The sequence below is a fragment of the Opisthocomus hoazin genome, chromosome 9, assembly GCF_030867145.1.
Source record: "Opisthocomus hoazin isolate bOpiHoa1 chromosome 9, bOpiHoa1.hap1, whole genome shotgun sequence".
NCBI classification, from domain to species: Eukaryota; Metazoa; Chordata; class Aves; order Opisthocomiformes; family Opisthocomidae; genus Opisthocomus; species Opisthocomus hoazin.
In genome coordinates this window covers 37625006-37746298 of record NC_134422.1, presented here as the reverse complement: position 1 = coordinate 37746298, position 121293 = coordinate 37625006, and the positions used below count along the sequence as shown (strand labels likewise).

At 58.0% G+C, this 121293-nt stretch overlaps 3 protein-coding genes across 24 annotated transcripts; 1 reads left to right on the top strand and 2 right to left on the bottom strand.

The window, feature by feature from the left end:
- Nucleotides 1-6679: 6679 nt before the first annotated feature.
- PCBP3 (poly(rC) binding protein 3) lies at nucleotides 6680-71967 on the bottom strand. 20 transcript variants are annotated; one of them, XM_075430140.1, is made up of 18 exons: nucleotides 70427-70777; nucleotides 68782-68812; nucleotides 65233-65331; nucleotides 57909-57990; nucleotides 56684-56789; nucleotides 37708-37779; nucleotides 37478-37501; nucleotides 36434-36466; nucleotides 35669-35785; nucleotides 35115-35246; nucleotides 34676-34804; nucleotides 31757-31900; nucleotides 28843-28884; nucleotides 24055-24133; nucleotides 23242-23301; nucleotides 20260-20312; nucleotides 17157-17326; nucleotides 6680-7097 (listed from the first exon to the last, which is right to left on the bottom strand). In XM_075430140.1, the coding sequence occupies exons 4-18, from the start codon at nucleotides 57965-57967 to the stop codon at nucleotides 7052-7054; spliced, it is 1266 nt and encodes a 421-aa protein (XP_075286255.1). In that variant the 5' UTR covers nucleotides 57968-57990; nucleotides 65233-65331; nucleotides 68782-68812; nucleotides 70427-70777; the 3' UTR covers nucleotides 6680-7051. The 20 variants fall into 20 exon arrangements, with proteins under 20 accessions (XP_075286255.1, XP_075286257.1, XP_075286254.1 ...); XM_075430142.1 differs by lacking the exons at nucleotides 68782-68812; nucleotides 70427-70777 and adding an exon at nucleotides 71735-71967; XM_075430139.1 differs by lacking the exon at nucleotides 68782-68812.
- SLC19A1 (solute carrier family 19 member 1) lies at nucleotides 70923-76362 on the top strand. 2 transcript variants are annotated; one of them, XM_075430137.1, is made up of 6 exons: nucleotides 70923-71058; nucleotides 73447-73750; nucleotides 74449-75196; nucleotides 75401-75593; nucleotides 75678-75819; nucleotides 75922-76362. In XM_075430137.1, exons 2-6 carry the CDS (start codon nucleotides 73577-73579, stop codon nucleotides 76108-76110), a joined length of 1446 nt encoding a protein of 481 aa, XP_075286252.1. In that variant the 5' UTR covers nucleotides 70923-71058; nucleotides 73447-73576; the 3' UTR covers nucleotides 76111-76362. The 2 variants fall into 2 exon arrangements, with proteins under 2 accessions (XP_075286252.1, XP_075286253.1); XM_075430138.1 differs by lacking the exon at nucleotides 70923-71058 and adding an exon at nucleotides 72171-72373.
- Nucleotides 76363-76400: 38 nt separating this feature from the next.
- Nucleotides 76401-117522, bottom strand: COL18A1 (collagen type XVIII alpha 1 chain). Of its 2 annotated transcripts, XM_075430135.1 has the most exons (43): nucleotides 117464-117522; nucleotides 117187-117254; nucleotides 90007-90551; nucleotides 87045-87128; nucleotides 86893-86952; nucleotides 86572-86710; nucleotides 86355-86458; nucleotides 86240-86266; nucleotides 85975-86145; nucleotides 85858-85884; nucleotides 85707-85769; nucleotides 85514-85600; nucleotides 85305-85358; nucleotides 85081-85230; nucleotides 84896-84958; nucleotides 84762-84806; nucleotides 83670-83810; nucleotides 83515-83586; nucleotides 83372-83398; nucleotides 83209-83253; nucleotides 83014-83076; nucleotides 82560-82595; nucleotides 82399-82488; nucleotides 82203-82232; nucleotides 82063-82089; nucleotides 81811-81873; nucleotides 81584-81658; nucleotides 81455-81490; nucleotides 81278-81331; nucleotides 80988-81062; nucleotides 80709-80780; nucleotides 80455-80497; nucleotides 80265-80327; nucleotides 80132-80175; nucleotides 79900-80022; nucleotides 79663-79807; nucleotides 79493-79566; nucleotides 79284-79412; nucleotides 79062-79097; nucleotides 78481-78753; nucleotides 78200-78397; nucleotides 77881-77996; nucleotides 76401-77785 (listed from the first exon to the last, which is right to left on the bottom strand). In XM_075430135.1, exons 1-43 carry the CDS (start codon nucleotides 117472-117474, stop codon nucleotides 77572-77574), a joined length of 4062 nt encoding a protein of 1353 aa, XP_075286250.1. In that variant the 5' UTR covers nucleotides 117475-117522; the 3' UTR covers nucleotides 76401-77571. The 2 variants fall into 2 exon arrangements, with proteins under 2 accessions (XP_075286250.1, XP_075286249.1); XM_075430134.1 differs by lacking the exons at nucleotides 117187-117254; nucleotides 117464-117522 and adding an exon at nucleotides 94183-95794.
- Between the last annotated feature and the right edge of the window lie 3771 nt (nucleotides 117523-121293).

The following is a 121293-nucleotide window of genomic DNA, read 5'->3' as shown; positions in this document are numbered from 1 at the left end:
CTTTTCCAGGTCCGCGGTGCTAAACCAGGGCCAGCAGCCAGCAGCATCCCTGGGGCATGGAACAGCCGCTTCCTTGGAAAAGCGTGGGCTAGTTTTGGAGGAATCCAGCTGATAGCTGCTCAGCAGTTTGCAGGTTGACCCCAGGGGTGTTGCAGTCATTGGGCCTAGCAGCATGCCATGGTGTTCCGAAACCTAAGGAACACATGCCTGCGAAGGACGTTGTCTTTTGCTGCTTCTTCAGTAGAGGCCAAAAAAAGATGAGCCCTATGGGTCCGCCACACTGGGTCCCCCAGGAGCGGGGGACATCCTCCATCTACCTGCGTGGGGCCAGCATCCCTCCAGCTCACCATGCAGATGGGCAAGGGGAGCCCCTCCATGATGCCCGCATGCTGCAGGGGACGAGAGCTCCCTGTCCCAAGTCTCAGCCCGCAGCACTGCATTGCACAGCAAGCAATAAGCTTTTAGTCCAGCTCCAGACCAAACTAGGGTGCAGGGGAGAAAAAAAAAGTGCACTTGGGACCGAAATTTTGCTTTTTCTCCTCCCAGAGACTGAGGAAAGAATGGGTTTGCTCCATTTTTCTGTTATTAACCCTTTCATGCAACCTTTCCTTGCCTTTAATCAAGTCCACTTAGAAACAGGAAACTCTCCTTCCATAGGGAATACGGGAATGAGCTGATATGAATCCCTCTGGGAAAAGCCAGGCTTGAACCCGCCACCACACTTCTAACCAAAGGGTGCTTTGGAAAGGAGGAAAGGACTGAGTGCCAGGTTTCCAGCTCCATCTTCTGCAGCTGAGGCTACTTTGTCCTCTCACATGGTCCCAGGAGACACCACAATTAACAAGCACTGAAGTTTCCCTGGTTGCAACCGTACGAAACACACCATCATCCAGCCAGCTGGCTGCGTCACCTTCCCCCCTGGCTCCTGGGGACAGGAGCACCCAAGACTTGCTAAGTGTTTGGGATGGTGAAGGCGTTTGCTTGGAGAGGTTTCCCTGTGCTCTGGCTACCATGGTCTGCAGGACCTCAGCCCACCAGGGTGCACGACCCACCCTGTCCATGGCTCAGCTGCATCCCCTCTGCGTGCCGCATCTCCGTGCTTGGACCTGCACAACGGGAGCAGTCGTGGTCCGAGCAGGGCGTTGTGCCAACCACAAACCCCGCTGGGAAGAGAGCGGCTTGCGGTGTTTCTGCACATGGTCATTCAGCTTCCCACAGCTGATCTCCGCTTCTGCAGAAATCCCTCCGAGCAGGAAAGCGTCACCTCTCCCAGCACAACAGCAGCTGCCCTCCCAGCAGAGGCGGGTGGTCCTTATGAGCATCCTACCACGGGCACAGAGCGGGCTCAGCAGCACCGGCGGAGGGTCCCACACTCAATCTGCCAACCTACAGAAAGACCCAGTAGAAGATTCAACCCATGCTAAGCAGCACCTTCCAAATCCCTTGACATCCCTACTCAAAGCAGCACCTTGGCACCTTTTCTTTGCCTTATTGCTCGTACCGAGCCTGCAAGAGGCCGGACAGCCGGGACGCGGCGCTTCTCCTCCGCTCGAATCGCTGGCTCCTCTGACCCGGCGCGAACTTCCCCACCGCGCAGTTTGCCAGCTGGGCTTCGCTCCTACCAGTTCGAGCTGGCCCACGAGGGACCCTGCCCTCCCTCCCAGCGTCGTTTGAGGACATTCTCTTCCCTTCCCCAAAGCCTTCCTGAGTCACCCCATGGGGCCGCCGCCGGTCCAGCACACATGGGGTGTGGGTGCCCCCCCCACAACTCTGCAGACCCCTTGCACGCCGGCACAGCCAGGACACGGCGCAGCTCCACCACCAAAGCCACAACCCCATGCCTGGGGTGGGGTGGGTTAATATTTTCCCCGTTACCTCACGCTGGCCTCCGGTCCTATGGAAAAAACAAACCATCTGGTAATAATATTTCTCTAATAGCTGTCTGGGTCTGTGGGAAAGCTTGGCTCAGCTTCTTAGGAAAGATGAGAGGGTCGAGCGAGAGGGGAGGTTGCGAATGCAGCGTGGGAGCTGGAGGAGAGGAGATAACGCTTTCGGGCTCCTTCTTCGGGCCTCCCCCAGCGCTCGCGGGGATCCCTCTCCTCGCAGGGGTGCCGCGAGATGCCGGACGTCAAACATTCGGGATACCGGGAGGGGCCTCCTGGCACTCTGCTGGTGACAGAGTCGCACCCTCCTCCCCTGCCCCACCATGGAGCCTTGAAGGCAAAACTGACTTTCAGGGCTCTGTTCTTTCCTTTTCTCTGGGGAAAATGTACACTTTACACTCAGAAAATGGAAACAGCCCAAAGTGTGGGCTTTTTGGGATTGGGAGCATCGTGGTTTGGGGACAAAACTGGCCCAAAACAGAAAGATCAGCAACACCCGCACTGTTCTCCTGTTCTTGGAGAAAACAAAACCGACAGCGGGGGGGGGGGGGGCTGGTTTTCTGACAAAGCTGGAGAAGAAATGGTGGGAGGTGCTGATGCCCAAGAATCATTGCTTGCTAGCTCCCAGCAGAGCTCTTGGCACACAACCGTGCTTGTCCCAGCCAGTGTCAGCAGCACCCCGGGACGTGCCACCCCCGGCCCCGGGGACACCGCTGCTGGGACAGGGGACAGGACACCCGCCTCTCCCACGCAGCCTCTCGCGGAGCACGTCCAGCCAGCACAGCGTGAAAACTGGGTGGAAAAACACGCGCTAACCCCTCCAGCAGTTGGGAGGAGAATATTTTCCATTTCTTGGCAATAAAAATGCGTCGCTTGGGTGATTCCCAGGGAGCGGAGCGTGCTCGCCGGGCTGGGCAGGGCACATCTTCCCGGGGAAGGGACGCACTGGGCGCTCGAGGAACAGCCAAGCAGCCACCAGACACAGCCCTGGCTCCAGCTGGGGGGACTGGAAGCGCTGGCTCCCACCCAGCCCCACATTGCAGGGTGGCACAGGGCTCCCCTGCCCTGTGGTTTGCAGAAGCCAGGCCAGCCTTCATCACCAAACTGAAAAGAGATGAGCTACCCGGGTAGAAAACCTGGTTTTCCCCTGCTGAGCATTACAGCACTGCTTCTAAGCCCTGCTCGCCACATCCGTGTGGATGCTCCGCTGCTTGTTGGTGCACAACTGCACTCGGTACTGGTCCCAGCAAGCCCTGGGTGGAAGGCGTGGCAGGAGGCTGACGGCACTCCTCACCATCTCCTGAGGACGCACAGCAAAACTCCTGAAGCCCATGCAGAACCGTGCTTCTCCTTCCACTCCTCACCCATTTTCCACCAGCTTGTCTTGTCTTTCGAGCTCCAGTGGTGCTATAGCACGCCTTATCTCTTCTCCCACCGAGCAAAAAGACCACCCCTACGAGCTTTCATTTCATTTCTACCTGCTCTCAAGTGCCCTGCACGCCCCTAAACATGCTTTCGTTTTCCCTCAGCATCAGCAGCCAGCCCAAAGCCCTAGGAAGCACAGAGGTCTATCTCGCTGGTTGGATGCCCTCCAGATAACGCACCTCGGCTGGCTTCACGGCACAGTGGAGCTCAGAGCCAGCCCGACTCCTTTCCGTGCTTTTCCAGGGGGATGATCCACCCCTACCCAGGAGCTCGTGCGTGTCTGGCAAACTCCCGGAGGTCCCTGTTAGTCCAGACAGTCTGCTCCCAGTTTTTTCAGTATGCAGTGTTTAGACTTGTTCTTTTTGTCACTCCAGCAGCCATCACGGCTTCTGGGGTGGCTGCGCCCTGCTAGAGCAGTCCTGGGATGCAGCAAGGCTTGCAGCTGAGCACTCTTTACTCCAGAGCCAGATCCAGCCTGCAGCCTTTTCCTAGAAGTATAAAACAAGTCAGCTACCCCTCCCGGCAAGGACACCTTCCCAGCCCACTCCGAGCAGTGCCAAGCACCCTCCTTGGATCTTTTGCAGGCAACGAAGAGCAAACGCAAACCACCGAGCCATTCTGCTGTCCTCAAGCCTTTTTCCCCTGCTCCGTGCCGAGTCGTGGCTGAGACAGCAGCGATGATGCTGAGCTGGAGGAGAAGCAGGGAGGACAGCTGTCCCTCAGGGGCACCACCGAGGAGCGGCAGCACTCTGGTCCCACAGACACGTACCCTGCCTGGGAGAGCTCCAGTACAGCCCCTGCGCAAAGGGACAGCAGCAGCCACCTTTTAAAAGACACAGGGCCACCAAGCAGGCCAGGGGGCTGGAGCGCAGGGCACACAAGGAGAGGCTGAGCTGCTCCATCCTGGAGCAGGGGTTACAGAGGAGACAGCAGACCAGAGGCCCCCAGCACAAGCTGCAGCAAGGGAAATCCCAGCAGGTCATAAAGATAAGCATCTCTCCTTCACTGCTTTATTTTTTTTTAGAGGATCAGCCAAAGCTAAACATGCTGTCTCAAATCCCCACTCACCCTCTCTGGAGGAAGCCACGGAGCTCTGCAGCCAGCTGCCCCGCAGCAGAGGGCTGGAGGCAATGGGGAGGGGTGTGGGGCATCTGCATCCCTTAATAAATTCACAGCAGCACAGATGCTTTGTGTTTCAGCTGATGAATCCTGCAGAGGAAAAGCCGGTGCATGCAGGTGAAGGATGTGATGGGTTAAGACCCCTCTGCGTCCCACGTCTCCAGCCTGGGGAGCGATTCAAGCCCTGTGGGTGGGCAGCAGTATTTGGGGCTGAGCCCCAGGTGTGTGCATTCACAGCTCCATGGGCTCCCTCCCTGGGGCTATTCCCACCCAGGGCTGTCTCTGTCTCTTGCAGCATCTCCCAGCCCCGCACAAGGGTGCCCGGCCACTCAAGGTGCTTGTGGATGGCCCATGGCTTTCAGGGAGGTGGGAAAGGAGCCCTGAGCCAGGCTGGCCCATGTTTCCAGCAGTATTGGTCTCAGTTGCTGATGCCCTGCTTGTAGGTGACCCTGCCTCGGCAGGGGGGTTGGACTAGATGACCCATGGAGGTCCCTTCCAACCCCAAACATTCTGTGATTCTGTGATTCCACGGTGCTGCTGCTCCAAGGAATGGGACAGGAGTGGGGATAGGGTTTTTTCTCTAAGCCAAAGCATGTGTCAAGTTGCTGGGGCAGGAGGAATCCAGAAAACCTGTTTTTTAGTGAAAATCAGGTGCCGAGCCTGGAGCTGCACGTTGTGGGTGGCTTTGTGGCTTGCCTGAGCTAGTACGGGTAGTAGTGTGCACCTTCAGTCCCCGGCAAGCGTTGCCTTTGCTGCGTCACCTCACCCAAAACAAAGAGATTTGTGAAGGACAGCAGGACAAAAATGATTTTTTCTAGGCAAATTCGCATCTCAGGCAAGACGACAGCATGCTTTTAAGGATGGCACCAGGCGACTTTTTACCACGGAAGCTCCCTGGCTTGCTACGAGCAAGTCAGGGTGGCTTTTCCTCCTGGGCTTGCTCTGGGTTACAGATGCTGGGATGGGCTGGGAATGAGCACCTTTGTCCACGGGCCCGTAATGCTGACCAAGACCTCCCCAGATGGTCCCACAGGCTGACCTCTATACAGGGCCAGTGCAATCTGCCGCAGGGCTGGGTCCCCAGCAAAGAGGGTGCCAGGGATGGCACGGGTGAGGCAGGATGACTTCCCGCTTGGAGGCACCTGGGGCAAGCACCAGCGCCCATGCAGTTTGGAGTTAGTGCTCCCTGAGGAACGGGTTTATCAGGGGTGAAAAGCAGGCTCCGGCAGCAAAGAATGGGCTCAGCCAGTTGCTGAAACTCAGAGGGGCTGCCTGCCTGTCCACAGCCCCTTCACAGGGCCAAACGGGAGAAGGGGTGATGTGCACTGTAGAACATACAACTCCAAATAGAGAAAAAGGTCAAAATGAGCATTTTTGCCTTCCTTTCCCCACAGGGCAGAGGTCCAGGCAGGCAGTGCTGGCTTCTCCTGGCTGCCTGGCTGCGTTTCAGCCCCATGGCTGGACTGGCCAGGGGTGGAGACCCCCCATCTGCATTGGGGTGCTAGGCAGAGCGGGGGGCTGAGCTGGCAGCTCCATTTCTGATCATCATGGGGCAATACCCCCTGCTCAGGGCTAGCTTTACCCAAAGGCATGGGCATGGGTGGGCACTGCTGGGGCTGATTCATGGCAGGGAGGGGCAGTGCTCTGGCATCGCGTCTCAAGTGAGCAATGAAGCATCCCAGACAAAACACGTGCCCCGATGTGGCCCAAAATAGCGCTCGGTCTGGTCCAAGGCCCGGGCCTGGCATGTGGCATCCCGGGGGGCTAGCCTGAGAGCTGCCATTGTATGGTGCTGGACGGGCAGCCCATACCCCATCCGAATTGCTGGCAGCCCCTGCCCTGGGCTGTTCCCATCCGGGGGCCCGGCCGTGACTCACGCTTGCTATAAACACGTCTCCCAAAGGATAATGAATCCCGGCCGTTGCCACCTTCGGGGAAAGCTCTGGATTTTCTTCACAGCGCTCCCCCCTGTGCCGCTCCCCCTCCCCTCCTGGCAGCCCGGCTCCCGCATCAGGATCATTTCCTGACGCCGAGTGGAGCCAGGGCTCTGAGGCCCTTTTTCCAGCCGGTGGTGGTTTGCTGCGTAGGCTGAGTTTCCCCATTAACCCTTCCTGGGGGACAGAGGCTTCTGTGCTGCTGGGTGGCCCCATAACATCCCACCACCCTCCCTGTGGATGCCCCACTGACCAAGCCACAGGGCACCCCCTTTTTGCTCTCACCCCAACCTCCTCCCACTGACCATGGAGGGTACCTCAAACAACAACAGCTTTATTGCAATTACACAAACAAGCCACGAAATACATTGCAAAGCAGCAGGGGAGTGAGGGGTGATGAAGAAGCGCAGAGAGGGGCCATGGAGAAATGCTTGCTTGGAGAAGCAGGTACTTCTGCACGCCGGCCGCAAGCTGGTGTCCTGCGAGCCGCTGCTCAAGCCCCCCGGTCCCGCTGCTGCCCCGTACCACAGCTGAGGGAGCAGGGTCTGTGCAGCCATGGGCAGGGGGCTTCGGGCAGCCGGCCCGAAGGGTGCCACGGAGGAGAGGGAAAAGCTCACGGGAAGCTGGCAGAGTCTTCGGTGGGGGGCTCGAGCGTCAGCCACTGGCACCCCATCTGCTGCAGCGCTTCGGTCAGGCAGCGAAGGTGTTCCTCCCGTGGGGATCAGGGTCTGGAGAGCTAAGGGGTCAATCAAGAGAGATGTTCAGGGCTCAGCCAAGGCTCCAACATCGCTGCCTCCCACTCCCAGTCCCAGCCATGCCTTGGGCTACGTGGACACATGGCCCCACAGAACGCCCTGAGCAAGTCTCCAGCATGATGCTGAAACCACCCGCACCCCAAAGCCCGAGCCTGGGTGAGCCATGCCCAGGCCTTGAGCTCTGCTACTCCGACACAAACCTCCCTTTGCCACTGGGGTGGTCACCCGGTGTGCTGCGGGTTTGCCTTGTGGGCTCTCACTGGGTGCCGAGAGCGGCTTTTTGGGAGCTCCAGAGGAGCCATCCGAATGTACTGAGGGCACAGGCTTTGTGCAAGGAAACATGCCTTGACCCCACGCTGCATCCTGTGGGCTGTCCCTGGGCTGAGCATCGCCCCTGCCTGCCTCTCTCTGTCCCGCAAACGTGGCTGCGAGGATGGTGACCGAGCAGAGCCGGTGCTGCTGGCCCCCATCAGCCCAGGCAGCGAGGTCTGGGGGTGTCAGGCAAGGGCGAGTGCACTGAGGGGCTGGGGGTGCTGGGCAGAAGCCAGCAGCCGGGAGAGGAGCACTGGCAAACGGCGCACACCCCTGCCCCACCGCTGCCTGTGAACAGCAGAAAGCCCGTGGGTAGATTTTGTCCTTGGTGTTGCGCCAAGGGCAAAAAAAGTGCACCCTGTCCACGTTCTGGCCAACAAGGAGCCATGGTCACACAGCCCCAGACTGCCCCGGCACAGCGGGAATGAGCATCACAGGCTGAACCCTGCATCCCAGGTACACATGCACACGTGCAAACGCTTTTTTCAGTCCTAAAAATACCCTCTGAGCGCTGCTGCATTTAAAGATGTGCTCCACCATCCCGTGCATCTTGAAATCCTTGCATTTCAACGCCTGAAACGTTTGGGGAGGAAATCTACTCGAGGCAAGAATAGAAATATTAGTATGCGGCTGAAGATTTGTTTGAAACACAGAGATGGTGGTTTCTCTGGGGTGCTGGGTTTGCATCTTCAGGTGGCTTTTTGCAGGCAGTGAGCAGCAGGGCACCGTTCCCCTGCAGCGCTGCCGTAAGAGGTTTGGGAGCACGGCTGCGTGCCGAGCAGCACGCAGCCGCGTCCCTTGGGAGAACCACAGCGCTGGCTGCAGCAGCGGCCTCCGGTTACGTCATTGCAGAGTCTGGGTGGGAGCTCTTCCCCGAAGGACCTCACCAAAAAAAAAAAAACCCCACCACCACTAAATGAGAGCTTTTGGGTGAGCACGTCATGGAGCTGCCTTGCCCTCCTTCACACTGGGAAATCCCGCTGGATTTCCGTTGAGGTTCGACCCCAAGCCATGCACGCAACCCTGAATTCAGGAGTAACACCGCTCCGTCCCTCCACCCCGCTCTCCCCGAGCTCTCCGTGCCCGGCCGTGCTGCCAGCTGGCTGGTGGCCTGCCGCCGCCGTGCCACCGCGCCCACGCTTCCCCGGAGCGTCCCGTGCCTCGGAGTCTCATCTGAAGCATCAAAACCCAGAGAGGCTCCACAGCCAAGACCTGCTTGTCCCCTTTTCGGTCCAGATGCAAATGCTCTTAGGCACAGGCTTTCCTCCAGGAATAAATAATGCCACCGAGACGTTGCCCGCAGGGAACCAGAGTACAGCGCTCCGGGAGTGCTTCAAATGCCCAAGTCCTCATGCACATCCCAGCTTTCCCTTTCGAGATCAAAGCAGTTCCTTCTAGAAACAGCAGGCGTGTTTTAAATCAGCAACAGGCCGCCGTTCAGGCTCGGAAACAAGGCCTCCTTCCGCCACTCCATTTTTATCTCGCTCATCTCCTAGCTGGTTTCGCTCCCCACGCGCGGAGCCGGCGCGAGCACTGTTTCTGGGAAGAAACATCCCCGTGGTTAAACTGCCTAAGCACGGGTGTGGGAACCCAGAGCCAGCCTGGTTTTGCGCTTGGCTAGGTTTAGCCTGCGGGATGCTTTCTGAGCGATCTGGTGTCTCTTGTTCCTCTTTGCAGGACAACTGTGCCGAGGCGGAGCGGGGGGGGGGGGGGGGGGGGGGGTGTTGCACATCTGGAGTCGAAGGAGTTGCACATCTGGTACATTCAGTACTTCCTAAAAGTCCCTGCCACGTTACCCTTTGGATGGAGGCCTGGGGCTCGATGCATAGCACAGCGGATTAAGATCCGCAGCTGCATTTTTTCTTGAAGGGAAAGCCAAAATAACCCTCTCAGCAGAGCCCCAGCTCCTCGTGATATCCAACATGGGAGCAGGGGAACTGCACCAAGACCCTGACCTTTCTGCAAGTCATTCCGCCCCGAGCTCTGCGCTCACGCCAGCTGCAGAGGCTCCTGCCGCTCGCCGCCTGCACACGCCGACCTCCCCGGGCACAGCGAGGGCTGGAGACCCCCAGGACCACGCTGGCAAAACCTTCCCCTTGTGTTGCGAAACGCCATGCCAGTGAGACCAAATAGGCTCAAGCCGGCGTAAGGTGGGGACTTGTGCCACCAACCTTGTCCCTTGGTGCAGCTGGTACAACTGGGGAGCACAGGGACGCCCATGGCTGAGGGAGCTGCCAGCCACGCGTGCTTGCCCAGACGGGCTAGGACGGACGTCTGCATGAAGGTCCCGGCACTGGTGGGGCCCTTCTCGCAGTGGGGCAGAGCGCCAGCTGCCTGCTAGATGGACATCACCACTGGTTGCTGCTGAGGGGGACACGAACACCCACTCCCTTCTCACGTCCAGCAGCGTGGCATGTCTTCTGCAAGCGGCTGGAGCTTGGGGAGCACCCAGCATCCCCGTGCCCTGGCTGGAGCAGGATGCATGCAAAAAGCTGGTCAAGGGGGACACCTAGTGACCAGCCTGGGGGGGTCGGGGGGGGGACACAGGACGGGGGTACCGCCCCGGGGCTGGGGGCTGCAGCCAGGCAGGGTTAGGGGAGATGGGTTGCTGGGCTCTCATCTTCTGAAAACAGCGCGAGAAAGGTGTCAGAAAGGGTTTGCGCCGAGCCCACACCATCCTTCCACCGCTGTGGCCAAGGAGAAAATCAGATGAAGGATTCATCGCTCCCACAGCACAGCGCGATCCCCCAGAAATCCTACCTCTGCCAGCACTGGAGGGGTGAAATTAGCCTTGCTAATGGACCATAAGCTTGAAATTAGCATAATTAGAAATGACTAGCATGAATACATAAAAAAAACCTGAAATACAACAAAAGGAGAGTATTCAATTCAATTCAAGAGTCTCCCTGGTGGAAGTCACTTTCCCTTAGGGGAAACAGCCTATTTTTTTCAACTCCATCATGTACTAGATTTGCAAACACAGTCTACAAAAAACCTGAACATAACAATACTCCAAACACCGAATTTTGGGAGCATGACCTGGGAAGGATATGAGGGGGAGGGGAGACCTCTAGCTGAAGCCCAAGGGACCAAGTGTAGACCTCAGCTGGTTCCTCTCTGATGGAGAGCCACTGCACTCCGGGGACAGGGGTGGCATCGGATCAATACTTGCCTGCCAAAGTCACAATTCCCCACAAAATAACGCATTCCCAAAGAGTCTGACTGAGTAATACTGAGTCAGTTACTTCCAGAAATGTTGAATCATTCTGGATAAAATGCATGGCTTTGAGAGAGAAATATTGAACAGTACTGAATATTCACTCCAATATTAGAGACGTGCGTATATTTTTCCCAGTGGCATGGCTGTGAATGCATTACTGGAGCATTTTAAGTTCATATAAAATGCAAACCCAAGACATGTCACAAGTAAAAGCAAAACACTGAGGCTCTGTCCAAACAGAACAGCAAATCTCCTTTTCAGCGATACCAAAGAAATCCAAGCCGTGTTTGATACTTTCCTTGTGATTTTGTTGTTATCACTGTTGTCATCAACATATTACCAGAAGATGCCGCAATTTTTTAAACCCCTCTTTTTCCAGGCCTCACTCCAGCCTAGATGATGATGGATAAGCTGCTAGATTCCCACATAATACTGGAGTTTAGTTTCTTTTTTTTTTTTAATTTGCAAAATAACCTGGGAAACGTGACCCCGAAGAGAAGTCGCAAAGTCAAAGGTAATGTCAGAAGGAGGGATGCCTCGGTCACGCCAGTGCAGCCGCATCCTTCGCTGCAGGATCCCACCCGATCCTTTCCGCAGGCTCCCCTCTCTCCAGCCCTATAGCGAGGGGCTCAGCACCTTCCCGCTCCCTCTAAAACCTAAATGCACAGAGGAGAGAGACAGCAGGCCAGGTTGTACCCCTCTGCCGAGGAGAGGATATAGGAGATGAATAAGAATTTAATTTTAGGGGCCCAGCATATCATATTCTGTATGCCCAGTTTGAGAAACCCCCGGATTCATTTGTAGGAGGGCTGGTGTTTCCCAGCTGGAGTTGCTCAAGTGGCTTTTTCTATTATAAATGGTCTCCAGACAGCTAAAACAAAAAAGCATCCCGTACCAGAGCAAAAAGCAGAACTGTGATAGGTTTGGTACATCGAGGCTCCTTTGCCTGCTCAAGTCCCACGGAAATACCTCGAGAAATAATGAGCGAGCCAGCAGACATCACTCACGCAACGCGCGCTGAAATGCCACGGGGAGCAAGCGAAACCCAGCCCCACGCTCTGACCTCCAGGACGGCACGTTTCCGCAACAACCCTTAAAAACCACGTCCCGAGCAGCGTTGCTTGTTATCTAGGTGCTGGAAGATTCGTGAGACTGTCCCGCTGCTCCCCGCGGAGCCAAGGCTGCGAGGACACGGTGCTCCTACAAGGTGGCTGCTACCCCGGGACCGTCCCTTGCCCCCCACGGCCCTGTGCATCACTCCCCAGAGCACTCCCGCCAGCCCAGGTCCTGCTGCGGCGTGTGGCTTGACACGACAGCTCCGACATCCGCCACGATACAACGCTCGTATCTGACCTCCCCTCCCTCACCACCAACTCCTGTGGTGGCTTTACCAGCAGGCACCGTCTTGCTGGGTGATGGACATACCACAGCAGGCTGGGATGGGGATGGTACCCGGAGGGGGATGTTATCTGCAGGTTCACTGGCATGGGGTTGGGTGTAGATGCACTGCTGCAGTCTCCTCCTCCTCCTCTCTAGTAGCCTCTGAGCTCGGCTGCATCTGGCAGACCCAATCTGGCATTTGCTATTTTGGGCAGCGCTGTCTCAGCGGAGGTGGGGAATAGCGCAGGGAGCACCGCACACACAGAGCAGAGAAATCCAGGGCAGCCGCGCTCTGCAGAAACCACAGGTCCCCTGCAAAGCCATTTCCACCTTCATGGCAATTAGCACGCTATTAAGGTCCCCTGCCTTCCTCAGGGCACAAGCGCCCGGCAGATGTACGACCCCCACAAACGCGTTGGCTTGCGATGGATTTGTCAGTCTTGGTCGACATGATGCTGCTGCTGATTCCTGACCATGCCATACATGCCAGAGCTTTGAAGCGCTCCTGCACGCGAAGAAAGCAGTGCGAGAAGAGGCAGCCTGCTCCTGACCCACATCTTGGTTGCTTTCCATGCACCTCCACCTCCTGCAAGATCTGCTCAGGCTCTGGCTTGTCCTACAGACCCAGGGGAGATCTGAGCCACGGTGGGATGGGCTGGCTCCCTCCATGCACCATCCCTCTCTGAGGGGAACATCAGCCCAGGCCACTGTCTGCCACCGCTTTCCTTGAAGGGTGGTGTCAGTGGGATGTGGAGCTCTTGCTGGCTGGCACGTGCCCTGGCTCACCAGCCAGGCTGCCGGGGCGGCTCTGGCACGCTGGTGGGTGGTTATTTGCACGCTGGGTCTCACACACAGATATTCTGTTCTCCCAACAGCAAAAATACTTGGGCTAGACCAAAGTGAGGAATAGGAGGGGATGAGTAGTGCCGGTTGCCCACGGCTGACTTACCACCGCGGCAGGTGCCTCTGTGCTTGCTCTGGCCAATCAGCTACTTGGGAGAGGCAACATTTGGTGCCTGGGCTCCCCTCCCTCCTCCAGCATCAGCACAAATAAGAGGTGGGGCTGCTGCTGGGGGTGGTTATCAGCTCCACCTGAGCCTCCATAGCACTGCCAGAAGCACCTGCGCTCCCCTGGATGGGGAATAAGGGGATGCTCTTGAGCACATTAGCTACTGCACCACTTCAAAAGCACAGCTGAATCCAAACTGCCCCGGAGAGCAGAGAAAGGGGACTGGGAACAGGCAGCAAAGCATCTTATGAAGAAGCTGGAATCACCTTTAAAGGCAGAGGTTTGAAATGCTCCAGAGAGCTGAGCACGCATGGGCTTTACAACATCTACGCAGAGCAAATAGTTGATGCTCCGCAGCAGGGGCTGGCAGCCACCTTCACCTTCCCGGAGCTTTGCCAGTAGCGGGCTCCTGGGCTGGGGGAGTGGACCTCTGTGGGGAGGTGAAGATGCTGCCCGATACACGCAGAGAACAGGCACATGCTGTCCTGCTCAAGCCAACTCCCATCCTTCGCCCTCTCTGAGCCACGCTATCATCCCTGCCAGCCACCGAGCAGCCGCGCTAGCCCCCGAGCTGGGGCTGGAGTCCGTAACCCCCTGCCCATCCCTGGCTCCACCGATGCGGTGGCATGACGCCACGTCCCTGTCGCAGCCCCGTGTGAGTGCTGTGCAGTCAGCACTGGTGACAGGAGGAGAAGTGGTCCAGCATCCCAGCAGGAGAAGCGAGGGGAGCTGCCAGCGGTGCCTGCCGACACGAGGGGAGGAAGAGAGGGAAAGTCCGTGAAGTCCTGGGGCTCACCTGGAAAAATAATGTATTTCTCATGCGGTACGGTGCAAAAATGCATTCTGTAGCTGCTTTAGCTGCCTGGGGACATGGTGAGTCATGATCCCCTCATTTGCAATACGGGAAAAACGTGTACCATACGTTTTGTACAGCAGGAAATTAAAAGATGGAAAATATATTTGTTTCCCTGTTTGAGAGGTAGAAGAGAGAAGTAAAGCCTGGAAGCAGAAGGCAGGGCTGGACACTGAGGGTCTTGCGGAAGGGTGTGGGGCACAGACATGGCAGATCCACCCAGACAAGGGGGCAGGAAGAGATGTTTGCTGTCATACTGTAACTTGTAAACCAATCTTAGGGAAAACCAAAGCATTATGCAAGCCAAGTACCCTCCCTTTCCAATTAAGAAAGCCTGTCATCACTCAGGAAGTGTATCGCTCCTGAGGACTGTCTCTAAATAAAATAAAATATGGTGATGATAATATTGATGATAATAATAATAACGATAATAATAATAATAATAATAATGTTTTGTATACAACGACCACCTTCCCTCCAAGCAGCTAAAAAGGTGCGGAAGGATGCAGAGGGAAGGCTGGGGCTGGAGACGACAGGGCGACCCAGGAGAAGAATAGTCGGAGCCCATCGGTAGCAGAGCTGCACAGACATTTATTGAACACGAACAACGACAAACACAGCTGGCTCACAGAGCTTCCTGAGCTATCGTCCAAAGGTTTTGCTCGTGGGGGTTGTCAAAAGAGTGCTTTCAAAGGCCCCTGGGGGTGTGAATCCCATACGGCTGAATTCTTCCCACTTTCAGTTGCTCGTTAGTTAAAAAAGAGGACTGTTTGTGTGTGTGTGTGTGTGTGTGTGTGTGTGTGTGAGAGATTCCCTTCATTTGGCATGAAAAATGGCTTGTCTGGACCCTGCCATGTTGCAAAGGGAGCAGTCTGCGGGTGAACCCCTGCATGCACGTTGGCTTGGCTCCCGCTCGTTCTGCTTCCCAGACAACACGGGGTGAAAAACACGCCTTGCCCCGAGGGCAGGGATTCGAGATTGCGAAGGTGAGCCAGGGCAAGCAAAGCGAACAAAGAGGGAGCGTCAAAGGAAGGAGGGTGAGAAAAGTACTCTGAAGCACGCACAGCTCTGGGTGGCATCACACGTCCATAGGCTACAGCAAGTACCGCCAAGGTCAACTCAAACGTGTAAGGAGCTACGCTAGACTGACAGTAGAGACCCCAGCATATTCTGAGGTCTCGCCAGCGGAAAAAAACCAACCCCCCCTCCCCGCCCCCCCAAAAAGCAGATGAAGTAATAACACCGTACGCTGAAAACAAGGACCATAACCAAAGAGTTCGAGAGCAGCCTCAGGAGCACAGTAGGGAGCTCATAAAGAAACTTTCCGATGTGTGCATATGCATGTGTATTTATATATATATATATATATTTGTTAGTAAAGAAAAGAGTATCTGTGGAGGCAAAGGGAAGACGGTAAATGTACAGGCAGTACAGGCTGGGTGGAGTGCCGGTGGCTGGAGAGGGTCGGGTGGTGCGGAGTGGAGGATGGTGGGTGGAAATTAGAGTGCGCCCATTCCAGTGACCTCAGACGTCAGCCTAGAATAGACAGGGGCAGAGAGAGGGACGGGGAGGAGACAAAAACAAGCACTTAATAACCAGAGCAGAAAAGAAAACGGAGACCCTGCGGGGCAGCACTCCTCCTCTTACCTACGCCCCGCTCAGACTGGGGGCAGAGCACCCCTGGGTGGCATGGGGCTTGGGGGGGTCTTTCTGGAGGGCATGGGGGGCCGGAGCGTAAAGCCAGCTCAACGGCCAGCTGCCTTCCCCCCCTCGCTGCTGCCAGGCACTGTGCCATGGCAGAGGTGTCATCCACCGCCGGTGCTGGCAGGAGACGTCCCAGCACACGGCATCACTTCTACCAACATCTCCACCACGGAGGACGGGCCGCTGTCCCAGCTCCCCCCGGCTTCTTCATTTTGCTCTGGTTTTCGAAACTACGGGAGAGGCTGAGCTGTGCCCCGTCCTGGCCCCCGCCAGGTCATCGCTGCCTCCGCCGCAGCACAGGCTGCAGCTCAGCCAGCCCTTCCCAGTCACGAAGAGCTGCTCGTTTGTCTTTTCTTTCTCTCTCTTGTCTCAAGAGGTGGGGAGGATTCGCAAGGAGCTGTGGGGAAAGCTGCTGGGCCCTGCCTGTCCCTCTCCTGAGCGGCTGGAGAGGTGCCATGGGTGTGGGTAGAGGGGCAGCGGGGCAGGACGGGATGGTGGAGGTCTGTTGCAGGTCAGGGCTGAGGTGGGTTGGGTGCAAGGAGGAGAAAGCACATACAGACCTCACCGGTGCTCCCAGCCCGCACCCAAACGAACGTCGGAGTCACAGCCAGCAGTCCCCTGTCCTCGGGACGCTGCTGGCAGCCTCCTGCAGCCACGCGTGTCCTGGGCTGGCAGCAGGCTACGTGGCACCAACCCTGCCCGCGGAGAGGGCACGGGCAGGCGGACGGCCTCGGCTTGCACGGCTGTGCCAGGCGGGCGCGAAGTCAAAGACAAGCCCTGTCCCCCCTTAAGCTCCCCGTCCACGAGTCCATAGGCGCAGGCAAACGGGTCTGTGTGTCCCGGACACACCTCGCCGCCAGCACGGAGCCGGTCCCCAGCCCCTCCCCAGCCATGCCTCCCCTGTGTGCTCCCCTCACAGTCCCTTGCCGGACCCCCGGCCCCCCGCGGCACCGGCAGCATCGCCCCCCGGCCGGAGGCAGCGCCGGGAGCGCTCGGCCCCTGCGCAGTCCTGCTGCGCCAAGGTTTTTTGCCATGAAAAGGAAGCACTCAGGCCGTTCCCATGTCTTGCATTTATTGGACCGATTATTTTCACCGGGTGGAGGAAAGCCTTGGGGAGGCCTGGAAGCACGCGGAAGAGGCTCTGAGGCGGCAGTAAGCGATGCTGGGATCCCAGCGCGTGATGCCACCCCGCCACCGGCTCGGCTCCGTCCCCGTCCCCTGCCCCGTTCGCAGGGAAAGACGGTAGCGATTTTGCCCACCCACAGGCAAAAATCCTCGAGCGAGGGTGGCGGGTGGGCAAGGCGACCGGCGCAAACCCGCGGCCGCTCCGCCAGCGGCGAAGCAGCTCCCAGTCCCCAGCCAAAGCGCCAGATGGGGGTGGAGGTCCCGCTGGTGACATCTGGTCCCCACTCAGAGGTCTCAGCAAGCCACCATCTGTCCCAGCCAGCCTCGGGAAGCCCCTCCTGGCCCGCGGTGCCGGGAGCGAGTGCTGCTCCCGCTACGCCGGCAAGACGGGTTCGGTCGCGGTGGGAGGCGGCGGAGGTCGGCGGGGGGGGTCTCACCTGGCGTTGATGAGGTACTGAGCGAGGCTGATGTTTGCAGGGGTTCCTGTGATGGTAATTTGGCGCTCCGATGACCCTTCCGTGGCGTTGGCGATTTTGATCTGCGCTCCCGACATCTGCCGAATTTCATTGATTTTGGTCCCTTGGCGTCCGATTATGCAGCCTATTAGCTAGAAAATAAGCACGGAGGCAACGTCTGAGAAGCGGCAGCTCTGGCAGCCACCAGCGGGACGCGAGCACAACTGCACGGCGCCGGCCAGAAGCCTTCCTCCCTCTGCCCTGGGGCATGAGTGACCTTAATGCTCATGAAAACAGGAGAAGAAGAGCCCAGGGGTGAGCCCATGAGCACAGTTCTCCCGGGACATGTCCAGCAACCTGCCCTGCCCTGCTCCTTGCAGGGAAAATGTCAATTATCTGCACACAATCCCCGGCATCTCAGAGGGCTTCAGGAAGGGTGAGGCACTATATGGGGCTCGTTTCGGTAATAACGATTTTCATGGTCTAATAACGGGTCCATGTTTTGCAAGGGTCGAAGGATGGGAATAAGTCATGTTTCAGGCTGTGCTCCACAACTATTCCCTTGCCAGTCAGAGAACCTGATGGCGGTTATATGGAATGCGTTACCAGAAGAAAACAAGCCCGCCGCCTTCCCCGGGGACAGCCCAACCCCAAGCAGCCCCTCATCTCACCCCATCCCACCCTTCTTCCACCCTGCTGGGACACCCTCGCTGCAGCCAGTGCCTGCTGCCTCCGTTAGCCCCTTCAGCTCTTTCGGTGCAATGCACTAGTGTGCACGCTGTTGACAGGAGAGCACCACGTGGCTGTGTTACCAGCAGAAGAGGAAAATTCTACTTAAAAACGGGTCTTTCAACCTCTTGGGAAAAAATTAGAGCCAGCTGGAGGCTTGAATTTCCTCAATGATTCCTCAATGGCTCAAATTTCCTCAGTGGTCTTCATCTTTGCTCTCGCCCATTTGTGCATTAAACTATGGTTCCACAAGTCAGCAATGCATACCAAGATGTCCAACTTTTCCAAGATAGGCACGAGCTGTTTCTGCACACCCTGCTTAGCCACCAGCATTGGAGCTCCTTTCCAAGGTTGCACCTGGGAATTTTATATGTGGCATGTTCCTCTCGGCAGCTGCTGGATTTGTGTTGCCATCTGTAGGAGCAGAGACAACCACTCCTCCAAATGTTCACTGGTCCTGCTGCAGATCACAGGGCTACCTTAGTGGTTTGTCGCATACAGACCTGAATATGCACCCCAATGCAGCATGGGAAGGGTATCCACTATCTCGGGGGCTGCAGTGTGATGTTCAGCCCAACAACCGCCCATCCTGGTCTTCACGGTGCAGAAATAACTCAGGGATGCTTCAGCAAATGAATATCCCTTGCAGCTGGGAACCTGCTGGGGAGACCTGAGGAGCCAAACCTGTTTGGGGAGATGTTCAGCAATGTCCAAGCATCTCTGCACAGCATTCAAGTTTCTCCCGACAGTCAGAGGAGTGACAAGATGGATTTCATCATCAGCTTTCCTTCAACTCTCCTTTCTCTGCAGCGCAACCACAAGCTGATCTACACCACTAAAACATGCCTGTAGACCCTTTGCTTTAAGAAACCCCAACCTGTCCTCTTCTTCCCAGGAAGGCGGCAGTGGGAATCTAAGAGCCTTCAAAGCAACAGGAGACAGAGCTAAGGAGGCACTGTTCAGCGAGCAGAAAGGTGCAGCTGATGACATTTAACACTGTGCAGGTCAGATGAGAGACAGGCTTTTAGTGTGAATGCTCTGAGTGCTCCCAGGTCCCACGGTAGATTCCTCAGCACATTAAAGGGGAGGAAAGGCCCCTTTGCAAAGGGTTGCTTGATATTCCTGAGGATGACCTCATGGCTGCCAGAGCCACGGTCCCCTGCGCTTGACAGATGTGGCTGTTGCAACCTCGAAGCGCCTGCAGAGCTCCCTGCAGCCTCCCAGAGGGGGCTGCTCGCTGGGTGAACAGAAGCAGACCCGGGATCAGCCCTGTCGCCATCTCCCATGGGCTCCTCCACAGAGCCCTCCTGCGGTGGTTGGCCCGGGGTGAAGCATCTCTGAGGGTTTCAGCTGGCAGATGCTCAGAAGCGGTTTCACTGCCACGTCTCTCAGGTGGAAGGAGGCCTCACAAGTGTCCCGGAGGAGACGAGGTGCCCGGCAGCTGCAGCCAGGCTCGCTGCCCTTCCCTTGCGCTGCAGTGCATTGGTGAACAGCAGGAAAAAGTGGCAATGGCTGCCAGACCCGAGCCAGAAACTCCTGATGAAGATGGGCTGAAGATGCTTGTAGGTGATGGAGATGAGGACAGAGACTGGAAGCCATCCCCCAGCTTGCCCTGATCCTGATTTGAGCACCCATTGGTTATCAACCCATGGAAACCGGTGTCCAGGAGAAAGAGAAGACCAGAAATCCAAAAGAAAATGAGACCCTTGGATCAAGGTGCCAGCTGTGCTGGGCTCTCCATCCCACCTCCTCCCACCTGAGCATCCCCAAGCACCCTCCTCCCACCGCTCAGTGCCCAGCGTGACTCCAGCCTCCTCCCAGCGAATATCCCAGTCCAACATCCACTTTACCACAATGCCTCCATCTATAAGACCCAAAAGCTGACTGCCACCGGTACCAAGATGAGACGCACCATCCTTCAAAACCTTGTGTGACACTTTGTGGCATTAGATATGCTATTTACTTACCTCCTTTCCAACCCCCCTGGTATTTACACTTGAGCCAGTGCTAGATTAAGCACTTAAGGTTTAATCAGGGCTGGTTTGGGATTTCTCTCCCCTTCCCAGTGCTGTCAACTGGGCATATTTCATGAGCACTGAGTTCACTTGGAAAGGGAAAAGGAGCATTAAGAAGGGTTGTACCTAGGAAAGCTACCAATGGGGTAAAGTACCAGGGGTGATTAATGCTGCAGGCTGATCCCCAACAGACTGCGCGTGGCATGGGCGAACCTGGTGAAGGGGCATCTCTAAACGTATTTAACAAAGTCATATGCCTGCAGCTTATATATATATTTACACACACATATATATATACGTGTACACACACACATGCCGAGGAAGCATTTGAATTTACTTACATCATTGGGAATGGTGAGTTCATGAGTACTGGCCGGGGGACTGGCATCCAAACCTGGGCATATGCAAGGGGAAAATGGTTACAGCTTGCAGAGGTAGCGCGGTGGAGCTCCGCTGCTTTCCCGCAACAGTCAACACTGCCAAGGCTGCGTCCTGCTCCGGGGCCGGGAGGGGAAGAGGATCACACACTCTGGTACAAGGAGGAGGAAGACAGTTGCTACCTGACTCTGCTGGTGCTGGTGCCACCTTCCCCTGCATCCCTCGAGCTGGCCTCGTGAGTGCCTCGCTTCCCACCCTCCATCCTCCCGCTGGGAATGGCTTCGGAGGAGGGTGTGTCACGGTGCGAGGTTGCAGCATCGCCAGGGAGAGGTGGGAAAAGCATCTTCCCACCAAGCCCTCCTCCACACAGCAGCAGACAGCCCACTGGCTGGCAAACCCAGCCCTGGAGGCAAGAGGGCTGCCCACGCACCCTCCAGCCCTCTCTGGACACAGCAGCACGGACCCCTCCGCTACGACAACACCTTGGCACCCCAAAACCGGTTTCCCCAGGGGATCCGGTGGTGCTAGGACCAGGCAGCCTGCAAAGTACTTTGCAATTTAAAGCCCCACAGACTTGCACGCTGAATTTAAGCCAGACTACCAAGACGCGCACGCTAGCTGGACCCAGGACTGACGGTCCCTCTGACTCCCAAGGGAAAGCCAGGCAAGCAGTGTGGAGGTTTGGAGCCTGCTTCCTGGCGAAACTACACGGCAAGGAGCGAAGGCAGCAACGTGCAGCCTCTCCCTTCCAGGGTGGGAAAGGCTGGAGCCAGCAGGTTATCCTCTGTGTGCAGCTCCGGAGGCACGAGGACACCCCACTGTAACGCTCCCAGGCCAGCTCAAAGCCTGCCTCTCCTGCGGGTTTCTGTATTAAATCACCTCACTGCTGAAGCAGGGATGCCCTATGTCAAATCTGCAAAAAAAACCCCTTATTTGTATGATATAAACTATTGATGAAGGCTTCTAAGAGCAGCATGTGTGAGAGGACGAGACGGCAAGGTCTGTGTCCAAGGAAAGAGGGGAGTAAGGAGGTGCAGAGCAAAGAAGCAGGAGGAGACTGGAAGCGCTGGGCTGCTACAAACCAGGAGAGCAGCAGCATCGAATTCCTCACGCCACACGGCGATACGCCGCTGCCTTAACTGTGCCGAGCAGCTACTGCAAGCAACGGCCAAGCTTTGCTGGTCTGCGTCTCCACCGAGGCCCTCTGCACCGCGGAAGAGGAGCTCCCGTCCAGTTTCGCCGGCAACGGCTGCGCACGTTCTAAAATCCAGCGGGTCTGAACTGACGTCTGCCTAGGTACCACCACTGTCAAAGGAAAATTTCTAAAACACTGAAAGGAAGTGTTGCGTTGCGATCCCGTTTCAGCACCACCTCTAACAAGGACAATATCAGGCATCTTCGGTGCGCTCGTGCATGATCCCTGCGCTTTCCTGAATGCGGCCTCCCGGCTGCACCTCCCTCGCAGAGACGCAACGCCTGGGCACGCCACAGAGGCACCCGCTTGCAGGAGGTCTCCTTGCCACGTTTTTCACTCGGGAGCGCTCAGAGGAGGGGAAACGCAAGGGATGGGGATCTTCCACTCAGCAGCCCTACGCTCTCCTTCACCCCTGCCAGGTGTACCGATGCCAAAGCCAGCACAAAACTGCTCCTGCCCAGGTTTCACACAGCGGGCAATGCTTAACGCTGACTTTATCGCAAGCTGCATTGGAAGAGACATCTCACCAGCCCTGGACCATCTTTCAGGCCGAGCCTCCTTATGGCCTGGGGCAAGGTGGACTGCACCTAACGCAAAGACATGTTCCCTCAGGGTGCAGGTGTCCCCGTCTCTTGGCCATGCGTTACAAGGCTCAGCTCCGTAGCAGCCTGGGTATGGCAGAAAATGTGTTCCGAAGGGAGCAGAGCACTGGGGCTGGGCTCAGAGCAGTGCTGAGGCACACAGGGGTCTTTGGAAATGCAAGCTAGGCTCCTCAGACTCATAGACAGGGTCCCTCAGCCCTCACTCAGATGCCACCGGTGCTGCTGAAAGCCCTCGGGGCACGCAGCACTATGGTACTGCACCACCCCTGCATCACAGTGGCCATCGAGGAACGGCCACATCCTTCTCCATTACCTGGAGATCGTTCATTTTAGCATGCCAGTTCCTCCCTCTCCGGTGTGCACATGCAGTCCCCATGGCTGTCATCTGGTGGGGTCAAGGCGGGTGATTGCAAAGGGCAAAGCAGGGCACGCAGAAAACAAGGCTGCGCAGGTTGGTATCATGAAATCTATGTTTGCTGTGGTCTTGTGGGGTCTATTTACCTGGGCTACGTTTGCTTTCAGAGTTAGGTGACGTCCCCAGACTCTTCCGAGGCACGCATGCGATGTACCCCGGCTGGCTGCAGAGCACGCGTGTGCCCCGGGTCTGGCTCACATCACCTGTGAGCCGCCAGGTCTCAGGATAACTCCTCTAAGTAATGGTAGACAATGGATGAATGTGCAGGACATTTGACATCACAACTTCTCCAAGATTACGGCCATGCTTTGGTTCCTCAGGGTCCTGTCCCACTAAAACTGCAGCTCGCCCTGAATGGCTTAGAGATAGCTAACATCGCATACCATTTCTGTTCCCACAGCCATTTTTTCTACTGTTTCTGAGCTAAGTTTATCCAAAATTAAATGAAAGAATTAGGGTGATGACTCTGATGTCTTTCCATTACACAGATGGCAGTTACATGCAAATACCAAAAACCAGGCAATAAACTCCAGGCACTTTTCTCTTGACATGCTGTACAAAGGAGAATGGCAGGAGCAGCGCTGCCTGGTCTCTCCCTGCCCACCAAGAAAACCTGCCATCTTCTCCACAAATCTATCCACAGTCTATCTAGGAGCACAACAATGGCACAGTCCTATTTAAGAAATATATTTCAACAGAAGCCTGCTTATTTCCCTGTAGCTTTGTGTTTTACCTGATGATTGGCCCATCAGATTTTGAGCTTCTTCGGAGGAATGTAAGGGCAGCTTTTCTCCTGAAGAGCAAAGAAGAAACAGGTTTAATGCTTTTGCCTTCGAGGAGATAAGCAATGTCACTTCATCTAGGAAGCTCAAAATATGATGAACATATTGTCAGAAAAGGCATTTCCAACCGGCACTTTGACCACGGAGTAAACAAAGGTACTGTAAGTATCTCCATCCCCTGCGCTCTATCTGCCTCCCAGGCCACCACGAAAACGCCAGCCTTGGGGACAAGGCTGCCGAGCCACGCCACGTCTGGCTGTCCTCCCATCAACGCAGCTCCCTGCGGCCGCGGCTCCTTCCCATCGCTCTCCCCGGAGCAGGGGTGCCGTCCTGCCCGGCTCGGCACCGCTCCCCACAGACTCCAGGGCAGCATCCCTGGCTGGCGCCGAGCCGTTCCCCCCGGGAAAGCGGGGATGTCCCACCGGGGTCCGGATCAGCACACGGCGGGGGATGCTACCACCTCTGGGCAGGGAAGCATGGGACTGGCGCCCATCGCTTCTGCTGGGAAAGCCAGCAAAGCTGGGAGCACGGTAAGCGTGGCTTCGCAGGAGCAGCCCAGGCGCGCACGGTTAACGGCCGAGAGCTCGCCCGTGAGGACCGTAACCCCCAAACGTCCATCCTGTCTCCCTGTTAACCTTCCCCTGTGGACATTGCAACTTCAGCTTTACTTGCCTTGCTCATTTAAACAGCACAAGTTTAGAAAGAGAGAGAAACTCTACAGGTAAGAAGAGAAGGATATCTAGAAAGGGCGTGTGGGTACGTACCAGGGAAAGCGGGGGTGGTCTGTCCAAGGGGAGTAAAGGGGGTTTGCTGCATAGCCAACTGGTGGAGCTTGGTCAACTGCTGAGGGGTAGGAGGGACATTAGAGCTAAGAAGGTTATTGTCATAGAGTACAACAAGTCACACCGAAAATCAAGAACAAAATTATAACGGGGGGGGGAAAAAAAACAACAACAAAAAAAACCAAACCGGGAAGCCATGGTGAGACATGGCAAAAACATTACCAGAAGGACTTGGCCTGGGTAAAATGCAATAAAGCCCAAATCTTTTGCAGGAGTGCTTGGTCAGGGTCTGAAGTACGATACCAGCAAGAAGCCCATTCTTAGTTTCCGCCCCTCGTCAAGTGGTTCAGCATCTTCGCTGCGAGACAGCGGCCGCCTCGGTGCCTCCAGCCGCTGCCTTCCCCTGCCGGGCTTCGCAACCTGCGCCCAGAGGCTGCTGCTCGGTCCAGGGTAGCTTTAGAGCAGAGGAGCCATCTCGGAGGCACTGCCAGGCTGGTGGGCATCACGTGCCAGCAGCCAGAAGACCCTCTTTGTGCTGCTGGAGCTGCATCACGACCGCTCGTCCCCGCAGCAAACGCTTTCGTGCTGCGCCTGCGATGGGAAAGGCCTCTGGGAGACGGACAAACTGCGGCTCTTAACGTCAGCTCATTCTGAGCACAAGCCCCTTAGCAGTACGGGGAAATACGGGCTTCAGCCATGACCAGTAGGTATTTCAGATCCTTGTATCCCTTGTTGTGCTGGGCAGCTTTTCGTGCCCCGTCAGGAAGTGGTTGCGCAGAGGACTTTGTTTGGAATACATTTTGTGCTCTGTTTCACTGCTCCAAATTTAAAAAAACAAAACAAAAACCAAACCAAAAATAATAAAACAAAAGAAAACAAAACAAACTGGGCTGAAGTCTAGCGGAGAGCAGGAGTGAGGGTCTTTATCACCTCCTGCTTGGCGATTTCACAGGTGCTCAGAGGGTTGCCAGGATCGCATCACCCCCAAACACAAACCACGTATCGCACCCATCCCTTCCCCGGCAAGGGAGGGGCAGGTGTTACGATTTCCACATTTTGGGGGGAAACGACACTCAAAAACCTCCTTGCTCCTGCAGCGTGGCTGGGGAGGGAGCGAGAGGAGGTCTGGCTGGCAGCGGTGAGGGGGAAGCGCTGGAGAGAGCAGACCCGGGGGGGGCTGAGGACACGGGGGGAGAGACTGGAGGGAGGCAGCGGGGAGGGGAGATGCCTGCAAGTCCCCGGAGAGGTACCCGAGGGAGCCCAGCCCGGCTCGGGGCAGAGGTCTCGCCACCCCACGAGAAGAGGCACGCGCACATCTCTCCTTTTGCGGCACGGAAAATAAACCAAAGACATGCTACGGTGGGTTCCTGCCGAAACACGGTCAGGGACGTCAGCATCCACTGCTTTTTAATTTAAGAACTCTCCCGTCTTCTCTCAAATTAAACCCAGGCATGCCCTGTTTGCAGAGCTCCTCGTCAGAACCAGTCCCACTGGCAGGACTCCAGGCACAAGCTCCCGGGTCTTTGCCAGCGCTGCCAAGGAGCACCGGGGAGGCAGAGCCCCTCAGGCTCCCACTGCGACCTGGGGCAGGGGTCCTGCTTCGCCCAACAGGGGAAACACCAAAATCCTTTCTAACACTGATCTAGCATGATTTTTAAGAGTCAGTTTGGATAGTGGTATTTAGCAAACACCCACAACAACAGCAATGAAAAAAGCCTACAAGAGGAGAGGGTGGCTACGCCTTGGCGTTAAAGTGAAAGCTGATACGTGAATGCTTGCCTGCAAAAAGCTGAAAGCAAAATCCTGAGAGCAATTCTTCAAACTCTGGTCTTCCCTGCAGACCAGAGAGGAGTTCCCCCACCGGCGCTGCTGGGAGGGACAGGACGGGAGAGCAGCGCTGGGACCAACGTACAGCCACCCCCAGCATCACTGGGTGCCCAGAGCAACGCTCGGTTACACCTCATCAGCTGGCCCTGGTGCGTACCCAGCAGCGATGCCCTGATTTGGGAGCTTTCCTGCACTCACCATCTATTTCACTCCCAAACGCCCCCGACTCTCAGCTGCCACGGGCATCTTTTCTTCTCCCACTGCAGATTTCGTGAAGGCAGGTAGCTACACGTCACTTCCCAAAGAGCTTATGAGTACCCAGGCAATGCTGAAGCCCTTCATGAGCCAAAACTCTCGCTGACCTGGCTGGGTTTTTCCCAAGGGAGAAAATCCAGGCAGGAACTCACATTTTAGCTTTGACATTTGAAATTCTACCCACTCCACAGCCACGGGTCTGCAAAAGGCATCCACTAAACACAGACACCTACAAGAGCAAGGGCAATCCCCTAAAATCATGTTCTAGACTGGTTTCTGCACTGAGCAGCATTTAAAATGACCAATCCTTGTGAAAGAGCTATAAGAGTAAGGATGGAGCGCTTGGCCCCTGTACGAGCAACTTTTGCCAGGTCTCAGCAAATCTGCTGGGACTAGGGCAGGGCGCAGCCAGCAAATGTGTTAAATATATTTTATTCCTGTCAAACAGAGGAGTATAATAGCAAGGAAAACACTCTAAGCTGCCACTACCACTTGTAAAGGAAAACTGGGACAAAGGATATATTGATCTGCCCTCGCTAAATACGCAGGTGTATTTATTTATATTCCGCTTAGGGAGCAAAAGTGAAGCGCACACAATTATGAATATTTCCAAGCTACAATCACAGCACGCTATTCAATGTGCATGCACACTGGTATCGTGTGGAAAGCCAAAGCCTGGCCTCCACGAAACTGGGTGAAATCAGCACTCCCTCGATCAAAATCCAGCCTACAACTCCTAATCGCTCCCACAGGGAGCGTGCATTTGTGGTATTGAACAGCCTTGCCCCACTATGAATCACGCAAAAAACCGTCCCGTGATTTATTACCCAACGCACCCATCAGGAAGAGGAATACTGAGCCACATCAAACTCACAGAATGTTCACAGATCACAGAATGGTTGGGGTTGGAAGGGCCCTCTGTGGGTCACCCAGTCCAACCCTCCTGCCGAAGCAGGGTCACCTACAGCAGGCTGCACAGGACCGCGTCCAGGCGGGTCTTGAATATCTCCAGAGAAGGAGACTCCACAACCTCCCTGGGCAGCCTGTTCCAGGGCTCCGTCACCCTCAGAGGGAAGAAGTTCTTCCTCATGTTCAGGTGGAACTTCCTGTGCTTCAATTTCTGCCCGTTGCCCCTTGTCCTGTCGCTGGGCACCACTGGAAAGAGTCTGGCCCTGTCCTCCTGACACCCACCCTTCAGATATTCTTAAGCATTTATAAGGTCCCCTCTCAGCCTTCTCTTCTCCAGGCTGAACAAGCCCAGCTCCCTCAGCCTTTCCTCGTAGGAGAGATGCTCCAGTCCCCTCACCATCCTCATAGCCCTCCGCTGGACTCTCTCCAGTAGCTCCTCATCTTTCTTGAACTGGGGAGCCCAGAACTGGACACAGTACTCCAGATGGGGCCTTATCAGGGCAGAGTAGAGAGGAAGGAGAACCTCCCTCAACCTACTGGCCACATGTTAGGGGTTGGAAGGGACCTCTGTGGGTCACCTAGTCCAACACGGGATGGCTGGAGAAGGCTTTCCCCCCAGACTATTAAGCCGCATCCCCTGAGCAGCATGTTGCCCTCAGCCCCCACTGCGGACCCCTGACTTGCAGGCGTGCTGGCAAGAAGAGGCCTCTGCAGTCGGACTCGCCGGGTGTTTTATCCCCACCGAAACATGTTTAGAAAATACCAGCTTTTTCCAAGAGCTCCCTGGCACATGTCAGACACGACGGTCCCAGAAGCCCAGCAGCTGTCTGCTGCCGGCAAGGCGCTGCTGGCGTCACAGTGCTTCATTGCTGCTTTTCATAGAGAAATCCTTTAAAATAGACTTCTTCTCTGTTTCTGTTGGAACTTATATGTGCAGACGTGCCAGCAGATGTTCCCTGCACATCCCCCCACAAACGCGCCATGGCTCCCTGACCCTCCCCAGGCTCAGGAGCCCAGCACGAGCAGGGGGATCCAAGCACCGGCAAAACCCATCCGTGCTGGAAGCAGTGCCTGTCTCCACACCAAGGAGCGCGCGACGAAGCGGGGACCGTGCCCGCCATGCCCCCCAGGCAGCAGAGAGCCAAACCCAGGGTGACCGCTTCAGTCTGGGGTCCAGCTCCCAGGGGCAGGAGCGGAGCAGCCCTCGGCAAGGTGAGGTCCAGCAGCCGCTGTCCTCTCCATCCCTCCGAGGGATGCGGGTGGCGTTTTGCCCAGCCTCGGCACCTGCTTCCGAGTCACCAGGAGAAGGACCCCCAAAAAGGCATGTCCCCCTGCCCAGGCTTCAAGCAAGAAACCACGCGCCGCTAGAGCTCTGGCTTCTCCCCACCCCACCGAGGCATTCAGCACTTAAATAAGCCCTTGGCTTACCAAATGTTTTAATCGGGAGGGGAAATAGAGGGGAAAGTCTTTCTTTTTTTTTCCCTTTCTTTGCGTGTTTTGTTCATTTTGAGGCACAAAATGCATAGAATGTGGTTTGTCTCAGAACAAAGGGATAGCACTGAACAATGCAAACAATTTAGCATCAGGCCAAGTCCTCAGAATTAATAAAGTTTAGTGCTAACAGGTCAAAAGGCTATTCAAGGTATTACAGATACTACACACGGCCGGTTACTTTGAAAATATGCTATTAATATTATTGTCTAATATTAATATTATGTGAACTAACAGTAGCATGCAGGTGACATAAAAGGGTATAAGAAAAATGAGGGTAAAACTCACATCCGGGTGTGGAATAGCGTATTGTCCCTGAATTGTATAGGCCTGCGAAAGAAAAAAAAACAAACCAATGTTATTAGGGCTGGCAGAAGACAGCGGCAGAGCCCCGTGCCTCCGCAGGGACTGCAGTCCCTGGACTGTGCTCCTTTCTGCCTGATGTGGGGTAAATGCTGTGAATGCCGGGGCGAAAGAGGAGCTCACCCCCCGCCCCGCCCTGCCCGGGACCCCGCGCTGCCCTCAAATAACCCCACACAGAGGGAGCTGGGCGTTCTGCCACCGGCAGAAAGCGGGGTGCGCGATCTTGAATTCTGATTTAACGAGCTTAGTTTTGAGGCTGGAGGGGATGAGGGAAGCACTTTCTGAGCAGTTGCCCTATGCACCCCCCCCGGCTAGCCCAGGGGAAGAGCCCCCTCCCCGTGCCACATGAAATTCTCTGCGGCAGCGAGTCCTTGGGGCAGGAGGGAGACGTACCCCTCCGATCAAAGCCAGAGCACGCTGAGCTACCTAACTTCAAGGGCTTGAGCTCTGTTAGGTTTTTCCAAAAGGAGAGAACCAGCCCTTTCAAGGTGCCAGGATTGCACAGAGCGGGAAGAGTTGGCTTTGCCGTACAAAAGACATTTATCAAATCAGAATTATCTGCGTGGCGGATGCACGGCAACATCACCGATGGCCTTCGCACCTAAATGTGACCCTAGAAAGCAAGCCAGTGCGGTGAGTCTCTCCACATTTTCAGGTGCGCAGCTCTCAACGTGCTTTACATCCACCCAGTATATGCCAGTGCTCTACTGGGGGGAAAGGCATTGCTGCGCAGAAAGCCAGCTGGTGCTGATGTCTCACCAAGCATGGAGAGGGCTCAGGGACAGGCTGCTTGCACTGCAATGCCTTTCACCAGCTATAACCAACAAATCCATGCAGATGTCTGACAGGCAATTTAGCATTTTTCCCATCGTTTCTAGCAATCCTTTCTCTTTTGTAAATAACCTGAAAATAAGCACTGCTGTGGATAAAGAGCCAGACACTAGACAGCCCAGTATTCTGGAATTAACCAGCTAGCAAAATGTCTCACTGGTTAACACATTATTCAGATGATTCTGAGAGAAATGGCACAAGTGATGGATAACACTTTAAAAAGGGAGAGTAAAGGTAGCCAAGAAAAAAATACCCTCCTCTGAATGTCCTGCAAATTTGCCACACCGTCTGCAAACGGCAAAGCGCTTGGTGTGAGGAAAACCCCCAAAATCCTGGAGGAGGAAGGAGGCAAAGCCCCCCACACAGAAATGGTGATCCTAGTGCCTGCCGGCATCCCAGCGCAACGGCGTGCCCGTGGCCACGTGGCAAAGGCTGCCCTAAAAAGCTGTCTTTCCTGGTAGTTTAATTTGGTCGTTCGTTTTGAATTAGAAAAAAACGATTAGAAAAAGCTAATTAAGGGCAGGAAGGTGTCTTGGACAGACGCAACCCATGGACAACAGGGCTGATCCCTTCGGCAGCTGCCATCGGCCACAGCGTCCCTCAGCCTGCCGAGCTCCTGCAGGTTCAACCTGCCCCGAGCGCCTCGCAGCACCACTGACGGTGACCTGCTGTCCTCCGCCCACCCGCCCCGTGCCACCCCTCGGCAGAGCCAAAGGGGCTCGCCGACGGTCCCTCGGGGGTGGCAGGGAAGAGTTCTCACTTCTTCCCACGACTTCACTTCTGTGCAAGACACCAACCGTGGGTCAGCAGGAGAAACGCTACCTCCACCTTACTCTCCCTTTTGAGAAAATAAGTTCACCAAGCAGCTGGACTCAAAGCTCTTTTCCAGGACGGCTGCTCAGACCGAACGACACGCTCCTCTTGACGCTGGCAATGACTAAGAGATGCTAATTCTGCATGCTGCCTGAAATAGCCTGTGCTTTGGGCTGTGCTCCCAGCCTTAGTTTGTCCTTCTGTTATTTATTATGGTTGGGGAGAAAAGAAAGAACTCGTGTGGAGCTGCTCTGGCGGCATTAACTGTAGCTTCATGGTGCTGGCTCTATATCTGGCTGCTGGAGGTCCTGGGAAAGCACCTCTCCTGCTAGATACTGGTGCATCATGGCATGGTGGCATCTGCAGGCAGGTCCTCAGTCAACGGGTGAGGAGATGAGGTGGAAGAAGCAAGGGTTCAAGTCCCCTCTTCAAAAGCAGCCGCCTGCTTGACTGCTTTCGTTCCATAAATCACAGGCCGGGGGAGCTGATTTTTGTTTGCAGAACAACTGCCAGCTCCCGTGGCACATGCATGCAACAGTTATCGCGCAAAGAAAAAAACCTCCCGCTGCTTCGCCAGGGTCGCTAGAAATATCTCATGGTGTCTGCAAGCTCGCAGACCGACCGCTGCGAGGGCTCTCCCACCGGCACAGCCGAGGCCCGGCTTTGCAGCAGAGGTCGTGGCATTTGGGGGGGGAAGCAGCACCCCAAACTGTCCAAGCGCCAGAGATGGGGACGACCCCTTCACAGAGGCTCAGCATGGTCCTGGAGCAGCTGGGATGAGCCCTTCCTACCTTGGATCAATGACAACTACGCCGAGCTATTTTTAACTGGACTAGAGATGCCAGAAAATAAACACTCGCAGCCACCGTGAGCGCACGGTGATGGCCTCTTGTTCAATGAGGCTCTTCTCCCTTTCTCCTTCACACTGGTAACTGTTGGCAAATACTGAATTTGGGTCTAATGAAGAAAACTCCAGCCTTTTCTTGGTGCACAAGCACCTGACAGAGCTAACAACTTATTTCCCTGGTGTGGCCCTTTCCTTCTCCTCCAGCAGCCATCACAGGAGCTAAGCCATCTGCCTGGGCTTCCAAACCGCCGGCAGTTCTGCAAAGAGCTTTCAGTCCACCTGCCGTGGCACACAACGGATGGGATGACACCATGCAAGTCAGAAGGCAAGAAACCTGAGTGCACTAACGGGCAGCGGCTGGTGCTGCAGTAAAAGGCTGAGGTTGGCAGTGGAGGCTGCAAGCGGGTCGGCTCTTACCTGACCACCTGCAAAAATGACAGGGGTGGAGGCGGGCTTTGGGCGGTAGGGAATGGTGGCACCTTTTGGTGGGGACTAGGAAAAGGGACAAGGAGAGGGAGAAAGAACATTAGAACAGCTTTTCCTGAAACGGCGGCAAAAAGAGTGTTAGAAAGCACCCGACGGAGCACGGCCCCCGGGCCCGCTGCCAGCAACACCCACACCAGGCAAACCGCGTTTCTGGACAGGAGGACACGGGGGAAATTGGTGTTTAACAGACAACAAGGACAACCTGGGGTACAGGAGATCCCCTGCCAAGGCATGGGTCCCTAAATCACTTCCCAGACCTCCGCTGCCTCCCTTGCCTTTCCTCTGCTCTCCGCAAACTGCGTCACCTGGCCTAGGTTCCAGCCTGACGCTGGAACGCAGCACCCTCCTCAAAACACTCCAAGAAGACCCTCAAAGCGCAGCAAGATGAGGAGCTACACCCATGGACCAGGCTTTTCAACCCTGGATGCCACGAGCCTCCTCCTTTCTTTGCAGCCTGAGAGCTCCTGCACGTTGACAGCCCGCCCCGGAGTCGCAACAGCCCTGTCGAGCACCGGGAGCTGTGGCATCCTCATCATGGCCATCAGAAGGTGTTAGCAGCCTCTCTGAGCGACCTGGCATGGTGCTTTAGCTCTTCAGCCTCTCTCATCTTCCTCACCGTTGGAACAGAGTCACCTTCAAGACTTAGTTAGGTCTACTGTCATCCAAGCTGGGATGTGGATGGCCATGCAGCAGATGCTGCAAGGCACCATCACCGTTGTCAAGACCCCCCATGCCCTGGTGGGACAAGTGGCAGTAAACTCTTTGGCCAGTGTGCTGAGGTCTGGAGGAGCTGGAGGCTGGAAACCCCTCTCAGATGGTAACACCAGCATTTCCAGAGATTTCATCCTAGAGTTGGATGGTGGTAATGGTCCGTGTGAGCAGCCACACAGATGCCAGCAGCAGAGGCACCGACCATATGCACTCCGGGCCCTTCTCCTGCAGCAGCATGATCCAGGGCAGCCCTGCTCCAGCTGGCCAGGACATCTCAATCCTCCCTGCTGTGGCCTGACCGGTACCTGGGTAGGCATGAGCAGAAGCTGCAGCGATGTACATCAAGCTGTAGTGATGCATCCCACTGCACAGTGCACGGTGTATTTTCACCCCAGTTATCTCTTTTGGTTTTCCTCTTGAACATAACTAACAGACCATAGAAGAGATTTGGGAGGTTTTGAGGGATCAGGAAAGATTTCAGATCAAAGCCTCCTGGTTCTGCCCAAGGTGAAATGACCCAGTTACTGCTATGTAAAGATAGAGTAATTTATATTGCCTATCATCTCATGGAAAATTCTGCATTTTTTCCATACGTTCTTCTGGATGTCCACTTGTAGCCAAGTGGCATATCCAAATCTTCCTGCTAAGCACAAGTCTGCAGGAAAGCTGTACGATCAAAGCCCAGCCTCTATAATCACAAACCTACTTTTTCTTTTATTGCGTTACAAATCTTGGAGGGCATGAGCAAGGATTTCTGCGGTAAGACAATTTAAGACTACAAGGTTACAAGGAGCATCTCTGCAAACTGTTAAAGCCAGGGGACTTCCCACATTTCAGACTGTGAGAAAACTCAGGGGCTTTTCTCTTTCCCATTGCTGACCCATGCAGAGGAGCAGCAGCCCTTGCTTTGGTCACCGAGAACCGCAGCCACGAAAGACTTCACAACACACCCTCAAGCATCACCTCGGGCCCATCTCTGCCGCAGTCTGGAGCACAACCTGGAGTCATCGTGTGGCTAAAACTGCGCTCCTCTGCCAGCACAGTGCACCCACCTGAGAATCACCACCACCAGCAGTGGGCAACGTGGCTCATGGCAATTCCTCCTTAGCTATGCTGCTGCCAAACTGAAGTTGCTTACATTTGCTTTTGCTTTCACTTCCACCAAGCCCCAGCATCCTCATCTGAAGCCCTCGCAGCGGCAAACGCGCTCCTCCCTGCCGCAAAAGGGCAGCGGTGTGCGAGCTGTGCCGCGAGGCAGAGGGGCCCGACATCTGTCCGTCCTTGTCTACCTCTGGGAGGCACCAGGAGCGGAGGGTGTCACCGTTCTGTGTCCTCGGGGGGTTTCCTTCTGGAGCTTCTCCCATCTGAGGTGGCAGGTGTGGACATGGGGCATGTGGCTGTGGTCATCCCTGGCAATAAGCCACTGATAGAGCAGCATCGCTCCATGGTAGTGATCTTCAGGCTTGGCTCGTCAGCATTTCTCCCAGAAAATGGCACCGTGGATGCACATCCGTGCGTCCAACGGGTCCTGCTCTCCACCAGCCTTCCTTGCTACCTTTCCTGCTGTGCCGCACCAGAACCCGGCTGTGCGCTCCCAGCCCTGGCTCCCCCAGTGTAGGGGGTGCACTGGCCTCCTCCTCCAAGCCACGGTCCTCAACAGGCACCGCGAGCCCCATGCAGAGGAGCCCAGGCACTTGGTGGCATGGCTGCAGCTCATGTCCCCTTCCCATGGCACCCTCGGTGCTGGTGGGACACCAGGCTGCAGCTGTCCCAGCCCGGCTGGCCTCCCCTGTCACCCATCTCTCCCAAAGCCACCCTGTGCTACGACACAGACCATCTCCTTTGGGGCACCCGACCAGACAGGTTTCCAGTGTGGGACTCCAGAAACAACGGACGATGGTGGGGAAAACACACTGGGTGGGTTTCAAACAGAGGTACCAGGAAATGAGAGTGGTCCGACAACGCGTGGTGAAGGGTACGAGAGACACGCTCCACAGCTCCCAGTGCTGTTGTGGTGCCAGCTGGGTGTTTTTTTCCTATGTACTTTACCCCCTTTGTCACAGACTGTACCTCCAACATCACCACACAGATCTGTTTGACACACTGGATAATCGCGTCGGGTGTCCCCGAGATTGTCACCGCCCGCTCCGTGGAGTTGGGCAGCATGTCCCCCGCCACTTGAACCTGAGCACCTGTTGACTGGAGACAGAAAGAGAGAGGAGGAGAAATCCCACAGCTGAATGCCTTTCCTGGAAGCCAGCTCCAGCTCCGACGCCGTGCGCTTCCCAAGAGCCGCACCGCCTCGCGGGAGCTCAGCTGCGGCACGCTGCCTGCACCCCCAGGTCCCACGGGACGCTGCGCCTGCGTCAGCGGGACCATCCTGCGAAGCAACGTGGTGCATCATGCCAGCGGCGTAAGGATCCCCCTTCCCAAGGCAGCTCCCCCTTGGTCACAGATCAGCTCTGAGGAGCTGTGATTACATGCTATAATGAAATCAAGCCTGACTTACCTCCCTGATCTCCTTGATCTTGGAGCCTCCTTTGCCGATCAGCGAGCCGCACTGGCTAGCTGGCACCACCAGTCTCAGTGTCACCGGAGGTTTGCTGGTAGCAGTGCTGTTGCTCATTGAGTTGGTTATGTCCTTGAGAAGGAAGAGTGCAACGCATCAGCCCTTGGTACCCGATCAGACGCCTGCCATCCAGGCCAACCCAAATGCCCTGGGCCAGAAAAGAGGGGTCACGTCCCCCAGACTGTGGCCGGTCTCTGCCTGCAGCCGCATCACTGCGCATCCCTGCAGCTCATTAACTGCCAGACCTCTGGGACAGTTCACCGAAGCTCAGTTCTTGCCTCGTTAGAGTTGTCTGGAAGGTTTCATGCCGAGGTCGTGTACCAGTTAAGCAAGTCCAGCCAGGTATGCGTGGGTTGGAGGAACCCAGGCCCATCTGCGCTGCCGCCCCCAGCAGTGGACACACTGGAGCTCTGCTTGGCTGGTGGGCCACCCAAGGGTCTGGATGCAAACTCTTTTACTCTACCCTCCTGGGGGAAAGGGCTCATGTTGCTCACCTCCTCAAATTTGTAGGCGATCATGGCGAAAGCCTTGAAGATGGCATCAGTGGGGCCAGTGATGGTCACGATTCGCTCAGGGCAGTTTCCCTCCGAGATGTTGATCCTTGCCCCGCTCTGGAAAGAGAAGGGCAGGCCTGGTATAGCCACAGTTAAGCAACCCACAAAGATGCACCAGAGGCACAGCCCTTCCTCTGGGTCAGGTCCTGTCCCAGCCTGGTCCCTCTTCATCCTCTGTGCCAGCCTCTTGACACCTCAGCTAATCTTAAAAACTCCCATCCCTGCCCCCCGTGGTGCTTACAGCGCTGCCTTACCCTGACCCTCAGAAAGGGTTTCCAAGTATCCACTTTGGGTCTTTTATCGCAATGCAAAAGCCACATGAACAAGGCAAGACCAGCTCACGGGATCACTGCTTGTAAAAAGAAGTGTTGCTTACTGGTCTGATAACTCCTTGGTAGCTGCTGGCACAAAGACCTTGGACAATCTCAAGCATCTTACGAGTGACTTAATTTCAATGTTTCATTAAGAGCAAATTCTTGGCTCTGGAAAATTCCCATCAAATGTGACAGGAGTCTGAAAACAGAGTGAGAAAACTGGACCAAAGAGCTCTGGGCACAGCTGGCTTGCATGTCCTGACTCTGGGAGTTAATCCACGTATCACACAGGGCAATGTGCAGCTCACGCTGCCAGGCAGGACAGCCCGATAGCCCTTCCCACTCCTCTCCCCCACTCCTCCAAATCCTTCTACAGAGCAAGGCTGCTCACCTCCTCACGCATCTTCTTCACAGTCTCTCCCTTCTGAAATAAGAAGCAGAAACACAAGCTATTGCTAAAGATTCAAGACTTCCACCTTCAAAAGAACCCTTCTAAACATGCTTCCCTCTAAAACGTAGCAACACATAGCCAAACATTTGGGCAGCTCTTTGACACCTGGCCCTCCAACCCCACGCGATGGTCAGCTGAAGAGCTGAGGGTGTAAGCCATCGTAGCCCTGCTCCCCATGTGTGTACGACACGGCAGACAAAACAGCTACTAATGCGCAACTGCAGCCTCCAGCTCCTTTTCTATGTTTCCCATTAGGGGGAAAACCACATGGAAGCAGCTCAGAAACTGGTCGGATGCTGAGAAAAGCTGGCACTTCAGGATAGCTCCAAAGAGCAGTTTCTGACCTAGTATCTGTGGAGAGATCTAATATCTTTATATCCAGCTATAAAGCAGGTACAACTGTGAATCTTTCCAGGGCTGGACAGGCTGATGGAAAAATAAGGCACAAGCATATAGAAGAAAGGCGTTCATGCTGCAGATCTTTGCCACCATAAACCTGCCGTTTAAAAACACCATAAAACCCAGTCCTGTAGAGCCAGGACTTTCCAAACCACCGTGGCAAGCGCCAGGGAGCAGAGAACCTTGTGAAGTTTTTCTGCACAAGCTAAATGGTGTTCTGTGGTCTCAGAGACAAGTGTGGCAGGATTTAAACTGGTCTTCATGCCATTTTTTGATCTCTCTTAACGAAGCTACTTGATTAAAATGTCAGGGAAACATAATCATAAGCACTTCTTCTTCACCCCAGTGAAGCAGCTGGAAATGGCACTAGGTAAGTTTGGTGGTGGGTTTTTTTTTTTTTAGGGGAATGGTCTTTGATCCCTCTGTGGGTCTTTCATAATTTCTGTCTCACAAATGCAGCAACAAGATCACACACACCAAATGTACAAGCACATCACAGGGAAGAAGTGACTGGCATCTACCACACCGCAGGCAGCAAATGGTGCAGGCACTAGCATTAAGTACACATTTAAAAGACGTCCTTACCTTTCCAATGATGCTTCCAACTTCCTACAAAAAAAAAAGCCATACACAAAGGAATCAATGTTACAAAATGTGAAGACAATCCAGCCCAACCCCATCATGAAGCAAATACCTAGTGCACGCTGTCCCCAGCAGAAGGGCAGGAATGAGAAGGGCCAGGAGCACCACGCCACCCTCTCCATCAGCATGAGGACATCTACCCACGTGGTAGCCCCTCACTGGGAGCCCCTTACCTTGCCATGCATCAGCAGCCGGATGGTGAGGGTGACGTTCAGGCCGCCTTCGGAGACCTTCGACTCCATTTCCTACCAGGGGATGGGAGACGCGCGTTAGCTGGGAGGGCAGCCCTGGCGCAGAAGACGACAGCACCACGGCTGTATCACCTGGGGACAGAGAGGGCAAAGGTTATCTCTCAAAACAGGCAGGTTCCTCGTGTGGGATGGACCCTGCAGAGCAGCAGGGCATGGGAAAGCCACGGCTGGAGGACCTGTGGGAGATGTCCTGGGCTGAGCACCTTAGCGGGTGCAGATCGGGCTGGCTGCTCGCTATAGAGTCCGCCCTGGACGCGAGCCTGGGAACAGCCCGCAGCTCTGCCGCAGCTTTGCCACCGGCTTCATGCAAAAGCCACTGCGGGAGCAAAGACTCAAGTGTCCGAGGTGGCACAGCCCGATGGCTGGCCCACACCTGCATGAGCCGAAAAGCAGATGTGCCCAGCTGAGCGCGTGGACGCAGGAGCAGGGAGTCAGCGGAGCAGCCTGGCCAAAGACCGATGCCTGAACTGGGACTTTAAAAGAGCCAAGGCGCCTACCTAGCAAACCAAAATTCACTGTTTCGAGTGTGAACGAGCACTCAGAAAATCAAAAGCCAGTTTTTCAATAAGCAGGAAATATCTGTCTGACCCCAGGAGCACAGAGCGGGAAGGATGGAGCTGGTGTCCCAGTTGCTGCACATCTGCTCAGCCCGAGCTGTGAGCACCCTTGCTGGGCACTGCATCTCAGGACCACGCCATTTCCAGCCATCCATGCTCCGCGCGTATCTAATGGAACCTCTGCGAGTTTTCCCAGTGCTGTCATCACTCTCCTCTCCCTTCCCATTCTCTCTTTCCTCCTCTGCCCTCTAGAGGGAAAAACGACAGCGATGCTTTGAAGGCAGGGGGAAGAAAAAAAAATCACAGAACGGCAACAAATCCTTCTTGTTCTTTCCTGACGCCTCCTTAGTAGCATCTCTGCATGAGGACCGGGCACGTGAAATGTCTCTGCAGCCTAGTGCATGGGGAGGCCAGTCCTGTCTCAGAAGGAGGTGCCAGCGTCCTTCTACGTGCAACGCTGTGAGATTTGAAGCAACTCTCCCCCCCCGTGTTATTTAATCCCTCAGTACATATCAGATGCGAGATTTTTCATCCTGGTCACAAGCATCTGGCATTTTCCTTTGCTCAGACACGGACTTAAGCGACCAAAAAATGGGTAGTAGATCACTTCTCAAGTATTACTTTAACGCAAAGAGGCAGTCGGGATGAATAAACACGCAGCAATACACAAATCATGGCTAGGAGATGGGTTTGATGTAAAACCTCTTTCAAGAGGTTATGAGGAAACCCAAAATGGATAAATCCCACGTGGTTAGCAGGGAGGCAGTGCTCCCACAGAACTAACAGGAGATCAGCTCACTGGGAATGAGGTTGCTTATAACCTACTTGCAAATGCCGATCTTGAGGCCACTGGATGTTACAACTGAAAAAAAAGTACAATCCTCACCAGAACAATAAGAAATCAAGTGTGCTGAAGATGTCAAGCCAAAAGCTACTGTTAAAGGTGGGGAGGAGGAGAATATTTCAGAGGAAGAAGGTGACGACACTGAGGACCAGAGTGATGGGAATGGGATGACACATGATAGCACAACGTGCAAGATCAGGAACTTTCTCTCTGAAGACCGAGCCCAACGCAGGCAACCAATAAAGGAAAATATGGTTGTGCTGTTTAGCCCGGTGCCAATTTCTGTGCATGGGAAGCAATGATGAAAAGCATAAATGGGCTGATTTACGGAGGTCAGAGTTGCTGGTGCTCCTGATGTGCCAGGAGATAAAATGCCTGCACGGAAGAGGTGCCATTCCCGTGCAGGGGGACAACCATCCCCAGGGATGTCCGGTCCAGGAGCAATCTAGCCCTGCCGCAGGGAAAGAAAGAGGGCTGCGACACCACTGCAGCAACCCACAATCCCCTCCCCGGCTGACGAGCATCCTCTAACAGCAGAGCCAGAGGAAGGCAGAAGCTGTTCACAGCTGGTGGTCAAGACGCAGCCTCAGGCAGTGGCTTTCGTGACTTGCAGAGGCAGAATTTGCAAGCCATCCTGCCCCGCACACCACCCCGAGGGCTTCCCTTTGCAAGCTGCCCAACCGTGGTGGCCCGGACAGCTACAGCCCAGGGTGCCAGCCCCACGGCTGGGAGCCAGCAGGTGAGGCTGGGACCCTGGAGCAATCTGGGCTTTGCCACCGGGTTGATGGACCCCAAAGCCCAGCTGAGTGGTTGAGGTGCTCAAAACCCAGGCATATCCTTGCGGCAGCAGGAGAGCCTACAGTCCCACCGAGATGGGTCACAACTTGACTGCTACGGACCAGCCAAATTCGCTGTTTTGCTTCCACCAGATGCCCTACGGTGCCATAGAGCTTATCGCGGGGGGTGTCTGCCATCCCCGGCGCCACATCCCGCACGGGAGGAACTCTGCATCAGGCCGTTATGTAAATGTTTCCAATTGATTGAAAAAGTGGGTCATGTGTTAGCCAAATGCTCCTGGCTTTAAGATTTATCAGCATTATTAAATTAAACACGCTTCATGCTCCAGCGAGCGGGAAAGCTACATTGGCCTTTTCTTAATCATACTCGTGAAAGGTAAGTCTTTCATACGGGGGGTTCGCGAGCTCAATGGAAACGATGGGAACAACAGAGCCGAGGCATTTACCCTGGGTGTGTGCCTCCCTCCACAGCCCTCATTCTTCACGGACAAAAGGGCTGGGAAAAATTATCCCCCAAATGCCATTTTGAGCATTTCAGAGCATTCCCTGCCTAGAGAGAGAGAGACTCATCTTGGACCCTTCCTCTTCATTTTCTGCCTAGTTCACAGAAGGTTTGAAATGGCTTCTTTGTCCATCTACTTGAAAGCCCTGAGGACACCATTACGTCCAGTCCAACAGATAGAGTAGACACAGAGCCCAAACCCAACCCAGCGCAAAGCAGGCGCAGCCCCGCAGAGGCCAAAGACGCAGCATTAGGAGACAGAAGTGTCGAGTTTGGCCCTGAAATGGAAGTTGCACAGCGAGCCAAGCGAGACTCTTGCTGAGCATCATGCCTGGACCTCCGCAGGCGGAGGACCAGAGCCGCATCTCCCACATACAGCCATCACGGGGAGCAGCCAAATGTCTTCGCACCTCAGCGAGGGGAGTTCTGCAGGGTGGGGAGTGCCGTACTCAACACTGATCTGCCTCAAAACAGCTGGCTAACGTTTTCCAAAGAATGATCCTATTGCAGAGTAAGTAGACCTTTTAAATGCAGCTGCCTTCTGGGAGAGTGCTCGGAGGAGGTATCGTCAGTACTCCGAGCAATTCAGTTCTTCCCTCTCCCTAGGTTTCAAGATTAAATGTATTACATCTGGGGAAATTTCCTTAATCTATCAGGAATTCCCTGTGCCTGAAAAAGCAGCTCAGGCACCAGTGACCAAGGAGGAGAAGGAGAAGCAGAAGGAAAATTGAAACCCAGAACAGCAGAAAGACTCTCGTTCCCCATGTGCAAAGATACACAGTCTGATTTTTCTCTTTTCCATTTTTTTAGAGGTTGGAGCAATTGCCCAAACTGGTGCTCTTGCCTTTATGCTTGCTGATACCTCACAAATCCTGATACTCTCCTGAAATTTAAGCAAAATCTTCTAATTAGGGGAATTCTGAACACTGCGTATTAAATTAATTTAATACCATGATCATCTCCCAGACAGGAGATGGAGTGTGCAGCAGAATAGGGGGAGGAAGACTGAGCTCGGGACTGGACTTTGTTCCCCGGCCTGGTTTCTAAATGGGAGCTGGAAAAGCGGAGTCTGGGATCCCCCAGCCCCCTCCAGACGGGCAATAGTAGGGGCTCGTCTGAGCTCAGGTGGAGCCGGTGTTCCCGCAAGGGCCCGAAGAAATCACTGGCTCCGAGCTTGCCAATGCCAGCCCTCCTTCTCCTCCTTTTCCACCTCCCATGCATCCACTTGGCACGTTCTCCACATGCGAGCAAGTCCCGCGGCGCAGCTCCAGCAAACGCTGCCCACGCCTCCTCTGCAAATGCCCAGCGGAGAGCCAAGGCATCTGCTGCCGTGCTCCCCCGAGACAGCCCCTGCTGCCTTAGGATGCGGCGGCAGCAGCCTGCGTTTTGGAGAAGGTGGTTGAGGCTCTCATAAACGAGCTCCGTCACAAAACTGCTCCTCTTGCTTTGCTGCTAGCATTGCTACCGCCTGAAGATCCCAGCTCCGGGGGGAGGTTCTCTCTTATCTGCACTAAAGTCACCCTGGTGCCTCTGGGATGGACGGTCCTGCCAGAAGATACATGCACAAGGTAGAGTTTCTTTGGTAGATCTCGTCATGGAATATTCTCATCAGCATTACAGAGACCAATATTCTCATCAGCATTACAGAGACCAAATTTCATGGCTTCATCCAGGTATTTGTTTTGGGGGACAGCAGTGTTTTGTTCAAGCTGTCCAAAAACAAACAGAGAGGACAACTCTGTGCAGAAACGTCCCACAACCCGCTCCCTCCCTGAAACATCTGGATGGAAAGTTCACAGGCACTGCCAAGCAAACTCAAAGAAGAAAGTGTCCATCACCCCCTTCACCCATCACATGGCCTCCAGAAAACCACACGTTCTCTACAGGTTTGGTCAGTGTAGTCTGATAAACTCCAACACCTTGGAGCCCTGTTGACCAAGAGCCCTTGCCAATCTGTGCAGGTAAAGAGCAGGGTGGCCGGAGCACCGGTTTGTACAGGAATGCTGTGCCACCTGCCTAGAGGACCACTCCCAAGACCCTACCCTGGAGCATCCTGGCTGTTGTTCAACGCCAATGCCACCCTGAAAAACATCCAACACTCTTTCCAGACTCTTTGGTGTTTCAGGAGCCCCACCAGCAGAAAGCCAGGTGTTACAGATGACCACAAAGCTTCAGTGTCCTTCAGCACACCACAATATGCTACGGCACAGCCCAGATTTCTAATGTGGCTCACAGACTCTCATGTCGGGGATTAACATCTTGGCCAGAAAGTCCACCACTCAAGACAACACTTCCCACTGCGAGGGAGGAGATGTTTAAACGCCTCTGACCTCTCAGTATCCCCTTCACAAAACTCAGCCCAGCACCTTCTGACCCTTGGAAACCGAAAGATGTGCTAAATGTAGAGAAAAGCAGCAGAAGCCAGGAAAGAAGCTGCTTTTCCGACATTTTATGCTTTCTAGCTTGCTTTCCCAAGGAGCACTGCCTGTCCACCTGCGTAAGCAGAAGCTTTCTCCCCACTCATCTCCCGGCGGCTTGATCCTGCCATTAAGACCTAATCCGGCGATTTTCAGCATTGCGTTTTAGCGGCTGGGAAGCACTGCAATGCAGCCAGCCCAGGATTATGACGACAAAGCAGTCTGGCCAGGTCAGGATGGGGGTGGAAGGAGAGAGGAGAAAAAAAAAAACAAAGTCAAGCATTCCCTTAAACTCAGGCTCCAAATGGAAACGCATCAACCACCGGCAGGCTTCAGCTGTCAGAAGATGAAGCTGTGAGAGGACAGGGGCACCATCCACATGAGTGGTGACACCAAATGCTGTTTTGCAATAAAGCTGCATTTCCAGCTGCTGCCATTTTCCACAAACTGTAGTCTTTTTGGTTGACCTTTCCTCTGCTCGCTCTCCAGCTCCAGTGGAAATTTTTTAGAAAATTCAAACCAAAAAAGAAAAGATACCTCCATGCTACCTCGGTACATCAGCCAGCAGTATACCCCTCCTTCTTACCTGGCCTTGATCTTTCCAAGCGTCACAGGAGGCCAACATCCCTGCTCCTGGTCTTGCTCTTGCAGCAGGCATCTCTGGAAGCTTCAGTCACCTCCTCCCACTTCCTTGCTCTCCTCTAGGTGAGAAGTCTCCACTCATGGCCCAGGATGTCACTCGTTGGCTGCTGACGACCAATTATAACCTGCCTTCCTCTCCTTCCTCCTGTGCACCAGAGGGCTCTTCCATTCTTGCTCACCTCTATGCCAGTTACCACTGAGGGGATGCAAATGCACCTTCCTCTGGACCCTCTGCTCCCCCCCTTCCCCTCTCTGCTCTGCTGGCTCCTCTGCCCCACAAATTCAGTGCCAGGACCACCAGAGCAAGCTCTCCTGCTGCCTTGTTTTCTATCCCCGTGGTTCAGATGGTCTTCTAACTCCTGCTTCTCCCACCAATATCTTTTCTGGCTGCAACTCTTGGGAGCGCTTCTCTCTTTCTAAATAATCACTCCTTACCACCCTTCAGCATGGCTTTCTCACCAGATCCTTTGCTCTATAGAGAGCAGGGTTGGTTTTTTACATTGAGTGGCCCTCCAGGGAGAGATACTGGCTCTAGATATAAGTATTAGCCAGAGTCCAGGAGCAACCGGTACGATGGCCCATAGCTCCAGCCCTGTCACACCACAGTGGGCTCAGCCACACTCCAGCCAAAGGCATACTTCTGCTCTCAGACCAGTCCAAAGCTGTGCTAAGTTTCCTCTCCGCTCCAGGAAATTCCCTGCTGCTTTCCTGGGTTTCTACTTCATCTGATGCACCCACAAGCCAATATCAGGCTGTGCATCCTGCTTTGGGTGTCAGCTGTACCAGCCCCCTTTTGCCTCTGCTGAACCCACCTTACATTTGTAGGTTTTCAGTAGAATTTCACACATTTCAGAGCGATTTCTGACCTGATTAATAAACCAAGAGAAATAGAAACGCAGCATCACACACCTCTAGCACAGACCTGTCCCAGAGGGTGAGGAAAGCTGGGAAGCCTCTACAACGAAGAGCAGAACCACCCCCTGGCTCCAGCCCGGGGACGTTGTAAAGCCAGGGAGGCATGGCCAGTCCGAGTCCCTGCTCATCCACTGAGCACCATGAGGTTCATTGCAGCCTACTGCACCTCAACAGTTAACCAAGACCAGCAGCAGCCACCCACAGAAGTGCAACCCTGGCACGGCTGGCGCATGGATGTGCAACCACGCGTTAAATCAGAATCGGGCCCCGCATGTCAGACGATGTTAGTCTCCACCATCTCTCAGGCAAGCCCAGTCTGAGGGGAAGGACTGGTTTTGTCGCAGTGGCGGTGGCATTACTGCCATATTTTGTGTGAAGGCTAGCGAACAAAGCTGCAGCTCTTCTCTACCGATCGCCCTAGGAGGAAGGTCTTGCATGCGATAACTTCATCCCGCGCAACAGGCCGGCAGCATGACAGCACCTACCTCTTGCCCTGATACAGCTGCAGAAGACATAAAACTTGGAGGATTATGCTAATTACCAGGTTTAGGGGAAATTTAGGAAACTGTATCCGAGATATATATCTGCAGAGATCTATAGGATGCAGAATTTCCACTCATTCACATGAGTTGCTGCTGTGTTGCAAGCAGAAGTCAGACACACAACGGTGAAGGAACTTCCATCTAGTGGGAGCAGGCTGCTAGATGCTCTTGTGCAACCCAGAAGACCCTGTCTGGGCTGGTTTCAGGGCTCACTGGTTGTGGGACCTTGAGCAAAATCAGTGAGCTGAACCTTTCACACAGAATCACAGAATCACAGAATAGTAGGGGTTGGAAGGGACCTCTGTGGGTCATCTAGTCCAACCCTCCTGCTGAAGCAGGGTCACCTACAGCAGGCTGCACAGGTCTTGTGACACCACGGTCTTGACAAGCTAAGGTAGCCCTGCTCGGCATAATAAAAGGTCTTCATTGAATTTGTTAAATTTTGTAGTGAATTAAAGCTGCTTTTGGAAGGCTGGAGCGAGCAGGTGAGTGGGAACAAGGCATTTTAATTCATCCGCTTCCAATTCAACCTGTTTGTTACTTTTGGAACAATTTGACAATATAAATAGTATTTTTAGTGAATGCCAATCTGCTCAAGTTCATCAGAAATTTCGCCCTGTAAGGTGACGAGAGCCAGTGCTCTTTGCACTGCTCAGTTGGGTCCATTACAACCCAGTGAGCAAGAGCACCCTCAGCTGTCTGTGAGCCTTTAGCAAGTGCTGGGTGGACTCGAGACTGTGTGTGCTGAGAAAAATCACATTTCTTGGGACAAGAAAGATCACCGTCTCCTTGATCACAGATTTTTCCTCTGTCAGCAGATTAAAGAACAGATAAAAATGATTTATTAAGTTTTTTCCTGAATTACTGGCTGTCCCTCCATGCCCAATCCAACTTTTGGATCCCCAGCCTGGACCCTGCCACGGGGCTCAGTGCTGCAGAGTGGGGCGGATTCTGCCGCAGCGACCGAGAGACGGGAAAAAACCCCAAAGCTTTCACGAATTAGCTGAAACGGCACCGCCTTGCACCGCTTCAACGCCAGGCTCAGCATCATCACCCCTGAATGTGTGGTGGGACACAAGAAACGCCACTCGCAGTGCCGCAGAGGGCGGCTGGATCAAGCCTGTGGAGAACGGAGAAACCCGTGTGACGTGAAGGGAGCCAGGGCAGCTCACCCAGGATTTCTGCAAGCACCCGCAACAGGGGACGAGCCTTCATGGAGAGGGGAAATGCCCTAACTGGTAGTACAGCAGTGATGCTAACGAGGCTGTTCATGCCATCCTACGTGGCATTGTCCCGAAAGAGCCAGGAAAGCCTGGGGCAGATCAAACCATTTGAAGATGGCTGGGATATAAGGAAGAAATTCTTTACAATGAGGGTTGTGAAACACTGGAACGGGTTGCCCAGAGAGGTAGTGGAGGCCCCATCCCTGGAAACATTCAAGGCCAGGTTGGACAGGGCTCTGAGCAACCTGATCTAGTTAGTGGTGTCCCTGCTCGTTGCGGGGGTGTTGGACTAGATGACCTCTAGGGGTCCCTTCCGACCCAAAACTTTCTATGATTCTATGATTCTAAATGCCCTAAAACCCACCCATCCCACCCCCCCCAAATTTATCAGTTAAACTGCACGGTGACTACCCAAGTGGGGGAAGCCAATATACCAGAGAGCAGAGCAAGAAGCCAAAACGAGCTTGGCAAAGTGGAGAAAATAAGACACAGTTCAGTAAGGCAAAGTACTGAGCCTGGCTGTGCACAACTGAGTGCACAGAAACAGAGGAAGAGCTCCCCATCCACCCAAAAAGGGCTGGGAGCGACAACTCAACCTGCAAGTTCAGGATCTGTTGAAGGAAACCAGGAATGACAAGGTGGGTCTTCACCGGAGATCCAGCCAGCAGAGAGCAACCCCAGATCCGTGGGGCCAGCAAACACGGCCCACAGGGAAGGGCTGGAGGAACCAAGGCTCTGCAGGACAGGGGGGTGGGGGGAGACAGAGCAACGGTCTTGAGTGAGGGGCTTAAACCACAGTGAAGAAGCTCCAGGTCAGGCGCTGGAAAAGAGCTACCCCACAGCCATGTGCTGTCAGTGACAATGTCATCCTGACAGTCATCGTTGTTTAAATCTTACAAACATTTGCATGTTTGCAAATAAAGCTCTTCTCTGTTGGAAAACTGCACTTACAGCCTCGACATTGTGCCATGCCCAGGGTCGGTCATGCCTCAAGCATGCACCCAATGTAGCCGTTTTATCCCAAGCCAGAAGCTAATGAAGAGGAGCCAGGAGATGCCGCCTCGCACCGGGAGATGCAGGAGCTTTGGTCAGGCATTGGAACAGGCTGCCAGGGAAGGCGGTGGAGTCACCATCCCTGGAGGGGTTCAAAAACCGTGTAGATGTGGCACTTCGGGACATGGTTTAGCAGGCGTGGTGGTGTTGGGGTGATGGTTGGACTTGCTGATCTTAAAGGTCTTTCCCAACCTTAATGATTCTGTGATTCTACGCCATGACAGATGCCCCAGGGATGCTCTGCTGGGGCTGTGCATCAGCTCTGAAGGACTCGTGTCTTGCCCAAAGGATGCCAGCACAGCCACCCCTGCAGAGATCAAGGGGTGAGGCAGTCAGATACCAGTCCCCTATGTGCCAGTTTTCACATGCCATTTTTCAGAGCACAGCCAAAGGACACCCGAAAAGGATGCTCATGGCCATAGGTCCATGCTGGCCGCTCACAAAGAGGAGAGACCACGGGGAGCTGTGTGGATGTCAGAGGGCAAGCGGCTTGTCCTCCAGCAGCCTGGAAATGAGAGGACACAGCTCTGCAAAGAGCTCCAGGCACACTCCTGGCATCCTTTTACTGGGGGGGGTAACTGAGAGGGGAGAACCTCTGGGGCCTTGGGAAAGCAGAAAGCAATGGGCACGTTTATCCTGCTGCCGTAACAGAGGCTGCACGGCCTTAACCACAGCCTCGAGGGAGCAACTCAGTCCTCACCTAAAAGAGGTGGATGGACTTCACCAGCACAAGACTTCTGCCCGTTCTGTTTCTACGCAGCTGCTGCATGGATGCACGCATGGCTGCAGGCAACAAACCCCACCATCACTATTTTTCTTGATCCAGCCACCAGAGATGTGGCCTCCTGTCCCCTAACTCCTCTCTCCACCTCGGCCCATCATGCTGCACACCGGTTCATGCATCTCGGAGAGCTGGGGCTGGGGGACATCCGCTTCCAGTGCGTCTTCTGAAACAGATGCGGATGCAGCCAGGAGCATCTCTCCGCAGCTCGGAGCAGCAGGCACCATCCCGCGGCCCCCCCATCCGCAGCCCCCCTCATTCTCCTCTGCCAGAGCCTGCTGGCTGCCCTGGCTTTAATCTCTCAGGCAGCATCATCCCAATAATTTCCCTCCGTTTTCAATCTACTGATCTGGGGGCAGTCCACAAATCCCTTCATCCCGAGAGCGAAGCAATCTACCGCCTCATCTCATCCCATCTCCATTTCTCTCTCTAATCCTTGGAAACAGGGACGATGCTCGCAGCGCACGGGCTGCCCTGGAGGGGTCTGTCCAGGCACCGTGGACAGACAGACAGGCAGACCGACCGACCCGGAGCACACGGGGGCAAACAGGAGGTGCCAGGTCAAGATGGACAAGGTGCATGTTATTTTGACCATGCTCAGCGTCTACAAAAACCCACTGATTTAGCTGATTTTTTTTTTTATTATTTTTTTTTTGTTAAAAAGTAGATGGCAGCCCAATGCTAGGCTGTGCAGGATGGAAGATGAGGGGTTTGGAGCTACTCTTGTGAGTGCCACCAAATTTCTCAAAGCATCTCAGGCAAGTCCTAGCCTCTCCTGATCCAGCGATGGGGGAACAGGCAGGTCTTCCCATATCCCCCCCTCTGCATGCTGGGGACAGAAGGGACAGGCTGGGTGCAGCATCATTCTGCTGGTCTCCTCTACCTTTAGGAAAATGCATGGGGACCAAGCGAGACCAAGGAGGAGCCACAACCCATAAATCCCAGCTCCTCCAGGCTCAGGGCTGGTTCCAGCGTTCTCCCTGTGCCGTTTCTCCAGAAGCCTAAACCTGTGGCTTTCACTCCAGCCAAAGATGCTCTTTGGGAACAGGAGACTGATGGGAGACAAGTGAAGGGAGACCCTTGGGGTCTCTCCTTGCCCTGGAGAAGCAACCTGGCATTGCCCGGTCAGTACCGAGCGGATTGGTTGGGATGCAGCACTAACCCCATCCTCCCTTTTTCAAGCATCCATTTACACAGGGCTGGAGAAGGCGGGGGTGAGTCCACGCTCCACAGCCACTGCAAGGCCATGTCCTGCCTGACGCTGCCCCCAGCCAAAAGCACCGCGAGGCAGGAGGATGCAGGGACAGCGTGTGACAAAGCCGTCTGTCGGCCGTGGAGCCGGGCTGCATGGCCCCCGTCCCGCGCTCGGCAGCGGCGGCTCTCCCCTGGTTCAGCCAGCGAGGAGGAGGATGGGGGCCTTCGGCGGCTGGGGGTGGATCGCCAGCGCGCCGTGCTCAGACCCTGACAGCAGGCTCCAAAACTGTCACTCCCGATCTGTTTTCACTTCAGCTAAACCTCAACCCCGATTAAAATCAAGGAGAGCCGCCTTCTCCTCTCTCCTCCCCGTGGTAGGTCCTCCATAACCTCGGGTCTAAACACCCAGCAAAACGCACTGGCGAAGGAATCGGTGAATCTGCTCGGCTGAAAATCGGGGCTGCTGAGGAAGGGGCCACGGCCACCCCTGTCCCCAAACCTGTCCCTGGCTGCGAGGGCACGGCTGCTGCAGTGGCCCCATCCCCACGGGGCTGCGGGTCCCTGCTACAATCCAAGGGCGGGATGCTCACCGACACCCCTCTGCCCTCTCCCTGGGGTGAAGCAGGTCTGGCGTGCTCCGTGCCCCCAGAGGTGCCACCCTGCGCGGTGTGTCCCAGGGCTGGGAAAGCATCCTCTGCCTCGCCCAAAGCAGACGCGTCGCTTCGCTACAGATTGGAGCCATGGCTGCAAGTCCTGCTGCCAGCAAGGTGCCCGCTCCCCTGGCTGCACAGACAGTGCCCGTTTCCCAAGCGGGTGAGTAACTTGGAGGAAAAAACACCAAAAAGTAGAGAAAAACGGTCCTGGGGCCACCAAAATGGGGGTGAAAGCATCATTGATAGTTATCCCGAAGAGCATCCTGTAAGGCGGCGAGCATCTCCCCGCTTCCACCTCAAATCTGTGCCAGGCAGTCTGCTAGGTCCACCCTGCACAACCCGTGCCACTGATGGCGACAGCATTTGTATTTTCTGATCCTTTGCACTAAAATCCCACACCTTCTCTAACGCATTTTGAAGGCGGAATTTTCACCTATTGCAACATGCAGATAAAAATAATGTTGAAACCACTTAAAGAGGTTTTATTTCCCCCTTGGTCTTCAGCAGTAGAAGACCTTTTTTCCCCACCTCAAAATGACCAGTTTTCTTCAGAAAGAAATGTCCTCTTAATTCAGCAAGATTAAAAGAATGTTTTTTGCAGTTATTTCTCAGGAATAAAGAATTTCAAATCTGATTTTGTATCTGAGAACACTAAATATGCTTATATAAATTAATCCATAAACGAGGGGGAAAGTCTGAGATTAAGAGCTTCAGAAATACTACTGAACTATTTTGGAATTCTGTAGGAAAAGCAAACCCCCAGATATCAGGAAAAACTGCCATTTTTCAGGGTTTGGCTTCTGTATCAAAATGCAGGCTAGCATCTGTCTTTGCATCTGTCAAAACAAAGGTCAATCATTTTATGGAAACCTAAACACAACGCCCTTGATCCACTGTTTCTGGTTTATTTTTAAGCCAGACGTGACTTCCGACTCATAAAATAAGATTTTCTAATGTGGTTCACATTAAAATTACATTATCCCAGAAAACTCAGGTTACAAGAAAAATATCCCCGAGAACATTTTCCCTTTATAATAAGGAGATGATATTTTTGCATTGATTTCAACAGCATTTAAGTCCTCCATAACCTTTGCAACTAACATTTCACTTTTCTACTTACAAAGCAACGGCGCAACCAAAGAAAATTCAACAGAAACGCGACGGTATCAGAAAGAATCTGGCCACCCTGAGTAAAATGGGTACCTGGAGGCAAACTGAAACAAAAACAAAGCGAGCCTCCTAATAAAAGGTATTCCTCTCTCCAAATCAAATTTCCCCAGTGCAAGGAAAAAAAATGAATGGAAATAGAAACGAAAGGTAAAAATTAAATCAAACAGGGTTGGGGGTTTTATTTCGTTGCCAGACCAAGACATGATTAGCATCCACCTATGTTATTTTAGTATCAATTTCTTTAAGGCAATTTGATTTGTGCTATTCCCACCCCGAGCGCATGCATAAACAACAGCGTCCAAAGCCTGTACTGTAAATCACGCAGATTAGGAATGGCTCGATATTCTGGTTAACGCAGAGACGGGCGCTTCCTTACCCAGGGATACGATCTTTAGCATTAGCCGCAAGACACAGGTAAAATTCAATTTAGCAAAAATAAAGCACACACCACAACGGAGAACGATAACTTTGCCAAACAATTTTGCAAAAATATTTTTGCAAAAATATTTTTGCAAATATTTTATAGGAGAGACTTGAGGAGCAGCTGTTAATTTAAGCTGACCTCCTCGATCATGCACCTATTTCGCCCATAATCCCACCTCCCTCCAACACAGGCTTAAATTTCCTCTACGAGAGATTCACTTAAGACGGCTCTTAAGAATTCAAAGCTCTTTTAACCCATATTGGAGCCCCAGACCCCACTCATTTCATGATTCTTCCTTGGTTTCCATCCGTAGGAAAAGTTGCACGCGGCAGGTGGTCTTCCACCAACACAACCTTTTAAATCTTCTTACCTTCCCCAACGAGCCGCTTTAGTGCCGATCTGGTGTGAGGGGGGTCCGGACAGATGGCCAGTCTTTCCACGTTTGGAAAGGATGAAAAATGCTACGGGGGGGAAAAAAAAAAAAAATCCCAGTGATTTTTTTTCGCTGTGTGGCGCAGAGGGCTCCGAACCTCATTGGCCCTGGGAAAGCCATCACGTGGCACGGGATGAAGAGCACGTGACCCATTTTCTCCCAAATCCCTCGCTTTGCTGGAAAGGGGGACGCGCCCACTGCTGATGTTCTTGTCATTTCAGTGGGCTTTGATTTTTTTTAAAGGCCACTGAGCAAATTGGGTTGCCTCGAGGCGATGAGGGCGAACCAGCCAACGCTTGCAACATAAAGGAGAAAGGAGCTTGAGTACGAGACGAGCACTGGGGCACTGCCCGTGTGCACTGGGAAATTTGGAGATGCTTTACCAGGGTTACTTGCCCACCCGCTCCGGGGACAGAACCTCCGGGAGGGAGAGGAGGGCGTACAGCAACCCACATTTGGCTGCTGGTGATGGGCTGTGCCAAACCACCCAGGCAGAGCGGTGGAGGGAAGGACCAGGCTGAAGTCCTGACTGCAGACCCCAGAGCTCAGCTGGCTCCCGGAGCCTTGGAGGAAGGTGATGTGTAACAACTGCTCCATCACTAAAAGAAAGATTATCTCATGGCCCTGCATTGCTCCTGATGTTCCCCCCAGGCTGATCTCGTCCTCCGCTGTCCTCCTGGCTAATGCACGGTGGTTGCACCATCCACCTGCTCCAAGAGACGACAAGTCTCCTGCTTCGGAGGCAGAGGGTCTGCCGAAACAGCTTTCTTGGAAGAAAGACCAAGCGCAGTGGAGGGAGCGTGGCACATTCCAGGTGGGCATCGCCAGGCTCAAAGGGCATTTCAAAATATCCCCCCCCAGACAGCCACCAAACCTAAAACGTAGCACAATTCTGGGGATGTTCTGCCCCAGAAGGGTCCCCAAGGCCCTGTGAAGCAAGGCAAGGCAAGCTACAGCTCCCAGCATCTGACTTTGAGGGATACTGGGGGTCCCTTCTTGCCCCAGCTCTGTATTTTCCAGGGAACAGCAGTTCTGAGCCACCACATCCCAGCCAGCAATGGTCCACAAGCCAAGCAGCTCCTGGCCTTCCCTCAGTAACAGCAGGTACCAGCCCACCAGTGTCAGGACACTCAGTGTGGGGAAGGGAAAAGGAATTTTTGGAGCCCAAGACGTCCTCTTGTTTTTTCTGCCAAAGCTCAAAGCCCATACGTTGTGCCAGTCAGAAGCTACATTTTTCTGGCAACCTGAGCCTCCACGTGGCAAATCCCTTGGCTGTGCCATCTTGTTGTGCCAGCAACACGCCTGTTCCCTGCCAATGGAAAGCCCCAGGTGAATCTACCTCTAGCATCTGCCCTTGAATTTCAGCGATGTTACTTCTGCAGAGCAGCTGTCCCCAGCGATCCTGTCACCCCAGGGCTCCAGTCCTTCTTCTCTAAGTGTAACCTTAGGCTCCTTGAAGAACCAGCTGAGCTTGGACTTTGGTGAGCAAGCACAGCTCTGGCCACCTCTGTGCCTTCTAGGCATCACCACCACAGCCTGATCCAGCACTCAGCCCGGCTGCTGTTCTCCATCACAGCTGTTCCCCCGCACACGGCTCTGCATGGGGACGGGAGGCATCAGGAGCACAGTCCCTATTTCCAGTCCTTCCTGAGGTCAGGCTGTCTCACCACGCTGTGATCAAAGACAGAAATACAGCCACAAAATGCCCCAAACGGTGCAGAGAAGTGCAAGGTTTCACCTGAAATCCTCTCTGTCTTGAAGGGCCACCCTTCTCCAGCCAGACCAACAAATTTATCCCAACAAATACACAAAAAATACAAAATCCAAGGGAGGAACTTGCCACACTCCGACGCAAACTACGGACACAGCCAAAAGTGCTCAGCTCGCTGCTTTCCCCTCCCGCGTTTTGCGATGGCCAACATGCCAAGGGTGAGAAGAACCCCCCCCCACCTCCCAGCCCCGCAGCTCCCCGTTCAGAGCCCCCTCATCCTTCCCCAGCGATGCCCAGCTAAATCTGGCTCCCGAGTAATCTTCTGAATAATTATATAATAGGGAGGCAGGCGGAGAAATAATTTTAGGCCGCCCTGTCGATAGAAAGCAAGCTGGATTAAAAGATCAGAACAAGCAATACTTGGATTAAAATGGTTTGTTATTTTCAGCTGCGGAAAATCTGCAGCTAAGGCACGGAAGATGTCGAGGGAAGGCGCATCACCTTTCTTGCCCCCAAAAAGAGCTTTCTACCTATTAGCCAAGGCAAGTTCTAGGTTTCCAACCTACGTTCAGGTTTTATTTCCCAGCGGGTAAAAGAAACGTGATTTGCCAGTTCATACAGCATTTTATCTAAAGACTTAAGAGCAGCACAGGGATGTTTCAAGCTACTTTTTGCTCTGCAAGCCGAGTCCAAATCAAACACCATCAACGCATCGCTGCCTCTCAAGACATCAGAACCTTCGAGACATGGTGCGCCTCAGCAGACAACTTCATCACCTACAAGAAACCCCACCGCATGGGTTGCATCGGTACCGACGGCTTTGCGCTGAGCACATGCCTCCCTGCACCCCCAAGATGACAGCAGGCAGATGCCAGGCTTCGGGGTGGTGGAGAAGCCCATCAGACAGTGGGGCAGCTCTCTGTAGGCGCCTACATGGCGTCCCCCTGGCCCCCAGCAAGGTCGGTGTTGCGGGGTGCCATGCCGGGCCCCGCTCTGACTGATCGCTTTGGAAAGGCATGAAGGGGAGGAGGGGAAAAAATGGTGGGAAAGGGACCCGGCGCTGGGGGCCGAGCTCTCCGCAGGGCATGGCGCTCATCAGCCGCATCCCGGATCGATGCCGCTAGCTTTGCTCATTCACCTTCAAGTTCAGATTAAGCAGAAGGGTCAAACTGGGAAATCGTTTGCCGCTGGTGGGCACATCCCCCTCACCACTCTGCAGCCTCGTGTCACACCAGGGCCAGCTTTTCCCCTTCCCACCCGAGCACCTTGCTTGCCGCACAGCATCTCCAGCCCCCAGCACCACTGGTGACCACTCGTCGCATTGCCTGCTCCATCTCGCATCCAGCAGCAGTATCCCAGTGCCACGTGGTCTCCAAAAACAGAGTCCTCTTCCAGGTTCGCACCTCGCACCTGTAGTTTTTCCTACAAAATAGTCGTGGCACTACACGCACAGGATAGCTCTGAGTTCACAGGATCAAATCCCACAGGGCATAAAGCTCAAGACACTGCCTTGAAGAGGGCTGAGCTTTTAAAATGCAGACCACTCCTTGCTTTGCATTTTGGGCCACAAGCTGCTGGCTTGCACAGAGCTGGGCACCGGGCTCCTCTCCTGCCTGCGGATGTGGGAGAGGGGCTACGGCACAGGCCCGGGAAAAGGGATGGGATGTTGGACAGGGAGGGTGGGAAGGCAGAAAAATGAGGTTGGAGACCTTCGTGGAGTGAGGTGGGAGCTGTGGGATGTAGTGATGTTCACCCCAATGATCCTTTAATAACCACTTCTTGCAGAAAAGTGTCTTCACTTAAGCCAGAGAATAAAATACACTTGCTGGACAGATTTGGGCTATAAGCACTTGTGGGAGGATAGTCTGGAGACTTGGTCCCAGGCTGGACACTCAGTCCCCCAAGCAAGGACATGCCCTGTTTTTCCTGGAGTCAGCTATGGGGAACCCTACCCCAAGATCTGCTGTGCCAGCAAGCAGGGAAGAGGCAGAGCCCTCCGGGGATGCACTCTCAAGTGCATCCTTCCTTCACCTCATGGCCTTCAGACTATCATCAGGAAAGCCAAAACTGCTCTCCACCCTCACAAAAACCCCTCTAAAGATGGATGTGTTTGTGAGAGGCTGCCCATAGCACACAGGAGCTGCAGATGGTGACAGCAGAGACCTCAGATGGTGCGCACTCAAGACCAGGCACAACTGGTATCCACCATGTCGCCAGTGACCTTGGACAAGCCTCCTTGTACATTTTTGGGCAAGTTCTACTCTTGCTGTCACTTACTGGGTCACTTGCAGCTGCTCTGAGAAACCCTCCTTCCCCTTATCCCAAAGGCACCATCTTGTCGCAGGTATAGGGTGTTCCTCTGGTTGGTCTCTCCCATGGTTTTGCATGAAGGGAAGAGGGATCAGAGACACTTTTAAAAGGAAGGGGAGAGAAGAGACGTGTGTTTATCTGTCACTGCAACATTTCTAATTTATGGAGCTGCCTTCTCGCTCGAAGATGCATGTCCTCCTCTTTGCTAATGGAAAACATCGCCCCACCGTCCATTTGTGATAGTCAATGCCCGGGACAACATGATGGCCTCAGGCCAAAGCAGATCTATTTTAGTAACAAAAGCAGAGCAGCTGATGAAAACGACCCCGTCTATGCACTTCCCAGCCTAGCTCTTCAGCTGTTTTTAATGGACCCCTGTGACCAACGCAGTGGAAAGTGGGTGGCTGAGCACAACGAGGGCAGAGGTGTCAGGACGGGAGACCTGCACGGATGCAGGACTGTGCTGGCCCCTTCGCAGAGAGAGCCCCCAGCAGCAAAATACACCTCTTGCAGAAGCCCTGGGAGCAGGACTGCACTGTGCAGGGAGCAAAACCCCCTCCCCTTTTTTGCCCCACTCACGCAGAGCCAGGTCCCTGCGGTGCAGCAGTGCCTGTCCCTGCAGAGCCCAACCACGTCCTCCCTGCAGGCATTTCCCAGCCTAAGGGAGACCACGGTGAAGCTGCAAAGACACCTCAGCATTTGGAAAGGGACTGAGCTCACCTTACCTTACCCTGCAGGCTGGCCTCGAGCTCCAGAGCGATTCCTCAGAGGGTCCGGCCACACCAGAAAAGGGCATGCTGAGCGCCGGGCGGAAACCGGGGGTCCGCGGCACGAGCCTGCAGACCAGGACACAGCAGAGGTTAGGCACAGCGCGGAGGAAGGACATTCAATGGCTGCTTGCCATCCAGGAAAAGTGAATTTCAGAGAGAAATAAAACACGGTTTGGGCTGGGGGGGGACGGGACACAAAACGAGCAGGGGCATCACCTCCAGGTTGTTTGAGGGGCAGGCAGCAAAGCCCTGTCTATATTCTTCTCTACATTCAGAGCAGGTTTGGGCAGGTCCTACCCCAGCATCTACTGACCAAGGGGAGTCATCTGAAGAGCTGGGCTATGGAGGAGGGGGTCTCCAGGACACCACTCCAGCAAGACCCCCCAGGTGACCACAGACCAGCAGTCTGGCTGCGGGAACTGCCCCCACGGGGGGAGCGCGAGCCAGGGGGTCTCCTTCATCAAGAAATCAAATCACAATGGAAATAATCCAGCATGTTTCCATGACATGGGCGCGGGGTTATTTTTATTGCTTTATTTTCGCTGCTGCTCCCAATAAGTTAACTGGGGCATGCATTACCCATCAATAAAATCAATCGAGCAGCCTGAGCCGCTAATAAGATGAGTGCCAGAGGGCAGAAAAACCTCTCCATCACCCAAAATATTCTTCAGGCAGTGGGACGGGCGAGCTGCGGGCCCCACTCATCGCTCGGACTTGGTGCTGCTCTTGACATGCTGGGGCAGCTTGTGCGTGATCAGGGGAAACCTTCCTCTTCCTGATGACTTAGCAGCCACCACGCTCATCCCCAGCAACCTGGGCAGGAGGGGATGATGCCAGGAAGGAGCCCATCGGTGGGAGGGGAGCCCATGGGACCCCTGAGGTCAGTCCTCAGTCCCACCTGCTGCTCACAGGAGCGTCAGCACTAAGACCAAACCAGGTTTCCCAGGGCTTGATCCCTTTGGGGCTTGAAAGCCTCCCAGGATGGACACTGCACAGCCTCTCTCAGCAACCAGCTGTCCTCAGAATTAATGTTTTTTCCCCTCACAACATCTTATATGTCTTTCTGAATGGCAGCCACGTCCTCCAAGGTACAGATTGACTCCCCAGCTAGTGTCACCAGCAAGCAGGACAGGTCCCAGACAAATTGACGACTGGAAAGGATGGAAAAGCCAAACTGTGACTCACCGTTGGAGGAGCAGCGCGGGCAGGTCGGGGAGGCTGTGGGGCAGAGGGCTGGGGGTCATCAGCGGAGGCGGCAGGGGAGGACCTGGAAGGCAGCACGACATCTCAGCACCCCGGGGTGCCCAGCCAGGCCCCCCCACCCTGAGATCCCGCAAGAGCATCCTCCCAGCACCGCTGCCACGGTGAGGGCAACCCGAGGGAAGCATGTGGGTAAAACCAGCCCCCAGTAGAGGAATCCCAGGTAATTTTTTTACGCTGATTAGCACAAACTTCTGGTCACCGATTCCGGTATCGAGAAAAAAGAAGGAAAACCCCTGACTTCGGCACCAGCTTCATCAAAATATGTGTGAAGGAGAGGGCTCAGACAAAGATTCAGGATGGTGGAAGGACAAGGGGTTGCAAGGAAACCCCCCGTCCTGCTGCCCAGCTCCGGTGTGGGCGCAAGACCCTCCGTCCCAGCGCCACGGGCGCATCCTGCATCCTCACTGCCCACGCAGGCGCAGGGCAGCGAATTCACAGGGGAAGAAACTTTTGTTTGTCTTTCAGGTCACAGGTTTGAGTTTATCCCGAGACAAGGCTTAGCATTCAGGAAACAGGTCATTAAAGAATTTGTCAGCAGTTTTCTTAATCAAATATTGCTCCATCTCCTGGCAGCTCTGCTTCGTGTTATGTTACAACCCCTCTGCCCTTGCACTAACAAGCTGCACGGTAGGATCCCAACCATGACCCCGCGGTCTTGCACTGCGCACCACGTGCACACCCACGCACAGAAACTCCTGCTTCCAGCACAGCTTCTTCCTCGAAATGCTTGGTGCAGATTGAATTGCAAGCCAGCCTCAAAAACTGCTATTTCTACGGCTTGCAGCCCCCCTGAGATGCACAGGAGCAGCTCAGTCAAACCGCACACACTTGTCGAGTCACCTAACTCACGTTCTCTGCGATTACAGTGCAGGTCACCTCCAGGTATGGACGTGCCTGTGCTTCCCATAGGACTGGTGCCGTGCTGGGGCCAAATCTCGGTTCCAGCATGGCTACCAGTGCACCTCAAGTAATCCAAAAGCTGCCTCCAAGCAGAAACCTCAGCACTGCAAAGCACTTCTTGACCATGGCTGCTTTAAGCATCCCCCAACACTTCCTGTGGGGCTGTTTCCAGAAGACTTCTGCCAGGTGCCCTCATCCAGCGGCACCACCACAGCCGAATTGATGCTGGCTGTGGCAGCTGGCTGTGTCCCCACATCACACAACAGCGGGGTCTTGCTCATCAGTGACCAGTGTAAGGCTGTCAGGAGCTGTCTTAAAAGGCAGCATCACAAGCTTAAGGACAAGCAACTTTTTGGTCTGCTGGTAGACTATCATCCTCGCCATCGTCTCCCAGATCCTCTCTCCAGCACGGCTCAAGCCCCTGCAGCTTGTGTTTGCTCTGGCAGTACAAGCAGAGTCAGTTATTGTCTTTCATGGCTGTTTCTCCCCAGTGAAACATGCATTGATGCCATGAGAAAGACACCAGCAAGCTTATTACGCCAAAAGCTTTCTATCTCCTGATCCATGGCAGTGGAGATGGAGACCATGGCCCCATCCCTGCACGGCCAGCTCGCCCGCTAGCTCTCACGGACTAGGTCCCATTAACCCATTTAGTCAGCACTGTTCACAAGGGGTGATCCAGGATGCTAAGGGAGTCACTTGTGAACAGCAGAGAGGCAGAGGTGTCCAGATCCCAGCAAAATCACACCTATTGTTCCCAGATAAAAGCACCTGAGGACACAAGGAATTCCAAGGCACTGATGTGGCCAGTCCCCACAAAAATCAACCTTTGTAGACGACGTCATTTCAGCACCCTTAACTCATCACAGAGAGGCACCGAGCACCCTGAGCAGCAGGGACCCCACGCAGGACAACACTCCCCAGAGGTTCAGCAGCAGCACCCTCAGCTTCACGCCACCCACGCATGCTGAAGGGCTTGGCCACCTTGTTCCGGGGGGCTTGAAATTTCACAACATTTCTTCTTGAGTGGGTAAGGAGGAGTCATGGAGATGTGGCCAAACATTCTCTGAAAAGGGTTTGACCGCGTAGCATCAATAGGATGCAAGGTGAGGAGCAAACTGTGTGTGGCTCCCCGCTCGTGCGCAGCCTCGGAGGTGAGCTGACGGGTGCTTCCACATGCAAGCAGGTCCTGCGCCCGGTCCCACCAGGCTGTGACAACTCCTCTGCCTCCACCCAGGCTGAGCAAGCTGGTGAGCGCTGCTCTTGACGACATCTGTGGGCATCCAAACTGGCACTGAGGCACGGGGGCTGCCCCTGGCACTGCCTCGGTGGGTGTCCAGAGTACCCCAGCTCACACGCTGCGCTGCTGCCAGGCTCGATCCAGCAGATCACACCAGGAATCATTTTTAAGGGTCCCTTGCAGCAAAGCTTGCTTAAGCAAAACCAAATTTTCAGCAGCCCTGCCCAGTCTCCCCATCTCTGCATCTACGTTCCCGCTTCTGCATCACAGCCCCCTCAGGACCCTGGCACACTGCCCTATCCAACCATCCCAAATACCAGCAGGTCCTCCCATATCCCCTGCTACATAACACCCCCTAAAAAAAAAAAGAAAAGCAAACCTGCTCCAAAACCCAGCCTGTGTCTCCTGCAAACTCAGCCAGCCAAGATGGACTTCAGCTCCCCCTCACCTGCGAGTACTCGGCTGATTGTGCCCATAGTGCATCTTGCTTGGCCTTGTGTTTGCAACCACGGGGCACCTGTGTGGGGTCTGAGGTCTGCAGAGAGCATGGAGAGCTCGCAGATGTCCTCTTGCTTTGCTGCAATAACACCCCCAGGGAAAACTCCAGCTCTGTGGGAAAAACATGCTGTGGAGCTGGTGAGGGATGCACCAGATGGGATGGGATGGGGATGTCCTCCCACCGTATCACCAAATCCCTGAGCTATAGAACACCTTTTAGACGGGAACCTCAGCAAGGCAGCGCCGTGTGCACTGGACCCCAAGGCTGCCGGCCCCCTTCATGTCGGAGGGGACCCCCCTCACACCCAGCCAGGGTGCAGCAGCCCCCGCGCCGCTGGGATCCGCTTTGTTCTGCTGCTCGGGGTTTTCAGTGCCGCCGCTCATCGCGCAGGGGAGAGAACGATCCTCCCCTGACCCGCGTTCCCGTCATCCGCCTTACTGGGTGTTTTACGCAGACAGAGGCAATGATTTTAATGTCCCAGTGAACAAGCTGTCGGGACGCATCAGCCTCAAAGGGCAGGCTTCAGCGATGGCTTCTCCTCCCAGGCGCTGCCTGGGCAAGGAAAACCGATTCCAGCTCTGCACACGCACGCACACGCGCCACGCATGTGCCACCGGCGCCCGTTATTCTCCGGCCTTTTAACAGAACACCCTTCAAAACCCCACTCCTCAAGAGGGGGAGGTGGTGAGCCCAAGGTGGGGGCCCCAAGGTGGGCATGGCCGCCGGGCAGGCAGAGCCGGCAGCCTCCGGCGTGACGTGATGGGACCTGAGCGCTCTGAAGCCGTCAAGAGTCTCGGCAAAGATGAGCTGAGAAAAGCCATGAGTGGAGATGACATCTGCCCCCCGGGCGGGTACCTAATGAGCGGAGACATTGTCCATTTGGGGAGACGAGGTAAAGTTAAAAGATTTCCGAGCTGACACCTGGCAGCCTCCATCGGTACTCCTGGCGAAACAGCAAAGGAAAGGAGAATGGAGACGGGGGGCCAAAACCGGTCCCCCCGCAGGCTCTGCAGCTGTGGGTGAGCAGGATGGGGATGGTGCTGGCATCTCAGCAGCTCATCTCTGCTGCCCGGAGATCCCCTTTTCGTGATTTTCTGCCGTGTTAGAAGAGAAACTGGTGCTTTCTGCTAGCTTCCCCACCGGGAGCATCCCTGGTGTGGGGTCCAGCGGGGTCCCACGTGGTCCCACGCCTGCCAAAAAGGTAGCATCATGGGGACAGCATGCTCCTAGGTCCAGACCTGCTCTTGGCTGAGATCTCAGCATGGGCAAAGGCTCCTGTGTCCCGCAGTCCCCACAGCCTGGGAGCAGAACGGCACTCAGCAAAGCCCCGGCCCCTGGCATCACCCAGCAGCCCCCCCCTCCACTTCCACAAACCTAGTTCAGTCAGCCCTTATAAATCCAGTGTCTGTAAGCCCACTTGTCATCGGCTCCTCCCTACCTTACCTCCAGCCTCTTTGCTACCCACCACCTCCAAACGGCACCTGGTGATGAGGCAGGAGAGACGGAGCGGGAGAGGGGAGAGCCCCATATCGCCCCTATCACCTCCTGGTCTTCCCCTCCGGAAAACCTTGTTCTGAAAGCGCTCGTGAACCAGCAAACTTTCCTCCATTTACCCCAAAGCCCTGGCAGGCACATCATGGGATCACCTGGGAAAGCCTGCACCAAGATTCTTTCCTCCTCATCCACTTGCTTTCTTCCCCAAAGGCCAAGGGGGTTTTACAGGGCAGTCATCTCCTTGGGACCATCCTGGGTGGAAGGGAAGGCCCTAAAGCATCCTCAGGGCTTTCTACCAGCCACCAACAGCCTGATAAACTTGCCGTTGCTCCGCACAGTTTCCATCAACTCCATCGACAAAAGCCCTTGGTTCTAAAACACGTCGCAAGCCAGATTTTCACCCACGTAGCTCCAGGGGTCGTTGCTCCTTTCTAACAGATACAGCCAGAAACGCCAAACCCGTGGTGCAAACCCATGGGTGGCTTTGCCCAGGATGCCCGGGAGCAGGGACAGCAGTCGGGCTCCAGCCGTTCCTCCCCAGCACCCGCTGACCTGCCGGGCTCGAGCAGATGGAGCAGCCGCAAATCCCCCCGTAAGCCAGGGAAGGGGACTAATCTGCTAGAGGACAAATCGGCTGGCGAGGGGGGGAAGCTCGGTGTTGCGCCTTTTCCTCCCTCTTCCGGCAAACACCAGCAGCATGCGGCATGTCCAGAGAGACCCCAGCATCGCCAGGGGCAGAGGAGGCAGAGCTGGGGGCTTGGGTACCCGGGGGAGACCCGGTTTTGGGACAAGCAGACATTTCATTTAGGTCACAGCAAGCTAAGCCCCAAGCGCCTAGGGAGACACAGCAGCTGGCGTCTCCTTGGACAAAACCACATCTGGTGAGTTTTAAAAACTTCCAGAGCGCTCCCCAGCGACAAAGGGATGAGGCTTCACTGCATAGGAGAAGTTCTTGGTGGGCTTAGGAAGCCTTAGGAGCAGCCACCGGGATGGGACAGACCATCCGCAGTGGAATTCCTGGTCGTTCCTTGCCTTTGGGGAAGGACGGGGATTAGTTCCATTGGAGTGGGCTAGTTTAGGTCCTCAGGATGGGAGCTGGAGAGCCAGCCATGCTCTCTCCAAAACCTACACATCACTAAAAGGATTAGGAGTGAGGCAACATGCCGAAGTCAAAGCACCCTAGCCAGAGCCGAGCTCCAGTAGTAGATGCCACCAGCAGCTCCCCAGGACATCACCCATGGCCAAGCCCACCCTGTGCCTTTCAGAAGGGTGTTTCTGCCCAAAAGACCCCAGAGCAGAGGTCAGCCCAAGCAGAGTCCAGTGTCACAACAGCCCTGTCCTGCTCCCGGGCCCATTCACGAGCAGCCAACCCCCTCCAGTTCCTTTTCCTTCTGCTCCAGAGGCAACAGAGAGCAAGGAGGTCAGCAAAATTGGTGCCATCCTCCATTCTTCTAGGTTGGTCTTTTTTCCTTCTGTCCTTTCTTTATCATTTCCCCTCTTCCCTTGCTTAAGGGCTGGCAAAACTACTCCTGCATGCTTGCAAGGAAGAAATGTCTTGCCAGATATTGTCAGCTCTACTCACACAACTCTGGGGTGTTTTCTGGCTGCACAGGGAGGGCTGTTGACTACAGGCACGTTAGCTCTCATAAACGCTTGAAAGGAGGACGCTGCAACCCAGGTTGAGGACGGAGACTGTACAGGCTGGGATGTGTGGCATCTGGGCACGGTTTGCACCCTGGTCCTCTGATGGGGGAGCATGGGTGGCCAGCAGAGCTCAGCGAAGCCCTGGCTGAGGTGTAACACACATCAGCAGGGCACAGCATCGCTTCTGCCGCTCACCTGGGGAGCCAGACCCCCGGCGCAGAGCCCACACGCAAGGAAATGTCCCGGGAGACAGAGGGTGAGCTATCGGTGCGTGTCCCTGGGGACCACAGCCACCCAAACTGTGCAGTAAAAACAGGCAACTTCAGGTCACTTGCTCGTCCATCCTCTGCCACGCGCTGGCGTCCAAAGTCCCCTGGAGACATAACACACATTCCAGGTGGGGAAACTGAGTCACGGAGGTGTCCAGACCAGCGAGGTGCCTGATGAGGTCCCTCTAGGTAGATTTTTCAGCAGACCCTAAAACCCCGATGATGCTGGAGGGCTGTTCCTCTGCACCTTGCTGTGCACTCACCGTCCTCCCCATCACAGCCTCGTGTGTCCTGCAAGATCCCTCGCCCCGCACAAGGTCAGGGAGCCCACCCTGGGTGTCCCCGAGGCATCCTCCTCCCCTGACACAAAGCATCCAGCATAGCCACATTGAGAGAATCTCCTCCGAAGCGACGAGATGTCAGAAACATATGGATTTTGCTCGCTGGGTTTGGGCTTTGCAGCTTCCCAAGCTTCCCGAGGTGCATTTCATGGAGTGGCCACGGACATCCGCAGCGGAGATGCTCGCCTGCCCTACGGAGCTGCACCATCACAGGGAAGGGCTTCATTTCACAGATACCCTAGGGTCTCCTCTCTACAGCTCCCCACAGCATTGCCTTCATGTCATCAGTCAAATAAAACCCTTTAAATAGCAAATCATTTCCATATTTGAAGGAAGGCCAGAGACGCACAGAGATTCAGGCTGTGAGTATCTCTGAGGGTCTCTGGTCCAGCTCCTGCCCCGAGCAGGGCCACTCCAGAGATGGATCAGGCTGCCTGCCATGAAATAATTTCACCCTGAAACCTCTAAATTTTTTCCCGAGCCTTCTGTTTTTCGCCTGCACAGCGGAAGGGGGCCTCCTGTGGGCTTTCCCAAAACACACAGAAGGGAGGAGATGTTCACTTCAGGCACTAAAACCTGGATGGCCTCATCCACTGCCATCACCGAAAGTCCTCATCTTTATCATTTCAGGAGCACAGCGGGCAGCAGGGACCTCATCATAAATCATCCAGCTTCCTAAGATCACCTAGGTCAGAGGGGATGGAGCGGCCACACACCACCCCTCGGCAGCACGGACCCGATCTGACCTGGCCTTGCCACCGGCCGGTGTGACCTGTGCCGGGGAGGGACATGCCACCGTCACGCCTGGAGTCCCCCGGGCAGCCCCGGACCCGCGGCGGGTCCGATCCTGCCTCCTTACCCCCGGGGCCGGTCCCCTGCGCAGCCCGACTCGGAGGCACATCCGGTGGTGGTGGGAAGGTGAAGATGTGATGGTGTGGCTGGCCAGGCGGCTCTTGCCCTGTGGACAAAAGGGATGAGAGTCAGGCTGTGCCGGGGTGAAAGCATCCTTCAGTCAACACGCCCCGACGCACTGCAAGGCACTCGGCCACCCAGCAGCAAACCCCCCAGAATCCTCGCAAGAGCGAAGGAGTAAAGCTGTTGCAACTGGAGACGTGAACCCACGTCATGGGGGGTCCTGGGGGGCAGAGCTCAAGTCAAGGGGTGTTTGCAGAAGGGGGAAGGTCGAAGGGTTTCAAGGTAGAGACCCCCGGCAGCACCCCCAGACCCACACCGGCCATGGTTCGGCGTTCCCATGAGTTCTGCGCTCACACAACGTTCTCCACGAGCACGTACGGGGGAGCTCCAAACCGTGCAGAGAGCGAAGCCGCACGTCGAGGGTGGGGGGCCGCTCCACCGGCAGCAGCTCAGCCGCTGACGTGGGAATAAGCAGAGCATTTGCTACCTCCACTGGCAGCAGCACATCGCTTATGTTACCAAACGCGCTCCTTCAGCATCACCCACCACCCACGCCGGAGATGCCACCGCCCCAGTTCCCTAAGGACAAGCGGGTCCTAGCACTCCCGGGAAGCTGCTTTTCCCAAACCCCGGGGCCAGCAGAGCGGGAGCCCTTTGGATTTTCAGGAAACCATCACCTTGCGCTGGGAAAGTCTGGACCAGAGGGTTTGCTCCTTGGTGGCAGGGACACATGAGTCATCCTCCAGCCGCTGCCCTTGAAACCCAGCCAAGAAAGCTTTTACCCAAAGCAGCCAGCAATAGGGTACCAGATCTGGAGCTCCAGGGTTAACCCTTTCCTGGGAGATGCCGGCTGGTTGCCCTCACACGCGGACCCTCTTTCTCCTCCTCCCGTCAATGCTGGGCTTCCCCCACTGCGGGCACCCGCCAGGCTGGTGGACACGATGCCAACGCTCCGCTGGCTTGGCCAGGGGGGCCCACGCCACGAGAACCTGGTGATGGGCTGCAGCCGGACCAAAGCAGGCTGGAAACACACTCCCCCCCAGCCAGGGAACGGCATCTCTCTTCTGCGCGTCTCGTCGCAAAGCCTGCCCAAACAGGCCAGAGTCTGAGGTTCAGCAAAGGGAAGAAGCAACCGAAAAAATAAGGTGGGAAACTCAAAGCGTTTCGTTTCACAATTTTTGGAGGAAAGCGTTCAGGTTTCGCACTCCCCAGTGCTCGCTTCATTTAGGAAGTCACCAACCACCCGTCGCTCCTGTAAAGGGCTCCCCATCAATCGGCGTGCCGAGTCTCTGTGGGTTTTCCCCAGAATGAGAGGAACCTGCCCACTGGAAAATCCCATATTCCCTCCTTGACAGAAAACAGCCCCTTGGGGGCAGTCAGAAGAAGAACTTTCTGTGTTAAAAAGAGTTTTTCTTCTTTGTGTTTTCTCCGCAGGCAGTAAAAGGTGGCTAGCACCCAGCGTGCCTGCTAACCTGATGAAAAGCTGCACTGGGACAAGGGAGGAAGATGAAGGATCACTGGTACCACTGCCCTAGGGCTGGAAGCGAAGGGTCCGCCCTGGGGACACGAAGGCTGTCCCCCAGCCTGGCATAGGTCTCCAGTGTCCCCACAGCCGCATCTTAGAGCCGTTAATTCCCCTCCCCAATTAGCTGGGCGAAGAAGCAGAGCACCGAGGGCGAGGGGTGCCATTAGTGCTGCCGGCAACTGTCTGAACCACAACCCCGCAGGAACGTGGGGCCGGAGCCGCTAACCTGGGCTGGAGCCTCCTGCCGCAGCCCCACGGACCAGGGCTCTGGCAGCTCAGGGGCTGAGCATCGCCCAACCCACCCCAGCGGTGCCTGGCAGCGGTGTCGACACCTGCATTGGGCCTGCCCTGAACTCCACAGCAGAGCTACACCTCCTCGGCCACCATTCAAAGCGAGCTCAGACAGGGGTTCCCCTCTCACATCCTCCCAGCAGCCGCTATGGAAACCCTCCTAGGAAGCGTGGAATAGGTCACACGAGATTTTGGGCGCCTTTTCCACCTCCCACGGGGCTCTCCATCCCCAGGCTGCTTGCTAACAGCTGGAGCCCGTCTGCACTAGGTGCTGCTACCCATCCCCTCCACCCTCGGGGACCCCCGTCCACCTCCCAGCCCCCCCGAAGACCCCAGCACACAGCAGCGTCTGGCGAGCCTCCCACCAGGACCACCCGTTCCCTGGCCACCGCATCCCTCGGGATGCGCAGAAGCTCTCTGCTCTCACAAGGACGGAGACCATGCACCGCCCGCAGCTGCCCGCACCGCTCCTTATGGCTTTGCCCCACACCCTCAGCACCGTGGGAGCCCCTGGGGCATCACGGCCCCGAGCTGCCCCATCTGCCCCATCGCCGTGCTGCGAGCTGGGGGAGGACGTCGTGCGGTGCAGGGCTCTGCGCCATTCCCGGGGGGCCATGCAGCATCCGCGCCGGGGTGGGGATGCTCTGCGGCACAGCGGCCGCTGGCAGATGCCGCACAGGGATGCGGGGAGGGTGGCGTGGGCCCCCTCCTCCCCGGGGTGGGTCAGCAAGGCCTCAGCCAGACCCCAGCAGGACCCACCGGCAGGAGCTGGGCAATAAATGCTGCCCACTGCCCCAGGGGCAATACCCAAATAAACTTACCCCTCTCGGCCCAGCTCCATGAGATGAGGGGTGATGGCTCCAGCGAGGGAGGGGAACAACCCCCAGCGCAGGGCACCCCGAGGTTCCTCAGGACACGAGCACCCAACCAATTTTGGAGGAAGGACAGAAAGCTCTGGGGAAACGGGCTCCCAGGAGATGATTTGCCCAACTGTGGTGGGAGCTTGGAGATGTGTGCTCCAGAAACAAGGCCTGGATGCCCCTTCCTCCCCCCAGCACTAATGGTGGGGCTGCATCTGCCCCGATGAGCTGCTCGGTGGGTGCTTGGCACGCCCGGAGCTGGGGCTCAGAAGCACCCACTGGACCAACAGCGGCGGGACCCCGCAGGATGCTCAACCCCCAAATCCACCACCTGAAAGCCAGCGGGCACGGCTTCCCCGCGCAGCACCCCTGCCACCACCCGTCCTTCCCCGAGCATCGGTGGGGTGGGGGGCTTGGCAATCCACATCCCTTTGGGACCCCCACCGCTTGCGGGGACAACGCTTCGGGGCTTGTTTCGGCAGGGGTCAGCCCTTGCCAAGCCAAGCAGCATCCCGGGCTGGGAGTCGGGGACGGAAAACTCTCAGCAGCCTCACAGCGATGTGCACTGGGGGAGTCTGGCAGGGTATGGGGGGGGGGGGGGAAGCCCCTGGGGATGGGGAGACGGGGGACACACGGGGTCGGAGGATGCTCACCTCCAGCTCCCGGAGCGATGCCGCACCGCGACCCGCCTTCCCCGCCACCGCCCCCCATCCCACCCCACCCCAGGGACGGACTTCGGCACCGACGGCTGCCTCCCGGGCCCCCCCGAACCCGACCCCGCCCAGCAAACACCCCCCCAGGGAAGGCAGACCCCTACCTGCCCCCGGACGGACGGACGGACAGACGGGCTGCGCGGAGCGGGCAGGGCAGGGGGAGAGGAGCGGCGGAGATGGGGGGGGCCGGGAGGGCGCGGCGGGGCTCGCTGCGAGGGGAGGCGGCAGCCGGAGCCCTGCCCGGCCCCCCCGGCTCTGCCCGGCCCCCCCCAGCCCCGGCCCCGCCTAAGCCCCCACCCCAGCTGCAGCCCCAGCCCCAGCCCCAGCCCCAGCCCCTTACCTCACCCCACCCCAGCTCCTACCCCAGCCCCTGCCCCAACCTCAGTTCTCGCCCCCGCCGCTGCCCCTGCCAGGTCCCAGCCCCTGCCCGTACCCCTGCCCCAGACCCACCTCCTGTCCCAGCTCCTGCTCCTCCCCCGCCTCTGACCAGTTCCAGCTGGTGTTCCTGCCTGGCCCCCACCCCTTTCCCAGCCCCTGACCTTCCCCTGTGCTTCTCTGCCCCAGCTGCTGCCCGTTTCGCACCTTCTGCCCCTGTCCCAGACCCTGCTCAAGCCCCTGACCCTGCCCCTGCCCCAGCCCCATCCTCCCTGCCGCAGCCAAGCCCCAGCCCCAAGCCCCGGTGTCCAGGCACGGGGGGGACAGGAGCCTCCAGGGCTGGCGGCTTGCCCCCCAGCGTGAGCCATCCGATGGGAGGTTGGGGTGCCCCAGCACCCTTCCCTCTTGGCAGAAATGCATCTGCCAGCACCCCTGGGTGCCCTCCCAGGCTGGGGGGAGTCCGGCCAGCGCCTGGTAGCGGCAGCGTGACTTCACCAAGTGATGCACTCTGGGGTGGGCGGGGGTCCCAGGTGACACGATTCAGGGTGACGCTGCTCAGGGCCATTAAGGCCCCCCAGGATGCACAGCATCAGCCCGGACCCACACCCTGGGGTGCTCCTGCACACGTAAGGAAGGGACCCAATCCTGCCATCGCCAAGGGACAGAGAGACTGGTCCCACCAAGGGCTGCGGCCCTGCCTGGGGGAGGCACATGGTGGGCACGGGGAGCCTGTGGACATGTCGGCTGTGGTCTTGCCATCCTCCCCAGGACCAGTGCCTGCCTGGGAGGGGACACGAGCCGGCTCCTTCGGCAGCACCAAAGCCATCCTGGTGTCCTGGCTTCCTCCCCAGGGAGGAAACTCCTTCAGGGAGAAAACGTGCCGTCAATAAAGGATGGACCTGGGATGTCCCCCACCCAAATAACACTCCCTGGCTCCATCTGCTCAGCTGAGGAGAAGAACCCAAGCGAAATAAACGCTGGTCCGGCCCCCGCCACGGTGTTTTGATGGTCACACGGGTGTCGGGGGGCTCAATGGGGCCTCTGGGTGGGAAGACCCCAGGCTGGGGTGCAGCTGCCTGGATGCCTCACAGCGCTGGGCAGGGGGGTGTGAGGATCCCCAGGCATCTGGGATCCCGCTGCCGCGCATCCAGGCGGGAGCAGATAAATATTTCAGCGGAGTAGCCGAGCCCTGTCAGGTCGCATTCGCTTCTGGCAGGGTAAGCGCTGGGAAAAGGGGGAGGAAAGGGGGGGGGGGGGGCAGACAAGATGCTCTCAGAAGATGCGTCATCTCCGGAGAGACGGGGGCACCAGCTCCGGGGCCCGATCCTCGAGGGTCTTCACCTATGCTTAGTTTCCCTCTATGGGTGCTCTCACCTGTGGGTGCAGCCCTCCATCATCCCGATGCTTGGGGTCTCGCCCCAAAAGCGCATCCTTGGGGGGGCTGCTGCCGCTTGCCGGGGGGACACGGGCTTCGGTAAATCCCCCCCCCCCCCGTAAAAAATGGGGTCCAGATATAGCAGCTATGGCCAGCGGGGAGCTGGTAGGGCAAGAGTTAAATCACCGGGGGGGGGGCAAGGCAGCGGGCAGGGTCTCCCCAGGGATGCTGCCGAGACGCGGGGCCCCGCAGCCCAGAGGCCACAGCAGACGGGCGGGGAGCTGCCCCCGGCGGGGAGCACACGGAGAAGGGGGTCCGTCCGTCCGTCCGTCCGTCCACCGGTAGACAGGGGGGAGGGATTTCCCCCCCCCCCCCCGGACATACAACCGCAGACTTGGCTCCTCCTCCTCCTCTTCCTCTGTCTCCTCCTCCCCTTCCTCCTGCCCGCTGCACTGTGGGGCTTGTAGTCCCCCCTCCACCCCGCTCGTGGGGCGCGACTACATTTCCCGAGGGCCCCCCACATCCTCCTCCTCCTCCTCCTCCTCCTGGGCTGGCTGCGGATCCGGCGGCGGGGAGACCCCGGGACCCCCCCCCCCCCCCCCAGGGAGCCCCCATGTCCGCCGCCCCCCAGGTACGGTCCGGGGGTACGGGGTGCTGGGGTGCCCGGGGTACCTGGGGTTCCGGGGGTGCGGGTACCCCCCGAGGTGCTGGGGACGTGGGGTGCCCCGTCTCAGGGTGAGGACACCCTCCTCTATCCCCTGCACCCCAAAATACCCCCCAGCACCCGAAGGAGCCACCCATCCCTTGGTGCTGCTGGGGGGGGGGAGGCAGAGAGGTGCCCGCATGGTGGGCGAGGGTGTATTTTGGGGAGCTTCCCCCTCCCCATTTTGGGGAAGGAGCCCAAGGCACTCACCCCCCCCCCCCCCCCCCCATCCCCTGCCCGCTTGGCAGCTCCCCGCAAATTGCGTCGTGCTCGGATGTCGTCACTGCTGTGCCACCGACACGCGGGTGCGGGGACAGCGTGACCCCCCCCGGGGCTGACCCCCCCCGGAGCGGGGTGGCCGTGGCTCCCCGGGGAGCTGCGCCCGAGCTGGGCTGCCCGCATCGCCTGCGGCCGCAGGTCTGACAGCCGCGACGCGTGGCGGCCATCCCTTGTCAAGGCCACGCCGCGATAACGCGGCGATAACCAGGTTCACACGCTGATAACCACCCCCCCCGACCCCCCCTCCCCTCTGCCTGGCTCGCCCCGGGGCAGAGCGGTGACGGCACCCAGCTGGGAGCATCCCCTGGGACTCCTGCCCGCTCACCCCGAGCGGCCGCAGCTCCGTGGTTGGTCTGGAGAGGTGGAGATGAGTCCGGCCAGATGGGTTCGGGGCTGGGGTCCCTGCGTGTCCCCCCGACACGCACCAGGAGTTAGGAGCCAGCGCTCCCGGGGACCGTGGCACTGGGACAGCAGCGTGGAACTGCATCCCAGGTTCACTTCTGGGGACAAGCACCTCCATCCCAGATGGATACGAAAGGAAACGGGGAGCGTCCGCTTCCAGAGGGTGGGAAACGGCCCCTCGGGGTCCCGAGCGCACGGTGGGGAGCGGCTGCTGGAGGTGACGATGGCTCACGTCCGCAGCCTGGCTTGGGGACGGGCGGGCGATGGGGCATAGTCCAGGCAGGCACGGCACGGCGTGGTGCTGGGGCGGGTGTTCGGGGGGGGTTCGGTCCCCGCTCCTTGCCTCTCGCCCTTCCCAGCACAGCGAGGCGGCTGCGGTGCTCGCGCCGGCACCGGCTCGGGGCGATCGCTGGCTGGCAGTAAGCGAGCACCGAACCCCTGCTCCTCGGAGACCTGCTGCAGAGGTAGGGGCTGTTTGTCCAGCTGTGGGCTCCAAGGACGCGCGTGTTTGGGCGATGCTCAGGCACCGGCACTGAAATCCCATGGGAATGCCGCTGGACTGGTGAGACCGCTCTGGGGCGAACGGACACCCCGCTTCCCACTGCCGCTTCTGGTTTCAGTCACGACCAGCTTCCCCATGCCGGCACCGGCACGGGCGCCGGCTTGTTTCTCTGTTAGCCCCGTGTGTTATACAGGGGAGGGGGGGCCCTTGCAAGGTGAGCCCCCCCCCCCCAGTTTCACACGCAGGATGGCAGCAGGAGGGGGCACGGACTGGGACCGTGGGCTTACTTTTTAGCGACCGTGGTTAGTTGTTCTGCAGTCAGCAGGGTGATCGGGTTCCTAGACCTTGCACCCACGGCACGGGTTGGCACACGTGGATTTTTATGGCTGGGAAAGCGTTGTCGGTGACTCGTCGTGGGAGTGGGGAGCGCGGGGAGGACGCCGGGGCCAGGCCTTCTCCCTTCCCTGCCTTCATCCCATGACCACTAATCCCCCAGAGCTGCCAGCTTTCCTGAGGCCAGACCATTTAATCCCACCCCGAACTGTGAACCTCGTGGCATTTTGCTTTCTCCCCAGGTCGGGCGATGCTGCCCGAGCATCGCGTCCCACCGCGGGGAGAGCCGGGGGGCAGCCGCTTGCCCACCACTCAGCTAAAGACCCACCAGCCACCCAGCTAATGTATAACACAGGTGGCCCCGTGCCCGGTGTGCACATTAACTCGCTTTCACAACCGGCGTGGTCCCTGCGGACGCTGCCGTCTCCCTCCGGAGCATCCCCGGCGCGGGGTGTCCGCACCCCTCTGCCCTGGCTCCGCAGCGGAGCAGCTTGGCTCGGAGGGAAGCGTCGCTTCAGGGAGGGGGTAAAACCCCACTGACTCGGAATAGGGAGAAAAAGGAGGCGATGGGAGCCGAGGACGCCCCGCCGCAGAGCCAGGCGCTTCGTGCAGCCAGGCTCTTCCGTACGAGATTTACAAATAGTGCCCGAAACGCTCCCCGCCACCCCCAGCTTTTGCCCTTTGACGCGCGGCTGCTTTTCTTCTTGCGAGAACACCTCCTGGGGAGAAGGTAGCGATATTTATTTGCCTTGCGATTACGGAGGAATCTGAGCCTGTGCCAAACGCTGCTTTCTCCCCAGAAACTGCGGCGACGCGGCTGTCCATGCGTCGGAGAGCGCCTGCGGCCAGAGAGGGGCTGCCTGGCCCGGCGAAGCCCGTCTAGCTGACGCTCCCCCGGGATAACGCCGCCGTCCCGCCGCCGCGCTGGCCATGCCCGGGAAGGATGACGGCGCCAAAAAGCCGGCATCGGAGACGGTGCCGGAGCAGCGCTGGAAACTGCAGGTCTTCTACCTCTGCTTCTATGGGTTCATGACACAGATCCGGCCCGGGGAGAGCTTCATCACCCCGTATCTCCTGGGACCTGGGAACTTCACGAAGGTGGAGGTGAGCCGCGGGCAGCCCGTCCCCAGCGTCCCCCTTTCCAGCTACGGTACCTGGGTACCCTGGGGCTGGCCGGAGCATCCTCCCACAGTCCTGGGGTGCAGGCGTGCTGCCTCCTGGGTAAGGTGACGTGGGGTGACATGTCGGGGGAGAAGGTGGCGTGGCACGGGTCCATCTGGCAGCATGTCCCTGTCCCCTCAGCCCCAGGCTCAACTTTCCCCAGCATAAGACCCATGCCCAGGCTGGAAGCTGATTTTGGGGAGCGATGCCTGACCCCTGCCCACCTGCACAGCCCGTGGGAGGGCAGGGGGGTGCCAGGCTGGGAGAAGCCCCGTCCCGTCGCACCGGGGAGAACCTCCCATGCTGGAGCGGTGTGGGACACAGGGCTGAGCACCGCTGGGCTGCTGGCAACGATGGGGTTAGAGGAGGAGAGGCTGTATGTCCTTGTCCCCCCAACCAAGGGATGCTGGCCCTGGTCCCAGCAGGCTGCCGTGTCCGTGGGAACGCCGCGTTCCCGGCACGGGAGGGGGCCGGGGCTCAGCCAAGCCCCCGGCTGAGCGCGCCGCAGGCCACATTCCTCCCCGAGGAAGTGCCGTGATGGGAGTCAGCGGCTGGTGCCCACCCCAGCCGCGCTCCTCCGGGCGGGGGGGCATCCCCCGGGGACGTGTCCCATGCTCAGCCCCTCCTCGCGTGCGTGACAGGTGACCAACATGATCACGCCGGTGCTGACCTACTCCTACATGGCTGTGCTGGTGCCCATCTTCCTGCTGACGGACTACCTGCGCTACAAGCCAGTGCTGGTGCTGCAGAGCCTGAGCCACATCTCCATCTGGCTGCTCCTGGTGTTGGGCACCACCGTCCTGGCCATGCAGCTGATGGAGTTCTTCTACGGCATCACCATGGCCGCCCGCATCGCCTACTCCTCCTACATCTTCTCCCTCGTCGCCCCGTCCCGCTACCAGCGTATGGCCAGCTACTCCCGTTCCGCTGTCCTCCTGGGTGTCTTCACCAGCTCGGTGCTGGGGCAGCTCTGCATCACCTTGGGCGACGTCTCCTTCCTCACCCTCGGCTACGTCTCCTTGGGCTTTGTCAGCTTCGGCCTCGTCCTCACCCTCTTCCTCGAGCGGCCCCGGCGCAGCCTTTTCTTCAACCGGCCCGCGGGGGCTGGTGACAGCGCTGTGCCTGCCGAGCTGGACAAGATGGCCGTGGTGGACCGCGGCGGGGGGACGGGGGGCTGGCGGGACGCGGTGCTGTGCCGTATGCTGCGGGAGGTGGGAGCGTTGGCCAGGCAGCCCCAGCTCCGGCTCTGGTCCTTGTGGTGGATCTTCAACTCGGCCGGTTACTACTTGATGCTGTACTACGTGCAGATCCTCTGGAACAAGATCTACCCCACCACGGACAACCGCCGGGTGTACAACGGAGGGGTGGACGCCGCCTCCACCCTGCTGGGTACGCTCGCCTGGGCTGGGGACACTGGGGACGCGGGCGGACGCCCCCAGCCTGCCGCATCCCTGGGAATGGCGGTCCTTACGGCGTTTTGGGGGGTGCAGGAGGTGGTTTGGCAGTGGTGAGACGAGCATCGCTAGGCTGGGGGGGTCGCAAGGTGGTCCCACGGTGGTGAGGTGTTCACAGAATCCTTCATCCCCTCCCCAGGGGCCATTGCCTCCTTCACCGCCGGCTATGTGAAGATCCGCTGGAAGCTGTGGTCAGAGCTGGTGATCGGGATGGTGACGGCTTTCCAGGCGGGGCTGCTCCTGCTCATGAACACCACCAGCAGCATCTGGCTGTGCTACGCTGCCTACGTCCTCTTCCGTGGCTCCTACCAGTTCCTGGTGCCCATCGCCACGTGCGTGGTACCTCTGGGGACCCGCTCCGACCCTGGCAGCCGGGCAGGGCACTAGGGATTCACTGGTGCCCCCCTCTTTCCCAGTTTTCAGATCGCTGCCTCCCTCTCCAAAGAGCTCTGCGCGCTGGTCTTCGGGGTCAACACCTTCCTCGCCACCGTGCTGAAGACCATCATCACCATCATCGTGGCTGACAAGAGGGGCTTGGGCTTGTCCGTGCATCCCCAGGTAGGGATGGGGGGGCGCCTGGGGTGGAGGTGGTCCCCTAACGGTGTGGGATGAAGCCGGGGGGGCTGCAAGCATCGCTCTCTCCCCCCACTTCTCTTGCAGTTCTACGTGTATTTCGGCTACTTCACCGTGCTGGCAGTGGTCTACCTGCTGGCAGCCGTTGGCGTGGGCATCCGGCACAGCCGGCGCAAGCACCCGGCGGAGCCGGCCGTGGCCAAGGAGCTGTGCCAGCTCCCCGCCGAGGTGCCGGCGCAGGGGAAGAGTCCGGAGCAAGGTGCCGCGCAAGCCTGAGCGCCGGCACCGCCACCGCCGCGGCTGGGTCTCGGGTCCAAAGCGAGCGTCACCGTCACCGTGTGCTTCGTCTCCTGCCCCGCCGGCGGTCCTTGGTGCTGGCCCGTTGAGGATTTACCCCTTGGGACCCGCTTTCTGCTCCCTGGGGGCAGGGGTTGTGTCCCCTCCCCAGCCACAAACACAACCACAGCAGGGGCAGGGTGCCCGCGGCTGCCGCTGCCCGGTGCCACGCAGGGATACGGAGGGGGGCTCCCGGCCGCCGACTCTGTCATCGTCACACAGAGCCAGGCTACAAGAGGATAACGTTTCTTTATTCAGTGCCTTTAGAAAATGGTTTATAGGACACAACCGACAAAAAAAAAAAAAAATTATAAAGATCCACAGGCTTTAAATTGCATTAATTACACAAAATACAGTAGACTGTAAGAAATAGAGACCGTGTGACTCGCACAGCTTTTATGGTAATAATTTCCATACAATAATAAAAAGCTAGTTACAAATTTTATCTTTTGTTCTTTCTTTTGTTTTTTAGCACCTTGGATTTGCCCACACCAATTCAAACCAGCTTTGCTGCGCCTTGGCCCTTTGAGTGCAGCAAAGGTGGCACGGGGCCGGGGGGGGAGGTGATGGGAGTGCCTGCCCTTGGTACCACACGTGTTCAACACGCACGCACACGTAAACACACGCCAAGGGCACACCTGGCCCCACGTCGGGACCACCCCCATTGCCCCAGTCCCTGTGCTGGCTGGGCTGCGGCTGTGCCTGGGGTGGGGGGCACAGCAGGGATGGGGGGGACCAGACACCCCCCAAGACTCACGAGCTGCGGGCCAGGGGGTGGAGGTGAGGATGATGATGGGGAGCTGGGTGGGATGGTCCTTACCTGGAGAGGACGGAGGCCATCTGGGGGAGTCCCCGCACCGCCACGGGATGGTCCCTTGCTTGGGTGGGATGCTGGGGTTTCGGCTGGAGAAGACCCCATGGCCCCAGCAGCGGGGATTTGGGTCTGGCCCCGAGCTCCTGGCGAGGACAGTGCGGGGGTGGTGGGGGTCAGAGAAACATATCCCCCCCCGGCTGCTTTCCGGGACTGCACACCGCACGGCAGCCCTGAATTCTCCCTGCCGAGCATCCTCCCGCCCAGCCACCCCAAAAAGAGCATCCGAGCGGGTGGTGGATGCAAGCTGAAGTGGTTAAATATTAGGGGTTAGAAGAGAACTGGAGCAAGAGGAAGAGGAGGAGGAAGGCAGCCAGCCCACGGCTGCCCTGCCCCGGGTGGGACGCGAGCCCCTGCCGACCCAGGGCAGGGGTGATGGTGATACTCTTTGGCTTCAGGTCTGTGGGAGGAGAAGAAAACCCTGTGCGGCGAGGGCAGGAGAAGGAGGGGCTGAGGACCACGGGGGGTGCCGGGGTGCGGGCTGTCCCGACCCTCCCCGGGGAGGCACGGGGTACCCTGGGGACAGGGTGTCACTTTTTGGCGGCAGTCATGAAGCTGTTCTCGATGCAGAGGACGACGAAGGCGTGCTGGCAGCTGCTGGCCGTCTGCTCCAGCAGCTTGCCGGAGCCCAGCGAGGAAGCCTGGCCGGTGGCGGTGCGCTCCTCCGTCCGCCACGTCTCGCAGTAGCTCTCTGGCAAGCGCCGGCCCTTGGCATCCGAGCCGTGCCAGACACTCTTCTGCGGCCTGGAAAGGAGAAAGGTGAAGGGGGGGGCTGCCGCTGCCCGCCACGGTCCAGACCCCATCTCCCGTCCTTCCCCACCGCTCGATCCCGCACTCACCATCCCGCGTCCCGCAGGACATCCCGGCCGTCGAATGAGAGGATGCGGGCACCGGCTCGCAGCGGGGCCTCGCTGCCCGTGAAAAGGGCTTCCCAGTTACTGAAGAGCACTTCGTCCTGGGGGGGTGGAAGATCGCGGGGGGGTACTGGTCAACCCTGCCTGGCCCCCAAAAGCATCACAGGAGCTCCAAGCACTGGTAGCCCCCGGGGAGGGGATGCTCCGCGGTCACTGCTGTGCAGCTGGATGGGGGCTTTGGGATGCTCGGCATCCCTCGGAGCTCGTGGGGTGCCGGGAAGGGGACGGAGACACACACACGTACCCGGAGGTTGACGATGGGCACGGCGGCGCGGTCGGCCCTGCGCACGATGCTGTAGAGGTCCTGCAGGCGGGAGGAGAGGAAGGCGCGGAAGGTGCCGGCCAGCCCGACCTGCCGGGCTTGCTGGAAGCACTGGAAATCCGCGCCTCGGATGCCGCGCATGCCACCGCTCAGCGGGGTGTTCAGGGCCACCAGGTGAAGCTGCCAAGAGAGGACAACAGGGTTTGAGGGACACAGCTTTGGCCACCACCATCAGCTCCCCTCGGCCGGCACGCGGCACTCACGGCGGGCTGGAAGTCCTGGTGCACGTGGGCGGCTGCGGGGGCCGGATCCGGCCGGCGGTGGACGTAGTAGCTGTTGAGGAGCTCGTGCTGGTGGTGGAGCAGGGGCTGCTCGGGCAGGCGGTGCTGGTTGGCCACCACCTCGTCCCCGCGCCAGGGTCGGGCGGTGGGTGGGGGACCGTGGTTGCGGAGGGGGTGCAGGGGTCCGCGGGGCTGGAGGGGGGCCTGGGGGCCGGCGTAGTGGATGCTGGGGGGTTTGTCATACACCTCGTTGTCCTGGGGAGGGATGGAGAGACAGGCTGAGGGTTAGCGCTACCCCGGGCAGGGATGGGGAGGGGGACGGGGAGAGACGGGGACGGGGAGAGATGGAGAAAGATGGGGACGGAGAAAGATGGGGACGGAGAAAGATGGGGACGGAGAAAGATGGGGACGGAGAAAGATGGGGACAGGGACGGAGAAAGATGGGGACAGGGACGGAGAAAGATGGGGATGGGGAAATATGGGAACTGAGAGGGCATGGTTGGGGATAGAAAATAGAGATGGGGATAGGAGATAAGGATGGGCATCAGGGCCAGGACACTCACCAGAGCCGAGCTGGGCATCAGGGTGTGCTCCTCCAGCTGCAAGGACAAGGCACATCAGATCCCAGCTACCCCCCTCTCCTCTTCCTCATGCAAGGGTGGGTGGGACGCCCAAGCATCCCCACAAGACGCCACTGAAACCCCAGGGTGATGCCACCTGCACCCCCTGAGAGCCGGGCAGTGCAACCCAAGACGGGGTGTTCCCTCGGGCCTGCCCCCACTCACCAGCACCCGCCGGAAGCCCCCGCGCAGGCGGACGTAGAGCTCTTGCCGGTCGGTGAGGAAGACGAGCCCGCCCTCGGGCAGCTCGTGTGCGGCGCTCAGCATCGCCTGGTAGGTCGGCAGGGCACGCAGCTGCGGGCACAGAGCGGCGGGAGGCTCAGGGCTCGGCCAGCCAGCCCGCGGGCAAACACCCCCCAAGAGCCCCAACTCACCCCCAAGGACGTCCCGCTGGTGCCCGGTGGTCCGGGGGGTCCCGGTGGTCCGGGGGGGCCAGGGATGGTGATAGCTGGAGGAAGAAGGATGAGATGGAGAGGGCTGCAGCGTGGGGCTCGGGGAGGGATACAGGAGGAGCAGGGAAGGATGCAGGGGCACAGGTACTCACCTTGTCTGTGGGGGCCTGGGAAGGAGGGTGGACCGGGGGGCCCAGGAGGGCCAGGGGGCCCTTGCCGCCCCTCGTATCCGATACCAGGGGGGCCCTGAGGTCCAGGGGGCCCCGGCGGCCCAACGATACTGTCCCCCTTGGGACCCTAGGCAGTGCGAGAGCATCCCTGGAACAAAGCACCCGGGGATGTTGCCCCCTCCCCATGCCCCCTCGCCCCCCGTGCCGTGGGGTACTCACCGGCAGCCCGGGGTAGCCCTGGGGCCCCGGAGGCCCCGGCAGCCCAGAAGCGCTGGAACCGTAGAGCGGGGTGCTGCCAGGCTCGCCCTTCTCCCCCTTGGGACCTGCATCCCCCTTGTCACCCTGCAGGATGGCACAGCCTTAGGGTGGGCAGCCGGGGCACACACCCCAGTACCCCAAATCGTGCGGGACGCCGGCCCCACGAGCCACGGCTGGTGGGCAAAAGGCTTACCCGCAGGTTGGCACCGAAGTGACTCGGGTCGTAGGGAAAGTGGCCTGTGGAGAGGGAGAGGAGGGGAGAGGAGAGCCAGGGTGGGCACAAGCCACCCTCTGCCAGTCTCTGCCTGCGGGGACCGGTCACTCACCTGGGGGTCCCGGGGCTCCGGCATCGCCTTTCTCTCCCTTTTGACCTGGAAACTGGTGGAAACCTGTGGGGAGCAGCAGAGAGATGCCCTTTCAGAACTGCAGCATCCCAGCCCCAGCTCTAACAGAGGGTCCCTGCCAGCCTCTGCCTTGCCGGGGCACCCCGAATGGCCCCGAGGGACACCTCCTTACCGGGGAAGGCTGGCAGCGCGGGATGGCTGGAGTCGCTGAAGGCCTGTGGGGATGCAAAGGAAGCAGCTGCAGAGATGGCAGCATCCTCGGGGACCCCCACCTTGGTGTGATGCTGACAGCTGCCCCACGAGCCAGCTCTGGCTGGGATGCTACCGGAGTGTCCCCCCGTTCCCTCCAGCCAAGCAGGGGGCACTGGGGGGACCTGGTCACCAGCCCTCAGTATCCTCCATCCCGGTGACCATGTTGTTACTCACATTGCTGCTGTCGTAGACTATGCTGCCAGGTGGCCCAGGGGGCCCTGGGGGACCCGGGGGTCCTGGGGGGCCCTGTGGAGGGAGAGAAGATGTGTCAGGGTCCCGCAAAGCAGACAGTCACCATGGGGGGACCATGTCGAGCCCCCGAGGGGCAAGCGGTCCCTGAGAGAGGGAGGCATGTGCCCTTCGCCAAAGGGAATCGGGTCCCCAGGGAGCCCCTCGGTGTGCGTCCCCCCATCTGCCGGGCTAGCAGCCCGAGGGGGTCACGGCAGCGCTCACCCGCAAGCCCAGGATACCACTGACATCGGCGGGGTCACCCTTCTCGCCCTTCAGCCCGTTCATGCCGGGACGTCCCTGTGGATGAGCAGCAGAGATGAGCCCCGTCCCTGCCCCCCCACCAGCTCCAGGGTGACGCCCTGGCAGCACCCCTGGCATCACCCCACCCCTCGGCACCACACAGACACGATGCGGTTTGGGGTTCGGTGGGTGCGAGACGTGCGAACGGGGTGGGGGGACGCGGCGGAGGAGGCAATGGCCGAGGGGACAAACAAACCGGGAGCGGGTCTTACGGGTCTGCCCGGAAAGCCGATCTCTCCCTTCATCCCTGCTCTTCCCTGGGGACCCTGGAGGGGAGAGAAGATGAGGATGGGGGTTGCTCAGAGCAGGGGCACCCCCCGTCCCCCTCTGCCCCCGATCAGCCCTGTCCCTCTCCATGGGTTACGAGGAGGACTGCGATGGTGACTTACCGAGGGTCCCGTCGGTCCCCGCAGCCCCGGCTCCCCCTGCGGACAGTGGAGAGGGAAAAGGTGTCACCACCGGGACCACCCAGCACCCGTCGCACAGCCATGTGCCCCCCGTTCCCGCAGCGCACCCACCTTTTCTCCTTTCACCTTCGCAGTCACCACGGTCCCATCAGGGCTGATGATGACTCCAGGCTCCCCCTTCTCCCCCTGCAAGAGCGGAGGAGGCACGAGGGGAGATGAAGGGACTGGACTTCCTCCCATGGTGGGGCTGGCACCACAGCCAGGACCCCGTAACCGGGCAGGGTTTGGGACCGGGAGCGTGACCACCCCACAGGGCGGAGGTGGTCCGGAGCAGTTACCTTCAACCCCGGGGAGCCCTGGGGACCAGACGACCCTCGGTCTCCTTTGGGTCCCACTGGGCCCTGCAGAGAGGAGCACAGGGCCCACATCAGCCCTGACCCACCAGAGGTAGGTCTACCACAGGTAGATCCCCCCTGTCTCCATCACCACCACCCCAGCACCGCTGTGGCAAAGCTGGAGGCTTCACCAAAGCGTGCCCGGAGCTTTCAGCGGGGCCATCCCCGCAGTCCCCAGCCCTGCCACCGACTCACCGGGAAGCCGGCGTGACCTGGTCTGCCCTGCGGAGAGAAGCAGAGACGCTTGTAAGAGCAAACCCCCCGCCCTTCCCAAGAAACCAGGTGCCCACCCGGCACCGCCAAGGACTGGGTGTGGATGGCAGGGGGGCACCTACCTCCGGACCGGGCAAAGCCGCCAAAGACTTCTGGAAAAAAGAGACAAAACAGGGTTTTCACTCTGATCTTTGCTCTAAATAGGTCAGAGCTCCTGGAGAGGTCTCCCTCAGTCCCCCGCTGGGCAAGCCCTTGCCCGCCGCCCCCCCCAAATTTTAGCTCCCCCAAGCTGCAGTGAAACCAGCAGCCACCACTTACATCTTCACTTGAGACAGCGATGACCTGTCCGGGGGGACCGGGTGGACCAGGGGGGCCAGGCAGCCCCACACCATCTTGGCCTCGCTCACCCTGGAAGACACGAGCCATCAGCAGCATGGCCACCACCGGCCATTCCCTATCCCCAGCTCTGTGTCACCTACCTTCTCGCCGGGGCTGCCTCGGTCGCCTTTGGGTCCCTGGAAGGAGGAGCAGGCAGGGGTGAGCTTCCCACCCAGCACCATGTGCGGCCGGACCCTGGCTCATGAGCGGAGAACCCCTCCTGCCTGTGGCTCAGTAAAACCCGCCAGCCCACCCCCCTCCGCCTGCAAGGTCCAGGCAGCGAGCCTGGGTGGGATGCCAAGGGGTGAAGGTGATGGTGAGCAGGGTGGCAAGCTGATGGGGATGGGGTCCCAGGCAGCGTGGGCACTCTGGCATGCAGTGAGCTCAGTCCCAGGGCAGGGGAACAGCCGAAAGCTCCAGAAGGGTGGATTTTGGCTGCTGGGGGCAGATTTTAGCTACTGGGGGCAGATTTTGGCTGGTGGCCCTGCAGCGAGGAAGGGTGCCCTGCCTGGCGTGGTGGTGGGGCTTTTGGAAAGCGAGGTCTGATGCTCCTACCTGTGGCCCGGGGAAGCCCTCCAGGCCAGGGCGGCCATCCATGCCGGGCATGCCAGCATCTCCCTGCAACGAGGTGCGGGAAAGGGCGAGATGCAGAATGGAGCATCCTCCTGGCAGCCCCGGGCTGGGGAGCACAGGGGTCCCGCAAACCCAGGTGCTTGCACACAGCCCGTCCCAGTATCCCAGTGCTCCTACCTTTGGTCCTGGCAAGCCAGGCTGCCCAGGGCTGCCGACCTCCCCCTGCAAGGAAAGAGGTGTCAGAGCAGGAGCATCCCCATGGGCATCCTGCAAGGATGGAGCCAGGCTCCTGCAGCTGGCTCCGGCAAAGGGCGAGGAAGGCATTCGAAGGGCTCCTCACCTTCACCCCCGGCAGTCCCGGCATCCCCTGCAAAGCAGCAAGAAGGGGGCCATGAGCATGGGATGACGGCAGGGGACCCGACAGCAGGGAATGCCCCGGGGAGCCTGGGATGGAGGGGAGGGAAGGAGTGGGAGCAGGGCTACCTGTGGTCCTTCGGGTCCGGGTGGTCCGGGGGAGCTGGTGCCGAACGGCAGCCCCGAGCCCTCCATGTCGCCCTAGGCAGGGGGAGAAGAGGCTGAGCCACATCTGCCCCCCACTCCAGTTCATCCCACCCCCCAACACAGGGATGATCACTTACAAATCCAGCCTCGTAGGCCGGCCCTGGCGGTCCCGGGGGACCGGGGGGCCCTGGCTGCCCTCGGGGTCCGATGGGCCCGGGAAGGCCAGCTAACCCCATTTCTCCAGGGGCTCCTGCCGGTCCCGTTTCTCCCTTGCTGCCCTGAAAAAGTGACAAGAAAAAAAAAAGGGGGACAGATGACGACGAGGTGGCAACGGTCCCTGCCTGAGGCGTGCAAGCGGGAGGCAGCGCATCCCCTCCTGCATCCCCAAACCGCCCCTCGGGACAGGGCACGGACGCTCCCCTGCCTCCAGGGCAGAGGGGCTTTGCGGGACGGGCATCGCCCAGCTCCAGCGTCCCTCGTCCTCGCACGGCCCCAGCTCCCCGTGCAATGTGCACGGTGGCCACCAGAGGCTCGTCTAAAATCATAAATCAGTTTTTTCTTCTTTTTATTGTATGCACCCTCAGTTCTGATGCGGCGGCAGAGCTCAGCGCCGAGGGGGGATGCTCGCAGGCGTCCTTGCGCTTTGCTATGGGTCTCTGAGCGGCAGGATCAGTCCCCACGCCCGTGGCCGCCCCATCTACCCTCCTGATGGTGGCAGGGTTAAGAAACCTTAACTCTTGAGGTTCTTGCCCCAGGCCATCCCAAGGGGCATCGTGGCCCCTGAGGGAGGGGAGGGTGATTGCGCGTGTCCCAGCAAGCATTCACGTCCACCCTGGGGAACGCGGGGTGGAAAAAGGCTTGAGCAGGCAGGCAGAAGAATGATGTGTAGAAGATGAGGTGTTTCCCAGTGGGGTGTGGGCACCCAAAACCCCCCAAGCAAACCCTCTTCTGTGCCTCAAAACACTCCGCTCGGCTTTCCTGCCCACTTCCCAAGGTGGCAACGCCCGGAGCAAAGCCAAGCGAGAGTGGTGGGAACCCAGTGAGCATCCCTGGAGTGGCTGGCAGCTCCACGCACCCTCAAGCTGCAGCACTGCTCTGTTCCAGGAGGAACCCAAAATACCACCATCCCCCTCCCCACCTGGGCACGAGGTGGCCCTCCAAGCAGCATCCCTGCCTCCAGCCTGCATCACAAATGGGACACCCCAAGAAACCTGTTGCGGGTACGGTACCTTGGGTCCCGGCGCGCCAGGGAGGCCGAGGTCGCCCACATCACCCTGGGGAGGAGGAGGAAGGAGAAGAGGGTGTGTAGAAGCTGCCCTGCTCCAGGCGCAGGTCGATGCTCTCCAGCCCAGGGGACACTCACCCGCTCTCCTTTGGGCCCCGGCTGCCCAGCCACTCCGTCTCTTCCAGGAGGACCCTGAGGACCCTGCAAGACACCCAGGAGGTGGCTCCAGCACGGGGAAACCCCGTGGGGCTGGTGGGCACTGAGCGCCTCACCACCATGAGGTGGCCCTGGGATGAGTCCCCTTGGCCACCCCATACACCTACCGCTGGCCCCGGGGGCCCGGGGGTCCCATCCCTGCCCGGCAGCCCAGGTGGTCCCGGCAGGTCTGTGCGGTTCATCCCAAACCGTCCCGGCTCCCCTGGCAAACCAGGCACGCCGGGTGGCCCTGGGGGACCAGGCGGCCCTCGTGGACCCTAGATGAGAAGGAGGGGACGATGGCCGAGATCGTCCCCCTGTTCCCTGCTGGCAGGGGGGGACATGCACTCACCCGCAGGGTCTCCAGGTCACCTCCAAAGCCGGAGCCCTCCATGTCGATGAAGGTCTGGGGGAGAAGAGCGAGGGTGGCATCAGGCAGCGATGGACAGGGTTGGGGTGGTCGGCGGCACGGGGATGCTGCCTGGCGGCTGGTGGCAGCATCCCGCTCCTCCATGGCCCTGTACCCCCCACCCAAGTCCCTGTCTCCCAGGGGGCACCCACCAGCTTGTCATGCTTGGATGAGGGTCCTGGCAGTCCCGGGGGACCGGGTGGTCCAGGGGGTCCCCTCGGCCCCACGCCTGGGTCACCCTGGCACAGAGGAGAGAGCACAGTTTGTGAGCATAGCCCAGCTGCCAGCGAGAGGAAGGGGGGGCAGCGGCGTGTGCTGTCCCCCCACAGCCGCGCCAGCACTCACCTTCTCCCCCTTCTGACCGGGCTCCCCTGGCATCCCAGGGAACCCCTGGGGCCCCATCAAGCCCTGCAAAGGGGAGCGGTGGGAGGTCAGCGGGTGGCAAGGCAAAGGGGTGACCAGCACCCAACACCCCGCCACCCCCCACCCCACTTACTGGTTTGCCGTCCTCTCCGGGATCACCCTAGGGATGGCAGAGAGGGGAGAGATCAGTGTGCGGGCAGCCAGGGGTGGGGGGAGAGGAAATACCCAGGGGGTGGGAGGCTCGACTCACGGGCTCGCCGTCCCTGCCAGGGGCTCCGTCCTTCCCCGGTGGCCCCGGGGGACCGGTGACCTGTTCCACCACCGAGCCATCGGTGTGCTGCGAGAGGGTCCCGGGGGGACCGGGCTCACCCGGCTCCCCTTTCTGGCCCTTGGTGCCAGGGTAGCCAAATCCAGCACTGCCCTGCGAGGGGAGGGAAATGGGGATGGGTGGCACGTCCCCAAGGGCACAGCCCAGGCAGGCATGGCTTTGCCCCGGCTCTCCCAGCGATGCTCACCTTAACGCCCAGCTCTCCTTTCTCCCCCTGAGGGACAGAAACAAAGAGGAGTGGGTGTCAAATACGGACATGTCGGTGGCATCCTCGAGCCCCTGGGATCCCCTCTCTCACCCACCTTTTCGCCTTTCACGCTGCCTGTGCCCACAACGCTGCTGGTCCCCGAGTCCCCTTTCAAGCCACGCTCACCCTTCTCCCCTTTTTCACCTTTGGGGCCGGTGCCTGCAGGAAAGGGCAAAGAGTTGTGCTCAGGGACAGCCACCCAGCCACGTCCCTGCTGGTGTGCCCCAGGGCTGGCTGGCATGGCAGGGAGGGGATGGCGGTGCCGGCGTTACCTCCCGCAGAGACCCGCAGTGTCTCCTCCACTCGGGTCCTCTCGGCTTGCTGCAGGGAGCCCCCGCCGCTCGTCAGCCCGCCACCCGCTGCCACGGGGGGAGAGGTGACGGGGACAGCATCCACCAGTCCCGGGACACCCTGTGCCAACAACGAGGGGACACCGCGGCGCCGTTCACCTCCCGGTGCCCTCTCAATAGGGACAGACGCCGGGATCCCATCAGGCATCCCAGGATCTTGACTATAGAGGGCACCCAGCACCCCCCGTCCCTAAAATCTCAGGGTCCTGCCACTGAGTGCAACACCCACGGCCACCAACTCACCCTGTCTTTCCCCGAGGGTCGGTGTCCGCCTTCCGCCCCGCTGCCGAAATCACCAGAGACCTGTGTTCACCCGGGGAGAAGGGGCGAGGGGTGAGCTGGGAGCACGGGGCAGCAGCCCCCCAGCCTGCCCCAGCCAGGCTGCCAGCGCTCACCTCCTCGGCGTCATCCTCCTCTTCCTCGCACTGGCGCTCGGCCGCCCGCGGGTCCCCTTGCAGCTTCAAATCGGCAATCACGCCCTGAAAGGAAACCACACCGAGGGCTGTCACGGATGGACGGGTGCCACGGAAGGACACGTGCCGCAAGCCACCTTGGATGTGACGTGACGTGCTGCTCAGCCACCACGTCCCCAGGTGCCCCACGTACATCAGGCTCTTTTGCCTGAGCATCCGTCCATAACCCAGCACTGCAAGGATTCAACCTTGCAGCCCCAGAGCCCCGCACCATCGGCACGGCTCAGCAAACCACGGGAAAAAGCCACGGGCCAGCTCTGGCACCTGGTGGGCTGAGCGGAGGTGGTGGCCAGGATTCGGCCAGCCACACAGCAACGCTTTTGCAGGGACCTTTTTGGCCGTGCTCCTCGTTTCCCCTCTCCAGAGGGCTCCCCAGCTGCAGATGGCCTCTCTGACCCAGGCAAGGGTGGCTGGCGGGTCCCAGCCTACCACAGCCCCGGTTTTGGATTTCTTAGGCCAGTCCACACTTCCTCACCGTTTATTTGGGTTTTGCAAACACTGCGCACATCCAAACCGCTTGTTTATACGAGAAACCGCCACAAATCCCTTCCTAAGGAAGGTTTGTCTGCCTCCAGACAAACCCCCGCAGCCGAGCTACCTGCACTGCCTGGGAGATCAGCATCCCTGTATCAGCCGGGGAGGGTGTGTGGGCACCAGCCTGAATCCCACAGCTCCTACGGCAAGCGGGGCCACCCGGTGCAGCTCGGAGCCCAGCCCAGGTCCTCGCTGCCGGGACGGGACACAGGGATGCTGCTGGGGTGGGATGCTGCCGGGGTGGGATGCTGCCCATCCCTCTGATCCCGGTGGGGAGGTGCTGGGGATCACGCTGGGAAGTGAGCTCGGAGAAGGCAGACACCTCCCGCTCGGTCTCTCTTCTCTGGGCGAGACACCTAAAATAATATTTGGGCTCGCTTGAAAGCACAGCGCAACACGTCCGGGAAAGAGACGGCCTGAGGAAACGCAATGGGTTTAAGAAAACAAGAATCGGGGGCAGTTGTGGTTCAGCCAGGCGGGCTATGACATTGCAATAGGAATATATTATAAATACATTATATTACAGATATATAATAAATATAATGTACTATAAATATATTGTATGTTTTTTATATATATAATAAAATATACAGACATAAATCCCTCCCACAAGCAAATGCCCCCCGGTGGGCTGTGACCCCCTCCAGCTGCTCGCTCTGGTGACAGCCGGCTCTAACCCGTCCCTCTCCTCCCCACTGGGCGCCAGCAGCAAGCCCAAGCTTTCATACATGCAACATTCCAGTCTGGCCTTCCTGGTCCTGGGGCTGGCCAGAGGCATTAGAAATAATTCGATTCCAGCCCTGAGCCAAGGCATCCCCGTGAGGGATGGTTATAAGGGCCCTTTGCAGCCCGTTTGCCCCAGTAAAGGGGGCAGCAGTACCGTAGGTCTTATCATGCATCCAGCTGCAAACAAACCCTCCTGCCAGACCCCAGCTGAGACCCCATTTACAGTAACCCCCTTGGTATCTGCTGTCCCGGGGGCTTCTGCGTTACCCGCCGGCTTTGCCCCTCCAGGTTTCACGCCACTGACACAAAGGCAGTTCAGGAAGCAGCACAGATGCCAGCTGAGACCCCACCAGCAGCCCTCCAGCTGCCCGCCAGCAGCTCATCTTGCGGCTTGACCAAGGGCCAGGTTTTAATCAGCTTGACGCCCCGTTAGTTCTAGATAACGCGAGGCAGGGCTGGCCAGCGATGGAAATACCACGAGGCAGTCAGATGCCAAGGAGATGTCCAAGCCCGCGCTCCCCTCCCGGGCGGCCGAGGCAGTCAGCATCCTTCCCTTGACGGCCAGCTATTCCCCGCGGGAAAACTGGGGGCGGGCAGGGGGACTGCGTGTTTGGCAAGGTCGGGAACACCACCTGCTAGCAGGAGCACTTTGCTCTGCTTCGGGCTGTTGCTTTGCCTTCCAGCCGATGTCAAACCCTCTCCAGCTGGGGAGAGGAGTTCCTGCATGGCCATGACATGGCCCTCCCGGCACATTCAAGAGCAAAAAATTGCTCTTGAGACCTGGAGGCATCAATCAGAACCTTAGTGCAAACTGGTGTCTAGCCACCAATCACTAACCCCTTCCTGGGGGACCTTTTCCTGCCCAAAGTGGTTTAACTGGGACTGTGGCAGCACTGCCCATTAGTCAAGATGATGTTTAAGCTCAGAAATGTGCTTTGCAAAGCTCCCCAAGAAAAGCATCTCTCTGCTCGGCAGAGCTTCTGTTGCTGGGCAAACCATGCTCAATGCAGGAGAAACCCAGCATGCAATCCTGAACTCTCCTCTCCTCAAGCACAGCGGGGGATTTCCATGTCAGCTGGGCATTTTCCCCACACTTCCCATAAACTTTATCTAGAACATGTCGTGCTCAAATCACGGGCTGAGCTATCATCTTCCTTCCTTGCTCTACAAAGTCTTCCTGCTGATACTGCCCAACGTCAGCCAACAAAGATATGCTCTGGCCCAAGCATTTTTCCCAGCTAAGAGAGACATTTTACCAGCCAGCCAGCTCCTCCACCAAAGGAGTTGGGTATTTTTAGCAAAGGGCAGACCAAAAGAGGCTCAGCATTTGCTGGAAAAGGTACAGGCAATGGTGGCTGCTGTAGTGCAACCCCACTGCCTCCTGCCAGCCTGCCTTGAGAGCTTCGCCTTGGCACGACCCAAGACAACAAAGCTGGTGGCTTCTCAAGCCACCTTTCCCTACATCCCAAGTATCTCCTTCCCCAGGGACGCAGGCAGAGTGTGGCTGCTGGTTTGTCTTCTGGGCAAAGAGGCTGGTTCAACACGCACAGGCTGGTGTCACGCCCCTCCAGCCTCACCCAGGCTTCTGTTTGGAGATGCTCCCTGGAGTGACCGAAGGCCTTACCTGGTATTTATCTGGGTCAGCTCCTCCAGCCTGAGCAACAAAGAGCCCGGAGCCGTCTTCCAGCTCCATCTCATCCGGGGAGCGCTCGAAGTGGACCCGCTCGTGCTCCTCGCAGTCCAGGTAGAGGATGACTTCGTCCTCCTCCACGCTGATGGCAAAACGCGTCCACTGGTTGAGCAAGGTGGGCACAGTGAAGGTGGCTGCTGCATATGAGCTTGGCGAGCCTGGCTCTGTGTAGTAGAAGATGATCTGCTGCCTGCCTGCCCGCAGCTCCGACAGTTTGACGCCCACATAGATGATGCTCTGCGAGGAGTCCGTGATGGCAAAGAGCACACCAGCCCGGGGGGTGGTGGGCTGGATGTGGAACAGGAGGGAAAAGTCCCGGTAGAAAGGGCTCGGCAGGTGGTACCGGGCCACTTGGCCCGTGTTGGCATTGGGGCCAAAGACATAGCCGGGGTTGTTGTCGGGGCCATAAATTTTGAGGATCTCCTCTGGCGGGGGGTCTCCGATCAGCTCCAGGAGGCTGACCTCGGCGCTCAGGTTCTCTGCAAGAGGAAGGGAAAGGGGATGGTCACAATTGGCCCAGCGAGGATGGTCACCCCCCAGCAAGGTGTCTTTGGGGGACACCTCTCGTCCTGCATCCCCCGAACGCCGCTCTTCAGCAGCTCCCTCCGCTCGCCCTCCTCAGAGCCTGGGATTTTCCTTCAGGCTGCGGGTTGGCTGAGACAGCAACACTCTTTGACCTGCTCCCACTGCACAGTTGGGACGCGGCTCCCAAAATTCCACCCATTCCCTGCTGCTGACCCTCCAACCACAGCTGGGACATCCCTGAGACGGGCTAAAACCAAAGGGATGCTGCTGGAACACCAGGATGCTGGACAACCATGAAGCCATGAGGAAGCGTGTTGCATCTGTACCCACTCCACGATCATGTTGACCCACCATGTCATCCCGGGACAAGCTCACGGGGTCACCCCGGCTGGGAATAAATCAGAGCCATCCCCTTGCAACACGCTGGGAACAAGGCTCGAGCCGGCGCGCCCCGTCAGCTTCCCAGATGATCTCAATTTGGAGCTTGCCTCTTTTTCCCTGGCTCTTTTTTCTCAAGACGCTTGGGGAAGCTCTGCTCAGGACGGTCTCTCCTACCCGACACAGCTGAACATCTGGCCGAGGCGAGCCGGCTCGGCGTACGCCAGCTCCTGTTGTTTTGGCAGCAGGCACATCCTCATCGCCCACACACCGGGCGCTGGATTCCTCCTCTCCTATGTCAACCGCTCGGGCGGGTGCCAACTCGATGGGAGCGAGTACGTCGGGTGCTTTTTAACTCTGTGTTTCCCGGGAGTGAGGACACCCAGCCACCCCAGATCCAACACAGCTGAGGGCTCCGCACCGGGAACAGATGCTCAGTGCTGATTTTGGCCCCAGCCTGAGTCAGGAGCAGGAGCTGAGACAATGCAATGTCCCCAACTCCATCTTTCACGTGAGCAATGGAGGGGTATCAGAGGTGTGCTGAGCCCAGGAGGACCAGCCAGGAACCTCCACCCTGCTCTGGAGCCAGGCATCGCCCTCCAGAGCTCTTAAAAAAAAAAATTGAAGAGGAGAAAAAAAGAAAGACGAAGAAATCGGCCCAGCCTTGCCCAGCCTGGAAGGAAAACACGTCTCTTGGGATGGTGGGAGGAGATGAAAACCTGCGTGCCTCTTCCAAAGCCTGGGGGTACCTGTGGATATGAGGCATCCCCAGCCTCCCCCAAACTGCTGAGCCCCAATGCCAGCACCAGCCCCGTGGCGGGGACCCAGGCAGCGGGGATGTTAGAAATGCCACCAATTAGAGGTGGGAATGAGTTTTCTCACTGCCAGACCCCAGAACCACTGATCCTCTCTTGAGCTTGCTGCTCTGAAACTAGTCGGTGCCCACCCCGCTCCCCCAAGCTCCCACTCCCTCCCAAGCTTGGTACCCCAAAATTGAGCACCTGGCTGGGAGCAAACCTCCCTCCTGCTCTTCCACCAGCCCCAACCGCCCCATCTGCCCTGCACTGGGACTGGGCTTCCCCATGGTGGCATCCCCAGCCTGTTTGGAGGCCATGGGGACCTCAGGATCCCAAAGCCCAGCACCCTTTCGAGATCAGCATCCTTTTGTGCCCAGATGTGCGCAGCCCTCCACCAAAAATGATGGGGGTCCCGCAGATCTGCAGCGAACCCCAGCCTGGCACCCACCCCTGAGACGCTCCATGCTCAGGCACCCTTCACAAGCTGGCCAAGCCGACCGCAAACACCAGGATGGAGGGATGGAGCTTATCTCGGGCTGGAGGAAGCCAAATGTACAGCAGCTTTAAGGGAAGAGGAAACCAGAGCTTCCTCCCGGGGGTCCACACGGGTGTGAGAGCCGGCGCTGCAATTTCTGCAGCCGGACAAGCCGTTGTCTGCCCCCAGGGCTCGGGGTGACAACGGACAACAGGCTGAAAGAGGCTTTTTGTTAGCAATGCAATTTTCAGCCACCCTCCAGCCGGCTCTGGGATCCTCCCTCCTCTCCAAACATGCCACTCGCCCCCGAGCCCGGGGTGGGAGCTGGGTGCTGCCCCAAGCAAACGGAGACGCGTCTTTTCGCTGTGCAACACGCTGAGCAGCCGGTGGACAGTGCTGCGAGGCTGGATGGGGCCTGGGGAGCGGGGAGGGTAAGGGGAGACCCCTTCAAACAGCTGCTCCCCGGCAAAAGCCAAGTGTCCTTTCCCAACCCCAGACTTTTCAGGCCACATCTGCTTTTTTCAAGGGGCACCCAGAGCACGCATACTGCACCCATCGTCCCCACGACAAACCAGGAGCACCCACTGCGGAGCACGGAGAGCCAGAGATGGCTGATGCCCCAGCGGCTTTCGGATGGGTGCTGGCACGGGATGGCTGCAGGGGTGTCTCTGGCCACAGCAATCCAGCCATTTCCTCCTGTTGCCATTGGAAAGGCCCCAGCGATTCTCCAAGCCACCTTCCCGCTCTGCCATGACCTTCCTGGCTGGCTCCAAGCTGGGGCTGCCAGCGTGGCCCCACACATCCCATCCCAGCTGGGATGCAGGTGAACCCCAGCAAACAAGAGCATCTGAAGTCACTCCACGAGGTGCACCACTATCCCCATGCTCCCCACCCATTCCCACCCAGGAGCACGCGCCTCCCCCCCTCCCCGAGCATCCCCATGATCCCGCTGAAACCCCTCGGGGTCGGCCAGCGAACAGAGCCGCTTTGACGCCGAGGGGACCATGTGTGCAACCCTTGTCTGCCGGCCCCCCGCTAAATCGCCCCTCTGACGGCGGCGGGCGTCTGGTCGCTCCCGGTCGGCAGCCCCAGGCCATCACCCCGAGGGCGCGGGGGCCCGGCGCGGGAACACAGCCCCATTCAGAGGGCTCGGCGGGGGGAGTGGCGAGCTCTCCCTCCTTCTTTCATCCCGTCCTGCTCGTACACCCCAACGCGCATTTCTCCAAGCCCCAGCAGCCCCCGCTCCCTTCCCTTCACCCCCGCAAAGAGGCACGTCTCGGTCCTCAGCTGACCTACACACGGGTCACAACCACCTGATGATGACGCTGGAGGCGAAGTAACCTCTCTCTCTTGCCAAGCAGGGGGGGATCAAATATTAGCCATCGGGTAAATCATTAACCCCAAGGCAAAGGGCCGCTCTGGCAGAGGGGAGCATGCGGGCACGGCCACGGGTCACCTTGAAGCCTCCTCACCGCCATGGCCCAGATGCTGCTGTGGTTGAGTGGGCGCCGGGTCCTGGTCCTCCCCCGGTCCCACGGGGAGCTGTCAGCTCTGCAAGCGCCCCGCTCCCAGGATGGACACCCCAAAGCCCTTTGCTGTGCGCGGCAGCACCTCCAAAGCAGCCCTGAATGCCAGCACGACGCGCTCAAGCAGCATCTCTTGTCCTGGCCACCAGGACGTTGTCTTTTAACCTGGCCGCTGTGTTTCACCAGGGGTGAAATCGCCCAGGGAGGGAATGGTGATGCTCAGCTTTGCGGAGGGAGCCAAAACCCGCTGGTGGTCCCTGTTTGAAGAAGCCGAGCCTGGATGGAAAGCAATTTTGGACTCGGCAGCATCCCAAGGGTCAAAGCAGAAGCATCCCTCAGCACCTAAAAACCTGCGGGGGTTTGGGGAGGGGAGACACACAAACACACGGACATCACCCAGCCACGTTACCTGCAGAAGCATTAATAAAGACGCAAGAATACCCTTCGTCCTCCTCAGGGAGAGCATCACAAGGCAGAGGCAGGCGCCCGCTGGCCAAGTGCATCCAACACTGGTCTCTGACGGCCTCGCAGAAGCCCTGGCACGGCGGGGGGGTTACGGGGACCGAGGCACTACACCCGGGGAGCAGCAGCAAGCAGAGAAACCACTCCACGTAGCGATGGCACCGCGATTCAAGCAGCCCCTCCCACTCATGCAAAGCCACCCGAATTTCCACCTCGCTGCCGTGGCGGAGGTAATTCGGTAATCTGAAATGGTCGGTGCCCAGCACGCTGCAGAAGGGCAGGCGGGTCGGGACGGGCAGGCAACGGCCGGCCGGCGGCATCAGTCCAGGCAAGAAGTATGCGAGCCCCGTGCCGCTACTACCGTAGAGTTGCATAGTGGCGGTTAGTAAATCAAACTCGACAGGACCGGTGTTATTGGCAAGAGGAGGATCCGCACCGTTAGCCACCCTCCTGTTCGGCAAAGGAGGGCTCTGGCTCCTGTTCACGCCGGCCAGCGCCAGACCCCGACGGCCGGTGCCGTGCCGCAGGTTCGGTGGGGCGGGCGATGCTCCGTGGTGGTGTCGGGGTGTTTGTGCCGTGGGGTCCCGGGACGGCACCGCCTGCTCACGGGTACTGTCACCTGGTGAGAAAAGGAAAGGGGCACTACCTGGCCGGGGACCTGCTGGTCTTTGCAAGGACACTCCTGTTCCTGTTGCTGCAGGGGGCCCCGTCCCCAGGAGCTGTGGTTGCTCGGTGGTCCCTGTCCCCACGAGCTGCGGGTCGTTGGTGGTCCCTTTCCCCAGGAGCTGCGGTTCCTCTGTGGTCCCTGTCCCCAGGAGCTGCGGTTCCTCCGTGGTCCCTGTACCCAGGAGCTGCGGTTCCTTGGTGGTCCCTTTCCCCAGGAGCTGCGGTTCCTTGGTGGTCCCTTTCCCCAGGAGCTGCGGTTCCTCAGTGGTCCCTATCCCCAGGAGCTGCGGTTCCTCGGTGGTCCCTGTCCCCAGGAGCCGCGGGTCCTCGGTGGAGCTGCTGGCCACATCCTGGCCAGCGGCAGGTGACGTGCTGCGGGGAGGAGCGATGCTTGGCCGTGCCGTGCTCTCCACCAGCCCCGTGGCATTCCCGTCCCACTGCTCGGTGTTTTTGGCCACGGTCCCCTGGCCCACGGGCACTGCTGTGCCAGGATGGGGCTCCAGGCGCTGTGGAGTGGCCATGTCCCCTGCCCCCTGGTCGTCCCACGTCCCTGGGGACGTGCTGGGGGTGGGAGCTGCCGCAGCGGTGAGTGTCTCCGGTGCCACGGTTCCCTCGACGGGTGCCGCCGGGCTCACCGTGGTCTTCTTGCTGCCCCAAATCCAGTCCAGGAGCTGCGTTTCAGAGGAGGAGAAGCAGCAAGCCAAGAGGAGCAGAAACCCCAAGCGAGGTGGGGTGGGGGCCATCAGGAAGGAAAAACGAGCCCCGTTGTTTCAGAGAGCGAAACGGAGAGGCCGGAGGAAGGAAAGGAGGGAAGAGGCAGGAGTTTTGCCCCGGCCGGACTCCCGGAGCGCTCACATCGCTCTCTCCTCCCCAGCTCCGGCACAGGACCGGAGCAGAGCGGGAGGAGTGGCCGCGCTGCCGGCCCTGCCAAACCCTCCTCTCCCAAGCTCCAGCCTCCCTCGCACCCGGCACGGCCCCCTGGGAACCCCGCCGCCCGGCTGGGGACCCACCTGAGCCCCCCGAAACCTCCGGGAGCCGAGCCAGCCCTCAGACGAACCCTGTTCCCTGTCCCAGCTGCTGCTGCCAGCTTTTTAACTCCTTCCTGCCCAGAAAATCCTCAATCCTCTCTCCCTGCTCTGGTTAAACGACCGGCGTTGAGAGCCGTACGTGGAGGGGTTGTGCACAGACATGGTCCCCACAGATGCCCAGCTTCGGTGGGACACAGAAGTCCCCCCCGCCTCCAGGTCACGGGGAAGGTTATAACCTCAGAGCAAAACCAAACGAGGAAGGAAAAAAATTCCAGAAAACACTTCCAAGATTTCCACCGGCCGGAAACTCAGCAAGTCCCAAAAGTCAAGTGCTTTTGAGCCGCTTTCCCGGCTCGGTTAGAGGGCCAGGACCCCCCAGGTGCTGTCACAAGATGGGAAGGGGAGCGCTTGTGATCCTCCCCCCTCCCCGCTGTGAGCATCATGCGCCAAGGACGTCTGGAAGCCAGGAGGTCTGAGCAATCACAACCTGGAGTACTTGAGTTCTGCTGAAGCCCAGGATGAAAATCCCCACTGGGCAGGAGCTGACGCTCTCCCATGGCCCCAAAAATTCAGTTGCTCTTCATCCCAACTTATAACAAAACCATCCAAAATCCACTTGCCTGGCCCATTTCCTCACCTCAACGGTGCCCAGCTCTGGAGACTATGAGCCCTCATCCCTGGGAAGCACGAGCACACCCGTGGACCACACCACCACGCTGCTTTTGCCACAACGCAGGGCAAGTCATCTTCGTGGCTCGGGAAGTGTCCCCAAGAAGGGACATTGAGGGGAGATAACAATTTTGGCTCTCCCTAGCCAGGATGCTGCGCGGCTGGGAAAGCTGCAGTCTGCATCAACGCAGTCCTGCAACGCGGAGCGGAGAGGGGATGCAACTCTCCTGATGCTCCACTGTAAAAATATACAGGAAAAGCACTGAAACGATTGCTCAGATGCCTATTTTGCTTTATGCAACATTTCCCACACTACTTTTTAAGAGAAAAGGGTGAGTTTTCCCCTTAAAACGGCAGCTGGCACGGCAAGAACACTGTTGCTAATAGGCTTGCCCCACGACTGATGCTGTTAGGGACACATGCTGTGGAACAGCCCACGACTAATCGAACGCGGGACACATTTTTGTCCGCGTGTCAGAGTTTCCATACAGCCCCCCCCGAGGCTCACGTGCTCCCATCAACCTGATGGAAGGAGCCAGCCTGCCAACCCGCCCCGGCGTGTTTGGACGGGACCTCGCTGCGCCCGGCTCTGCTCCCCCGGGGCGAGGGTGCGGTGTCCCGGCAGGGTGTGGGACACCCCCTCCCCGCTGTGTCCTCAGCACGTCCCAGAGGGATGTTGGTGCCTGCTGCTCCTCTTCCACCAGTGGGGAGGACAACTGGAAAAGCTCCGTGTTCCCAAGGCCTCTCCCCCGAACCGGGGGGAGATAAGTGGGGTGGGTGCCAGCCTGCAGCAGGGATGTGACCCAAGGCCCCCTTCCCCCCCCCCCCCCCCCCCCCCCAGAGTCACACAGCATCCCCAAGGCATCTCCCAGAGCCAGGGGGGAGCGTCACGAGCCCCGATGAGCCATCTCATCTCAGCCGGGAGCGTTTCAGCTGTGGCACCATGCTGGGGCACCCCAAGCGTGTGCAGACACGATGCCCAGCCAGGGAAAAAAAAAATAAATCCCATTTCTCCCTTCTGCTGGGATTATGCAGCTCATGATAGCAGAGCTGTGCAAAGCAGCGATCCCGCGAGACCTCCCCATGCGTGGGGCCGCCACTGCCAGCCCTCGTTAAGTCAGTGATCTTCATTTCACTGCACACCTCCGTGCGGGCAGCTCCCGAGGAAGGAGCCAGGGCTGGGGCATCCCAAAATAAGGGAACCGGAATTTCCAAAATAAGGGCTCAGACGGTGGCCCGATGGCACAGGTGGCACTGAAGCATCCCAACCCAGAGTGCCCAGCTCTGCCACAGACAAAGCAGCGAGGCAGGGACAGGGAACGTACCAGCCAGTGCAACATTTTGGAGAAGTATTTCCCCAAAGAGAAGCCACAGCAGCTGGCTTGCTGGCAGAGCAGGGGAAACCCCTTGTTTTAGCCTCCTTTAGGCTAAAGGCTCCCAAACAGCACTTTGTACACTCCAGGGGATGCTGCCGGAAGCTCATCATGACCTTGCACTTCTTTAAAAGCAAAACTGGACCCTCGGTCTGGTCCCAGTTCTCTCCTGAACAGTCTGGCTGTGTCTTCCCACCACTGTCCGGCATCCGCCGGTCCCTCTGGAAAAGGGGATAAGGCTGCTCTGCTCACTGCGGGCTCAGTTCTGTCCCCAAAGAAAAGTAGAGAGAGAGGGGTGAAAAGAGAAGGGGGAAAAGAACAAGAGAGAGGAAAAAAAAAAAGACAAAAAAAAGACAAGAGAGAAAAAACAGGAAAAGTGGGGGGAGGGGGGGAGAGAAAGCGAGGGGGAGAGAGAAAGGGGGGAGGGAAGAGAGAAAAAGAGAAAAAAAAAAAAGGAGAAAGAAAAAGCCTGTCACCTAGGTTTCAGATCCACACCATCCCATCAGCTGCTGAAGAATAATGGTGGTGTTCTTCAGAGGTCGATGTGGAGCCGAGCGAGCGGGTTTTGAGTGACCCAGCCACGTGTGTCCCTGTGTGGTGGGAGCAGCCCGTGGCGGTGGCCGGGGAGAGCAAATGTGGCCATGACCGTAGCATGCACCGCGTCCCCATCCCGACGCCCTGCGCTCTCCGGGTTGCTCCCCCGCGGTTTTTTGCGAAGGGACGGGACCCTGCCCCAGCCCAGCTCAGCAAACTGTCCAAGGCTGGACCTGCAGCAGGAGCCAGGGAGGCAGAGCCAGACAGACGGACAGATGGAAGGACAGCAGGGGGAGCGTCAGGCCAAGCGAGCTCGGAGGGACCCACGGGAGCCCCGGTTTGCTGCACCCCATCGGGGTGACGACACATGCCTGTTTCACCAGGGACCCCCCCTACCCCGGCCACAGGCCAAGAGCCCTCCGAGGTCCGGGCAGGGACAGGCAGCGGCTTTTGGAAGGTGCAGCCGGGCAGAGCGCAGGCAGGGAGATGCCATCTCCCACCATCTGTGGCTTCCTTCCTCCCCCTGCTCCATCTCCAGAAGACCCCGGCACCGAGATGTCCTGCGTCAGAAGCCTTGAGCCCAAACAGACTAAGTGCAGCTGCAGAAGGGGCTTTAATGCTGACGGTGGATCCCGCTGCCAAGAGATGCGAGTCATGGAGTGAAAGACCCCCCCCCAGGGCACCCCCCTGCTCAGCCACGAGCTCCTGGAGCTGGGGAGGGATGGAGCTCACAGCATTCCCATGGCACTGCTCCCAGGGAGCCTCCCTTAGCAATGGGGGGGGGCTTTAATTAACAAATTCAGCCATTCCCGGGCTATTCTGTTTGCAGAATCCGGCCCCGACTTCCCCCAGCTGGCAGCCAGGAGGACTGCAAATCGCCTCTTGCTTTTGGCTGCCACTAAAAACGTCCCCTGTCCCTTCCGAGCAGCCGCACCGACCCACACGCAGCATTGCGTTGGGGGTTACCCCATGAAAGGGCCTCCTGAAACCAGCAGGAAGGATGGCTGGGGTCAGCCCCGGGACGCAAACACGCCACAGCCCCACGACCTTTCCGGAGCCCACCGGCACTTAAGCAGCTTGCCAGGTTACCACCAGTGATGGCAACGTTGCTCAAGAAAGCATCCACCTCCAAAGGGCGCAAAACTGCAGCAGAGCAAGTGCTCAGGACCGCTGCTGATGCCCCATCCTTACATCTCCCTTTCCATGGATGCTGCTGGGGAAAAGGAAAGGGAAAAGGAAAGGGAAAAGGAAAGGGAAAAGGAAAGGGAAAAGGAAAGGGAAAAGGAAAGGGAAAAGGAAAGGGAAAAGGAAAGGGAAAAGGAAAGGGAAAAGGAAAGGGAAAAGGAAAGGGAAAAGGAAAGGGAAAAGGAAAGGGAAAAGGAAAGGGAAAAGGAAAGGGAAAAGGAAAGGGAAAAGGAAAGGGAAAAGGAAAGGGAAAAGGAAAGGGAAAAGGAAAGGGAAAAGGAAAGGGAAAAGGAAAGGGAAAAGGAAAGGGAAAAGGAAAGGGAAAAGGAAAGGGAAAAGGAAAGGGAAAAGGAAAGGGAAAAGGAAAGGGAAAAAGAAAACCTTGACACCAGCACAACCAAAATGCTGGAGGTGGGAGCACTCATGCACCAAGCAGAAAAATTCAGCAACTGTCAGCAGCAGATGGTGTCTATAAATCCTATCGATGTTTGGGATTTTAATCCGTTCTTCATGTGAAAGCCCAAACAACAGTTAAAAGGCCCTCATCGAGACGCACGCCGAGGATATTGCCACATCCCGAGCCGCTGACCTCCCATGCGGAGACAGCCCCTGGGGAGAGACGGTGGGACCCGGCCCACGGACGGGCGCTCAGCCAGGCAGAGGGGGAAGCAGGGTCTGGGCACGAGGATGCACGGGTGCCGTGCTGGCGTGAGTGACGGCACCCATGACAGCCCCAGAAATGATGCAGGTGCCAGTTTGCTGGGACCTGCCTCCAGGCCAGCGTTTCCCCCCGCCTCCGGCTGCAGAACACTGCCGAGCCCCCGGGACTGCAGCGTTCCTAAACATTTACTCACGGAGAGCCAGACACATCCTCCCAGCAAATTCCTCGATAAGATAAACCATGAAAATGTCACGAACTGCCTCAAGGAGCCATCGAATAACCCCAGGGGGGGAAGAAGGGCAGTCGCTCCCAGAGCCCCACCATAACCTGCATCCTCCTCCCGCTCCCGAACCGAGCGGAGACGGAGGCATCCGCTGTGCCACGGCATCCATCCTACTCATCTAAGGAGTATTTTTAATTTGTCAGCCCTCGTGGGAAATTATACGGGCAACGGCAGCAGGCAGGGAGAGCAAAGCGCAAAGCAAACAGCCTTCCTTCCAAGCGTGGCTAAAAATACCCGCGGGGGTCGAGTCCCCAGGGAACGGCGCGCCAAGGGGCAGGTCTCACCGGGGGCATCTTGAGTTTGCCTTGGACTTCGTTACCCTCCGGCGAAGACTGGGAGCCGCGAGCTGGAGAAGGGACAGCCAAGAGATGCTGGTGTTCCCCTTTTTTCCATCCACGTTATCAGGAGGGCAAGGCAGCACCTGGTTTATCTGGCAGCCAGGGCAGGGAATTGGGGTTGGGGTGACTTTGGCCACCACACAAGGTGCCCCGGTCACCCAAGGGGATGGATGGTGGAGAGGGGCCATCAACCTCCGGGCACAGCCAAACCCAAAGGAGGTCTTCAAAAGTGCAAGGAGGTCTTTAAAACGCAAGAGGAGCGTGGTGCGACCTGTAGCCCCCAGACCCATCTCCAGTCTCCCCCTGCCCTGCCTCTGCAGAGGCCACCGGCTCTGCTTCCCATCACTCGCCTCCCCCCGCGGCCGACCGACAGCCCGGAGATAAGGCGAGGGGAGGCGAGGGAAGGAATGCGACCTCCGCCACGTTAATAAATCACCTTGCAGACTAATTGCTCCTTGGAGGGGGAAGACTCACCCCTCCCTCCTCACCCCCCACCAAGGTCCCGGCTCAGCCTGGGAGCCAATCTCCTGGGAAGCCCCGAATTTCAATTGCGTTCCTTGCATTCCTGCCCCTGCATGCAGCCGAGGGGGCTCCGGCAGCCATCCCTATTCCCAGGCACCTATTTAGCCAAAAAACACAGGGAGACAAACACACCTGGCATCCCAGGATGGATGCTGCGCCGCGGGACGAGGGGAGATCAGGGCTGGGACGGAGGGTTTGGAACCCGACTCAGTGCCACCACAACCTGCTTGTTTGCACCAAGCAAAGCGCAGAAGAGGAGGGCAGGCTACCCAGGCTGGGTACACTTTCACGGAGCTCAAACAAAGTCTTCCACGCAGCAGAAAAGCCAACAAAGCCCACGACATCAGGACATGACTCCCATGAGCGTATTCTGAGCCGTGGAAAGGACTGGGCACCGGGAGGGACTGGGAAGGGGCCCGCGGGATGTTGAGCTGACAATGTCAAGGGGCACTGCCGGAGGGTAACCCTGCACCAGCTCTGAAGGCTGCACAACGAATGCTGTGAGTTGCCTGTTCCCAGCTGTTTTTCAGGACTTCAGCACAGAGGAAAACACCAGCACAGATAAAAAAAAAAAAACCAACAGTTCACTATATGAAACACTGAAGAGCTGCCAAACAAAACAGTACCTGAAGCTACGACGGAGTGGTACAGCATCCATCCCGCAATACGGCATCCGTCCCATGGCACATCATCCGTACAGCCCCCGCCGCAAGCCGGGGTGCCGGCTGCCAGCTGGTCCGTGCTGCTGCAAGGGGTAACTGCCGCAGCTGCTGGGTGCTTTATGGAGCCTCTCCGCAGCTTTACGGTGAGGGAAACCCACCCCACAGTTCATTCACCTCATCCTCAGCACGGCTCGCAGCAAATAAAATCCAAGCTCACCAGGTTGTTGCCAGGCCAAGTGGCGAGAAACACTATTTTACTAGGGAATAGAAAGAAAAAGAAGGAAAGAAGGATCCAGGAGGGGTTGGTTGTTTTTTTTTTTGGACCAGCTGCAACCTTCCGCTGGTCCAACCAGCCTCAGTCTTGTCAGCAATGCCCCCCCTGCAGCGCAGCGACTTTGTTTAGCTTGGAGCCTCTCGAAGCCCCCAGCTGCGCTCGTAACAAGACTCCTTGTCCGCTCCGCAGTCCTTCCACCTCTCTGCACTCCTCAGACAATACTTTGCCTGTGCCGCTGACTTTGGCATCGTTTTGCTGCTCTTTCCAAAGTTTCCACTGCACTGGGCGGTCAAGGTCAGCCACCCCACTTTGGCATCCCATCCCATCCCATCCCACCCCATCCCAGGGCTGTCTGCTGGCACTACACTTCAGGCCAGACCTTGCCACTGCTTTCAGTACCCCAAGGTGGGGAGACACAAGGGGGTGAGATGCCCAGCAGACCCTCTGGGGGTGGATGCTGTGGTCAAAGCTATTTAATGCCTTCATTAGCAGCCTAGAGGAGGGGCCAGCTGAACAGCGAAAGCTTCGTCAGGTCCTTGAACCTACCCGGCTGCACATGTCCCAACACTAAAGAAAATATAAATCAGTTGAATGCCTTGAAATTAAGTTGAGTGATAACAACTTGATGTCAGCCAAGGCTGAAATCCCCTGCTCCCTATCAGGACAACAGTCTGTGTCTCCACTGGCACAGGAAGTATTTAATCAGCAAAATTTAGATCTTTTGAGAGAGACAGATATTAAAGGGGTCAAACAGGTCGGTGTTGTCAGTGGCTACTTTGCTGCTCCATGCAAGTGGTGAGAAGCTTCCTCAGCTTCCTTCAACGCTGGGGAAAGCCAACCAGGCCTGGACGAGGCCAGAAAACACGTCTTCCCCCTCCAACTAACAACCGAACACGCTGGGTAAGAGGTCTGCTAGTCCTCAGCACAAGCAGGAGATGGGGACTAAAAGCCATCAGTTGACCAATTACTCCTTTTTTTATTAACTCACTTTGTTTTAAGGCAAAACATGACATTGAGAAATAGCTTTCATGCACTAGAGTTTACCATCTATAACGCGAGAGATGTCAAAAACAAGGATGGGTGTAAACAGGGTTCCTGCTCGCATGCGGACGGGGATTCAGAAGCAGGTTTGCCCGCTCCTGAGCGCAGGGCTGATGCCATGGCTGGGCACTGTCCCCAGCATCGGCTTCCCAAAGCAAAGCCAGCCACCGGCCAAGGACAGCCACACGACACAGCGCCACGGAGATGGATCCCCGCAAGCTGTTTTCCGGGACGATAAGGGTTAAAAAAAAAAAAAAAATACCCAAACCACACAAAAAAGCCAGCAGGCATGCCTGAAGAGGAGGATTAGAGAGAATAGGGCCATTTCTCAGCAAAGACTATGGCAACGTAAATAGAAAAGTAACATTACGCTCAAGACCGGGCCCTTTCGCTTTGCTCCTGCCCTACAATGCCACTATTGTTTTGCTGACAACTGGTAATTATCCCAAGCTGCACACACTGGTATTCCCACCCTTTAACCGGGAGGGATTTTGCTGCTGCCGACCCTCTGACACCAGCAAAAATTCACATACCACAGGGTTCAAAGGGGGGGCGGGCTGGAAAGGCTGGGCCAGCAGCACAGGGTACGTCATTTGGGGACCTCCGTTTAGTCATCCCTAAAATCCCAAGCCATTTGGGATGGGTTTGCTCCACACGACCATGCTTGGGGTTCAGGGTGCCCCAAATAGCAGGGGGTCTTTTCCCTCACCCCGAGGGAGCAGTACACATCACCACCCTGGACGAAAAAAAAAATATTCCCCTCCCAAATATCCAAGTCTGTGTGGCTTGTCCTTTCTCAGCCTGGCAGCAAAGAGGAAACTGCAAAAGAATAAATAATCCCATGGAGACATGGTTACCCTTCCCTTCTAAAAAGCTCAGGCATCCCCAGGGACCCTGGAGCCCCACGACAAGCCCCTGCTGACTGCTGCAAAGGGACTGCAATGGGCCTGAGTCGGACCCATCACTTCTCATCTATGGGATGAGGGAGTCACAGTCCCAACCTCCCCAGCCCACCAGGAGTCCGGCCCAGTGTCGGCACCAGCTCAGATAAGGCAATAAAAAAATACTGGAAACGGCCTCAGGATGGATTAAAACACTCCCAGCGTCAAAATGTAGTTTTTTGGGGTCTTTTTGCTTTTATAGGCTGGTGCATTAACGAGAAAGTCCAGAAAAAGAGCAAAAAATGACCTTTTTTTTCGGCCATGGGCTGCAGGCAGCACAGCCAAGGACAGAGCAAGGCAGGGGACACATGCAGCTGCTGAAGGACCCGGCTACAAGCACCACAACCAGCTGCTCTGGGATTTTTTTTTTTGTTGTTTTTTTGCCTTTTTTTTCCCCCCTGCACTTTAATTACACGATCGCAGAAGTTTCTTCCTAACGGGAAAGCTGGAAACTAGTTTTTCCTGCAGCAAGGCCAATTCCACAAATGCTAGCAGTGACCTGTAAAGATAAAAAAAAAAGCCCCATAAATCAGCAGAGCAACATCTTTCCTTCCTTGTAGCGTCACCGGCTTGTTTCGCTGGGGTGGGATTTTATTTGTTGTTGTTTCAAGCACCCAGGAGAAAAGAAACCGCTCCTAAACCCCACTTAACCCGTCCCAGCTGCAGAAAAAAGAAAAACCCACGTAGGCAGGAGCTACGCTATGGGACTCCGGGCAAGCTCCAGCCTGTCGCCACAGCTCCCGGCTGGGCTTTGCGAGGAACGAACCCCCCTTCTCCCAACCCTGGAGCCCCGCCAGCCCCTCGCCTAATTCAAGCGTGTGGCCGCTTGCAGGGCGGAAAGCCGGCAGCCGGAGCGCGGAGGCTCCAGCACCTCGGGGGTGAGCCCCGCCACCGGACCAGCGCCCCGCTTCGAGGGATGCTGAAGCCTGGAGGAGCTCCCAGGGTTGTGCCGGTACTCGGGTCCTCTCCATCGCTTGCTTGGCCGGAGCGGCGACACGGCTGCTGGGGAAAGATTAAACCCAGATCTTGCTCTTTAAACCGCTTTTGGTTGGAGGAGGTTGCTTTGCACCCACCTTCTCAGGGATATTGGAGCACAACGAGACGGGGGGAGCAGCAAGGAAGGGACGAAGGCTTGCACAGCTGGTGGGGGAAACACTCACCGGCCCCTCTGCGAGGAAAGCAGGGCAGGAGAAAGCCCGGAAGGGGCCGCAGGGAAAGCAGAGGAAGGACTCAAGAAGATTAAAACAATGTTATCAGCAGGTGGCTGCCCTGTGCCTCCGCGCTGCGCAGCACCCACCAACACCCCGCGGCACCCACCACCCCTCGGACGCACCCGCTGCACCCCTGAACCCAGGCACGGGCGGTGCAGCACCGCCAGCAACACTCAGAAGCAAACCGGGATCATCAAGAGATTGAACAGCAACAGATGTAAATGAAATTAATTAGATGATTAAATGAAAAGATTAAACAGCAAAATGAAAGAAACGGGAAACATTTTTACTCCCTACCCAAGCAAACTGGGTTTTACTGGTGGCCGCACAACTTTGGGTCATCAGTCCAAGCCACACCAGCAACACCCCGAGGCCAGAGAGACGCCGGCAGCTTAACAGCAATCCCAGCACAGCGACCGTTCACACAGCCGGAGCTTCGGGGATGTACGGGGAGACCCGTTTCCACCGTACGAGTCCGATTTACAGCGACACAGGCTGCCCCGAGGTCCTGGTGCGGCCAGGTGGAGCTGGTGCAACCAGGTGGGCTGTACCTGACCACGGAGCATCCCCTCAGCGCACTCCCCAAACCAGGCTTGATGCTGGGGGAGGGAGCAGAGATGCTTCACCACCAACCCACCCATCCCTGGATGGACGCTGGCTCGCCGTAATATCCCTGAGCCTGCTTTACCACCCGTCCCCCAGATTTCCCTGCCACTGGACGGAATCTAAGCAGCGGGAGCTGCCGGCAGAGCCTGGGGCAGGCGCGGGGAGCAGGGCCGGGGCTGATCCCCGAGCCCAGCCCACCTCTCCCCCTTGCCCGGCCATGCGGAGCGGCACGCATCCGGACCACCGGCCCGGGATGGAGCAGGACCCAGCCAATGCCCGCCTTACGCCGCTGCATTAATCCTGTTGCTAGGACACCCGCGGGCGAAGAAATACAACACTTGACGGATTAGCGTCTAGACTGGCTGACCTTTCCCGCCGCTCGTGAGGTGGAACCGGGGTGAAAATCGGGAGCCGTTGGCTAAAAGGAGGGGTTTTTGTAGGTTGGGTTTTTTTGTGTGTGTAGAAGGGAGCCAGGGAGGGAGGGTCACCGTTGTCGCTGAAAGAGCCATTTCAGTACCTGCCGCCGGAGAGGGATGTGCAGGAGACAGACCCGGGTCTTGCAACCTGCTGCCAAGCCCAGGCTTTGCCCAGCAACCCAGCCGACAAAAGCGCCTTTCATGAGAGGGGACGATGTCAACTCCGCAATTAGCAGGGGAAAAGAAAAAAAGAGCCGAAAGAAGATTATTACCTCCAGCAGTTGCCTCTGGGGGCCCCTCGCAAATGGTTTCGTTAACTCTTTCAGCTGAGCCCAAGGAGGAGAAGGTGGGGAAGGAGCCACCAATGTCAGCAGCAGCCGGTGGCAACCAAGCGAGCGATGCCTCTGTCCCCGAGCTCTGATGCTGGACAGGACCCAGCAGCAACCAGACCACCACCCTCTCGCGTCCCAGCTGGGAGGGAACCACGCTATCTCCAGCCCAACATATCAGATGCTGACCTCGGCGGGTGGCATTCTCGCTCAAGCCATCGAGCAGCCGCAGGGTAAACCCTTCCGCCTCCTGCCTCGTCGAGCAACGCGACGGAGAGCCCGTCCCAGCACGCTGGGTACCACACACGGGGGGGATGCCAGGGCTTCCCCACACCCTCCACCTTCATGGCCTGATGTCTCCAACTCCCCACCAAAAAGACGCAACAGCTTGTTAAATAAAAAACTTTTTTATCAGATGGTGCCCTGGTTACCTGGTGGGAGAAGGTTAGAAACCTCCCTCCAGGCATCTTTCTGACACCAAAACCTAAACCCCACAGCTCTCCTTTTGCCACCTCCCATGGGTCATGTAGAGGAGAGCAGCTCACCCTGACAGTGCCACTGTCCCCTACCCCAGGGGCATTGCCTGATGCAAGTCATCCCTGCAAAAAGCCATCGGGCGAGCAAATCCCCAGGCTGGCCTCCAGTGCTTTTGGCAGGCAAGATGCCAACCTGAGTGTGGTCACAGGATGGGGACGTGTGGGGACAGCTCGCCGTTCTGCCAGGAGTGGCCCAGTGACCGCCGCTTTCCAGGCTCACCGCGGGGCTGTGGCTCTCACTCCTGAGGAGCCAGCTCTGGCTTCCCCACTCCCCCACGATGCCCTTCAGGGCTGGAGTGCTAGGTCTGTCCCCACACAGTGATTAACAGCAAGCTCTGGGTGCAGAGGTCCCCACAGCAGCTGCAGAAATAACAACGGGTTAATCAAGTCGTACATTAAAAGCCAAAAACCACACATGTGCTGCTACCACGTACCTTCCTCCATCCACAAAGTCAGGGACTTTCTCCCACTCCCCAATATTCAAGACCATTTACTACCAGCCAACACCGTTGCAGGTTTCTACTCCACCACCTCTCACCTATCAGTGCCTCCTCTGAGCATCAGCTCTCAGCAGGGCAGGGCACATCTTCCCGGAGGACAGCAGCACTGCTGCTCCACACACATTGGTACCCAAGGGATGAGGAGCGTGGCTGGAGGACAGGAGAGCCACTGAGAGCATCCCACTGATGGCAGAGAAGAGATGGAGCCACAGGGTGAGGTGGAGCCCCCCATCAGTTGCAGAAGATGCTGCCTCCAGGCTGCACAAGCAGCTGGAGAGATGCGCAGGACGCTCTCGGAATCGGTTCATCTTCCTCGATAAGGCGCGGGGAGCTGAGCCATCTGGTCCGTGCCTGCGCTGGATCAGGCCTCACCTGGCATCTCCCAGGAGGGCAATGGCCACGCTGTGTTCTCCTGCCAGGGCTCCAGGGAGGGACACCCCACTCCCGACGCGGTGGGTGATAATCTCCTTAGAGAACACAGGGTCTCCTGGTTCCACGAGCCCTCGTCCCCTCCCCAGGGCGAACGGAGCGCCAGTTCATCTCGTGAGCCAGGCAAGGCAGTTATTAATCACGAGCACGTGCTAACGAAGGCTGGATTGAAGGCTTACGGTCTTGGCACGTGGGAGAGTAGCCACTACAAGCCCTTCTCCTGTTTCAGGACCCAGCTGGGGACGCTGGCACCAGTGAGAGTGTAACACAAAGTGTCCCGGGGCTCCGGGTCACCCATGGGTCCTGGGTCTGGGCAAGCCTGTCCCCTTGCCGCAGCACAGCCCCTCAAAAGGAAGGAGGGACTGCGGATACAGGTACTGCATCCCTGGAGACGGCGCTGAGAGCGGGTGGGCATCCGAGGGAGGCTCCCCGGGAGGGAGTGGGGAGATGACCCCATGCTGGGGTTTGTCAGGGAACCTCAGGAGTGGCTTCCATCCCCAGACCAGGCTGGCTGTGTGGGTGCCCACTTCCGAGGCTGAGTCCAGGGTCTCCATCCGCACCCAGCCCCATGCTGAGGTTTCCCCAAGATGAGGGTCCTGGCCCCTCTGGAGACCATTTCAGGGCCAGAGGGGAACGATCGAGACAAAAAGATGCCTGTGCAGCCTGGTTTAGAGCAAGACAGGACGCCATTTCACCTTCACCCTCACACACTGGTGGGTGCCTTGCTACCCTGACTCACGTGCATCACCCCCCTAACCTGGACCATAGGTGCTTAGGGGAGGGGTCCACGTCACCCCTTCCCTGGGGACCCTGTTAATCCCGCTGCTGGCAGGCGCAGCAGAACACCCCAGCAACACCCATCTCACCAGAGGCACCAGTCCCACACTGGCATCAGGGGGAAGCCCATGGCTTCTGGCAGCCCCTTGCCTTCCCCCATCCCACATCGCTGTCCATTTAATAAATAAATATATATAAATAATACAACCTATTGTAAATCAGAACGAACACGGAGCCCCAGTCCAGCAGCGGCAGCCTGGCACCCGCCGGCAGGAGCGACGGCCAAAGCCTCCTGCACCCAACAAACACGGATCTCCTTGCCTTGCCCTCCTGGGAGATGCACCCCGATGCGGCACTGCCTGAGCCAGGCTGGAGGGAAAGCGGACGGGACCCAGGCCACCATCCACGGCGTGGGCGCAGCCGCCAGCTTATCTGGGGTTATCAGAAAGGTGCTGTTTATCCAAAAGTCAACAATCCCCGACTCAATTAAGTTACAGACTAACGAGGAGGCTGGAAAAAAAATAATTTGTTTGACTACAGCTTTTACTGGAGGGGAGGCAGGTGGCTTACTTCTGAATTATAAAATTAGAGATAGCTTCAAGGGCTGTCAGGCTGACAGAGATTTATGCCAGTGGGGATGGTGGGGAGAGCATGGGGATGGTGGGGAGAGCATGGGGATGGTGGGGAGAGCATGGGGATGGTGACACTGGGCTAGTGAGCTGCAGAATCCAGGTGCCCTGGCTGCTATTCTGACCCCAGGCTGTTCGAACAGCCTCCCACAACCTGGGGACAGGGTCAGAGGAACAGGCCGACCTTCCAGTCCCCTGGGAGTGGCAAACCAGCACATCGAGTTTGGGAATAAAATAAAAATACAATAAAATCCACTAATGAGCAATTTCCATCTTAGAAAATGGCTGGGAGGCGATGCCAAAAAAAGCAATAAAAATTCCACAAAAGCAACCTTTTCAACTGAAAACCAGCAGACACGGGATGTTCCGGACCAGATGTTGCTCGCTGAGAAAGCCCCCAGTGCTGGGGATGCTCCTGCCAAACAGCGTGGCCGGTCAAAGCCGGGAGCACAGCAAGTCTCCAGAGCCTTGTCCCCGGAGCAGCCCCATCCTGCAGCCCTGGACCAGGGGTTCATGCTCCCCCTCCAACCTCCAGCACTTCCCAGGAGGCAAAAGCCACCCCACTTCTGGTTTGTGAGAGCCATCCCTTCACCCCCAAAGGGTTTATCAACTGTGCCTCAAGGCCACCGAGGTTTTTTGGCCTGCTCTCGCACACGCTGGCTGGGAAGGAAATCAAGCAGAGACACAGAAAACACGACGCCGAGACGTGGAATTATGTGGGCAGAGCTGGCAAATGCACCCAGCACCGCCGAGGCAACCCACCGGCCGTGCCACCAAGCTGCCGTCCACCTCGCAGGCAACCCTGCTCCTGGTCTCCAGGAGGGATGTGGGACACCAGGCTGCAACGTCGCAACAAGATACCCAATGGCTTGCTCTTTAACGAAGGCTTCTCGCTCATTAGTAGTGGAGCCAAGCTTTCCAAGCACAGGAGATGGCCTCACAAGTGCAGGAGCAACTCTGCATTAGCCCAAATCCGGATGGACAGCCCACAGAGTCTATATGCCATGAGTTTCCTAGTTTCTGCTGGTTCCCACCCCCACCGTGTCCTTCCAGTTCTTTGCTCGCTCCCACCCGACACAACGCATTTTTGCCCTCGAGCCCGCTCCAGCTCTCCCCACGCCCACAGCCTCCGCTCTCACGTTTCTCCCACTGGCTCCAAATCCACATTAAGGCAACGCCGGAAGCCCCCATTAGCTGTACAAATGTCCAAATCATTTTCTAATCCCTTTGAGCTCCTTGTTTCAATTATATCTTTGGCAACAAGCTCTCTAGGCTAATCAAGTCCTACATTAAAAGCCAAAAACCACACATGTGCTGCTACCACGTACCTTTCTCCATCCACAAAGTCAGGGACTTTCTCCCACTCCTCTATATTCAAGGCCAACACCGTTGCAGGTTTCTACTCCACCACCTCTCACCTATCAGTGCCTCCTCTGAGCATCAGCTCTCAGCAGGGCAGGGCACGTCTTCCCAGAGGACAGCAGCACCGCTGCTCCACCCACATTGGTACCCAAGGGATGAGGAGCGTGGCTGGAGGACAGGAGAGCCACTGAGAGCGTCCCACTGATGGCAGAGCAGAGATGGAGCCACGGGGTGAAGTGGAGCCCTCCATCCATTCCAGGAGATGCTGCCTCCAGGCTGCGCAAGCAGCCAGAGCGATGCGCAGGACGCTCTTGGAAAGGGTTCATCTCCAGCACTTTCTCAAATGTCATCAGATACGCTAGAAGATCGTTAAAATGCTTTATTAATCCCATACCTCTGGTCTGCTGATACACATCCGATACTTAATCCCAGATGTCTCCTTCAGCGCTTTGAACTCTCTACCGAAATGCCAGAATTAATTCTTTTCTTGGTAAACTATCAGAGTTTGGAAGAGACACAGTGCACTCGCTGGGATTGTTATTTAAGGGTTTAGAGCATCATCCCGAACAGCCACCGCAGACCAGACTGGCGCAGGAGAGAAGCCAGCACTGCACACACCCAACAACAGCAAGAGCAGTAAAGTCCAGGCAAGTCCTCACCGGCAAACCCACGCTGCAGCCCCTGCCAGCCCCCCGTGAGCAGTTCGCAAGGCTCCGTCCCTCCTTCATCTCCTCCAGCTCCCCCTCTCCATGTGTCCTCCAAGAAACATCGCCCTCTGCAAAGCAGCCCCAAGCTCAGAGCATCTCTCGAGGCAGGGAAGCATTAGCTGGAATAACACGGGAAGGTTGCCGGCAGATGGACGATCTTCTCCCTCTGCTCTCCAGACATGGGGCAAGCACCCCTCCTTGAGTCCACCTTCCTGGTACATCTCTCCTGGCTGAACAGGGCTCTGCGTGGACCTTACTGAATTGGAGAGCTGCTTGGGCCGTACTGAGCCGGTTAATGTGGATGCCTGTGTCACAGCCATGGGAGACCAGGGACACCCCAGGCAGCAGGAGGGAGCCCAGGTGAGAAGCATGAGTACTCCAGCACAGGAAGGACGCACTGTTGGGCCGCACACCAGCATGGACCACGGGGCTTCCCACGCAGGAATCTCAGATCCCCATCCTCTCACAAGGAAGGGGGTATGCCCTTAGCGGGGTAACCTAAACTAAGACTGCAAACGAGAGCGGGAGCAGGTAGAAAGCTTGGCCAGCAGGTCGAGGGAGGGGATTCTCCCCCGCTGCTCCACTCTCCTGAGACCCCAACTGGAGCACTGCGTCCAGCTCCATGCTCCCCAGCACAGAAAACATGTGGACCTGTTAGAGAGGGTCCACAGGCTATGAAAATGATCCAAGGGCTGGAACACCTCTCCTGTGAAGAAAAGCTATGAGAGTTGGCGTTGCTCAGCCTGGAGAACAGAAGGCTCCAGGGAGATCGTATTGTGGCCTTTCAGTACATAAACGGAGCTTACAAGAAAGACAGAGTGAGACATTTTAGCAAGGCCTGCAGTGACAGGACATGGGGCAATGGTTTTAAATCAAGATGGTAGGTTTAAACTGGGGGTAAGGAAGAAATGATTTTATGATGAAGGTGGCGAGACACAGCAACAGCTTGCCCAGAGAAGCTGTGGATGCCCCATCACTGAAAGTGTTCAAGGTCACATTGGACAGGACTTTGAGCAACCTGACCTTGTGCAAGATGTCCTTGCCCATGGCAGGGGGGGTGGACAAGGTGATCTCCAAAGGCGCCTTCCAACCCACACCATTCTGTGATTCTATGATAAAGCAATAGCAGGTAAATTAGTAAGACTGCAGACGCACGAGGGCAAGACGCCTTGGGCTTCCACAGAAGAGCAGGTTTCCCTATGTGCCTGGGAGCTTCGTCCCAGAGCTGCTGCGATAAGACCCAGCTGTGCCAGAGGACACAACAGTGGCATCCCATGGCACAAGCTCAGGTGAGAAAAGCCCTCCCTGGCTACCCTGAAGGACCGAAGGCAGACCTCAGCTCCACCAGCCACCCCTCGGGCTGCCCAGGAGGCTGGTCTGCAAACAGCAGCAGACACATCACCCGTGCGCCCGGGTTCTCAGCATCCTCTGCAGGCTCCGCACCCAGGGGAGGATGCGGCTCCGGATCAGTCCTCACCGCCTGTGCTTGCTCCCTGCCCCACACGCTCCTGCCTCCTTAAAAAGAAGCTGTGACATCCCCCCACTAGAGAAAAGACTCTTTCCCAGCAGCACAGTTATCTGCCTGGGTTTTTTTAAGCCTTGCGATAGCGCTTGCACTGGGATTGCAAAATGTGTTCCTCTGCCTTTCTCAAGTGCTCAGGTTTGCTATTTAAGAGCACCCAAATTATATCGACATAAACACTGTAAGACGAGGTTATTCCAGCTACAGGACAGAATAAATAAGCAGCAATGCCACAAAGAGGCTGCATTTCAGGGCAGAAACCCCACTTCTTCAGGTTCTGGCTGTGTATGTGTGCAGGATCTTCCAGCGGCCACCGGGAAAAGCAGCTCGTCTCCTCATCCTCCCAGGGACGTGCACCAGCAGGAGGGAAGCTCCCAGGCACCCATGACCATGCAGAGTTAGGAGAGAGACGTGGGCTGCTCCCTTTCCCCACGTGGAAACCTAAAATCAAGTCAGAGTTCTGGGAGAAGGATGCTGTGGATGGACTGAGTTCACGTACAGAGCTGCAAAACCACCGAGAAAATTAGGATTGGGGCTTGAAATTGTTGCTTGCCTCACGGGATATGAAAACAACTCCTGCCTGGGAGTGCAGCTGCTCTGCAGGACTGCTCAGACTCTTTTTAAAATTGAGTTTCCAGCCCCAAAGTGCCATCCGAGCATGGCCGCTTCACGTCCTCAGGATGGGCGGGAGGGATGCGATCCTTCTGCCAGGGGATGGACCAGGAGCCCCGGGAGCATCCAGTGGTGCTGCAGGGAGACATCCACAGGCTCGGTTCGTTCCAGCTGCCAGCAGCCCGGGGCGGCTCTCCCTGCCTACCACCTCCCACAGCAAGTGAGCAGTGGCTCAGATAAGGTTTTGCAAACAGAAGTCCTGCCAGCTGATAAGGAGATGAAGAGCCCGCAGAGCCTCTTGAGCAAAGCATCCTCCCCTGTTGCACCAGCCCAAGCGATGCTGTCAGAGCTGAGAGGTGCCAACTCTCCCCAAGCTGAACTCGGTGGGTGCTGCCCATGGCCGATTCCCCACAGCCCTCCTCCCAGTCTTTAGCAGAAATCCTTAAAATAATGTTTGCAAAAGCTCCGATCCACCTGTCAAAAATCCCCAGGCGCCGATGCCAAAGCAGTTCTGTCACAGGCTGTAAATCGCTTTGCAGGGCACCCGTGTCATCTCCGAAGGCACGTGCTTGTGAGGAATCCCAGCCATTGAGACCGAAGAGCCACTGAAGGCGGAAATAAAGTCAGGCACGAGCCTCTACGCCAGCAGCAAGCGGCTCCAGCACCTGCTATATTTAACAGCATGAGGCCGCAGCTCAGCTTCCCAGGTGCTGCCTGCATCCTCCTCATCATCACCAGCTGAGATCTGGGGGTGCCAGCCCACGCCAGCCCCAGCTGATGCAGAGAAACTCAGCCCGAGAGAAGATGAATGAAATCAGGCCGTCTGTACCATCTGATTGGGGCGACCCTGGCCAGCCTTGTAAATCCTTAGTGGTGGGGATCCCCCATCTCCAGGGACGTGCCCCAGCGTTGTCCCTCATCCTGGGAACGAGGATTTCTCCAGTGTCTGACCCAGCCCAGGCTGCTGCCCCATGCACGGGGTACACCCGCAGCCCTGTATGGTCACCATTCCCCCCGTGCTCCCAGGACCAGTCCCACAGGAGCATCCCCGCAGCATCCCCATCCCCTGTGTGGCTACGTGCCCTTGGTGAGGAATCCCACAGATCTGGTGATAAGAGCTAAGACCAGCTGTTGGCAGCTAAGCCCCCAAATTTGCAAGGCAGGCAGATAAACAGAAAGGTTATCTCCATGCCAGGACGGCCTTCAGAGCAAACATTCCCCAGGAGCCATCACAAAGGAGGGCTGGCAGAACAGGCCCTGCAGTCCTTGGACATTGAACCAAGGGAAGGAGAAAAAAAAAAAAGAAAACCACACAGAAAGAAAGGAAAAAAAGTCACACCAACCCTCTTGCAAATTCTTTCAAAACCCGATTCGCAGCCTGCCTTTGGGAGACGGCCAAGTCAGCTGGGTGAAACGGGCACCTCCCTGCCAGTGGTGACCGGCGCCGGCGGTGCTTCCCCGACGTTTAACCCCTCTGCGTGCCACGTGAAACCTCCTTGGGGTCCCCAAAGGTGTGGGTGGGTACAGCTTCAGCTTGGCAAGGGGTCCTGGCCAGCCCCACGTGCCCAATGCCGAGCTGGGGAGCCGGGATGCTGGTGGAGAGTGGGCTGGGAAGGGCACGGGTAGCTCTGAGTAGTCATTGTGAAACCAGCTCCCGGCCCTCCAGCTCAGTTCGGCCGTGCTGGATGGTCTCCAGAGACCTAAAATAGACAATTCAGGATTTCACATGGGAATGATGTTCCCATCTCTAGAGACCTCCAAGGGGAGCTTTGTTCCTGCGGTCCCTGGGGAGGCACCCACGCCATGGAAAGCTGCGTCACAAACCCAGCCCGGGGCACTTCGAGAACTTCTCCGAGTGTTCCCAGACACGCTCTGGGAGTGCTGGGCATCCCCACCATGGAGCCAGCCTCCGTGCAGCCATGCCCGAGCTGTTCCTAGATGACACGAAGCCTTGCTCCAGTAAATAATCCACCGATTTCACGGCCCAGCGCCTGTCCGACTTCCAGCTCGCCCGTACCGCGGGCAGCCACTTACCAACACATCCCGCCCAGCCCACGATGACAGAGAGGACCACAAGCCATTGCTGGCATGCTGACAACGCTCAGCGCAAGCAGAAGACAACCAGAACATCACCCCCGGAGGAAAGCCACCCTCGCCTGGTTCTGGATGATGGCTTGCAGCTCAGCTGCTTTTGCGGACGGGGCTCCTGGGACAGAAGCGGGGTTGGGGGCTCCCCGTGTCGGCCGTGGCTCTCTCCGCCACCTCGCGCCGGGCACGCATCCAGAGACCGGCTGCAAGGGGAGGAGGGCTTCCAAACCGGCTTGGCAGCCGGGAGGAAGCTTCCCCGGCGGGGAGGTAAAGTTCACCAAGAAAACAGGCAGCTCGTGCTCTCAGGCAGTGGGAGAACTAACTCGCGTGCCCCGTGGGGAAAGAAGGGCTGGAAAGCTGAGTCAGCGCTGAATTCCCCTCTCCCAGGGCATGAGGAGCTTCAGAGGAGATGGGGAACTTCAGAGGAGATGGGGGGGCTGTTCTGCCGAGCCCCGAAGGCAGGGGAAAGCCGGCGAGTGGCATGGGAGGTGTGGCATCCCTGGGGCAAGCGCCCGTGGCTCCCTACGGCTCGCAACGCTTCCAAGGACACGCAGTCACGGGGGGGACTTCTGCAGGAACTGCCAACACGTGGAGCACGGCCGATTTGGGGTGACACCCTCCCGTCTGTCCCACAGCCAGAGCGCTCCGGACAAACCCCCCGCACCCCGGTAAAGCCCCCGCGCACACCCCTCCTTGGCATCTCTCTCGGGGGTTGCCCGGCACAGCGTTACCCCGCCATCCTTCCCCAGACCCCCTCGACGAGACGGGGCACACGGGACCCCAACCCTGCCACCGTCAGCAGCCACGGTGGACGCGGCCGTTGAAGGGGTGCGTGGTGGGGGTGGGGAACACCCCCCCCCACCCCTCACTGAGGACCACGGGCCGGCGCAGCATTCGGGGAGACGCGACCCTACGCCTGCTGGGGAGCGGGGCTGCCTTCGCACCGCATCCCTGAGGGCGGGGGGCTTCGGGACAGAGAGGGGGTCCGGGACCCCGGGAACGGCGGCAGGGACCCCCCCCCCAATCTCCCCAGCATCCCGCGCACGTTACCGGGCTCCTGGGCAGCGGCGGGGACCAGCAGGACAAAGAGCCCGAGCAGCAGCCGCCGAGGGGGGCACCTGCGGGAAGGGAAGCAGAGAGCGAGGGGGTTACCCAGCCGCCGGTGCGACCCCCGCCCGCGGGTTCCCCGGCACCTCGGGGGTCCCCGCGCTATCCGGGTACCCCTCGGCGCTCCCGTTGCACCGGAGTTCTCCGCGAACCCCAGCTGCGGGGTCCGCCGGGTCCCCCCCTCCCCGGTATACCGGTGCCCCCCAGCCCCGTCGCTCACCCTGGGCGCATGGTGCCCGCTCGGTGCCGGCAGCGCGGCTCGGCTCGGCCCGGGGAGGGGAAGGAGAGGACGGAGGGGAGGGGAGGGGAGGGGAGGGGAGGGGAGGGGAGGGGAGGGGAGGGGAGGGGAGGGGAGGGGCGACCCGCCCCGGGCTGGCGGCGGAGCGGGAGCGGCGGGGCCGGTGCTCAGCCCGCCCCCAGACCCCGGTGCCGGGGCTCGCACGGCCGCTGAGCTCCGGGAGGGGGGTCGGGGACACCCCCCCGGGGCTCCCCCGCCAGCCGGTGTGCGGGGGGCACGGCGCGGATCTCTCCCCAGGGAGCATCCCCTCGCCCCCCCCAGGGAGCATCCCCTGGCTCCCCCAGGGAGCATCCCCTCGCCCCCCCCAGGGAGCATCCCCTCACCTCCCCCAAGGAGCATCCCCTCGCCCCCCCCAAGGAGCATCCCCTGGCTCCCCCAGGGAGCATCCCCTCGCCCCCAAAGGGTACCGGAGGGCCGGACCTGCCCCGGCATCGCCTGCTCCACCGCCGAGCCCGCGGGTTTCTCTGCAGGAGGGGGTGAATCAGCGGGCTGAGCTCCTTCCCACTCCTCTCCCCTACCCAAGCCCCGGGGGCACCCAGCGGGGAAGGAAGGGTGCTCCCGCCTGGGCACCCCACATCCTCCTCTCCTGGCCCTTCCCTACCCCAGCAGCCCCTCGCTGCTCCCTGCTGCGTGTGGGGGGCTGGGAACCCCACCAGCCCTCCCCTGCTGCTCTAGCTGTTCCTGTGATGAATCCGGCCCAGCACGGCAGGACGGGGGGCCCGGGGGGCCCCTGGGCACCCTCCCGGGACAGCCCGTGCTGGGGGGCCGGAGCACCGGCAGCGCACCTCACCTCACCTCTCCCATGCAGGGAAAGGGGTTATTCCACCTCCTCCCCTTACCCCCAGCTTTCACCTCCCTCCAGCCCCGCGGAGGGCAGGATAATCCCCACGAAACCTGCCACACCTCGCTCTGTCTTCCGCAGCGTTTTAGTGCCCCGCGGCAAGCAAGCTTCTGAAATCCAAGCCCTGGAAACTTCCAGGGTATCTAGAAGTGATTCACGGATGGCAGAGGCGGTGTTTAGTCTGAGCCACGGTTTGGATCTAGCAGAATAAACCACGACATCCTGCTGCTCGGCTCCGTGCCCGCGGAGGTGCACGCTATCGATATCCGTCTTTTAGCTGTAAATCTTTTAACCGCGCCTTGCCCCGCCGAGCCAAAGGCAGCCCCTCGGCACGACCCCGGTCTGAGAGCGATGAATAGACACCGAAGCCGTCTTTTGTTTGGGTGCAGAACGATTTCACGCAGTCGGGACTGTTAAATTCACTCTTTCCCAGCTGGATGCTGAGTGATTTACCGCCCCTTTCTCCTCCCGCAGCTGGATTCCTTTCCTCCAGGTAGACGCTGAAGTGCGTTGCCCGAGTACCTGGGCTGCACAAAAGGCAACACGTGGCAGCCCTGAGTCACCGGGCTGCCATTTCACGCAGGGTTTTTCGCGGGGTGGATGGGCTGCAGGAGGAGTCGTGGTGGTGCTGGGCCCGGGGAGCGCGGAGCAAGTGGGAGGAGAGTCCCGGGGCAAGGATGGTGCTTGGAAAAAATCCTGAAAACAGAAAATGATCCTCCCTGATAGCTGCGGTGTCTTCAAAGCGAGCCGGCTTTTAATGGGCTTGGTGGGAGCGGGCAGGTAAATGCTCCTGCGGGGTGGGAGAGGCCACAGGCAGCTGCTCCGGGCATGGCTCTAGCTCAGCGTGGAAACGCGGCGCTGGCCCTTCCTATCGCTGCCAGCACCACACGGGCCAGGAGGTGCCAACGCGGCCGGGGCCACCCCAACCACCCTCCCGGACCTTCCCACACAGCCACCGAGAGCAGAGATGTTATCGCTGGGTGCTGCGAGCCAGGTGCAGGTGAACCCCAACCTGCGCCCAGGTGCAGGTGAACCCCGACGTCCTCCTCTCCGCACCTCTGGGCTCTGCCCAGGCAGGCTGCGCTCCCCCAGCTCCCGCTGCGCTTCTTCGCCGGGGAGAGACACGGGGCAGGTTCAAGCCCACCCTCCTGCTTTTCCTGTGCCTTGCCAGAGGGTCTCTGCCCCAGCGCCGGCCCCACCGCCGTGGGGCCGTCTCCCCCCAGCAGACCTCCACGCAAAGCGCCTGGCTGACACCGGGGCAGTTTCCCATCGTAAAATATCCTCCTGCTGTGCTTTAAAGTTCGAGAGCCACGAAGGACAGATAATGAGGCTCATCTTTTCCCAAGCAAACAAACAGTGCCCGCCGCAGGGGGGGACACGCTGCCAGGGAGGCAGCTCTTTCGAAAGCCGACCAAATGGAAACCAGCGGTGCTCTGACGGTGGCTCGGTCGCTCGCAGCCGCGACTTCCCAAACCCCAGCCAAAAAGGCCCTTCTGCCCCGCAGGCTTCAAGCTCCAGCAAAGCTTTGGCATTTTTCATCTCTGCACGGCTCCTCCAGGGTCCCGCTGTCCCCCCTGCCCCTGCGCCTGGCTCCCACCCGCTCCCTCCCAGCTGCATCCCGCGGCTGGTGGCCCCGTGCTGCTGGGTGGCCCTGGGCAGGGAGACCCCAGTGCGGGGACAGAGGGGCTGCCCCAGCTCCCAGCACACAGCCCCTGCCAGTTCAGCGGCTGGGACAGCGCGGCAGCCAAAGAAAAATGTCACCCTGGCAACCCTGCGGGACGACTGGCTTGTTTTTCCCTCCTTTGGGCAGAGGGGAGGGCTTGGAAACGCCGGCCGCACGGCCCAAGCACAGCCCTGGCAGTGGCTCCGGGGCCGGCACGTGTGGCCTGCGTCCACGTCCCCCTCCCGAAACGGCTTCGGCGCGACGGCTGCCCCTGTGCTGTGAAGGGCAGAGTGTCCCCAGGCTGACGGGCAGCCCGAGGAGACGTGAGCCGTGTGCCGTGGGAGCGGCAGGGGTGCCAGCGGGCACGGGGAACCATCGCCACTGCTGAAAAACTGTGGCTTCTGCACGGTTGCCTTGAGATGCTCCTGTGACTTGCAGTGGGAATGTGGGCAGGGGGCTTAGTGAGGAGGCTGGGGAGCAGTGGGAGCCACAGGACTGGGGCCAAGCAGGCAATGAGGGACAAGAAGGCAAAGGACAATATTTGTCAAGCATCTGTGCAGAAAAACTAAGGCTGCAGCAGGCAGAGGGGAGCAGAAAACCACGGACAGGCAGGGCTGTCCCATCCGCACCAGTCCCCCGGCGGTGACCGCGGCTGGTCCTGCCGCTTTGATGTGCCATTTGTCCATGTTAAAGCCACCTTCTCCCAGCTGCAGCCCCTGGGTGTGAGTGCTCAGAATCACTGGCACCAGCCAGTTTTGCATCTCTCTGCCCCATCCGTTGCTTTGGCTCAGAAGCCCATGTCCACTGATGGCCCAGACCCTCCAGGATGGCGGTGGAGGAGCTGGTGCAGGGGGGATGTCTGCTGCCAAGGGCAGCACCCTGCTCTCCCTTCCGCTGACACCTTCAAGTGAGGATCTGGCAAGGGATGACATGACAGCATCTTGGTCTGCGAAAGGCATCCCTCCTTTCCGGAGGTGAAGCTCGCACAGACACGAAGGTGGGTGTTTGGGAAGGACCCAAGGAACTCAGGAAGGGAGTGGGAATAATTGGAAATCCAGATATTCCTCCAGAAGAGGAAAGCTGGCAAGCACCAGAGCTTGGCTGATTGGGGAGCACGTTACCCACCCATGTAGGCGGGGGATGAGCTACACCAGGTTGGGGTGTCAGGAAGCTGGGAGCTCAGCAGCACCGCACCCAACCCTGGTAGCCAGGTCTGGTGGATGCTTTAGTGAGGGGCTGCAGAAGGCA

Coding starts and splice junctions, on each gene's coding strand:
- PCBP3 (XM_075430142.1), bottom strand. CDS start 57,967: ATGACCCCCAGCCCTCTGCCCCACAGCCTCCCCGACCTGCCCGCGCTG. Junction 37,502..37,707: donor GGCTGCTGATGCATGGCAAG/GTAAGGGGCTCC, acceptor TTTTTTTTGTAG/GAAGTTGGAAGCATCATTGG. Junction 23,302..24,054: donor GACCACCCCCGCTTTCCCTG/GTACGTACCCAC, acceptor TTTGCTCTTCAG/GAGAAAAGCTGCCCTTACAT.
- SLC19A1 (XM_075430137.1), top strand. CDS start 73,577: ATGCCCGGGAAGGATGACGGCGCCAAAAAGCCGGCATCGGAGACGGTG. Junction 73,751..74,448: donor GGAACTTCACGAAGGTGGAG/GTGAGCCGCGGG, acceptor CGTGCGTGACAG/GTGACCAACATGATCACGCC. Junction 75,820..75,921: donor GCTTGTCCGTGCATCCCCAG/GTAGGGATGGGG, acceptor CTTCTCTTGCAG/TTCTACGTGTATTTCGGCTA.
- COL18A1 (XM_075430134.1), bottom strand. CDS start 95,644: ATGGCCCCCACCCCACCTCGCTTGGGGTTTCTGCTCCTCTTGGCTTGC. Junction 86,459..86,571: donor ACTGCGGGTCTCTGCGGGAG/GTAACGCCGGCA, acceptor CCTTTCCTGCAG/GCACCGGCCCCAAAGGTGAA. Junction 85,231..85,304: donor GTGACCTGGAGACCCTGCGG/GTGAGTGCATGT, acceptor CTTCTCATCTAG/GGTCCACGAGGGCCGCCTGG.